At 43.2% G+C, this 144,179-nt stretch overlaps 1 long non-coding RNA gene across 1 annotated transcript; it reads right to left on the bottom strand.

Moving 5' to 3' along the window:
- Window positions 1-62,102: 62,102 nt before the first annotated feature.
- On the bottom strand, window positions 62,103-123,305 carry LOC141094597 (uncharacterized). The gene is made up of 3 exons (XR_012233112.1): window positions 123,208-123,305; window positions 65,377-65,529; window positions 62,103-63,280 (listed from the first exon to the last, which is right to left on the bottom strand). It is a non-coding gene; the product is annotated as an uncharacterized lncRNA (long non-coding RNA).
- Between the last annotated feature and the right edge of the window lie 20,874 nt (window positions 123,306-144,179).

Here is a 144,179-nt window from a genome sequence, read left to right as displayed (position 1 = left end):
GGAAGAACAAAGACAAAAGGATCTAATTAATAAAAATATTGGAGAAAGAGAAACCAATCACAAACTAAAATGTTTCTATACTAATGCACAAAGCATGGGCAACAAACAAGGAGAATTGGAACTACTAACACAGGAACAGAAATATGATGTAATTGGAATCACTGAAACTTGGTGGGACAATACACATGATTGGAATACAAGACTAGAAGGATACAACTTATTTGCAAGAAACAGACTTGATAAACGAGGAGGGGGTGTCGCATTGTATGTTCGAAACGCGTATATCTGCACAGAGATTGAAGCTTCAGAGACTGGGAGTTCTGTGGAAACTGTTTGGGTAAGAATACAAGGACAGAACAATGGAAAGGACACCATTGTAGGCATTTACTACAGGCCGCCTGTGCAAGCCGAATATATAGATGAACTCTTTATGCATCAGATGGCCAAGTTCTCCAAAAAATATGACATAGTTGTCATGGGAGATTTCAACTATCCAGACATTTGTTGGGAATCTCTCTCAGGCAAAACTAACAGGTCAAGGAAATTCTTATCCTCTCTTGCTGACAACTTTATCTTCCAAAAGGTAAGGGAGAAAACAAGGGGAACTGCTACCTTGGATCTAATCCTTATAAACAGGGAGGAAATGGTTGAGGAGGTAAAAGTGGCTGGGACCCTAGTAGGTAGCGACCATGCTATTTTAGAATTTTGGATTACTAGAGGTGGAAGACCTGTGAAGACTCAGACGTCAAGGTTAGATTTCAGAAAGGCAGATTTTAAGGGATTCAGAAAGAGAATTGGAGGGATCCAATGGCTGGATATCCTTAAAGACAAAAATGTCCAGGAAGGATGGGAAATCTTGAAAAATGAAATTCTCAAAGCACAGTTGTTAACAATTCCGAAAAGAGGGAAGAATAGGAAGCATTTAAGGAAACCAGGATGGATGAACACAGAACTTAAGCACATGCTAAAAAGGAAGAAAAAAATGTTTATAAAATGGAAAGAGGGAGGCATATCTAAAGAAGAATATAATGCTGTCTGCAGAACCTGCAGGGCACAAATCAGATTAGCTAAAGCTGAAAATGAACTGAGGCTTGCAAGAGATGTCAAAAGCAATAATAAAGGATTTTGGGGATATGTCAAAAGTAAAAGAAAAGTCAAAGATGCTATAGGATTTTTACAGGATGAAAATGATGAAATGGTAAGACAGGATGTTGAGAAGGCTGAACTTTTAAATTCCTATTTTGCATCTGTTTTCTCTCAGAAAGGAAATGCAACATCAACTGTTATTCACTGTCCTATTAAGGGAATAGAAGAATCCAGGATATCTATAAACAGAAAGATAGTGAGGAAACACTTAGCTAACCTAAATGAATTCAAGTCTCCAGGTCCAGATGAATTACACCCCAGAGTACTGAAGGAGATAGCAGAAGAAATTTTTGAACCCCTCTCCATAATCTTTGAAAATTCTTGGAGAACAGGAGAAGTGCCAGAAGACTGCAGAAGAGCAAATGTTGTTCCTATCTTCAAAAAGGGGAAGAAGGTGGACCCAGGCAACTATAGGCCAGTGAGTCTGACTTCTATACCAGGAAAGATCTTTGAACAAATTATTAAACAACATGTATGTCAATACCTGGATAAGAATGAAGTGATTAAACAGAGTCAGCATGGGTTTCTAACTAATAAGTCATGTCAGACTAACTTAATTTCCTTCTATGACGGTATCACTGATTGGGTGGATCAAGGAAATGCTGTAGATATAGTATATCTTGACTTCAGCAAAGCATTTGACAAAGTCTCTCATACAATCCTTATTGAAAAAATGACTAAGTATGGAATGGACAAGGCAACTGTTAGGTGGATTCATAACTGGCTTAGTGATCGGACCCAAAGAGTGGTCGTAAATGGCTGCACATCCAGTTGGAAGAATGTCTCAAGTGGGGTACCACAGGGCTCTGTCCTGGGCCCTGTATTGTTCAACATCTTTATCAACGATTTAGATGAAGGAATTGAGGGTAAACTGATTAAATTTGCTGATGACACAAAGCTAGGAGGGATAGCTAATACTAGAGAAGAGAGAGAGAGGATTCAAAAAGATTTAAATAAACTGGAGAAGTGGGCAGCAACTAACAGAATGGTTTTTAACAGGGAGAAATGCAAAGTACTACATCTGGGCAATAAAAATGAAAAAAGCATATATAGAATGGGAGGAATAGGGCTAAGTGACAGCACATGTGAAAAAGACTTGGGTATACTAATAGATCACAGACTGAATATGAGTCAACAGTGTGATGCAGCAGCAAAAAAGGCAAATGCAATTCTAGGATGTATTAACAGAAGCATACAGTCTAGATTACGTGAAGTCATTATTTCCCTCTACTCCTCTTTGGTCAGACCTCATCTGGAATATTGTGTCCAGTTTTGGGCACCACATTTTAAAAAAGACATCAACAAACTGGAGCAAGTTCAGAAAAGAGCGACCAGAATGGTGACCGGTCTGCAAACCCTGTCTTATGAGGAAAGGTTGCAGGATTTGGGAATGTTTAGTTTGCAAAAGAGAAGACTGAGAGGAGACTTAATAGCTGTCTACAAATATCTAAAGGGCTGTCACATTGTAGAAGGATCAACTTTATTCTCATTTGCACAAGGAAAGACTAGAAGCAATGGGATGAAACTGAATGGGAAGAGACACAGATTAGATATTAGAAAAAACTTTTTGACAGTTAGAGTGATCAATGAGTGGAACAGGCTGCCACGAGAAGTGGTGAGTTCTCCTTCAATGGAAGTCTTCAAACAGAGGCTGGAGAGACATCTGACTGGGATGATTTAGCGAATCCTGCTTTGAGCAGGGGGTTGGACCAGATGGCCCAGGAGGTCCCTTCCAACTCTACGATTCTATGATTCTATGATTCTATGATTCTATGAAAAAAAAGGCATAAGTTCACCTGTATTTTTAATAACCAGTTAGGCAAAACTGACAGCTGAGGGCCACAACCCTCAGCTGTTTGCTTTATCAAGACTGGTTGTTAAGAATAGAGGTGTCCTCATGCCGTTTTTCTTAATTATTTAAAAAAATTATTTAAAAAACCGGCATGGGGTTTCCCTCAGCCTAAAAAGAACAGCCTTTTAGATGCGCCAACTCTTGCTCTTTGCCTGACTCTTCCCACCTACTCTGTGGCGGTGGTAAGTGGGGTTCATATTTGTGGGGTTAATGTCACCTTTGTATGGTAGAGTGACATCAAGCCCATGGCTTATTACTGGATTGGTGTCTATAAAACAATGTCCCAAACAATTTGAAAGGGGCTTCATTAGAGAGAATACCATTATCCCAGTCGTATTCAGTGCACTCCCTGTACAACTTGCAGAATGTCAGTTTGTCCTGGATGTTTTTCTTGGAGAGAAGTGACTTCATTGCTCAAAAAGACTTTGCTTCCCTGTGCTGTGTGCAGATGCACAGACATCTGCCTACTGCTATTTCTTATGCAAGTTCTGCACTAGTGTTGAACCGATCCCATAGCTGAATTATCTTTAGGAGATGGTCCTAGCACTTGCTGGACTTTCTTGGATACGCTGAAGCCTTCTTCACAGCAATTCACCCTCTCTTTGAATTTCTTGATTTTCCAATCGATGCGAATATTTTTCTGCCCAATGATGACAAACGTATTCTCAGAGTGATACCTTTATTGGCTAACCAGAAAAGAATATATGTTTGCAAGCTTTCAGAGCACAGAGGCTCCTTCTTCAGGCAGAACTACAAATAAATTAATAAGAAAAAGGCACAACATTTAAGAGATACAGTGGGAAAAAAGTATTTAGTCAGCCACCAATTGTGCAAGTTCTCCCACTTAAAAAGATGAGAGAGGCCTGTAATTGACATCATTGGTAGACCACAACTATGAGAGTCAAAATGAGAAAACAAATGCAGGAGCTCACCTTGTTTGATTTGACAAGATTTACTTAGAAAATTATGGTGAAAAATAAGTACTTGGTCACAGGGGTGTAACATCCGTGGTCTCAGGAGTCGCAGCTGCGACGGGGCCCCTGAGCACTTAAGGACCCTGGCCCCAGGGCCACCAGTCAGGGCATTAATGCCCTGACTGGTGTATGGAGCCCGATGAGCAGAGGGAGCACAGATCGGGCCCCAGCGGATGGGCAGAAAGGGGTTTCAGAGAGGCACCATGTCAGCGCCAACTCCCCCCGCCGCTGCATTGAACTATACCGGCGTCTATGATGCCGGTACAGTTCAAAGTATTGATGGAAGAGAGAGCATCAACTGACACTCCCTCTCCCATCATTCCCCGCTCTGCCTCTGACACGCAGCAGGTGCATGATGACGTCATCACGCACTCACTGTGTATCAGGCAGAGCAGGAGACAGGAGCGGCCAGCAGCGCAGGCACAAGGAGAAGGTGATGAGAGTGTTTTTTTTGTTTTTTTATGCAACAGTGAGTACAGCCAGGACTGTGGGGCCATTCTCGGGGGGGCTGTATACCATATTGCTCTATACCATGGGGGTACTGTCCTGTATACCATGGAGGGCTGTATACCATGGGGGGTCCTGTATACCATGGTGCTGTATACCATGAGGGTGTGCTGTGCTGTATACCATGGAGGGCTGTATACCATGGGGGGTGCAGTATACAATGGTGCTGTATACCATGGGGGTGCTGTATACCATGGAGGGCTGTATACCATGGGGGGTGCTGTGTACCATGGTGATGTATACCATGGTGGGTGCTGTGCTGTATACAAAGGAGGGCTGTATACCATGGGGGGTGCTGTTCTGTATACCATGCAGTGCTGTATATCATGAGGGGGCTGCTGCGCTGTATACTATTGAGGGGCTGTATACCATGCAGAGCTGTATACCATGGGAGGTGCTGTGCTGTATACCATGGGGGGCTGTATACCATAGGGGGTGCTGTGCTGTATACCATGTGGGGCTGTATACCATGCAGTGCTGTATACCTGGGGGGCTGTATACCATGGTGGGCTCTATACCATGGGAGGGTGCTGTGCTGTATACCAATGGGGCTGTATACCATGCAGTGCTGTATACCATGCGGAGCCGTATACCATGGGGGGTGCTGTATATCATGGGGTGCTTTATACCATGCGGTGCTGTATACCATGGGGGTGCTGTATACCATGGGAGGGTGCTGTGCTGTATACCATGGGGGGCCGTATACCATGCAGTGCTGTATACCATGCAGTGATGTGCTGTATACCATGTGATGCTGTGCTGTATACCATGTGGTGCTGTGCTATATACTATGCGGCTGTGTTATATACCATGGGGTGTACATTCATCATACTCTATGGGGAGGCTGTGTTATATAATATGGGGGCAACATTATATTCTATAGTGTAGCAAGTCAGACACCTGCCCTCTGCTCCTTTCATTCTCTATGTTGGTGTGGAGTTATGGGAGTGGTGGGGCTGTGGACAGTTCGAGGGTTGGAGCCTAGACTGGTCTCAAGGGGGACCCGAAAATTTTGCCAATATGGGGCCCCGAAATTCCTAGTGGCAGCTCAGGGTGGGGGGGCCCCATTTGAAAGTTCGCACCGGGGCCCATAGCTTTGTAGTTACGCCACTGCTTGGTCACCTAAAAACATGCAAGATTTCCAGCTCTCACAGACCAGTAACTTCTTCTTTAAGAGGCTCCTCTGTCCTCCACTCATTACCTGTAGTAATGACATCTGTTTGACCTTATCAGTATAAAAGACACATGTCCACAACCACAAACAGTTACACTCCAAACTCCACTATGGTGAAGACCAAAGAGCTGTCGAAGGACACCAGAAACAAAATTGCAGCCATGCACCAGGCTGGAAAGACTGAATCTGCAATAGGCAAGCAGCTTGGTGTGATTAAATCAACTGTGGGAGCAATAAGAACAAAATGGAAGACATACCACTGATAATCTCCCTCGATCTGGGGTTCCACACAAGATCTCACCCTGTGAGGTCAAAATGATCACAAGAACAGTGAGCAAAAATCTCAGAACTACACAGGGGGACCTAGTGAACAACCTGCATAGAACTGGGATCACCATAACAAAGGCTACCATCAGTAACACACTTCACCGCCAGGGTCCCAGATCCTGCAGTGCCAGACGTGTCCCCCTGCTTAAGCTAGTACATGTCCGGGCCTGTCTAAAGTTTGCTAGAGAGCATTTGGATTATCCAGTAGAGTATTGGGAGAATGTCATATAGTCTGATGAAACCAAAGTAGAAGTGTTTGGTAGAAACAAAACTCATCGTGTTTGGAGGAGGCAGAATGCTGAGTTGCATCCAAAGGACACCATACCTACTGAGAAGTATGGGGGTGGCAGCATCATGCTTTGGGGCTGTTTCTCTGCAAAGGGACCAGGACGACTTATCCATGTACTTGAAAGAATGAATGGGGCCATGTATCATGAGATTTTGAGTGTAATCCTTCTTCCATCAGCAAGGGCATTGAAGATGAAACATGGATGGGTCTTTCAGCATGATAGTGATCCCAAGCACTCCGCCAGGGCAACAAAGGAGTGGCTTTGTAAGAAGCATATGAAGGTCCTGGAGTGGCCTAGCCAGTCTCTACATCTCAACCCCATAGAAAACTTTTGGATGGTTTTGAATATCCGTGTTGCCCAGCGACAGGCCCAAAACATCTCTGCTAATGAGGAGATCTGCATGGAGGAATGGGCCAACATACCACCAATAGTGTGTGGCAACCTTGTGAAGACTTACAGAAAATGTTTTGTGCTAAGCATCTCATGTTTTTTTCATTTCCAAAAGGCATTATGATATTCATACTTCTTGTATCACACACTGATTTGCTTTAGTACAATTGAATGCAACCTTTGCTTTATTTACTATACTGTACTTCAAGTCAGTGGTAACATATCTTCGTTTATTTATGAAAAAAATGGAAATTTGGCAAAAAAATTTAAAATTGTGCAATTTTTGTACACTTAAATCAGAGAGTGGCGTCACACAAACCAGTTAATAAATAACATTTCCCACATGTCTACTTTACATCAGCACAATTTTGGAAACATAATTTTTTTGTTAGGACGTTATAAGCGTTAAAATTTGACCAGCGATTTCTTACTTTTCCAACAAAATTTACAAAACCATTTTTTTTAGAAATCACCTCACAATTAAAGTGAGTTTGGGAGGTCAACATAACAGGAAATATCCAAAAGTGGCACCATTCTAAAAACTGTATCCCTCAAGGTGCGCAAAACCACATTCAAGAAGTTTATTAACCCTTCAAATGTTACATGAGAACTAAAGCAACGTGGAAGGGAAAAATTATATTTTACTTTTTTCACAAAAAAATTACTTTGGAACCAATTTTTTTATTTTCACAAGGGTATCAAGAGAAAATGGACACAAAATTTGTTGTGCAATTTCTCCTGAGTACACCGATACCCCATATGTGGGGAAAAGCCACTGTTTGGGTGCATGACAGGGCTTAGAAAGGAGGGAGCACTGTTTGACTTTTTGAACGCAAAATTGGCTGGAATCAATGGTGGCAACATGTCATGTTTGGAGACCCCCTGATGTATCTAAACAGTGGAAACCCCCAATTCTAACTCCAACCCTAATCCCAACCATAACCAAAACCCTAATCCCAACCCTAACCATAACCATAATCCCAATCCTAACCATAAACCTAAAGACAAACTTAACCCTAACAGACCCCTAACTCTAATCCCAATGCTAACCCTATTCCCAACCCTTGTCGTAATACCAACCCTAGCCCCAACCCTAGCCCTAACTTTAGCCCCCATCCTAACCCTAACTTTATCCCCAACCCTAACACTAACTTTAGCCCAACTCACTTTAGCCCAACTCTAACCCTATTGGGAAAATGGAAATAAATGCATTTCTTAATTTTATTATTTTTCCATAACTAAGCGGGTGATAAAGAGGGGTTTGATTTACAATTTTTTTTTATTTTGATCACTGTGATAGGGTCTATCACAATGATCAAAATGAACCAATAGGACATATTCCCTATTGTTGCCGGGTGCCGGCCGGCATTTTCATGGGGACTGTCACAATCCATTTTTGGATCTGTGGCAGATCTGGATTCTCACATATAAACTTTGCTCCTTTCTGGCCATCGGGGGTTAATGTCTGTTTTTCCCCCCGGTGGCCACTGGTGTAATTACATTGCTGCTGAATTTGCTGATGCAGATGGTGACCACTCCAAGCATCCTTTAAAAGGTCACCTGATGCATCAGCTAACCGTCAGTGTTAGAGGTCATTCTGCAGCAACCACTCTGGGAGAAGGAGCATGCTGGGAGTGGTGGTGCCTCAGCTGTTCATGGTGAATCTGGTGTCGTGATCCTGCTGTGCGGTGCTTTACAGCAGAAAGCTAAGTGTTGTTTGTCTTTACCTTGTTTGTCATATCATCCCTTGGTGTTGTATTAGTGCAGCGGTGGGACGAGTGTCCGCACTTGCCAATTCCCTACTTAGGGATAGTTGCAGGGTAAGCAAGGGCTAAGGTATCCTGCTCGGCCATGGTTTGAAAGAAGCCATTTAGGGACATCAGGATAGAGCAGGGCACATCCTCAGGAGAGTGCAGGAGGTGTCCATTTCCCCATTCCCTATCGCAGGGCCCACCATTGTAATTGTGTCCCTGGTGTTCCCTTGTTTGTTTGGTGACCGACCAATCATTGGGTCATGTCGCACTGGTCAGTCACTCCGTGACATTAACACCGACCATCCCAGTTTTTTTTTCTGGTGAGCCATGGCCCAAATGCAGGCTTTTGTCCAATTGCTTCAGACCCTCACCGATGAGCTTAGGGCGCTGCGTGGTGAGGTGGTACAGCAGCTGGTGGGGTTCAGGGCCTCAGCTCAGGTGCAGGCTCATCCAAAACCAAAGATATCTCTACCAGACAGGTTTTCTGGAGGGATACACTTTTGGTTTTTCAGGAGGCCTGCAAGTTGTACTTCAGGCTCCGCCTTCGTTCATCAGGGAGTGAGGAACAACAGGTGGCAATCATCATATCCCTTTTTAAGGGTAATCCCCAATCCTGGGCCTTCTCCCTGCCGGCCAAGTCACCATCTTTACGGTCGGTACATGAGCTTTTGCGGCTTTGGCACAGGTGTATGGAGATCCTGATGGTGTCTCTCTGGCAGAATCCTGACTCCGTAAGATCAAGCAGGGGGGCCAGCTGGCTGAGGAGTACTGCTCAGAGTTCAGGAGGTGGGCCACTAACACATGGTGGAATGACCCTGCTATTAGGAGTCATTTTGTGCAGGGTCTGTCTCCAAGGTTGCAGCATACTCTCGGGCAGTACGCCGCCCCCAGGTCATTGGAGGCCGATATGTCAATTGCCATCCGGGTGGATAGATTCCTCAGGGAAAGGCATACACCAAATGTGCCCCCGTTGGTCCATGTTAGGGAGGAAGACACACCGGTGCAGATGAGCGAGCCTATGCAGGTGGGAGGAGTTGGTTCACAAACGGTGTTGCCTGCGGTTCGTCGTGGTGTGGGGCATTTTTTACTGTGGGCAGACTGGTCATTTCATTGGGGTCTGCCCTGCTCACGCCAAAATATCTGTACCATCTAAGAAGCCACGTCCCCCTGATCGTGTGGAGGGAGGCAACCAGGGAGTGTATATTTCCTCCAATTTTTCTCCTCAGTGTACTTTAGCTGCTGAAGTGGTGGTTGGCGGGATAACTAAGAGTATACTGGTGCTTGTGGACAGTGGAACAGGTGTCAATCTGGTGGATGCTCACTTTGTCCGGACCCATGACCTGAGGTGTAGGACACCAGCTAAACCCCTAAGCGTCCAGGCCACTGACTACTTAGCCAGGGGAGGTTGACCCAAGTCATGGATGATATACATCTGCATATAGGGACTCATCATGAGGAGTCCCTGTCATGCTACGTCTTGGGGGAATGCTATCACCCATCACTTTTGGCCTCCCTTGGCTGAAAAGACACAACCGGTCATAGATTGGTGGTCCAGGGAAGTAGTCAGCTGGGATCAGTCATGTGAAGGATGCTGCCCGAAGGCTACTGTCTTTGCCATCTTTCTGCAACCATTCCCTTCTCTTCCAGTGGGGGCAGCAGAGGTGCTGCCAGGAAGTAGGGGCAAGTCTCAACTCTCACCACAAGCTAACCCTGAGTGTCAGAGTCCTCTTAGGAGGAGGGGTCAGAGGAGGGTGGTAGTTCCTTCTGAGCATTGTGGGGGTGTGAGTGTGACGACAAAGGGGGACGCCTTTGTTGTCGGTTCTGTGAAGAGTTCACCATCTTATGGCAAACGTGTGCGTGGCAATAAATGTTCAGGTCCGGACCTGTGTGTGAATGAGTATGTATGGGTGTCCACCAAAAACATCCAGTGGAAGTGTGCAGCTGGGGCCTGGAATTCTCAGGTGATCGGGCCATATCGGGTGTCAGCCATTCTCGACCCAGGGACTCATTCCCCAGGTCGGCGCTCTGGAAATTTGTGGCACTTCCAGAGCATACATTATTGTCACTTCCATCAGTCCGTGTTTGCCAGAAACCTGAGGGTCAGGTGATTGCCGAGGTGAACTCTGGTGGATCGAGGCGTCCTCACCGTAGGTTGCTTTCAGGTGAGGTCTGGTATTGAGAGTCCAGAGGCCCCTCATTGAGGGAGTTTTACTGTCACAATCCATTTTTGGATCTGTGGCAGATCTGGATTCACACATATAAACTTTTTTCCTTTCTGGCCATCGGGGGTTCATGTCTGTTTTTCCCCCGTGGCCACTGGTGTAATTACATTGCTGTTGAATTTGCTAATGCAGGTGGTGACCACTCCCACCATTCTTTAAAAGGTCACCTGATGCATCAGATAACCGTCGGTGTTAGGTTTTTTAAAAAACATTCCAGACTGTCTAAAGCAATATGATGTGGTATAGAAGGGTATAAATTTATGATGTCACACGAAAAACATTTCTCTCATTTCACGTCCTGTAAACTTGATACCATGATCTTGCTATCTCGTATGAAACCCGGTATGCCCTTCACCAAAGGTTGCAGAAAAAAATCATTCCTCCAAAGACCCAATACCATATATAATTGGTCTAAAAGGGGGGACACCTTTGTGAAATTTTGGCAGGGAGTGATAAATTGGAATAACTGATGAACTTACTATCAAATAATCAAATGTTTTCTGGTCATGGACTCCTTTTCTCAAACCCTCCTGTAACAATTTATCTATCTAAATTGTTTTTATAGGAAGCAGTGGGGTCTTTGGCAAGGGGGATATAGGTGTTAGTATCTTGTAAGATTTTATAATTTTCCTTAAAATATAGAGATTAATTTAACACTACGATTCCCCCTCCCTTATCTGCCTTTCTAATAACCAGGTCCTCATTAGATTTTAAAGAAAACAAAGTTTGTTGTTCTGCTTTCTTCAAATTATGCGTCTTATTTTTACAAGTTTTTTCAAGAAGAATCAAATCTCTCTCAATCAATTCTTGGAAAGTGTCCAAAATCGGTGGTCTTGATTGAACTGGATAAAAGTAAGGATTATTACTAGTGATGCATTTATCTGTAAGTAAAGATTTGTCTCTATTGGAGAGTGATGCTATCTTCCTGAGTTCCATGATATGCAATTGTTCTTTGAAAGTCATGATGTTATTGACATCAGAAGGTGCATCAGGAACAATATTACTAGGGAGGGTAGTTTCAGTCTCGGATTCACAGGAGAAATTACATTTCAAAGTAAGGTTTATGGCAAGCTTATTAGCGTCCAATAAAGTCTTCAAAATATTGAATTTATTAGTCGGACAAAAGTTGAGGCCCTTTGACCGGACTGATATTTGTGCACTAGAAAGAATAAAGCTGGAAAGATTCCATTTCCGGGCATATCAGATCCTGTTTTTCTGATGATGCAGTTCGTAGCTCTGCTCTTTTATGCTTCCTCCCTGCCCGCCTTGATCGGTTTTTGCTGGTGCAGTGTGAATAACTTCAGACATCAAATTTCCTTCCTATTCGTCAGAAGAATCCTCTGTGAATTCTCCCACTGTAAAGTGTGAGGAATCTGAAGAGACATTGGGGTCTGCAAAATTGACTCTTAGAATTTTATTTCTTTGCTGTATCTGATGATCTTTCTTTCTTTTTTCAAGATCGGGCGGCGTGGAGTTGAAATTCTGCAGGTGTACACATTGCTTTCTTGGTAATCTTCAACATCCCTCTCATATTTATATTTTTTTCTTTCAGCAACCTTATTCTCCAAATTGTCCAAATGTTTGTGCATTTTATCTTTCATCAATTTATAATTCTTTATCTCTATAAAACAATCCAACACACTTTCCGTACGTGTCAGATCCTCTTGGGTTTTAATTAATTCCTCTTTTTCATATTTGATTATCATTTCCATAAGTTGCATAGAGCAGTTAGTAAGAATTTCATCCCAATTTTTTTGAAATTCTTCTGGGTAAGATGAAAAAGTGGGATTTTTATCAAATCTTAAACCTCTAGGGATCAGGTTTTTATCAACATATGACTGTAGAGAGGTGGAATCCCACCAGAGTTTGATTTCTTTAGCTTTATATTTTTCCCTTTGCTTCATCAATTTATGAAAATCGTCCATAGTCTGCCATGTGGACGATTTGATTCTTCTTGATAAAACTTGAAGAATAAGATGCATAATTTGAACAAAGCAGAACAACAAGCTTTGTTTGATTTAAAATCTGAGGACCTGGTTATTAGAAAGGCAGATAAGGGAGGGGGAATCGTAGTGTAAATTCATCTCTATATTTTAAGGAAAATTATAAAATCTTACAAGATACTAACACCTTTATCCCCCTTGCCAAAAACTCCACTGCTTTCTATAAAAATAAATGAGATAGATTGTTACAGGAGGGCTTGAGAGAAGGAGTCTATGACCAGAAAACATTTGATCATGTGGTAGTAAGTTCACCAGTTATTCCAATTTATCACTCCCTGCCGAAAATTCACAAAGGCGTCCCCCCCCCTTGTATACCAATTATATAAGGTATTGAGTCTTTGGGGGAAAGAGTAGGGGAATGGATTTTTTTTTCTGCAACCCTTGGTAAAGGACATACAGGGTTTCATACGAGATACCAAGATCCTGGTATCAAGTTTACAGGACATGAAATAGGAGAAATGTTTTTCATGGTTAACATGTGACATCATAAATTTGTACCTGTCTATACCACATAATTTTGATTTAGACAGTCTGGAATGTTTTTTGAGAAAACATAGTACCTACCCAGATGATATTCAGTCGTTTATTGTACAAGCCACAAGTTTTCTCCTCCCTAATAATTATTTTTAATTTGATAACAGTTTATTCTTACAAAAATGCAGTGTGAGCAGAAGAGGAGGCAGCAATGTTCATTGACTACATCAATATTAACCCTTTTAACTTAAAATGTACTTATAACTTCAGTAAAGAAGAAATTAATTACTTTGATGTCACCTTAAAAGGTAATAATGATGTTATAAGTGTGTTTCCAAATCGAAAAAAAAACAGACAGTAACTCATTTTTAAGAGTTGACTCCTGCCATCCAGCACATGTGATCAGAAATATTCCGTTAGGTGAATATATTAGAACTAAAAGAAATTGTTCTCAGAATGAGATATTTCCCATTGAAGCTGAAAAAAAATAAAAAAACGGTTGCAGCATAGAGGCTACAAAGCTTGCAGTCTGAATAGGGCCCAAAACATTGTTCGCAGCATGGATAGGAGAGTCTTATTGAGAGAGAAAAACATCAATAAAAACACTTTGTTTTTATTTGTCAAACAATATCACATTCACAACAGAATTTTCTCCCTAATATAAAAATATAGTTGACATTGTAAAAATATATTTACCCATTTTGAATCATGACACAGTGTTCAGTAATATTTTGAAGGAAAATGTGGTAAGATTTGCAACTAAGTGTGCCTCCACTTTGGCCAGTGTACTTTCACCCAGTCTATTATTGAGTGATAGCGCACGTAGTAAACGTGCCTGGTTGTCTTGCATAAGGTTTTATGGCTGTGGTCCTGCTCAGTGTATTGCCTGCAATCATGCGACCAAAACCAAGACTTTTACATCTAACAACATAGGAGAAGTATTTACTTCAAAGAATTTTATTAACTGCAACACTTCCAAAGTGATATATCTGATTAAGTGTATTGCATGCAAATTGCAGTACGTGGGTTGCACTATTGCACCTTTAAAAAAAAGCATCAGAAGACACTTATCAAATACCACTAAGGTGAAAGCGGTTATTATATCAGCAGTATCACTGCTTTTTAGAGCATGGTATAATAGAGACACGTCTAATTTTAGATTTATGAGTATTGAAAAAGTTTTTACACCAATAAGAAATGGGGATATTAAAAGAAAAGTTCTGAAACGCGAGTCATATTGGATTTTTAAACTTAATACCAGGTCACCTAATGGATTGAATGTGAGACTGGATTTAATTTTGCAGTACTCATAATTAGAGTTGAGCGATACCGTCCGATACTTCAAAGTATCGTATCGGATGGTATCGGCCGATCTTTAAAAAAAGTATCGGTATCGCCGATTCCGATACCGGAAGTCCCATTCAAGTCTATGGGACTTCCGGTATCGGAATAAGAAAAACCCTTTCCTGCCCTTATACAGCCTCTCTGGGGTCTGTACGGGCCTTTCGGGGGGCTGTGCCGGCCTGCCAGGGGGTCTGTGCAGGCTCCGGTGGTCTGTGCCGGCCTGCCGGGGGGCTGTGCCGGCCTGCCGGTGGTCTGTGCAGGCTCCGGTGGGCTGTGCCGGCCTGCCGGGGGGCTGTGCCGGCCTGCCGGGGGGCTGTGCAGGCTCCGGGGGGCTGTGCCGGCCTGCCGGTGCTCTGTGCAGGCTCCGGGGGGCTGTGCCGGCCTGCCGGGGGGCTGTGCCGGCCTGCCGGTGGTCTGTGCAGGCTTCGGGGGTCTGTGCAGGCATCGTCCGATGGGACTACAAGTCCCATCGGGCGATGCCTGCTACCATGACAGTGATTGACACATTAGCCAATGATGGGACAGTAATAGTCCTATCATCCGGCTAATGTGTTGAATGTAAAAAAAAAAAAAAAAATTACATGCTACATACATGCTACATTCATACTACATACTACATACATGCTACATTCATACTACATACTACATACATGCTACATACATGCTACATTCATACTACATAAATACTACATGCAACATACATACTACATATATACTACATGCATGCTACATACATACTGCATGCTACATACATACCACATATATACTACATACATACTACATGTATACTACATGCATGCTACATGCTACATACATAACACATATATACTACATGCATGCTACATACATAGTACATGCTACATGCATGCTACATACATACTACATGCTACATACTACATATATACTACATGCATGCTACATACATACTACATGCTACATACTACATATATACTACATGCATGCTACATACATACTACATGCTACATACATACTACATATATACTACATGCATGCTACATACATACTACATGCTACATACATACTACATATATACTACATGCATGCTACATACATACTGCATGCTACATGCATGCTACATACATACTACATACATACTACATGCTACATACATACCACATATATACTACATACATACTACATACAATACATTCATACAATACATACATAGACATACAGTACATATAACAGAGTAACATACTTACCAATACTTGTCACATTGTTCCCCGAAGCCATTGTCTTTTACGGAATAAATATTAACATAACAAACCACAAAAATACCCACGATCCGAAGCAGTCCACGAGTGTGTCCCACGACGATCTTGGGTAGAGAACTGCAGCATCAGCTGTTGCTGCCGTTCTCTACGGGCTGCAGGAATCCAATGACGGAAGGTAGGTATCCTTCCGCACTGTATTCCTCCGCCACTTAAAAAAAAAAAAAGTCCCTAGTCTCACTTTATGCCACTGCTGTGTGGGAAATTCCCACGCAGCAATGGCATAAAGTGAGACTAGGGACTTTTTTTTTTTTAAGTGGCGGAGGAATACAGTGCGGAAGGATACCTACCTTCCGTCATTGGATTCCTGCAGCCCGTAGAGAACGGCAGCATCATCTGATGCTGCAGTTCTCTACCCAAGATCGTCGTGGGACACACTCGTGGACTGCTTCGGATCGTGGGTGAGTATTTTTGTGGTTTGTTATGTTAATATTTATTCCGGAAAAGACAATGGCTTCGGGGAACAATGTGACAAGTATTGGTAAGTATGTTACTCTATGTTATATGTACTGTATGTCTATGTATGTATTGTATGAATGTATTGTATGTATGTAGTATATATGTGGTATGTATGTAGCATGTAGTATGTATGTAGTATGTATGTGGTATGTATGTAGCATGTAGTATGTATGTAGCATGCATGTAGTATATATGTAGTATGTATGTAGCATGCATGTAGCATGCAGTATGTATGTAGCATGCATGTAGTATATATGTAGTATGTATGTAGCATGCATGTAGTATATATGTAGTATGTATGTAGCATGTATGTAGTATGTATGTGGTATGTATGTAGCATGTAGTATGTATGTAGCATGCATGTAGTATATATGTAGTATGTATGTAGCATGTAGTATGTATGTAGTATGTATGTAGTATGTATGTGGTATGTATGTAGCATGTAGTATGTATGTAGCATGCATGTAGTATGTATGTAGTATGTATGTAGTATGCATGTAGTATGTATGTAGTATGTATGTAGTATATATGTAGTATGTATGTAGCATGTATGTGGTATGTATGTAGCATGTAGTATGTATGTAGCATGTAGTATGTATGTAGCATGCATGTAGTATATATGTAGTATGTAGTATGTATGTAGTATGTATGTGGTATGTATGTAGCATGTAGTATGTATGTAGCATGCATGTATTATGTAAGCAGCATGCATGTAGTATGTATGTAGTATGCATGTAGTATGTATGTAGTATGTATGTAGTATGTATGTAGTATATATGTAGTATGTATGTAGCATGTATGTGGTATGTATGTAGCATGTAGTATGTATGTAGCATGCATGTAGTATATATGTAGTATGTAGTATGTATGTGGTATGTATGTAGCATGTAGTATGTATGTAGCATGCATGTAGTATGTATGTAGCATGCATGTAGTATGTATGTAGCATGCATGTAGCATGCATGTAGTATGTATGTAGCATGCAGCATGTATGTAGCATGTATGTAGTATATATGTAGTATGTATGTAGCATGTAGTATGTATGTAGCATGCATGTAGTATGTATGTAGTATTTTTTTTTTTTTAACATTTAACACATTAGCCGGATGATGGGACTACTACTGTCCCATCATTGGCTAATGTGTCAATCACTGTCATGGTAGCAGGCATCGTCAGATGGGACTTGTAGTCCCATCGGACGATGCTTGCACAGACCCCCGGACATCAGCACAGCCCCCCGGCAGGCCGGCACAGCCCCCCGGCAGGCCGGTACAGACCCCCACAGGGTGCACAGACCACCGGCAGGCCGGCACAGCCCCCCGGCAGGCCGGTACAGACCCCCACAGGGTGCACAGACCACCGGCAGGCCGGTACAGACCCCCACAGGGTGCACAGACCACCGGCAGGCCGGCACAGCCCCCCGGCAGGCCGGTACAGACCCCGGGCAGTCCACACAGCCCCCCGGCAGGCCGGCACAGCCCCCCGGCAGGCCGGCAGAGACCCCCGGAAGGCCCGAAATGACGGCGCATCATGATGCGCACACACCGCGCATCATGATGACGTCAGGCTGTCAATCAACTGAACTTCCGATTCCGATGCCGAATTCCGATATTGAAAAAATATCGGAAGTCGGTATCGGAATTCCGATACAGCAAGTATCGGCCGATACCCGATACTTGCGGTATCGGAATGCTCAACACTACTCATAATTAATTCTCTGTACAGTATTTATGCAAACTTATGATGTATTTATCGCATTATGTTTATAATTGTATATTTATATTTTTTCTCTTTGTTTCTTTACTAATTTATACAAGTTCCTTTACTTTTCAATTTAAATATACCTGCATAAGCTTGCACTACTAGTATGAAAAACAAGGGAGTGCCCTTTTACAAATTAATGACATCATTAATGAATTAGTCAGTTCCCCTAGCAGGAAAGAGGAAATATAAGGAATCTGTTTTTTATTTTAATGGCATCCCTGACTAAGGCTTCCTATAGCTGAAACACGTAGGATTGCTGTTCTTAAAGTCTGGCCCTGTGGCTACGACATACTGCACTGTATTTTAATGTTTATAAAATAAACTGGATTTTCAAAAATATTCTACTGCCCATAGTCCCTGGATTAACCTCACCACTTTCTGCATTAGTTTCCAAACTGGTGTCATTTGTGGGGGGTTTCCACTTTTTAGGCATATCATGGGCTCTCCAAATGCGACATGGCTTCTGCTAATTATTCCAGCAAATTTTACGTTCAAAAAGTCTAATGGCGCTCCTTCCTTTCTGTGCTCTGCCGTGCGCCCAAACTGTGGTTTTCCCCCACATATGGGGTATCTGCATGCTCAGAAGGAATTGCACAACATATTGTATGGTGCAATTTCTCCACTTTCCCTTACGAAAATGCAGTTTGGAGCTAAAAATAATTTTGTGGGAAAGATGTGATTTTGTTTATCTTCACGGCTCAATGTTACAAACTTCTGTGAAGAACCTGGGGTTTCAAGGTGCTCAATACACATCTAGATAAGTTCCCTGATGGTAATAGTTTTCAAAATGGTGTCACTTGTGGGGGGTTTCCACTATTTAGGCATATCAGGGGCTCTTCAAATACGACATGGCACCCGCTAATTAATTCAGTAAATTTTACATTCAAAAAATTAAATGACGCTCCTTCCCTTCCAAGACCTGCCGTCTACCCAAACTGTGTTTTTCACCTACGTATGGAGAATTGGCATGCTGAGGAGAAATTGCACAACAAACTGTATGGTGCAATTTCTCCAGTTACCCTTATGAAATTGCAAAGTTTGGAGCTAAAATTATTTTTGTGGGAAAGATGTGATTTTTTTATTTTCATGGCTCAACGTCATAAACTTATGTGAAGCATCTCTAGTTTCAAGGTGTTCACCACTTATCTAGATAAGTTCCCTGAGATATCTAGTTTCCAAAACTGTGTCACTTGTGGGGGTTTCCACTGTTTAGACATATCAGGGGCTCTCCAAATGCAACATGGCGTCCGCTAATTATTCCAGCAATTTTTACATTTAAAAAGTCAAACGGCGCTCTTTCCGAAGGGAAGCTCTGCCGTGTGCCAAGACAATGATTTTTCCTCAAATATGGGATATTGGCATGCTCAGAAGAAATTGTACAACAAACTATATGGTGCAACTTTTCCTGTTACCCTTATGAAAATAAAAAAATTGGGTCTAAAGGAAAATTTTTGTCAAAAAAGTGAAATGTTTATACAGTCATGGCCAAAAGTATTGACACCCCTGCAATTCTGTCAGATAATACTCAGTTTCTTCCTGAAAATTATTGCAAACACAAATTCTTTGCTATTATTATCTTCATTTAATTTGTCTTAAATGAAAAAACACAAAAAGAATTGTCCTAAATCCAAATTGGATATAATTCCACACCAAACATAAAAAAGAGGGTGGACAAAAGTATTGGCATTGTTTGAAAAATCATGTGATGCTTCCCTAATTTGTGTAATTAACAGCACCTGTAACTTACCTGTGGCACCTAACAGGTGTTGGCAATAACTAAATCACACTTGCAGCCAGTTGACATGGATTAAAGTTGACTCAACCTCTGTCCTGTGTCCTTGTGTGTACCACATTTAGCATGGAGAAAAGAAAGAAGACCAAAGAACTGTCTGAGGACTTGAGAAACCAAATTGTGAGGAAGCATGAGCAATCTCAAGGCTACAAGTCCATCTCCAAAGACCTGAATGTTCCTGTGTCTACCGTGCGCAGTGTCTTCAAGAAGTTTAAAGCCCATGGCACTGTGGCTAACCTCCCTAGATGTGGATGGAAAAGAAAAATTGACAAGAGATTTCAACGCAAGATTGTGCAGATGTTGGATAAAGAACCTTGACTAACATCCAAACAAGTTCAAGCTGCCCTGCAGTCCGAGGGTACAACAGTGTCAACCCGTACTATCCGTCAGCATCTGAATGAAAAGAGACTGTATGGTAGGAGACCCAGGAAGACCCCACTTCTTACCCTGAGACATAAAAAAGCCAGGCTGGAGTTTGCCAAAACTTACCTGAAAAAGCCTAAAATGTTTTGGAAGAATGTTCTCTGGTCAGATGAGACAAAAGTAGAGCTTTTTGGGCAAAGGCATCAACACAGAGTTTACAGGAGAAAAAAAGAGGCATTCAAAGAAAAAACACGGTCCCTACAGTCAAACATGGCGGAGGTTCCCAGTTCTTTTGGGGTTGCTTTGCTGCCTCTGGCACTGGACTGCTTGACCGTGTGCATGGCATTATAATAATAATAATAATCTTTATTTTTATATAGCGCTAACAAATTCCGCAGCGCTTTACAGTTTGCACACATCATCGTCACTGTCCCCGATGGGGCTCACAATCTAAATTCCCTATCAGTATGTCTTTGGAATGTGGGAGGAAACCGGAGTGCCCGGAGGAAACCCACGCAAACACGGGGAGAACATACAAACTCATTGCAGATGTTGTCCTTGGTGGGATTCGAACCCAGGACCCCAGCGCTGCAAGGCTGCAGCGCTAACCACTGAGCCACCGTGCCGCATTATGAAGTCTGAAGACTACCAACAAATTTTGCAGCATAATGTAGGGCCCAGTGTGAGAAAGCTGGGTCTCCCTCAGAGGTCATTGGTCTTCCAGCAGGACAATGACCCAAAACACACTTCAAAAAGCACTAGAAAATGGTTTGAGAGAAAGCACTGGAGACGTCTAAGGTGGCCAGCGATGAGTCCAGACCTGAATCCCATAGAACACCTGTGGAGAGATCTAAAAATGGCAGTTTGGAGAAGACACCCTTCTAATATCAGGGACCTGAAGCAGTTTGCCAAAGAAGAATGGTCTAAAATTCCAGCAGAGCATTCTAAGAAACACATTGATGGTTACCGGAAGCGGTTGGTCGCAGTTATTTTGGCTAAAGGTTGTGCAACCAAGTATTAGGCTGAGGGTGCCAATACTTTTGTCTGGCCCATTTTTGGAGTTTTGTGGGAAATGATCAATGTTTTGCTTTTTTGCTTCATTCTCTTTTGTGTTTTTTCATTTAAGACAAATTAAATGAAGATAATAATACCAAAGAATTTGTGATTGCAATCATTTTCAGGAAGAAACTGAGTATTATCTGACAAAATTGCAGGGGTGTCAATACTTTTGGCCATGACTGTATTTACCTTCAACATTCCATTAATTCCTGTGAATTACCTAAAGGGTTAATAAACGTCTTGAATGTGGCTTTGAGTGCCTTGAGGGCTGCAGGCTGCAGGTTTTAGAATGGTGACGCTTTTGTTTTTTTTCTGTCATATAGGCCTCCAGAGTCACTTCAAATGTTATGTGGTCCTAAAAAAATAAGTTTGTAAATTTTGTTGTAAAAATTAGAAATCTCTGGTTAATTTTTAACCCTTATAACTTCCTAACAAAAAAATTATGTTTAAAAAATTGTGCTGATGTAAAGAAAGCATGTTGGAAATGCTATTTATTAACTATTTTGTGTGACATGACTCTTTGTTTTAAGGGCATAAAAATTAAAAGTTTGAAAATTGTAAAATTTTCTAAATTTTTGCCAAATTTCTGATTTTTTTTCACAAATAAACGCAAGTCATATAAAATAAATTTTTCCACAATCATGAAGTATAATATATCACAAAAAACAGTGTCAGAATCAGTGGGATCCAATGAAACGTTCCAGAGTTATGACCTCATAAAATGACAGTGGTCAGAATTGAAAAATTGGCCTGGTCAGGAAGTTGAAAACAGTGAAAGTCATTATACAGGAAATAATGTTTCTTAACTTTTTTTTATGTAAACTCTAACTTCTTGTAGATTTTGACCGTTTAAGGCTAAGTGCACGCGTACTTTTTTGTCCTGCGGGTTTTTCCGCGCAGATTTTAAGAAATCCGCAGGTTAAATGACCTGCATTTTTCCTGCGGATTTCTTCCTGTTTTTTTGCGGTTTTCTTGCGGTTTTTGTGCGTTTTTCCACTGCGGTTTTCCCCCTGCGGATTTGGAGAATGGAGCAGGTGGAAAACCGCACAAAAGAAGTGACATGCTGCTTTTTTTGTACCACACAAAAAACGCGCAGAAAAAACCTCAGCGTGTGCACAGCGTTTTTTTTTTCCATTGATTTACATGCTACTGTAAATCACAGTGCGGATCTGCAGTGTTTCTGCGCGGTAAAATCCGCTGCGGATCCGCAGGAAATATGCATCGTGTGCACATGGCCTAATTGTCAATCCTTAGTATGACACCATTGTTTTCAGCAGCTATCTGGGAGTCAGAGATGCTTCCATTCAGCACTTTTTCCATCCATTTCAACATTTTCACTGCCCACCAGACCTCTCTGTAGGGTCTGCTGGAAAAATGCTTGAGTGTCCCATTGACTCATTATGCTTGTTACGCAAAATGAGTAAAATTCGAGCATTGGAATTGCTTGGTTTCAGCAACGAGCATCCGAGCACTTTAGCGCTTGTTCATCAACTTGGAGTTGTAAAATCTGTATAAAAATTATGATATGGTCAAAATACTCACTTGTCTAATAATTGTGCACACAGTACAGTTTATAGATATCTTTAGTTATGAAAATACAAGGCCAGAAGATTTTATGCTTTAGGGATGAAAATATCAACTAATTCTGAGGTGAAACAACAAGGAGGTGGAATAAGATTCTGCAGGTGAACAACTGGCTACGTCGATGGTGCCGTCAGCAACGATTTGGATTTCTGGATCACGGAGTGAACTACTTATACGATGGACTACTTGCTAGAGATGGGGTGCACCTTACGAAGACTGGAAAGCATGTATTTGGAAGTCGCCTTGCTACACTTGTAAGGAGAGCTTTAAACTAGAACAACATGGGAAGGGAAGCAAAAGACCAGAAAAAGCCATACACCTGACAAATGCTATTGAGAACTCTGCTATTAGAAGTGGAAAGGAAGAACAAAGACGAAAGAATCTAATTACTAAAAATATTGGAGAAAGAGAAACCAATCACAAACTAAAATGTTTCTATACTAATGCACAAAGCATGGGCAACAAACAAGGAGAATTGGAACTACTAACACAGGAACAGAAATATGATGTAATTGGAATCACTGAAACTTGGTGGGACAATACACATGATTGGAATACAAGACTAGAAGGATACAACTTATTTGCAAGAAACAGACTTGATAAACGAGGAGGGGGTGTCGCATTGTATGTTCGAAACGCGTATATCTGCACAGTGATTGAAGCTTCAGAGACTGGGAGTTCTGTGGAAACTGTTTGGGTAAGAATACAAGGACAGAACAATGGAAAGGACACCATTGTAGGCATTTACTACAGGCCGCCTGTGCAAGCCGAAGATATAGATGAACTCTTTATGCATCAGATGGCCAAGTTCTCCAAAAAATATGACATAGTTGTCATGGGAGATTTCAACTATCCAGACATTTGTTGGGAATCTCTCTCAGGCAAAACTAACAGGTCAAGGAAATTCTTATCCTCTCTTGCTGACAACTTTATCTTCCAAAAGGTAAGGGAGAAAACAAGGGGAACTGCTACCTTGGATCTAATCCTTATAAACAGGGAGGAAATGGTTGAGGAGGTAAAAGTGGCTGGGACCCTAGGAGGTAGCGACCATGCTATTTTAGAATTTTGGATTACTAGAGGTGGAAGACCTGTGAAGACTCAGACGTCAAGGTTAGATTTCAGAAAGGCAGATTTTAAGGGATTCAGAAAGAGAATTGGAGGGATCCAATGGCTGGATATCCTTAAAGACAAAAATGTCCAGGAAGGATGGGAAATCTTGAAAAATGAAATTCTCAAAGCACAGTTGTTAACAATTCCGAAAAGAGGGAAGAATAGGAAGCATTTAAGGAAACCAGGATGGATGAACACAGAACTTAAGCACATGCTAAAAAGGAAGAAAAAAATGTTTATAAAATGGAAAGAGGGAGGCATATCTAAAGAAGAATATAATGCTGTCTGCAGAACCTGCAGGGCACAAATCAGATTAGCTAAAGCTGAAAATGAACTGAGGCTTGCAAGAGATGTCAAAAGCAATAATAAAGGATTTTGGGGATATGTCAAAAGTAAAAGAAAAGTCAAAGATGCTATAGGATTTTTACAGGATGAAAATGATGAAATGGTAAGACAGGATGTTGAGAAGGCTGAACTTTTAAATTCCTATTTTGCATCTGTTTTCTCTCAGAAAGGAAATGCAACATCAACTGTTATTCACTGTCCTATTAAGGGAATAGAAGAATCCAGGATATCTATAAACAGAAAGATAGTGAGGAAACACTTAGCTAACCTAAATGAATTCAAGTCTCCAGGTCCAGATGAATTACACCCCAGAGTACTGAAGGAGATAGCAGAAGAAATTTTTGAACCCCTCTCCATAATCTTTGAAAATTCTTGGAGAACAGGAGAAGTGCCAGAAGACTGGAGAAGAGCAAATGTTGTTCCTATCTTCAAAAAGGGGAAGAAGGTGGACCCAGGCAACTATAGGCCGGTGAGTCTGACTTCTATACCAGGAAAGATCTTTGAACAAATTATTAAACAACATGTATGTCAATACCTGGATAAGAATGAAGTGATTAAACAGAGTCAGCATGGGTTTCTAACTAATAAGTCATGTCAGACTAACTTAATTTCCTTCTATGACGGTATCACTGATTGGGTGGATCAAGGAAATGCTGTAGATATAGTATATCTTGACTTCAGCAAAGCATTTGACAAAGTCTCTCATACAATCCTTATTGAAAAAATGACTAAGTATGGAATGGACAAGGCAACTGTTAGGTGGATTCATAACTGGCTTAGTGATCGGACCCAAAGAGTGGTTGTAAATGGCTGCACATCCAGTTGGAAGAATGTCTCAAGTGGGGTACCACAGGGCTCTGTCCTGGGCCCTGTATTGTTCAACATCTTTATCAACGATTTAGATGAAGGAATTGAGGGTAAACTGATTAAATTTGCTGATGACACAAAGCTAGGAGGGATAGCTAATACTAGAGAAGAGAGAGAGAGGATTCAAAAAGATTTAAATAAACTGGAGAAGTGGGCAGCAACTAACAGAATGTTTTTTAACAGGGAGAAATGCAAAGTACTACATCTGGGCAATAAAAATGAAAAAAGCATATATAGAATGGGAGGAATAGGGCTAAGTGACAGCACATGTGAAAAAGACTTGGGTATACTAATAGATCACAGACTGAATATGAGTCAACAGTGTGATGCAGCAGCAAAAAAGGCAAATGCAATTCTAGGATGTATTAACAGAAGCATACAGTCTAGATCACGTGAAGTCATTATTTCCCTCTACTCCTCTTTGGTCAGACCTCATCTGGAATATTGTGTCCAGTTTTGGGCACCACATTTTAAAAAAGACATCAACAAACTGGAGCAAGTTCAGAAAAGAGCGACCAGAATGGTGACCGGTCTGCAAACCCTGTCTTATGAGGAAAGGTTGCAGGATTTGGGAATGTTTAGTTTGCAAAAGAGAAGACTGAGAGGAGACTTAATAGCTGTCTACAAATATCTAAAGGGCTGTCACATTGTAGAAGGATCAACTTTATTCTCATTTGCACAAGGAAAGACTAGAAGCAATGGGATGAAACTGAATGGGAAGAGACACAGATTAGATATTAGAAAAAACTTTTTGACAGTTAGAGTGATCAATGAGTGGAACAGGCTGCCACGAGAAGTGGTGAGTTCTCCTTCAATGGAAGTCTTCAAACAGAGGCTGGACAGACATCTGACTGGGATGATTTAGCGAATCCTGCTTTGAGCAGGGGGTTGGACCAGATGGCCCAGGAGGTCCCTTCCAACTCTACGATTCTATGATTCTATGATTCTATGACTCAGAAATGCTGCATTGTCAGTAACTTTCTCATTGTATATGGGGGGAATTCTCTGGCAAGAAATCAGTATACAAACATTTATAGTGGTAAGGTATTTTATTTTGTCTGGCATTGTTGTATGGGCACTGGGGTGTAGTCTGGATGTCTGTGATTGTTGTAGGAGCAAGTTGACTTATAGGTGACCCTATAGATGTCACATTTATAATGAAAATGTGACTGCGATTGAAATCAAGAGTCTGTGGCTAGCTTTATTATTCATGCATTGTTGCCACTGATTTTTATGAGTTTCTAGAATAGGGGGAATATGAAAGAAGGGGTTTCAAAAGGACATAAACTTTCAGACATAAACTTTCTGATAGCACAAGGTAGTGTCAGTAACAATTCCATAATTTTGTCTTGCAAGTCAGAATGTGATTTGCCACAAATATAAGGGGTAGGACTAGGCACCCATATAAAAACTTTTACGATCTCCCATCAAATCATTAATATGATGGCATAGTTCCTTAAGAGATAAATTGCTCAATCACTTTAAGACCCTAAAGTATTGCTCCAGCCTCAAGGAATCATAATTTGAAGTTGTGTCTGGAAGTGTACTGGGGCACGCACTTCTAGCTTCTCAGTGTCATGCTGTATTTGCCTAGCTAGCAGCACACTCCCCTGGCTGATGGACAGGTCATTGGCCATGGACCAAATCAAATAACCTCTGAATTAGCCACAAGAGGATGCTACTAGGTAGGAAAATACAGCCGGACACTGAGGAGCTAGAAGTGCATCGTCATGCCCCAATGCACTTCAAGACACAAATTAAAACTACAATTTAATGCCGATGGAGCAGCATATTGGGGTCATAAAAAGATTGACTGGCTTATCTTTTAAATGGGTACACAGTCATTTAATTGATTGAGGGTGTTATAGTTTCTGACAGTTTCCATTCACATGGCAGATTTACAGAAAGTAGTGTAACTGAAAATCCATGTGCACAAATTTCAGTGGAATGTTTAAAAGTTTGTGAAGTTAGCACATGATACATTTAACATTACCAAATATGTGTTCCTCAAGGTATCAAAATCATTCCGAAATGCCGCAGCAGGAAAATAAGGGAGCAGGGATGATTTAGTTCATTTTCTTGCAGATGGTTGAGGATCTGATGACAGCTGGACCACAAATTAATCTTTTAATCTGGGTAGATTCTGAAAGTATTATACAGTAGAGGCATACTGTGATCTCCAGTGCATGATTACATTCTATTCTGACGAGATACGTATCTGCATCCTTTTTTCTTTAGCCTCATGTAATAATAATATACTTTATCTTCATATGTATTTCTTCATATAGGCACATAACCAAACCTTCATGATATTGGGAGGCACCAACTAGAGTACAATAATTTTTAGATTCTTTACTCTTTCAGTTTCTTTTTCATTTGCTTTATTTTAATGTTTTCAGTAGGTCTTGCTTTTAAAATCCACTGATAATTTTGAAATAGCAGCATTATCTCTTCATAGCTATAACTGAAGCTCTTTTTGGCTGTACTCTAAGACTATTACGTGCAACATTTAAAGTACGTCTTACAACATTGTCTATATTCTGCAATGTTCATATACTTTAATGCATTGTACAGACAACTCAACATTTGTCACTCATTCTCAATATCGTATTAAAAAAAGTGTTATAAATTGAGAGATCAGATTACAGCTGCTGCCTATAAAAGTCTATGTAGAATGGACAGGGGAGGAGGAAAGAGCAGATGGAGAGTGACAAGAGCAGAGGCACATAGATACCCTGCTGGAGGCTCTAGTAAATGTTTTTTTTCTACTGCTGAATTATGCTCTGTGCTCCATGCTGCTGCTGCTTCTGGGGTATGCTATAGCGAGTTTTTGGAGGAGGATTTCCTCTTTTTTACATGTACTGTGTTTGTGAGACATCATACAAGTTATTTCCTGCATCAAGCTCATATTTGTATTGAGAATATTGACCGATGCACGGTAGTCCTACATGGCTCCTTCCCCCATCCTTTGCCTTTTTTTTACGTGATGAAGACAACACGATTAGGTCATCATCACCTCTTACTTTATTTTGCAGGATTCTGGAGAGAAGCCAGGCCTAGTCTGAAACAGTAGTAAACTGCATGGGAATGGGGACAGGCAAGTATAATTTACTATTAGGTTTAGCGGCACTCTTATTTTCATGGGCCCCTGACAATGGCAAAAATATTTTCAGTGGCTACTTGTAGAGGTTTATTGGGAGCATTTTGGAAATAATTCTTATTATTGAAGACTATAACTATGGCACTATTTACAAGATCAGTATGTTGTAAGTACTAATATACTAATCAATATTGAAATTGCAAAACCAGGAAGGACAAATTGTAAGGTTATGCAAATCAAGAAAGTAGTAGGTATTGCTAAGATCTACTAATGATCAAATTATCAAGCACGTAGCTCTCACCTCTAACATGTGGGAGGGCCATAAAAGCCAGATTAAAAGCCAAAAATATTTTAGCCACATAAAACCTAAAATATCAGATCAAATTTTTGGGGATGATTGTGTGATGCCTCCTGTTGTTGACATGCCAGTTATCGACCACTGTCGCAAATTGAGAGTAAAAAAATCTTTAAATTGAGAGAATCTGGTTTATCACAATGCACATAAGTAGAGATGTTAGCACTGTTCAACGTTACGTGTCCCGGAGGTTGGGAGAACAATGACAAATTGTAATGGCACCAAGAAGTGCACAGAGGCGAATATTTGCACAGTCAAATTGTCAGATTAGAAGACTGGCGCTTAGTAATCCATTCTGTACAAAAAGTGTAAACGATCATAACATACTAAGGGCCCCGTTACACACAGCAAGATCGCTAGCGAGATCGCTGTTTTTGTGATGTCACAGCGATCTCACCAGCGACATCACTGTGTGTGACACACATCAGCGAGCGACCCCCCCGCCGGGTATCGCTGATCGTGCAGGATCGTCCTGGGCCATTTTTTGACCGTTGGTCTCCCGCTGGCCAGCACGCATCGCAAGGCAGCGGGAAACCAATGATCAGCGATGCTGCACGCTGGTATCTAAGGTAAACAGCGGGTAACTAAGAGCCGCGCGGCTCTTGGATACCTGCTTTTTTCCCCTGAAACCAGCGTGCACGCTGGTATCTAAGGTAAACAGCTAGTATCCAAGAGCCGCACGGCTCTTAGTTACCCACTGTTTACCCTAGATACCAGCTTGCTCGCTGGTCCTGATCACTGGTGAGTCTGTCCAACGATGTCCCAGCGATCCCATCCACATTGGATCATTGGTGGGATCGCTGGGACATCATTGTATGTAACGGGGCCTTAAGTCTGAGACCTGAAATGCAAACCACCAGAATGCTTTTGCATAACAATGGGCTAAGAGCTAGATGTCCAGCTTCAGGTGTTCCACTGACCTCACACCACACAAGCGCTATCATGGTCCAGAGCAAGACAGAATGGAGGCTAGAATGGAGGTCTACTCTCTTCTGTAACAAGTCTCGCTTTTATCTTGAATGCAATGATAGCAAGAAATTAATCTGGAGACCACATGGACAATGCCATAAAAAGGTTACATGGGAGCAGCTTATACGGCTCCAACATGCTGCCATGATCTATAGAATCTCCAGACTCGTCTCCTGCATCTAGGAACTCATTGGTTATCAATTACAGAGAAATCTGCCAGCAATGGATCTTGATGTTTTGTGTGACCAGTGTATAGAGCATATCAGATAATTCCACTGAGAACCATTAATAACCTGACTGATAACATGGGGAGTATGTACATTGCAAGGCATTTATACTTGATACTACATAAATTGAGATGTTTTCAAAATTTTGTTTCCTTTTTTATCATTTGCATATCATTATCATGTCTATCGATTCTAAGATTTCCATAATTCCATGTATATTCCTTTTTGGTGTTGCAATTTCAATGTGAGGAATCGATTTTGAGTGTGAAATTTTGAAGAGTTTAGATGGGCAGTGTATTCTGTAGTAACTATTAGTTATGAGCGCGTATACTCATTGCTCGAGCTTTCCCGAGCATGCTCGGGTGTCCTCCGAGTATTTTGGCGTGCTCGGAGATTTAGTTTTGTGTCGATACAGCTGCATGATTTGCAGCTGTTAGACAGCCTGAATACATGTGGGGGTTGCCTGTTTGTTAGGGAATCCCCACATGTATTCAGGCTGTCTACCTGCCGCAAATCATGCAGCTGCGTCTACACAAACTTAATCTCTGAGCACGCCAAAAATACTCGGAGGACACCCGAGCATGCTCAGGAAAGCCCGAGCAATGAGTATACGCGCTCATCACTAGTAGCAATTCATGTCTGGGATTTATCCTGGAGATTCGACCTAGAGGAAAAGATAAAAAAAAGCAGAATGACTCCAATCAAGACTCATGAATCACTGATTGTCGTCACTAGATATTCTGCCCCTGCTTACATGTGGCATAATATAACCATTTGAATAGTCTATATCCTCATTAAATAACATGACTCCTCATTGTTCAGGTAACACGTTGCTAGACCACGACTTGGATTACCAGTGATTAGTTTTAGGTTATAGAAGAGTGAAATTTTAAATTTCTCACAACACAACAGAACAAATGAAACATTCAGAAAGCAAAGACCCTTTGTTGCTGCTCTTCCCTTTGGCTAATAAATGGAGGTTATGAATGAGTGAAAGGCAAAACACAGTGTCCACTATTTTGCCTATATAGCCATTTTGAATTTGTGTACTAATTTTCATATTTACCAATTATTCTATTATGCTAATGGTGTAAACCATTCCCTTTTTCAATGCAGCAAAGAAGAGATGACAACTTGGTAAATGGTAATATCAATTAAAGTCAAGTCCTCCATGAAAGTACATTCCAATAAAAAATAATGACAATACTTTTCCATTGAAAACCTTTCACAAATTTTATTATATTAAACTTTCTTTTTAGATCATAGTAGATCATAGTTAGTAAAGCCGAAAAAAGACATTAGTCCATCCAGTTCATCCTATAAAATTCTGTCAGAATAAATCCCCAGATCTACGTCCTTCTAAAGAACCTAACAATAACTGTAAGATACAATATTGTTACGCTCCAGGAAGACATCCAGGCCTCTCTTGAACCCTTCAACTGAGTTCGCCATCACCACCTCCTCAGGCAGGGAATTCCAGATTTTCACTGCCCTAACTGTAAAGAATCCTCTTCTATGTTGGTGGGAAAACCTTTTCTCCTCCAGACGCAGAGAATGCCCCCTTGTGACCGTCACCTTCCTTGGTATATTAACAGATCCTCAGAGAGATATTTGTATTGTCCCCTTATATACTTATACATGGTTATTAGATCGCCCCTCAGTTGTCTTTTTTCTAGACCAAATAATCCTAATTTTGCTAATCTCTCTGGGTATTGTAGTTCCCCCATCCCCTTTATTAATTTTGTTGTCCTCCTTTGAACCCGCTCTAGTTCCATTATATCCTTCCTGAGCATCGGTGCCCAAAACTGTACACAGTACTCCATGTGCGGTCTAACCAGGGATTTGTACAGAGGCAGTATAATGCTCTCATCATGTGTATCCAGACCATTTTTAATGCACCCATGATCCTGTTTGCCTTGGCAGCCGCTGCCTGGCACTGGCTGCTCCAGGTAAGTTTATCATTAACTAGGATCCCCAAGTCCCCCTCCATGTCAGATTTACCCAGTAGTTTCCCGTTCAGTGTGTAATAGTGATGTTGATTCCTTCTTCCCATGTGTATAACCTTACATTTATCATTGATAAACTGCATCTGCCATCTTTCGGCCCAAGTTCCCAACTTATCCAGATCCATCTGTAGCAGAATGCTATCTTCTCTTGTATTGACTGCTTTACATAGTTTTGTATCATCTGCAAATATTGATATTTTACTGTGCAAACCTTCTACCAGATCATTAATAAATATGTTAAAGAGAATAGGTCCCAACACCGACCCCTGCGGTACCCCCCTGGTCACAACGACCCAGTTAGAGAATATACCATTTATAACCACCCTCTGCTTTCTATCACTAAGCCAGTTACTTACCCATTTACACACATTTTCCCCCAGACCCAGCATTCTCATTTTGTGTACCAACCTCTTGTGTGGCACGGTATCAAACGCTTTGGAAAAATCAAGATATACCACATCCAATGACTCACCTTGGTCCAGTCTATAGCTTACCTCTTCATAAAAACTGATTAGATTGGTTTGACAGGAGCGATTCCTCATAAACCCATGCTGATATGGCGTTAAACAGTTATTCTCATTGAGATAATCCAGAATAACATCCCTCAGAAACCCTTCAAATATTTTACCAAAAATTTTTAGAATTTATGTGGATGAAGTACATTTGAAACAATGATGGACTCTTTTAATTGTAATGGTAAAATAGAATTATATTTATCTACTTCCATCTCCCTAGTCGTTCGTAATCCTATCTGATATCAAAGCTAGTACATACTGTCAATTATATTGAGATTATATGTATTATTTGGAATGTAAGTTTTAAGAGTATTAAATTCTTGCTAAAAGTGGATTACAGGATGATGTATATTTTATAGGAATATTATAGGTCATATACTGTTCAATGAGGTTATATGAGATTTCTCAGATACAGTATGATCTTTGCAAACAGTTGTGAAGTATTATAGTGAAAAACAATCTACAGTATCATCCAAACAGATTTACTCATCTCCGGTCATTACCTGCAGTCTTTAAAGATATATTTACACCAATTCTGCTTAAAGAAAATCCCTTGATCTGGTCCACAACAAAGGCCTGGAGAATAACTTTAACGATTGTGGCCTCAACCAGTATCAGTCTATATTCTTGTCTTTTACTGGAAACCCACAAGCATTCATAAAACTTCTGAGACTGTGAGATGCTGCGTTATATCTATTTTAGTAAGTAACCTCCACCCAAACAAGAAGCAAAAATAGCTACTCTACAGTATATCAGACTGAAGTGCACCTAATGTTTAAAGACATAAATCCTTGAAAAAAGCTACACAAAAAGAAAGAGGTTAGTGCAGATCCAATATACACAATAACAATTTTTATTTATTTCCCAAAAAATGTAAACCACATAAAATACATCTAAAACATATTAAAGATATGTAAAAACAATGTTAAGCCTGTTGATGTGGTTTGTCCACACTGCAGAGCCTAACCCCTGAAGAAGGAGTTAAAAGAGTAATAGTATCATCTCTTCAGTGTAGGGCAGTAAATCTGTTAATTCATGATACCATCAATGAAATGTAGTTACCCAAGGCAAGGAGCACTCACACATAAGGACACTGTACCCAGCATATTTCAGTATAAGCACTATGGATTTAGAAAAATGCCCGTCCACCAGGGGCACAGAGTGATGGTAGCATCTTCTCTTAAAATACAGAGTTGTACATCTGTGAATTCATGATACAATCAATGAAATGTAGCTCTCTGACTCTGGCAGAACTCATGCAGTGCCTCATAACAACAATACCACCACCATGTTTCACTGCAGGCAATTTAGCATTTTCACACCATTCTCGCCCCTACAAATCAGGCAGAACTGGGGTGGAATGAGGTTTTTGCGACCCTCAGTTTTAAAATTCATGACAAGCAGCAGCGTTCACTACTCCACAAATCTTACTCCAGCAGAGACTGGTGTAAGATTTGTGGGAGAAGTACCTCTCTTAATGAATCAGGACCATTCTCAGAATCACCAGTCTTGATGAATTGGGGCCATGATGTTTGTGTTGAAAAATTAATATAAGGACTGAAGAATTTAATGTTGAGTGCTGTTACCACTTTCTTCAATTGCTTGCCTGTGTTTGCCTGATCTGATTAAACAAATTTTCTTTTACAGTTTGTGCACCCCACTGACCTGCAGAAGATATAGAGTCAGGATGCATTATGGGAAGAAAGTGAGGCAATATTCTGCTGGAAAAACTTGGAGATTCAAAATGTTGACCTCTAAATTCTTCAGATCTTAATCGGATTGAGCATTTGTGGGATGTGCTGGAAAAACAAGTTAAACTTAATGTATTTGCTGTTAATATCCTGGTGGCACATACAGGTTTTAATGTAATGGCTGATCAGTGTATTTGTGATTGTCAGGTTTTCACATGCTTTTCATAAAGTGCATGTAATTGTATATAGATCTATGCAATTTTGTAAAGGTTATGTACAAAATGCATTTTTCACCACTGTGTTTGAGTGAGACAGTAAAAAGATAGCTGCAAAACCTCTAAAAAAAAGATCAAAAGAATGGTTCTATTAATGTGTATGGGAAGATGCTTTTGAGCAACTTTTAAAAGCTTCAGGCTTTCAGAGCATTTAAAAGAAATAACGTACATTTTCTGCTAAGAAGATGCTCAATACTTTATAACAGAAGTCTATGGGAAAGCTGAAAAGATGCCTAGAAGTCACCTGGGTAATTTTTTCAGCACTTTGTCAGTGCTTTTGCTTCAAAAATTGCTTGTGGTTTCTTCTTTTTAAAACGAATAAAAAAAGAAAGTAATAATACGTCGAAAAAATGTAAATGGAAAAATGTCAAGAATGAGAAAAAGACACTAACAATAGAAAAGACACTTCAGGTTTACAAAACCCTAGAGAAAAATGACATTCCTGAAGCATCCTCTGGTTGAAAATCTGATTTTTTGACCTTTGGAAAAAGATGCAGTGTAAGACTAGTTTCACACTAGCGTTCGGCGGGGCTGCGGAGGGCTGCGTAGATCCTCCGTTAAGCCCCGCCAACTGCCGCACCTCTTCCATTCAGCTCCACCTACATCAGCATGTGTCCTGCTTACCTATCTTTAACATTGGGTATGCAGGCCATGCGAATGTATGCTAATGACTGCGCATGCGTCATTTTGACGCTGCGCCGACAGCAACAAAATGCAACATGTTGCGTTCAATGCAGCTCGGCTCAGCGTCAAAATGACGAATGCACAGTCATCCGCATACATGCCAGCGTAGGTGGAGCTGAATGGAAGAGGTGCGGCAGTGGGCTGGGCTTAACAGAGGAACTATACAGCCATCTGCAGCTCTACCGAACGCTAGTGTGAGACTAGCATAAACACACCCTAAGGCCTTTTTATGTCCGTATGCGGTCTGTTTTTTAAGGACCATAAATATGGACAAACACAAACCCTTTTAATTCAGTGGTGGTGTGCACATGTCAAAACCCGCAGTGATGTCCTTTTTTTCATGCACCATGGGTGAAATGCGTGCTGCACACGTGTGCACTGATGACACATGGATGACATCCGCGTGTCATCAGTGTGACAAGTACGGGCGACTGGAAAAAGCAGTAGCGCTGTTCCCAGGCATCGGGTGCTGAGTTAAACTTATCATAGTCTCCTAATAAGGCTAGGTTCACATTTGCATTCAGGAGGGCTGCGGATGGCTGCCTATGGCTGCCTATTTCCTTTCCCCCTCCCTGAAGCTCTGCCTACTTCTGTATGCATCCTGCGGCTCCCTGTGTACCTATCTTTAACCCTCCGTCAGGCGCAATAGATCTGACAGGCACACAGTAATTAGTTTCACTTCTCTCTCCTTGCCCACTTATCAGAAAACCCCACCCCTCCTAGTTATCTCCTGACTCTACAGGCTCTGTGAAACCTGATATCACAGTGACTCAGCAGACCTTCTAGTGAGCAGATATCAACACTTTGGCTTCTCAGGCACATTGCGCCTGATTTCAACACAAATTGAAAGGTTAGTATTTTCTTTTTTTATTCATCACGATTGTGTATTTAGCTTGTTTTATGAAGGATTAATGCTAAGTTAGTGTACATAAGTACTGTTTTCTTAGACAAAAGGAGGGTGACTTCTAAGGCACATTGCGCCCTAACACATACTCTTTCTCTCTTGCTTCAGATTTTCTGCTGCAATGGCCAGAAAACAGTATGATTCATCTAAACCCCTTCATTTAGAAGAAATGAAGATTTTTTTGTTAGAAGATGATGAGGAAGAACCAGCAGGAATCTAGTGACATTTCATCTGAAGATGAGGTAGCAGAATGTAACACTGATTCTGGAACAGAGCAGGATGGTGATGACACTGATACAGAGGAAACAGACACAGATCTAGCTTATTATTTGGGCAAAGATAAAAATACAAAGTGGAACAAAAAGGCACCCAAGAACAAACAGCGCAGAGAATCCCACAATATTATTACACACCTTCCTGGAGTTATTGGAAGTGCTAGAAAAGCTAAAACTGCAGTGGAATGTTGGAGTAATCTAATTACAGATAGCATGTTGGAAACTATTGTTCGGTTCACTAACCAGTATATTGACACAATCAAAGAGCAATTCTCCAGAGAGAGGGACATCAAAAACACTGATGTGATTGAACTCAAGGCATTTATTGGCTTGTTATACCTAGCTGGTGCTTTCAGAGCAAATAGGCAAAGTTTGGAGGAGCTGTGGGGGACAGACGGTGATGGCATCGAAAAATTCAGCCTTGTGATGAATCTGAAACGATTCAAAGTCCTGATCCGTTGCCTCCGTTTCGATGATCTTCTGCTGCAATTGAAACCACTGAAGATGAGTTGAAAATAATTAAGTAACATCTAAGTGCAATATCCTTTAAGTTTTTTTCCATAATTTTATATTTAAGCAATAGTTAAGTAAAGATAACTGGAGCCTATTTGGCGGTACTACCGAAAAGTGGTACTTTTAGGTTTAATAAGTTTATGGTTAATAAATGTTTTTTTTTGCATCTGATTTGGTGTAATCTCTTTTAATACATTCCTATGAAGGTCACTGACTACTTCTATAGTCCTGAAATTGAAATATGTAGCTACTATAGGTGGTTTTCTGACCTGTGCTTGTCAGGCACATTGCGCATGAACTGAGGAGAATCTATATTGCGCCTGACGGAGGGTTAACATTGGGTACGCAGAGACATGCATTGCATGTGGATGCCTCCGCATGCGGTGATTTGATGTGTGTGATGACAGCACAAAAATGCAAAATCTTGGTTTCTGTGCGGTTGCCGCACACGTCAAATCACCGCATGCGGACGCATCCACATACAACGCATGTCCCTGTGTATCCAATGTTAAAGATAGGTACGCAGGGAAACACAGGATGCATACAGAAGTAGGTGAAGCATAGGCACAGCTTCAGGGAGGAACAAAAGAGGAAGTAGGCAGCCATCCGAAGCCCTCCTGAACGCAAATGTGAAACCAGCCTAAGCGAGACCAGGCAATGCTTATGGAAGATGAAGTCAGCACCTGCTGTGTGCGTATGTCATGTATTAAATAAATAATTTAAAAAAAATTGAGCTGAACATGAGAACCGCTGCTAGTGACCGGCAGTAACTTTAATGTCATCACCGCCAGTCACATCCAGCCTTGTTCTAACGCTTAGCTCTGTGTGTTCTGACTGGCATGTTGAGCAGTTGCATCACTGATGTCACCGCTCAGCAAACTATCTGGATCGTCGTGGGACATGGACATTAATGGATTATCAGTGGAAAGGTGAGCATAAGTTTGTTTTTTTATTCATATTTTTTGGTGAATAAATGGATAAAAGAGGGTCGGGGTGTGTTTATTTCAATTAAAGGACTTTACTCTTTAAAAAAATTTGACTATGAGGTTAGTAATGGGGTTCTCTGCAGACATGGGCTTGATGTCAGCAGACATAGAACAGCTGACATAAACTCCACAACTATTACCCCAAAAATTCAAAACTTTTACGGAATTACGTTTTTTTGTTGCCACGACATTGCATTAAAATGCAATAACGGGTGATCACAAGAATGTATCTGCACAAAAGTGGTATTATTAAAAACGTCAGCTCAGAACGGAAAAAATAAGCTGTCACCAGACCGCAGATCATGAAAAATGGAGACGCTACGGGTCTCGGAAAATTGCGCAAATTTTTTTTTTTTTTAGCAAACTTTGGAATTTTTTTCACCACTTAGATAAAAGAGGACATATACATGTTTGGTGTCTATGAACTCGTAATGACCTGGAGAATCATAATGGCAGGTAAGATTTAGCATCTAGTGAATCTAGCAAAAAAGCCAAGCAAAAAACAAGTGTGGGATTGAACTTTTTTTGCAATTTCACCGCACTTGGAATTTTTTTCCCGTTTTCGAGTACATGACATAGAAAAACCAATGGTGTCATTTAAAAGTACAACTTGTCCTGCAAAAAATAAGCCATCATATGGCCATATAGACAGAAAAATAAAAAAGTTATGTCTCTGGAAAGAAGAGGAGCGAAAAACGAAAAATCGAAAAAAGCTCCGGTAGTGAAGGGGTTAAACAATAAATACAAACACAGAAAAATAAGCATGCAAAGCACGGATTAGAAATCACACTGACATATTTCTATCTATTTCTATCTGTTGACACACGGACCTCAAATGGATGTTATACACGTACACACGGATGGCACATAGACACGGACCACGGATCTCACAAGTACTGCTTTTTCCAGTACCGGAATCACCATTAGGGCAGTTTCACAAGTCCAGGTAAAACCGGTACCAGAGCTATCCGTGTCCGTGTGTCCGTGTGCATACGGAGGTCATCCGTGTGACATCCGTGTGCTATCTGTATGTCCGTGTGTACCATCCGTGTGCTGTCCGTATGCTGTACGTGTGTCCGTGTCCGTGTTTTTGAAAAATTATTTTTAATGTTAACCCTTTGACTTTTAAAAACGCATACGGATCGCACACAGACAGCACACAGACAGCGTCCGTGTGCGGTACGTGTTTACACGGACCCATTGACTTGTATGGGTCCGTGTGATCCGTGCTGTTGCACAAAAAGGGACATGTCAGCGTGTTTTGCACACGGGCACACGGTCCGTGAAAACACGCTGACATCTGCATAGACACATTCCTGAGAATGTGTCTACGTGTGTCAGTGTCTCCGGTACATGAGAAAACTGTCACTACACGTACCGGAGACACTGACGTGTGAAACTGCCCTTACATGTGAAGGGGACCTTAGACTGTTAGAAAATTAAATGTATTATAACACCAGTGCACCCTCATGACTAAATGGTATTTCATTTCACATGTGAATTTCCATTGATCCATTGGAAAAAGGAATTACCTAAAGAAACAGAGTTGAATGAATTATTAATTTTGCACCTTTTTGCCTAGTTTTTGGAGCATTTATTTTCTTTTTTAGTTGTGTCTTTTTTGAAGCCTATTCTATATGTATTCACCTGTTTTGTTTTGTTTGTTTTTTTTCTCAAATGTTTTAAAGTATCCATTTAGGCCTCAATCAGGCATCAGTTATTTTTTTATCTATGCAAAAATAATTCAAGCGTCAGCAGTAATTTTCATTTAATTTTCATCAGTGTTTGGTCAGTTTGTCAATTTTTTCCAGTTAGTGTTTCATCAGTGGCTTACTCATAGGCCACGTTCACACGCTCGGTATTTGGTCAGTAATATTTTACATCAGTATTTATAAGCCAAAACCAGGAGTGTAACAATCAGAGGAAAAGTGTAACAGAAGCACCTCACCACTTCTGCATTTTTCACCCGCTCCTGGTTTTGGGTTACAAATACTGATGGAAGATACTACTGATCAAATACTGAACATGTGAAAATGGCCATACACGGATCATTTTCCTAGACCCATTTACCTTCATTGGGTGAGTTTGATCTGTGATGCAGATTAAAAATGGATTTGTCTCCTTAATTTTTTTGAGATGCATCAACACACGGTCCACAAAAAAACACAGACATGTGAACATCATGATATATTAAATACTAGATGAAGAGCCCGGCGCTGCCTGGGCATAGTAACTAACTGTGGTTAGTTATAACAAATTATAATTATCCTCCATCCCATAGTCCCATGCCCATATCACACATATATACATACATGCATACACACTTTGAGCTTTATATATTAGATATTAAAATGAGTATGTGAATAAGTGAATAAGTGACAGCACATGTGAAAAAGACTTGGGTATACTAATAGATCACAGACTGAATATGAGTCAACAGTGTGATGCAGCAGCAAAAAAGGCAAATGCAATTCTAGGATGTATTAACAGAAGCATACAGTCTAGATCACGTGAAGTCATTATTTCCCTCTACTCCTCTTTGGTCAGACCTCATCTGGAATATTGTGTCCAGTTTTGTGCACCACATTTTAAAAAAGACATCAACAAACTGGAGCAAGTTCAGAAAAGAGCGACCAGAATGGTGACCGGTCTGCAAACCCTGTCTTATGAGGAAAGGTTGCAGGATTTGGGAATGTTTAGTTTGCAAAAGAGAAGACTGAGAGGAGACTTAATAGCTGTCTACAAATATCTAAAGGGCTGTCACATTGTAGAAGGATCAACTTTATTCTCATTTGCACAAGGAAAGACTAGAAGCAATGGGATGAAACTGAATGGGAGGAGACACAGATTAGATATTAGAAAAAACTTTTTGACAGTTAGAGTGATCAATGAGTGGAACAGGCTGCCACGAGAAGTGGTGAGTTCTCCTTCAATGGAAGTCTTCAAACAGAGGCTGGACAGACATCTGACTGGGATGATTTAGCGAATCCTGCTTTGAGCAGGGGGTTGGACCAGATGGCCCAGGAGGTCTCTTCCAACTCTACGATTCTATGATTCTATGATTCTATGATTCTATGTGTCCTATCCCAGACAAAGAGGTCACAATGAGGCTTCAGAATGATTTTATTTACACCTGAAATGTTTGCACAAATTTTGTAACGTTTTTGTGGAACATGCGACTTGTAGGGCAGAAAAGTCTCAAAAATGTTATAGGCAAAAATATGGAACATTTTTTATTTTACACAAAATTTAGGAACCACTTGCACTAATTGAAAGCTAAAGACATCAATAAATACCACTAGACAAAAAAAGAAAAGTGGATTAAAAAAATCTTGCAAATGGTAATTTAAGCTCAGAGTGCTGCATTTTTCAGCTGGCATCTATTAAACATATGATTTTTTAAACTCATACTTTTCCATTAGAACATTAATTTGTGAAAACTATTGAATTAACTTCTTTTGACTGACCAGGGGGTGACTTACAGTTTTGTAATTCAATGATACTAATTATGGTCTTTGTATAATGATCATATATTTATGTAATTGAACTCATTTGTTCTCATTTCTCTTTATTCATTTTGTTTTTTTATTCAGCTTCACAGTCTGAAACAAGACATTACATCGAAATGTTGCCAGAGTAATTATATTTGACATAATACCGTATATACTGGAGTATAAGTCGACCCGTGTATAAGTCGACCCCCCTAATTTTGCCACAAAAAACGGGGAAAACTTATTGACTCGTGTATAAGCCGAGGGTGCACAGTGAGTGGCCCCAGTTATGATGCACAGTGAGTGGCCCCAGTTATCTGCACAGTGAGTGGCCCCAGTTATCTGCACAGTATGTTGCCCCAGTTATCTGCACAGTGAGTGGCCCCAGTTATGATGCACAGTGAGTGGCCCCAGTTATGATGCACAGTGAGTGGCCCCAGTTATGATGCACAGTGAGTGGCCCCAGTTATGTGCACAGTGAGTGGCCCCAGTTATGATGCACAGTGTGTGGCCCCAGTTATGATGCACAGTGTGTGGCCCCAGTTATCTGCACAGTATGTGGCCCCAGTTATGTGCACAGTGAGTGGCCCCAGTTATGATGCACAGTGTGTGGCCCCAGTTATGTGCACAGTGAGTGGCCCCAGTTATGCTGCACAGTGAGTGGCCCCAGTTATGATGCACAGTGTGTGGCCCCAGTTATGTGCACAGTGAGTGGCCCCAGTTATGCTGCACAGTGAGTGGCCCCAGTTATGATGCACAGTGTGTGGCCCCAGTTATGATGCACAGTTAGTGGCCCCATCATGTTGCTGCTGCCGCTGCCTCTCTTGCAGAAAAACCCAAAAAACTGTATACTCCCTCAGTCGCTGTCCCCTGCTCATCGGCGTTGCGCTCTGCAGTGACTGTGCAGGCAGAGAGAGATAGCGCCCTCTGACCTGAATGTCACTGCAGAGGACGCAAGACAGCAGAGCGCAGGGACAGGTGAATATGCCTCCCAACCCCCCCTTCATACTCACCGGGTCCTGGGGCTTGTCTCTGCAGCTCCTCTGCGTGTGCCATGTTGTCGACGCTGCTCTCTTCCTGGTTCAGCGGTCACGTGGTACCCGCTCATTAAATATGCGCATATTTAATGAGCGGGTTCCGTTTGACAGCTGAAGCAGGAAGAGAGCAGCGCCGACAACATAGAACAAGCAGAGGAGCTGCAGAGAAGGGTGAGTATGATCTGACACCCCAGCTCCCCCTCCCCCGCTGATCCCCCTGGTATATGACTCGTGTATAAGTCGAGAGGGGGACTTTCAGCCCAAAAAAATGGGCTGAAAATCTCGACTTATACATGAGTATATACGGTATAACACATTTGCAGGTTTATAAAGACAGTAATTATGCCACATAGTTGTCTGTTCATTGGAGATTAATAACAATTGTCCTTTTAATACAGTTTTGAAAGTCTGGTACACTTTAGTTTAATACTACTGTAAATATGACTTCCCTACATCTAATATACACAACCAGCTTAAAACCACATTGGCATTTGACATTAAATAGATACCAAGTTGCATTCTTAAAAGAAAGAACAAACATAGCAGATACACACAGAAAAATAATAAAAAAAAGATCAGTAAGAAATAATAAAGATGTTCACTGCGAGACTTCCGAAAGAGTCCTGCAGATTGTGGTACATTTGTCCACTGTGTAAATCAAGCATTCATTTCTATGTTTAGTGTTTCTTTACTCTATATTTGTAATTCCCTACAAGTAACCAGGCGCTGCCATATTCATTCTGCAGGTGGTACTAGTAATGTGGCAGACGTCAAGACCAGAATCTGTAAACAGGGCAATATGCATCCAGCCACATTGACTACAGTGGCTGGGACCTGCAGTGCCATCCAGTCTGGCAGCATTGGTTTTTGCCCTGTCCAACTGGAGTTATAAACACTCTCTCTGCCTTGGCCAATCTGACAGCACCAAACCCCACTAATACTTCCAGCTTAGTTTTGGAAGCTGCTGGATGTAGTTTCACTTGCCTGGTTTACATCTCTAAATTTTAGGTACTGTTTTAGTTATTTTCATCAATATAGACCTTGGTCCATTTCTCCCTTGACTGCCTTATTGGTTACCACCCAGTTATCTGACCAATTCTGCCAGCCTGCACCACAAGCCTGCAGGTGACTCCAGCTGCCCCTGTGTAAGTCAAGATCCTTGTGCAGGTATTAAAAAAGGGCCAGGGCCGAACCTGAAATATAGTAAATCAAGTGGCTTGCGATAAGCCCGAGTGAGGTGGCTTTTAGAGCTGCCAACTGACAGACCTATGATATAATTACCATCTATTTCTAGAGTTTTTTAGCATCTTGTCTAAAGTAACCTATAGAGATGAATGAGCACTAAAATGCTATGATGCAATTCCTAATGCTCAAATGATTATTTTGAGTACAGAGCATAATGGAAATTGGAAATCCAAGCATTTTTCTGGCAGACCCTCCAAAGAGGTTTGGGGGAAGTGAAAATGATGAAATGGAGGGGAAAGTGCTGTATGGAAGTAGAACAGCATGAGGAAGACCCCTTGCAGCATCTCTGGCCTCCAGATCGCTGAGAAAAATGCTGTCACACTATTACTCCATTTTAACATTCAAAATCAACAAAAAATTGGAGTTTACATGTAAAAACAAGTTAAGAAACATTCCTTCCTGTGTAATGACTTTTTAAAAGGCAACATTTAAAAATGATTTTTTAAAGAAATAATTTAAGTAAACCTAAATTTATTTTTTTTTATAAAAAATTGGAAATTTCAGTGTAATTTGTGATTGAAGCAAGTATGGCCAAAAATGTGATGTAAGAGGAACTCCTAGACTCAAAAAAGCTATGTAAAAAGTGCAAAGTCTCCCAAAAACTACAATCAAGGTCATTCATATAACCTTGAAGGCATCAACTGTAGTACATCATTCAAATATTGTTAGCAAAGTATAGTTGTGGTACTCCTCCACTCATAAAGGTTCTGTTCAGAGCAAAGCCTGCAAAAAATTACATGCAGGGTCATCCATACACCCCTGAATTCAACAACTGTGGTACGTCATTCAAATATTGTGGGCCAAGTATAGTTAGAATCATAGAATCATAGAATGTTTGAGTTGGAAGGGAACTCAGGGGGTCATAATCCATCTCAGAGAGCTGTTCAGCCTCTGATTAAAGACTTCAATTGAAAGAGAACACACCACCTCTCGTGGCAGCCTGTTCCACTCATTGATCACCCTCACTGTCAAAAAGTTTTTCTAATATCTAATCTGTATCTTCTTTCTTTCAGTTTCATTCCATTGCTTCTTGTGTTACCATGTACAAATGAGAAAAAGGATGATCACTCTACACTTTGACATTCCTTCGGATATTTGTAGACAGCTATTAAGTCTCCTCTTAGTTTGCTTTTTTGTAAGCTAAAATTCCCAGATCCTTCAACTGCTTATTGTAGGACATCACCGGTACCTCCCGGTGTCCCTGGGTCCTAATGCTTACCCCCGGCAGCCAGCATCTTCTTCCAGTAAGAAAATGGCAGTCGCATGTGCAGAATGCCTGCTGAGGTCTGCCGGCTGGCACCCAGCAAAGATAGGAAGATTTTTTCTATTGGTTCATTTTGGTCACTGTGATAGACCCTATCACAGTGATCAAAATAAAAAAAACTGTAATTAAATCCCCCATTTATCACCCTCTTAGTAAAGGAAAAATAATGAAATAAAGAACATATATTTATTTCCATTTTCCCATTAAGGTTAGAGTTAGGCTAAAGTGAGTTGGGTAAAGTTAGGGTTAGGGTTGGGGTGAGGGTTATAGTTGGGATAAGGGTTAGGGGTGTGTTGGGATTAGGTATGTAGTTAGGGTTATGATTATGGTTGAGGTTAGGGTTAGAGTTGTGGTTAGGGTTGGGATTAGGGTTAGGGGTGTGTTGGGGTTAGGGTTGGAGTTAGAATTGGAAGGTTTCCACTGTTTAGGTACATCGTGGGGTCTCCAAACGCGACATTGTGCCACCATTGATTCCAGCCAATTTGCGTTCAAAAAGTCAAATGGTGCTCCCTCCCTTCTGAGCTATACCATGTGCCCAAATAGTGGTTTACCCCCACATATGGGGTATCAGAGTACTCAGGACAAATTGGACAACAAATTTTGGGGTCTAATTTCTCATGTTACCCATGTGTAAATAAAATATTGTGGGCTAAAAAATCATTTTTGTGGAAAAAAAAAGGTTTTATATTTTCACAACTCTGCGTTATAAACTTTAATGAAATACTTGGGGGTTCAAAGTTCTCACAACACATCTAGATAAGTTCCTTGGGGGTCTAGTATCTAAAATGGAGTCACTTGTGGGGGTTTCTACTGTTTAGGCACATCAGGGGCTCTGCAATCACAAAATGACGCACGCGGACCACTCCATCAAAGTCTGCATTCCAAAACGGCGCTCCTTCCCTTCCGAGCTCTGCCATGCACAAAACAGTGGTTCCCCCAACATATGGGGTATCAACATACTCAGGACAAATTGCACCACAACTTTTGTGGTCCAATTTCTCCTGTTACCCTTGTGAAAGTAAAAATTTGGGGATGAAAATATCATTTTTGTGGAAAAAATTTGATTTTTATTTTCACGGCTCTACGTTATAAACTTCTGTGAAGCACTTGGGGGTTCAAAGTGCTTACCACACCAATTTCAGTTCCAGTCAATTCTGCATTGTAAAAGTCAAACGGCGTTCCTTCCCTTCCAACTCTGCCGAGCACCCAAACAGTGGTTTATCCCCACATATGGTGTATCGGCATATTCAGGAGAAATTGCACAAAAAATTTTGTGGTTCGTTTTCTCTTTTTACACCTGTGAAAATAAAATAAAATTGGTTCTGAACTAAAATGTTTATAAAAAAAGTTAAATGTTATTTTTTTCCTTCCACATTGCTGTAGTTCATGTGAAGCACGTAAAGGGTTAATAAACTTCTTGAATGTGGTTTTGAGCACCGTGAGGGGTGCAGTTTTTAGAATGGTGTCACTTTTGCGTATTTTCTATCATGTACACCCCTCAAAGTGACTTTAAATGTGATGTGGCCCTAAAAAAATGGTTTTGTGAATTTTGTTATAAAAATGAGAAATTGCTGGTCAAATTTTAACCCTTATAAGTTCCTAACAAAAAAAAATTGTTCCCAAAATTGTGCTGATGTAAAGTAGACATGTGGTAAATGTTGTTTATTAAGTATTTTCAGTGACTTATCTCTCTGTTTTAAGGGCATAAAAATTAAAAGTTTGAAAATTGCTATATTTCCATTTTTTCATAAATAAACGCAAGTCATATTGAAGAAATTTTACCACTAGCATGAATTACAATGCGTCATGAAAAAACAAACTCAGAATCAGTGGGATCTGTTAAAGTGTTCGAGAATTATAACCTCATAAAATGACAGTGGTCAGAATTGTAAAAATTGGCCAGGTCATTAAACTGCAAATTCGCTCTGTCAATAAGGGGTTAAAAGATTGGTCTTCTCAACATCATTTTTGACCACTTCACTCTTTTCATCCTGTAAAAATCCTATAGCATTTTTGACTTTTCTTTTGCTTTTGACATACCCCCAACATTCTTTTTTTACTGCTTTTTGTCTCCCTTGCAAGTCTCACTTCATTTCTGGATTTAGCTCTTCTAATGCTTGCCCTGTACTCCCTGCAGACAGCATTATATTCTTCTTTAGATATGCCCTCCTCTTTCCATTTAATATGCATTTCTTTTTCATTTTTAACAACAATGAAAAAATGAACAACAGATGAAGAATTGGTTTATTTTTATGCAATTCCTCATGAGGTATAAGTCATTAGATGACTTTATTCTTCTGGTCAGTGCGATTACAACAATACCAGATTTATATCAAGTTTTTACATTTGGCTGCTGTCACACACTAAAAGATGCCTTTTATTGCAAAAACTAGTTTTTGCATCACCATATTTAGACAGCTATACTTTTTTCAGATTTTGGTTGACAGCTTCTTGTTTGCAGGACAGTTGACGTTTTTATTGGTACCATTTTCGGACACATGCCATTTTTTGATCACTTTCTATTTCAATTTTTGGGCGGTAGAATGAACAAAACCAGTAATTCAGGAATTGTCATTTTTGTGGTAAAATTAATAAGTCAGCTTTATTCTTCAGGTCAGTGCAATTACAGCGATACCACATTTATATTTTTTTTTATGTTTTGGTGCTTTTACTCAATAAAAACTATTTTATAGAAAAAATAATTATTTCTGCATCTCTTTATTCTGAAAGCTATAACTTTTTTATTTTTCCACTGACAGAGCTTTATAGCAGCTTGTTTTTGTGGGATGAAATGATGTTTTCAGCTGCAACATTTTTATCTACATTTGTCTTTTTCATAGTTTTTTATTGCACTTTTTGTTCGGCAGTATGATGGTAAAGCAAAGTTTTTTGCCTTATTTTTTATTTATTTTTTTCTGGTGTTCACTGAAGCGGTTAACTAGTAGGACAGTTTTATAGGTCAGGTCATTCCATACTTGGCAATATCAAATGTGTACTTTTTTGTTTATTTTTTTACATAAATAAATGTATTTATTGGATTAATAATGCTTTCTTTTTTTGTTCTTTATTTGGGGATTTTAAAAAATATTTTTGCACCTTTTAATAACTTTTTTTAACCTTTTTATATTGTCTCAGGATGTGACATCACTGTATGGTAACATATGGCTGATCTGATACTCTGCAATGCTTCTGCACTGCAGGGCTTCAGAGAAGCATCTGGCAGGCAGGGGAGGAGGTGTGTCAGCTCCTAGCAGGCGCTCAAGGACCCTTTGGCCATTATGCTGCCGGAGTCACCATGTAGACCATTGACACAATGCAATCGCATAACGTTGTGCTGATGAAAGCAGAGAGGGTGCTGTCTCCCTCTGCAATGCCTCTTGATGTCACTGTCACTATTGACAGCAGCATCAGAGGGGTTAAATGGCCACAATTGGTGCTAGCACCAATCGTGAGCATTGCTGCAGAGTGTCAGCTATCACATACAGCTTACACCCGCTCCTGATCGTGGCGGCTTTCAGAGTGAGCTGCGTGAAGCAGCACCATGCCTATACTGCTGCTTGTGGGAACACAGCTCCCATGGCACTGTACACATGTCAGGAAGGGGTTAATATACCAGTGAAACTTAAAAATAACCTCGCCACAGTGTATGGATGAATCATTGAATCCATAAAAAAGTTTTGGAAGTTTTTTTTGTAGAGTTTAATATACCAGCTAAATGTAGCAAGAGCTGCGTTACATTACAGTGTGTGGATGAATCATTGAATCCATAGACTTTTTTTAAGATTTTTTAATTTTTATGTAACCTCAAAAGGTAACAGAAAGCACATTATAGTGTATGTATCATTAATTGAATCAATAAAAAAAATTTCTATGTTTTTTGAGAGTTTTACATAACATTGAAATGTGACAGAAAGCACGTAAAACTATATGGATGAGTAATTGAATCTAGACAAATTTCTCACTGCTTTTTTGTAGTGCTACATACCAATGAAAATGTACCAAAGAGCACAGAACACAGTATGGATCAGTAATTGAATCCAGACAAATTTTTTGATGCTTTTTTGTAGTGTTTTATACCACGAAAATGTACCACAGAGTACGCGTAATACAGAGTAATTCAATCAAGAATAATCAAGAATAATTTTACAACACTTTTTATGAGTGTTATATACTGTACCAACAAAATGTACCCCAGAAAGCCTAAGGCTAAGTTCACACATAGCGGAATTCCCGCAGAAGTTACCGTGAGAATTTCGGAATTCCATTCCACGGGAAAATCGCATGCTAGCGTTTTACAAGCGATCTGTAGCATCGCTTGGAGAACTGATTGACAGGTTGATCACACTCGTCAAACATAGTGTTTGACTAGTTTGACCAACATTTTACTATTGAGGCTGCCTATGCAGTGTCAGTAGTAAAAAGATCTAATGTTAAAAATACTAAAAAATATAAAAAATCGGGTTATATTCACCATTCGACGTCCCGCGCATCGTCCCAAGGCCTCCGCGATGCTCCGACAGGTCCCGTTCCCAGTGATGCATTGCGGCAATGACATTTGATGACGTCGCAGTCTCACGAGACCACTACAGCATCGCGAAATGCAACATCAGCAAAGGTCATCGCAATGCATTACTGAGAACAGGAGCTGCCACGTGTATCGCTGAAGCCTGTGGACGCTGCGTGAGACACCAGAAGGTGAATATAACCCGATTTTTTTATTTTAATTATATTTTTTACAGGGATATGGTACCCACAGCCCGGAGGACAGTCTCCTCTCCTCCGGACCTTGGGTACCATACGCAAATGTTCTGCTTACTTTTTGCATGGTGGGCACAGCCACATGCGGAAAGTAAGCAGAACAATGCATTCCTATGTGGGTGGAATTGTCGCGATTCCGCAAATTAATGAGCATGCTGCGGATTTTTACGCGATGCGATTCCGCCGCGGGAAAATCTGCAGCATTAGCACAGCATTGCGGAATCCCATAGGCTTGCATGGGATGCTGTTTTTTCACGTTTTTGTGGCAAAATCACACAGTAAAAACCACTGCAAAAACGCAAAAAAACCTGAACGTGTGAACGCAGCCTAATACTCTATGGATGAGCTTAGCCTTTACTGGTTATTTTATGGGGGACCCCATAAAAAATGATGTTGGTCCCCCAAAAATTCAAACCAGCAAGGGTTAAACAGACAGCTGTGAACTATTACTAAGAGCCAGGGAATGGGCCAAGGAAAGTGTTCCCCCTCCCAGGCTGAGAACATCAGCCCTCAGCTGACTCAGAAATGGTGCATCAATAAGATGCGCAAATCTGGCACTTAGCCTTCCTCTTCCCATTTGACCTGTTGCGGTGGCAAGTGGGGTAGTAGTTGTGGAATTGATGTCAGTTTTGTATTAACAGCTGACATCAAGACCAAGAGTTAATAATGGAGAGGTATCAATAAGACACGCCCATTACTAACCCCATAGTCAGATTATTAAAAAAAGCCAGAATAAAGTTCTTTAATTGAAATAAAGACACTGACACTGTTATTTGTAATGCAAATAAAAAAGCAAAGTTATACTCGCCTAATCCACTGAAGCCCATGCCCACTGTAGAAGGTAGAAAATAATAAGCCATGTTATTCCTCACCTGTCCGATGAGAAGATAATACTCTGAAACCCGTGTCCCCTGTGCAAGATCAAAAATAATAAACAACCATATTCCTCATCCGGTTGTCCATGACCTATATAGCTCTGCTACATCTAGATGCCATGAGATGCCATGATGGACGTTTGCATGATGCAAGGGTTCAGCCAGGCAACCAGCAGTGTCTTATGGTGACGTGACTAAGGTGAGTGGAGTTCATAGCTGATGAACTCCATTCACTTCACTGACATCACTGCTATGGGCATTATTTTTTGTCTTTTACAAGTGACATGGGCTTCCGTGGATTAGGTATAAAGGTGAATATAACTTTGCTTTTAATTTTTATTTCCAATAAAGGTGTCACTGTCTTTATGTCTAATAAATGACTTTATTCTGGCTAGCTTTTTTTATCTAACTATGGAGTTAGTAATTGGGGGCTTATACACACATTTTCAAAATTGTGGGTACCCCTCTTTTAATGACAGAAAAACCCACAATGGTCACAGAAATAACTTGAATCTGACAAAAGTAATAATAAATAAAAAAAATCTATGAAAATGAACAAAATGAACAAATGAAAATCAGACATTGCCTTTCAACCAAGCTTCCACAGAATTTAAAAAAAATAAAACTCATGAAATAGGCCTGGACAAAAATGATGGTACCCTTAACTTATTATTTTGTTGCACAACCTTTTGAGGCAATCACTGCAATCAAATGATTCCTGTAACTGTCAATGAGACTTCTGCACCTCTCGACAGGTATTCTGGCCCACTAATTAAGAGCAAACTGCTCCAGTTGTCTCGTGTTTGAAGGTTGCCTTTTCCAGATGGCATGTTTCAGATCTTTCCAAAGATGCTCAATCGGATTTAGGTCAGTGCTCATAGAAAGCCACTTCAGAATAGTCCAATGTTTCCTCTTAGCCATTCTTGGGTGTTTTTAGCTGTGTTTTTTTTTGGATTATTATCCTGTTGCAAGACCCATGACCTGCGACTGAGACCAAGCTTCCTGACACTGGGCAGCACATTTCTCTCTAGAATCCCTTGATAGTCTTGAAATTTCATTGTACCCTGCAAAGATAAAAGAAACCACAAAAGCATGCCCATAGGGCCTTATCAGTGCAGATATAATGAATATAAATTAAATAGTGCAGGGTACTCACCCTCATTAGTTTGGTAAAGCCACAAGTACTGTATGCGCATAGTCACATGCAATGAAGCTGCAGCAGGATGGTGTAGACAGACAGCGTCTGCTTCCATTACTCAAGGAGGAGATCCCAAAAGGGAAAAAAACACCAGATTCCCGCGCTGCTATATTTCAACCATCAAATAGAGGAAATCCAGTAGATTGTAGAAATTGGTTCCAATATCAGTACTTTATTTATGGTACATACAGAGACAACGCGTTTCGAGGTCCATTCAGTGACCTCTTCTTCAGGTCGAATGTACAGGAATGAATGAGGATGAATACTATAAATCCGAATGGCCTCAATGAGGTGTGTGATATTTTCAAGTAAAACTTCCCCTCATATGTATTCATCCGGCATTTTTTTTTTTCACCTGGGATCCTCTGATACTTTTTAATGATCCCAATAGCTCAGATATCTGGTGTTGAAGGGTTCGGCTGACATCTCTCCGCTTCCTTGGAAATGTCTCCCTGGCCTCTGACGTCAGTACTGACCGTGGGAACTGGAAAACCCTTTGGGTTACTCAGTCATGGTCTCTGGTGCTCCCCGTGTATAATGTTTACTTTTCATTTTAACATATGTCTCTCTTATTAGTCAAATATAGCAGAATACATATAGCACTACTAGTTAAAGTGGATGACCTTGGTTCATATGCATACACTCAGTCCCACAACCTCATTGGTTTGATCCTGGTGTGGGGAGTTTTTTATGTTTCATTTTTAAATATTCTTATTTTTTATTTCTTTTTTAATTAGTCTAACTTGTGATCTATGGGATGTAAGTTATTGTGTCTTTTAACACTTGGTTGTCTTTTTGTGAAAGTTCTATGTACTTGCATTTGGTTACTGCCCCTCCCCCTCCATTTTTTTTTGTGAACAGCGGGGGGCCTAACCTCGATATGATATAAACCGCCAACTTATGATTTATCTTCATTCCTGTACATTTGACCTGAAGAAGAGGTCCCTGAATGGACCTCGAAATGCATTGTCTCTGTATGTACCATAAATAAAGTACTGATATTGGAACCAATTTCTACAATCTACTGGATTTCCTCTATTTGATGGTTGAAATATAGCAGCGCAGGAATCTGGTGATTGTATCCTGCAAAGATTCTGGACACCCTGCGCCAGATGCAGCAAAGCAGCCTCAGAACATAACAGAACCTCCTTCATGTTTCACAGTAGGGACAGTGATCTTTTCTTGATATGCTTCATTTTTCCATCTGTGAACATAAAGCTGATTTGCCTTGCCAAAAAGTTCCATTTTATCTCATCTGTCCATATGACATTCTCCCAGAAGCTTTGTGGCTTGTCAACATGTAGTTTGGAAAATTCCAGTCTGGCTTTTTAAATGATTTTTTTTTCAACAATGGTGTCCTCCTTGGTTGTCTCCTATGAAGTCCGCTTTGGCTCATACAATGTCGGATGGTGCGATCTGACACTGATGTTCCTTGAGCTTGAAGTTCACTGTTAATCTGTTTAGAAGCTTTTCTGGACTCTTTTGTTACCATTCGTCTTATCCATCTCTTTGATTTATCATCAATTTTCTTCCTGTGGCCACTTCGAGGGAGGTTGGCTACAGTCCCATGGATCTTAAATTTCTGAATAATATATGCAACTGTAGTCACAGGCACATCAAGATGCATGTACCTTTAACATGTTTGTCTATAATTTTCATTGTAATCTCCTGAGACAACTTTTTCCTTTGCTTCCTCTGGTCCATGTTGAGTGTGATACACACCATGTCACCAAACAGCACAGTGAATATTTGTAGCCCTATATACAGACCCACTCACTGATTCGAAGATTGTAGACACCTGTGATGCTAATTAATGGGCACACCTTGACTTAACATATCCCTTTTATTTTCAAGGGTACCACATTTCTGTCCAGGACTATTTTATGAGTTTTATTTTTTTTTTAAATTCTATGGAAGCATGGTTGAAAAGCAATGTCTAACTTTCATTTGTTCATTTTCATAGATTTTTTATTTATTATTACTTTTGCCAGATTCAAGTTATTTCTGTGACCATTGTGGGTTTTTCTGTCATTAAACGAGGGGTACCAACAATTTTGACCACGTGTCTAGACACGTCACCATTACTAAACCCTGCGCTTGACGTCAGTGACCATAAAACAGCTGACATCAACCCCAAACCTATTACCCCACTTGCCACCACACCAGAGCAAGGCTGGGGCAGACCAATATCAATGGCCTCTTCCAGTCCTAAAATACCAGCCTTCAGCTGTCTCCTCTAGTTTGGCTGGTTGTCAAAAATGGGGGGACGCCACACTATTTTATTAGATTATTTATTTAAATAATTTAAAAAAAATACGTGGGACCCCTCTATTCTTGATAATTAGCCATGATAAAGATGTCAGCGCATTAAAGTCTGGCTTTCACCACCAATTTTTGGCTTGTGCATGCTCAGTACACACTTTGAATGCTGGCCAACGCGTACCCAGCAGTCCTTCGGATCACTTCCTCTCCGGGAATACAAAATATGGATGCACACGGCCCAGCACCAAGGCACCTTAGGACTCTTTTTCCTGCACCGTGGGACCCCACTCCCTTCAGGTAAATGGTATAAGTTACTGTATAGTACTGGACACACAGATTTTATTATTTTATTCGGTTTACTCCCTCCTTGAAAATCCTCAATTTTGATACATACACAGTATGTGAAACAGTTAATTAGTATGTCGTCTCTTTCCTCTGTTCAAACTTGTCACCATATGTAGGTACCTATCTATATGTATATATATATATATATATATATATATATATATATATACACTCACTGGCCACTTTATTAGGTACACCATGCTAGTAAGGGGTTGGACCCCCTTTTGCCTTCAGAACTGCCTCAATTCTTCGTGGCAGAGATTCAACAAGGTGCTGGAAGCATTCCTCAGAGATTTTGGACCATATTGACATGATGGCATCACACAGTTGGCGCAGATTTGTCGGCTGCACATCCCTGATGCGAATCTCCCGTTCCACCACATCCCAAAGATGCTCTATTGGATTGAGATCTGGTGACTGAGGAAGCCATTTGAGTACAGTAAACTCATTGTCATGTTCAAGAAACCAATCTGAGATGATTCGAGCTTTATGACATGGCGCATTATCCTGCTGAAAGTAGCCATCAGATGTTGGGTACATTGTGGTCATAAAGGGATGGACATGGTCAGCAACAATACTCAGGTAGGCTGTGGCGTTGCAACGATGCTCAATTGGTACCAAGGGGCCCAAAGAGTGCCCAGAAAAAATTCCCCACACCATGACACCACCACCACCAGCCTGAACCGTTGATACAAGGCAGGATGGATCCATGCTTTCATGTTGTTTACGCCAAATTCTGACCCTACCATCCGAATGTCGCAGCAGAAATCGAGACTCATCAGACCAGGCAACGTTTTTCCAATCTTCTACTGTCCAATTTCGATGAGCTTGTGCAAATTGTAGCCTCAGTTTCCTGTTCTTAGCTGAGAGGAGTGGTACCCAGTGTGGTCTTCTGCTGCTGTAGCCCATCTGCCTCAAAGTTCGACGCACTGTGCGTTCAGAGATGCTCTTCTGCATACCTTGGTTGTAACGGGTGGCAATTTGAGTCACTGTTGCCTTTCTATCAGCTCGAACCAGTCTGCCCATTCTCCTCTGACCTCTGGCATCAACATGGCATTTCCGGCCACAGAACTGCCGCTCACTGGATTTTTTTTCTTTTTCGGACCATTCTCTGTAAACCCTAGAGATGGTTGTGCGTGAAAATCCCAGTAGATCAGCAGTTTCTGAAATTCTCAGACCAGCCCTTCTGGCACCAACAATCATGCCACGTTCAAAGGCACTCAAATCACCTTTCTTCCCCATACTGATGCTCGGTTTGAACTGCAGGAGATTGTCTTGACCATGTCTACATGCCTAAATGCACTGAGTTGCCGCCATGTGATTGGCTGATTAGAAATTAAGTCTTAACACACAGTTGGACAGGTGTACCTAATAAAGTGGCCAGTGAGTGTATATAAAACTCAAAATCTGTACTAACCCGCTCTATACAAATCCACAGTTCTCACCCGATTTGGGTGAAATTTGGCACGCCCCCTCTCCACCCACAGGAGCAGAATATTGTGCACGTTACATCTCGCTAGCATCTCCCCATCATAATGGAGAAATGTGAAGGTGAAAGAAATCGTGCTGAAGGGAAAACAACAGTTGTGACTGACAGGGACAGATTATATCGACAGCGCCAAAGAGTTGCTGCTAAAGGGGACGCACCACCACACACAACACACAAACATTTCACAAACACCATACAAACATCAAACAGAAAGCAAACATACACCAACCCAAAAGCACAACACCACACAAATGCCATAAAACAACACAAACACCAGACCACGCTAGACACACACAACACAAACACCACCCAACAAATACCACTACACCACCCCATAAATACCACATGCACACTACACACACGCACGCAAGGACCACACATGCATGCAAACACACTTAGATGGATTCACCCTACGCACACAGATGAACATTACTGAGCAGCAATATTTGTCAGGTGAAAAATGCCTCATAGTAAGATTGTCATTATTGCTTACTATATAGGGAGCTTTCATCACTGAAGCTGCTGAGGTAAAGTGAAAGCTGAGCTCTGATTGGTTGCTATGGGCAACTAGACAAGTCTACCTGTGAAGCGGTTTTCATTACTGAGATGTGACCTCCTTCAGGTCTTAGTAATATTGTGTGAGGGCTTCTCTGTATTTATTATTCATTCTATTACATCTCCTATCAGTGTCAGGTGAATACTAAAGGGTCATAATACTAAGAATTGTTTTTAAATGTGAGTCCCTACAATAAACTAATAGCAAAGCCAGAAAAAAAGAGTAAAGCCTCCAAAAATTTAAATTACGCAGCAGAAAAAAGGCAGCACTGCTCACCTGCACAGATCTTAGAACAAATGCACTACAGGGTGCAGCCAGCACATATAGCAAAATGTTAGCAACACAGGTGCAAAATACTAAATTAACAGCCACTCTCCACCTACCCATTCCAGGAAGGGGCCACTGCTTAGTATAAATTTGCACAATGAAGGCCCGCATAGGGCACTGTTCACATAAGGGTACTGCACAGTGCCTGGTTCACAGCCTATTAGTCACGCCCCTACTATTCGATTAGGCAGGCTGGCCAGCACACCCTCAGTGCATCCCAGTGTGAACACCCCTCATACGAGACCAGACGTGTTTGGGCTTGGCTACACCCCGAAAAACACAGTGCACAAAATACACAAAAATAGTGAGGTATTGGTTGATATTTTGGCCAAAATACGCAAGCTCGCAATCTGGGTCAAGGAGCCCCACAGTTGCGAGTCCCTACACTAAACTAATAGCAAAGCCACAAAAAAGACTAAAGCCTCCAAAAATTTAAATTACACAGCAGAAAAAAAGGCAGCACTGCTTACCTGTCCAGATCTTCGCCCAAAAAACGACCATCTATTGGATAGGTTCATCCAAAAGCTAAGAAAGCAAAATTGTATCAAAGAGCTGAGACAAGTGAACAACGTGACTCGTGGCTTGAAAATAAATGGATGAGGCAGGCTAAATGTAAGGCAGCTGAGACATCAGAGCAACAGAATGTCATCTTCACAAGAATCAGATAAGGCAAGGAATATGGAAACATCTGAACAAAAGGATGAACGTTGTGAAAATGACCGCATATGACATATGCAACATGTGCAAAGATGTAGGCAGGCTGATTTGAGTTTGGAAGCATTTCACTACAATCCAATTCAAGACTATAGGTCACATCAGAAAGTCATAATTGGCAAAATGGACATAATATGCAAACATTGTCAGGTAAAGAAGATTAACTTGGAATCGCCTGGTATGTGCTGCTCAAATGGAAAAGTAAGTTTGCCACCTTCAGATCTACCTCCTGAACCACTTCTTTCATACTTGTCAGGAACAACTCCCAAGTCCAAGCATTTTCAGCAAAGTATTAGGAGAAACACTTCATCTTTCTAGATGACATCCTTTGGTACAACAGCTGTACTCCAGGAAACAGGATTTATGCCAACTTTTAAAGTCCAGGGCCAAATATATCACAAAATCGGTTCAATGCTTCCTGTAGCAAATGAAGATCCCAAATTTTTGGATTTTTAAGTTAGGTACATTGGCTCCTGAAAGGTTAAATCTCATTATTGAAAAGGTCATTTAAAATGTATTTTCATACTTTTACATTTTTTAATGCATTCTGTTTTTTAGTGTTTTAACATGTTCTTATTCTTTTATTTATCCTTTTATTCATTTTTATTGGTTATATGGCTATATTTGTATTTTATTAATCATGTGTTCTGATTAATTTCTTCTCCTCCTCCTGTGTCCTCTCTGACCTTTCCCGGCGCCTGCGCAATGCAGTACTCTGTTCTGCTCTCAACAGAGCAGAGCAGTACTCCAGCACCAGAGCCGCGATGGGAAGCAAAGAAGAGGATGTCATCGCTAGAAGATGGGAGGCGCTGGACCCGGACCGTGACTCCCATCGGACCCGGACTGGACCGCCCCCCCGGTAAGTATTATAATATAACTCATTTTTCTTATCTTTCAGGTTACATCGGGGGCTTATCTACAGCATTACAGAATGCTTAAAAAACAAATCTGAACTGAGAAAAGTAAGTTAATGTGTATGCACAATGTAAGTGCATATTAACACATGACCATATATGGGTGTGACCGCCCTCTTTCTGAGCTGGGAAAGCCATCCTGTCTGGCCTAAGCTGTTACTAGTGGTTCAGCCGCTTGATCCTTATTCACATTCACGTCACTTGGCAAGTGAAAAGGTTTTAAATACTAGAGTAGGGACTGTCCCACAAGGGTTGCCGTGACGTGGCGGGATGGCTTGTACATTATTTTGATCAAAATTATGTTTACTAAATACCCTTATTATTATTATTACCTTTATGCATTATTTGCAGTATATTTTTTACTTTTTAATTCAGGACGTTTCTGTTTTTTGCTTTTTGTTTTCTCTGGTTAATGGTCATGTGTTAATATGCACTTACATTGTGCATACACATTAACTTACTTTTCTCAGTTCAAATTTGTTTATTATTCGTTTCATTGTGCATTCAGTGCATATATGGGTGTGACCGCCCTCTTTCTGAGCTGGGAAAGCCATCCTGTCTGGCCTAAGCTGTTACTAGTGGTTCAGCCGCTTGATCCTTATTCACATTCACGTCACTTGGCAAGTGAAAAGGTTTTAAATACTAGAGTAGGGAGTGTCCCACAAGGGTTGCCGTGACGTGGCGGGATGGCTTGTACATTATTTTGATCAAAATTATGTTTACTAAATACCCTTATTATTATTATTACCTTTATGCATTATTTGCAGTATATTTTTTACTTTTTAGTTCAGGACATTTGTGTTTTTTGCTTTTTGTTTTCTCTGGTTAATGGTCATGTGTTAATATGCACTTACATTGTGCATACACATTAACTTACTTTTCTCAGTTCAGATTTGTTTTTAATTCATTTCATTGTGCATTCAGTGCATATATGGGTGTGACCGCCCTCTTTCTGAGCTGGGAAAGCCATCCTGTCTGGCCTAAGCTGTTACCAGTGGTTCAGCCGCTCGATCCTTATTCACATTCACGTCACTTGGCAAGTGAAAAGGTTTTAAATACTAGAGTAGGGACTGTCCCACAAGGGTTGCCGTGACGTGGCGGGATGGCTTGTACATTATTTTGATCAAAATTATGTTTACTAACTACCCTTATTATTATTACCTTTATGCATTATTTGCAGTATATTTTTTACTTTTTAGTTCAGGACATTTGTGTTTTTTGCTTTTTGTTTTCTCTGGTTAATGGTCATGTGTTAATATGCACTTACATTGTGCATACACATTAACTTACTTTTCTCAGTTCAGATTTGTTTTTTATTCATTTCATTGTGCATTCAGTGTATATATGGGTGTGACCGCCCTCTTTCTGAGCTGGGAAAGCCATCCTGTCTGGCCTAAGCTGTTACTAGTGGTTCAGCCGCTCGATCCTTATTCACATTCATGTCACTTGCAAGTGATAAGGTTTAAATACTAGAGTAGGGACTGTCCCACAAGGGTTGCCGTGACGTGGCGGGATGGCTTGTACATTATTTTGATCAAAATTATGTTTACTAAATACCCTTATTATTATTATTACCTTTATGCATTATTTGCAGTATATTTTTTACTTTTTAGTTCAGGACATTTGTGTTTTTTGCTTTTTGTTTTCTCTGGTTAATGGTCATGTGTTAATATGCACTTACATTGTGCATACACATTAACTTACTTTTCTCAGTTCAGATTTGTTTTTTATTCATTTCATTGTGCATTCAGTGCATATATGGGTGTGACCGCCCTCTTTCTGAGCTGGGAAAGCCATCCTGTCTGGCCTAAGCTGTTACTAGTGGTTCAGCCGCTCGATCCTTATTCACATTCACGTCACTTGGCAAGTGAAAAGGTTTTAAATACTAGAGTAGGGACTGTCCCACAAGGGTTGCCGTGACGTGGCGGGATGGCTTGTACTTTATTTTGATCAAAATTATGTTTACTAAATACCCTTATTATTATTACCTTTATGCATTATTTGCAGTATATTTTTTACTTTTTAGTTCAGGACATTTGTGTTTTTTGCTTTTTGTTTTCTCTGGTTAATGGTCATGTGTTAATATGCACTTACATTGTGCATACACATTAACTTACTTTTCTCAGTTCAGATTTGTTTTTTATTCATTTCATTGTGCATTCAGTGCATATATGGGTGTGACCGCCCTTTTTCTGAGCTGGGAAAGCCATCCTGTCTGGCCTAAGCTGTTACTAGTGGTTCAGCCGCTCGATCCTTATTCACATTCACGTCACTTGGCAAGTGAAAAGGTTTTAAATACTAGAGTAGGGACTGTCCCACAAGGGTTGCCGTGACGTGGCGGGATGGCTTGTACATTATTTTGATCAAAATTATGTTTACTAAATACCCTTATTATTATTATTACCTTTATGCATTATTTGCAGTATATTTTTTACTTTTTAGTTCAGGACATTTGTGTTTTTTGCTTTTTGTTTTCTCTGGTTAATGGTCATGTGTTAATATGCACTTACATTGTGCATACACATTAACTTACTTTTCTCAGTTCAGATTTGTTTTTTATTCATTTCATTGTGCATTCAGTGCATATATGGGTGTGACCGCCCTCTTTCTGAGCTGGGAAAGCCATCCTGTCTGGCCTAAGCTGTTACTAGTGGTTCAGCCGCTCGATCCTTATTCACATTCACGTCACTTGGCAAGTGAAAAGGTTTTAAATACTAGGGTAGGGACTGTCCCACAAGGGTAGCCGTGACGTGGCGGGATGGCTTGTACATTATTTTGGTCAAAATTATGTTTACTAAATACCCTTATTATTATTATTACCTTTATGCATTATTTGCAGTATATATTTTACTTTTTAGTTCAGGACATTTGTGTTTTTTGCTTTTTGTTTTCTCTTTTTAATGGTCATGTGTTAATATGCACTTACATTGTGCATACACATTAACTTACTTTTCTCAGTTCAGATTTGTTTTTTATTCATTTCATTGTGCATTCAGTGCATATATGGGTGTGACCGCCCTCTTTCTGAGCTGGGAAAGTCATCCTGTCTGGCCTAAGCTGTTACTAGTGGTTCAGCCGCTCGATCCTTATTCACATTCACATCACTTGGCAAGTGAAAAGGTTTTAAATACTAGAGTAGGGACTGTCCCACAAGGGTTGCCGTGACGTGGCGGGATGGCTTGTACATTATTTTGGTCAAAATTATGTTTACTAAATACCCTTATTATTATTATTACCTTTATGCATTATTTGCAGTATATTTTTTACTTTTTAGTTCAGGACATTTGTGTTTTTTGCTTTTTGTTTTCTCTAGTTAATGGTCATGTGTTAATATGCACTTACATTGTGCATACACATTAACTTACTTTTCTCAGTTCAGATTTGTTTTTTATTCATTTCATTGTGCATTCAGTGCATATATGGGTGTGACCGCCCTCTTTCTGAGCTGGGAAAGCCATCCTGTCTGGCCTAAGCTGTTACTAGTGGTTCAGCCGCTCGATCCTTATTCACATTCACGTCACTTGGCAAGTGAAATGGTTTTAAATACTAGAGCAGGGAGTGTCCCACAAGGGTTGCCGTGACGTGGCGGGATGGCTTGTACATTATTTTGATCAAAATTATGTTTACTAAATACCCTTATTATTATTATTACCTTTATGCATTATTTGCAGTATATTTTTTACTTTTTAGTTCAGGACATTTGTGTTTTTTGCTTTTTTTTTTCTCTAGCATTACAGAATGCTGTAGATAAGCCCCTGATGGTGGTGGCCACATCTTATATGCCAAAAATAGGTGACAGATTCCCTTTAAGTGAACAACACCAGTGGATGAGCTGAATGCCTGTCTAAAATCTTATCTGTGGATACATGTTCAGAATATAACATACAAGCAATGGTATATAACAGCATCCTGTATATAGCAGTGAATACAGTAGATGCTGATGATCCTGGACAATTGAAGGATCAGTCGCTATAACACATAAAGCTGGGGTGTGGAAAGCACAGAAATACGACCAATAGATCCAAAAATGGCAACAAATAATTCTTTTATTAGGGAATATAGACAGAGATGGGAAAAATGGGGAACATGTGCAAAAAGACAAGCAAGGTGCAGCAGTGCTAGAGGACACGTAACCTAACCCTGGCCAAAGATATTTTGCAATGTATTGATATTCAAGATCAAAATAACATCATTTACTAGAAATATACACATCCTGATAAACTCTCCGATGCAGTATAGGGGGCTTAAATAGCAACATGCTATTGATACATGTAGATGCCGGTTTACAATTAAATGCAAATGTGGCCAATTAGCAGACCTCAACATGGCTTCAAAGATAAAGCTTGGTAATGAGGCATCACATGTGAAAGGGCAAAATGCCCGCCCCAAGAAATAGCATATAAGAACACCCACTCACTTAGAAGTGAACAGTACCGGATAAAAAACATTACCTCAGGAGACGAAAATTCGGATGGTCGGGCGGTCAGCGCGTCACCCCGATGCACGTTTCGGAGATGTACTCCTTTGTCAGGGGGCGTGAATTGTATTTAAACCGTGGGTTTAAATATCGCCGAACCAGAAGTGCCCGTGACACGGACCAGAAGTGACGCGTGTGCAGTCATGACAACACAGGATGCAGGATGGGCACAGCGTCATGTGGTGGGAGGGACCCGTGGAAAACCAGGCACTCCCCCACACACACACAGAGACGCCGAGACCATCACACACACCGGGACATGACGCACATGCATGCAGGGCCGCCGCCACGTCAGTTCCATAACCCGTGTATCATTGAAGGAAGTATCATACATTAATCATGCAACATTATTTATGGTCATGTCTGCCAAAATACATGTAGAAAACAGAAGGGGATATACAAGAAGGAATAATAACAATAATACCACTGCACCTCACTCAATCCACAATATAGAGGCAATATATAGACAATAAATGTTGAACCTTTGTATCAAATAGTACATATGAGTAACAGTAGACACACTAGTATATATTCTTGAAATCCAAGGAATCCATATATCCAGGTAAGACAATGGGCATATACAGTGCATACAACATATTGAAACATAAAAACAAGACATACATATATCACAAAACACATCAATTGAAGACAGAGAATTCTTCCTCCATGACAACCACGGGAGGTGAACCAGGATCTTCCGGGCCACATCAAGTCCAGAAAAGTGCAAAACATCAATCTAAAACAGAATAAAACAAGTTAAAATCAAGTATAAAATAAAACTGCTACCCCAGTGCATATCAATGCACTGCTTCAAAACGCACAGGCGATCACAGAAACTGAACATATGACAAGTTCTCATTTAATCCATGGGGAAGCACCGTGTCCAATGGCCATATCCATCTTGTCTCTTTTTGGGCCAGACATTGGGACACTCTCCCACCCCGAATCCCCACATCAATCATATCTATACCTTTTACCTTTAGGCCACTGCTCTCACAATTATGATAGGTCTTAAAATGCCTTGGTAGTGTTTTGAGTGAATTTAGATCATCTTCATTTGCTGCGGCTTGTATGCCTAGAACATGTTCCCTGATCCTAACTTTTAATTGTCGGGTAGTCAGCCCTACATAAATTAAGGAACAGGGACATGTGGCATAGTAGATGACATTATGGGATGTACAAGTAATAGATTTCTTGATCTTATACTGTTTACGCCGGGAAGAATCTGTGAATGTGTTATCTTTGACCATATTAGCACAAGCCACAAAGCGGCCGCAGGCATTATTGCCTCCACTTTTATTGCGTGTAAAATCATCCAAAAAAGTCTTCGGGGGATCACCGACGTAGTGACTACGTACGATATGATCCCATAGGTTTTTAGCCCTCCTAAAGGTAATCTGGGGTTTATCAGGGATGATCTTAGCAATAATTGGATCCGTCTTCAGTATGGCCTAAGATTTATTAAAAATGCCACGCATCTGCTCCGACCGGGAATTAAAGTTAGTGATAAATCTCACTATATAAGGTTTGCATTGTTCATCACCAGATTTATACAGGAGGGAATTCCTATTACTGTGCTTGGCTCGAAGATAAGCATGTTTAATAGAACGGTTGCTGTATCCCCTCTCTGAAAAATGGTTCCTCAAATCCATAGCCTGAAACTCAAATTCTTCACCGGTTGAGCAGATGCGTCGGAGACGCAGGAACTGGCCAATTGGTACAGACCGTACCATGTGTGTCAGGTGTGAGGAGGATGCATGCAGAAGCATGTTAGTGGTCATTGGTTTACGAAATATAGTTGTTTGGACCATTCCCTCGTTACCCCTACTGAGTGAGACATCCAAAAACTCAACCCTGTCTTTGTCAAATGTGGCGGTAAGGCAAATATTCCGGTCATTATCATTCAAGTCCACAATGAAATAGTCTAACAACTTAGTGTCACCCTGCCAGATCAAAAGAATGTCATCTACAGTATGTAGCGCGTCCACAAAAGGACGCGCTCCATAGATGACAAACGATCCGACATCAGGAGGTCCCTTTCCCACAACCCCAGGAACAGGTTGGCATAGGAGGGCACGAAAGCCGCTCCCATGGCTGTTCCCTGGAGCTGCAGAAAGAAGGACCCCCTGAAAACAAAAAAAATATGCATCAGGGTAAACTCCAAGACTTCCAGGATGAGAGCCCTCAAACCTGGGGATATATTGGTCATTGATAGAAAAAATTCCGTGGCACACAGGCCATCACCATGGCGAATACTAGTATATAACGATTCAATGTCCATGGTGACTAAAACAGTATCCCCATCCAAAGTGAGGCCGTCTGTCTTACGCAACAGCTGATTTGTGTCCTTAAGGTAAGAGGGCATTACCTCCACAAGCGGTTGGAGCAAGGAGTCCAGCCACTTGTTTACACACTCCAAGTAGCTCCCCCACCCTGAGACTATAGGTCTGCCTGGTTGAGTTTGTATGTTCTTATGTGTCTTGGGGAGGAGATAGAATGTAGGAATAGTTGGTTCAACTACAATCAATGCAGTCAGGAGCTCTTTTGAAATGATATCAGCTTCCATTGCTCTTGTCAGAATCTCCCTGAGTTGCGCACAAAAGGCAGACAAGGGGTTGTATGTCAATCTCTTATAACACGTGGTGTTGGAGAGTTGACGCATGTCTTCTTTTTCATAAAGCTGTTTGGGCCATAGAACAAAATTCTCCCCTTGTTTGCCTGTTTAATCACAACATCAGGGAGATTCTTTAAATGAGTCAAACGCCTCCTCTCCTCCCCAGTCAAGTTGTCTCTCTGGATGTACTGAGGTACCTTCAGAAACTCATTACTCACCACTTTAACAAAAAGATCAATGGCACTACAGCTCGAAAGGGGGGGGGGACTTCTTGGAGCGTATCCTTATAGACGGAGGTATCTTATCTCCCTCAGGTGTCAGGTGCTCGTCAGACAGATCCTCTAATATCCTCAGGGCTGATCGTTCTTTCTCTGTGGGGAATAATTTATTCAAATTATCATCAAAGAAGAAACGCTTGAATAGAAGAGATCTGGCAAAAATGTGCAGGTCTTTAATGGCTGTGAACCTATCGAAACCCGCCCCTGGTGAAAAAGACAGGCCTTTATACAAAAGTGCACAGTCAGCTTGTGTAAGAATATTGTTACTAAGGTTAATTACCTTGTTGTCTCTATTATAGCCTCCATGTGAACGGTTTTTCTTTCTTTTATAGGGGTGGAAATTATGATTCCTCATCCTCCCATAGTTAACACCTGACCGAGTAACTATCGAAGAGGCAGAGACATCAGACTGTGCACCGAGTGATGACACAGAGGTGTTGGACACACTGCGATGCATAGACGGAGGATTTGTAGAATAATTTTTCCATTGATATACGGATTTAGTTTGATAGTCTTTTAAGTCCCTATTAAATTTAGAGACCTGTGTCTCATTAATTTTCTTCACAACTGCATCAACAGGTTTCTCAAGAGTCTCCTCATATGCCTTCAATTGTTCAGCCGAACAGTTAGCACGAAGGTCTACCAAAGCCTGATCAATATCTTTGTCCAAACTATTAATGGATTTAGTTTTAAGGCCCACAAGTAATCCCATAAGGGTAACAGAGTATGTCCCGCATGCATCCTCCCAACCAGCCACAAATTCTGCATCATCAATGGGAAAGGTGGGTAACACCCGGACCCGAAGGCCCCTAGGTATCATATTCTTAGCGATGTATTTTTCCAGATAAATTCTGTTCCACCAAATTTTTGTTCGTTTAATCAACATTTTCTTCATGGAGTCAAATAAAATGTCGTTCTTAGGGGTGATCTTATTACAATGTATAAATATATGCAGGGACAATACAAAGACCTTTCTAGTGATCTTTTTACTCTTAGACCTGTGACGGGGACAAGGGGGCTATAAACTGCATTTCTTGTATATGCATATCTCTTACCAGGTAAGAGTTAAATTCCTTGCTGTATTGCATGTTATCATAAAAATGCAAATCGTTGTAGCTTTTTATGTCAATCACTTCTTAGCAGAACAAGCTATGTTGATAAGTTAAATCACAAAGCAACCTTTATTTAATCAGGCCAAGAGCTGCTGAAATGCATATTCAAAACTTCATCACCATAAAGGCAGTTGTAGGGCAGTATATGCATATAAATAATGCATGTTGAATATATATTATATGCCATAATGATTTACTGTCCTCCAGCAAACTAGCAGATCTGCCATCTGTTAATTACTATGAAATTTACTTTTCTTCTGCTGACATTGTAATGTAGATTCACTAAGCAATAAAAATGAATGACTCAATGGAAAATCAAGTATTATAAGTTACTAAATTTATTACAGATTAAAATTATAGGTATGAAAATGTACACTTCTTAAATTGCTATACAGCAAAACAGTGAAGCTTAGGACATGCATACTGCCACTCCATTCAGATGGGGGGAAAGTGTCCTGTTTCGTTGATTGCGGGAGTATCATTGATTTGAATCTCTACCGATCTAGAACTTATCAAATACTCTATGGGTAAGTACGGTAATATTTTTTTTTTTGCTACTGGAAGCCCTTTACAGTTCCTGGGACGCAATGTAAATTTGTAGCAGTAGCACCTCTACCATATTTATAAAACTGGCATCTTCTTATGTGGCATAAGTCCCTTAAGACCCACTCAGACAAGAGAGCCCTGGTGTGAGCACTACCTTGGCACCCCCTAAAGTTGCACTCTTGATTACAAAGTAATAAATAGATTAGGTTTTAATATTTATTTGGAAACACATTGACACACTACTTGAATAGACACATCCATACAGTGAAATAATTTTTTGGCCTGCGAATGGCAAAGAGACTGCTGCAGAGTAGAATTATTTTTTGCCTCACTACTCGTATAGACATAGCGGTATACCGTAGTAAAATTATTTGTTTGGCCTACAAGTGGCACAGAGACGGCTGCAGGGTACAATAACTTTTGGTACCGAAAAATGTCAAATATACGACTGTGTAGTCGATTTATTTTTTTGACACACTACTCGTATAGACACAGCAGGTAGAGTAAAATTATTTGTGTGGTCTACAAATAGCAAAGAAACAGCTACAAAGTACAATAACTTTTTTGAAACAAAAAATGGCAAAGACAAAATTGCAGAATAGAATTATTTTTTTGCCACTCTTCTCATATAGACACAGTGTGTCATGCCCGCCATGTCCGTTATGCCTGTCATGCCCGCCATGTCTGTTATGCCGCATGACCCCTGGAGCAGTGTGCACGTGCACCGAACTATCATGCCCGGCATGTCTGGTATGCCTCATGACTCTTGGAGCGGTGTGCACGTGTACTGAATTCTCATGCCCGTTATGTGTCATGCTGCAAGATGCCTGGAGCGGTGTGCACGCGCACCTTACCTCATGGCTGCACGCCGTTGCTAGGTAACCATCGGTCTCTGCTCTGATTCTGCAATCCACTAGGTATTCCTGGAACCCCTGATCATGTGACCTTCTCTATGGTTCAGCCCAGTCTGATCTAGCAATGTTCTCTATGATCCTGGAGGATCTGAACCGGAAGTCTTTCCCTGATCCTCACCCGGAAGTGCAGGTGCTATGGTGCTATATCAGACCGCCCCTTCCTATGTTCGGGGCCTGAGTATTGTGTTGCTTCCCTGCATGGCTGCTTGGTCTGCTTGGTCGCTCCCTGTATTCTGTGCCCCTGCATTCTGCCCTGTCGAGCATCTGCACACGCTCTGTGCTTGTACTCTGCCTCTTGTCTCGTGCCATGTCTTGTGTTGTCTCTCGTGCCATGTTTGTCCTTGCCTTGCTTTGCAGTACTTCCGCTGTTCTCTGCCTTGCCTGTTTCACCATGTCTGGTCTTTGCTATTCTGAGCCTTGTAGTGTTTCTCATGTTTCTTGTCTCTGCCTGGTTTTCCGTACTCTGCCCTATGGTGCTCTCTTGCACATTTCCATGTCTAGTCTCAAGGTTCTTCCTTGACCCGGCTCTGAACTTCAGCCTGCGCTCCGCTGCTAGACTCTGTCCTATCGTGCTCTCTTGCACATTTCCATGCTAGTCTCAAGGTTCTCCCTTGACCCAGCTCTGGGCTTCGGCCTACGCTCCGCTGCTAGCTCTGTTCTCGCTCTGACCTGGCTCTGTGTTTCTGCCTATGTTCCGCTCCATGTTCCGTACCCTGTCTTGCCTTGTTTCTCGCCTAGCTTTGCCTTGTTTCTTGCTTTGCCTTGCCCTGTTTCATCATTTGCCCTTTGCATGCGCCTGGCCCTCCTAGCCTCCTGCCTGTGCCTCAGCCGTGCCCGCCCTAGCCATGCCCACCTGCTTGTGCCTCAAACGTGCTCGTCGGTCAGTGACAGCTGTGTTGCCTGCTATGCCCCAGCCGGGTTCGCTGGAGTCTTGCCCGCCTGTTTGTGCTGCAGCCCGATCAGCTAGCCAGTGCCCCAGCCGTGCTCTCTGTGCTTCCTTGCATCCACGCTGTCTCTGCACTGTGCTCTCCATGCTTCTCTTAGCACACGCAGGCCCTCGCCTGCCCCGTGGCATACCTCCCTGAACTTCTGTAAAAGTACGCGCAGGTCTTGCCATGTACCCTGTCGTGCCCTCTTGCACGCACAGGTCCTAGCCTGTACTCTGTCCCTGGCGTGCCCTCTGCACGCGCAGGACTCTGCTTTTAACCCTGACCCTCTGCATGCGCAGGACTCTGCCCTCTGGCCCTCTGCATGCGCAGGACTCTGCCTTGAACCCTGACCCTGGCGTTTCTCTCTGCATGCGCAGGACTCTGCCTTGAACCCTGACGTGCCCCTCTGCACACGCAGGACTCTGCCTTAAACCCTTACCCTGGTGTGCCCCTCTGCACGCGCATGTCACGTCGCTGTCAGACTCAGGGTCTGCTGTTCCGGCTTCGGCCACTAGGAGGCGCTGGACTGACACTTCGCCGCCAGACTTGGGGCCTGCTGTTCCGGTCTCGGTTACTAGGAGGCGCCGGGCCGTCAAGTCGCTGTCAGACTCGGGGATGGCTGTTCCTGCCTCGACCACTGGGAGGCATCGTGGTTTGCCTCAGGTTGAGGGTGGTGACAGAGAAGAGGCCCCTGCACAGGCATCTGGTGGCTGCAGGCTCCGCCCCTCTGTCAATCATGTAGGGCTTACTGCATGTCCATCTGACCTGGTCCTGGGGGCGGTCCTGGTTACATCATCAGTCCTGGAACCTGTGAGGGATTACCTGATCCCTCAAATACCTTGGGACTGGTCTTGCAAGCCACTGGATATATTCTTGGTTCCCCTGCAAGCTACTGTGCAATTGCTATAGTTAAACTCTGACCTCAGCCTGGATTTCTGACCATTCTATTGCCTGCCGTTTTTGTACCTCTGCCTCTATTCTGATATTTTGACGCTGACCTTTGCTTGGATTCCCGACTCTCCTTCTGCCTGCTGATTTTGTACCTTGCTGCTCTCCTGGTTTTACTGACCCAGGCCTTGCATTTTGACTCTCCTTCTGTCTGCTGATTTCGTACCTCTGCTGCCCTTCGGCCTCCGACTCCTGCCTCCTGACTTTGATTACGGGTTTTAGTTTTGACCCCTTGGTGGCCGTCCTGCTCTGGTCCACTGCTCCTCTGAACAGCTACCCCCTGGGCCTTCCTACAATTCCAGATCCCTGTATAGGGGTTAAGGGTCTCGGGGTAACTCGGGGTGCTGTTCCTACTGCAGCCCAGATTCACAGACGGCCGTCACAGCGCAGAACTCTGCCTTGAACTATGACCCTGCCGTGCCCTCTGCACGTGCAGGACTCTGCCTTGTCCCTTGTGCCTTGGCATGTCTCTATACACGCATCCAGTCTTGTATGTTGAACTTTGAACCCTGGCGTGTCCCCTACACACGCACCTTGCCCTGGACCCTGGTGTGCCCTAGCACGCACTCTGCCTGGAATCTTGCCTTGGACCTCGGCGTGTTCCCTAACACGCACCATGCCTGGTGATCTGTCGTGCCTCCTTGCCTGTACCCTGGTTTGCCTGCTGGATCCCCAGAACCTTCCATCACTGCCATAGATCGTAAGCATGAAGATTACAGCCTTATGCCTTGATCCTTGCCAGCTGTCCAGAGTCCGATGCCATCGTGTCCTTGCCAGTAACCGGGCTTGCCTTCTAGCACCTACCATGCCATGGACCTTGGCGTGCCACGCACGCACTTTGCTGTGTTTTGCCTGTTATCACGTTTTGCACCTAGTGTTATCCTGAATTTGTCTTAATGAAGATACCTTGAACTTACGTCTTGTCTTGTTTCCTAGCACGTCCTTTGTCGTCAGACACTCGTACCTAGTGTCTACCTGAGCCGGCCGTCTGGTGCCAGCAGTCATGGTGGCTCACCCCCTTGGTCTTGCCCCTGACACTCCCTGTATAAGGGGTGGTTCCTCATAAGGTCAGCTCGCCCTAGGTGGGTGGTGGCCACGACCCAGAGGGTCCACTCTAAAGAAAATGTCGACTCAGCGTAAGCTGACCTTGTCACACAGTGGTACAGTAAAATTATTTGTTTGGCCTACAAATGGAAAAGAGATGGCTGCAGAGTGAAATAACCTTTTTAGACCAAAAATGGCAATGAAACGACTGAAGAGTAGAATTATTTTTGGCCACACTACTATTATTTTTCTGGCCTACAAATGGCAAAGAAACAACTGAAGAGTAATTATATTTTAGGCACACTACAGACATGGCTGCAGACTACACAGAGGCTTTTTGGAACAGTACTCCCACAGGGTTGCAGACTGCACCCAGAAGTGCCCACAGCCTAAAAGTTTGTTGATTGGGCTCACTCATCCCCTTATAGGTGATGGAAAAATCAAACTAGAAATGTATACTGTAAAAGCAATAAATGATGCACCAATTACAAAAACAAAGAAGGAAGTGAGGTAATTTCTCGGGCTAAATGGGTTTCTAATTTGGCAGCTTCATTAAGTGATCTTAAAACACAAAGGGAAAGAGAATGAAGTTGACAATAGATTATGAAATTGCATTTAAAGGGAACCTGTCATCAGGATTGTGCACAGTAACTTACAGACAGTGTCAGGTTGGCGCCGTTATACTGATTAAAATTATACCTGGGTGGATGAAATCCGTCTTGTGATTGTGTAATCTTTATTTTCAGTTTATGAGTCAATGGTTAATGAGATTCTCCTGCTCCAGGGTGACCTGTGGGATGTTCTTCATGTGGTGCTCTGATTAGCTATTCATAATGAAGACTGCAGACAGATCACTGATCCCCCAGTGACCTGCCACCTAGTTTACATAATGAATATTATATATATACTAGATGGTGGCCTGATTCTAATGCATCGGGTATTCTAGAATCTCTCTCTCTCTATTTTTCCGCAAATCTCTCGACGGAGGCGCGCGTCGTTCGAATGCTCTGATTGGTTGCGGCCGGTCGCTACCAATCAACGCCACGGGATTTCCGTTACAGACAGACAGACAGAATTAGACGATTATATAGTAGATTTTGTAGGGTTCCGTACTCACTCGGCTGCGGTTGAGGTAGGCACAGGAAGCGGTATTGCTGAAATGTCCAAGCAAGTTTATTTTAAATGGCATAAACTGCTCTGGAAGGGAAAGCAAATCAACAGCCTTTTCCGGCACAAAGTAACAAACAGAAAAATAAACAGTTCATATAGTACTGCGGGTCCGCCAGCACAGGTCAGTGTCTTTAGCACAAACACAATGGAGGTCTCCACACCTCCAGCCACAGACACTGAATGAGGCCATTGCCCTCCATTTTTTTAGCCAAACTGTGCCCCTGGGGTTGGAATATGTGAGCGGTCATTCTCACCCATCTCTTATGACCACTTGTAAAATCCGGCCCTGGAATGGCCAAATAACACTCTCAGCACAATAGGTGCTGGAGCATACTTCCGAGCTCACATCACCGCAGCTACCAGGGAGGAGACACAGATTAGATATTAGAAAAAACTTTTTGACAGTTAGAGTAATCAATGAGTGGAACAGGCTGCCACGAGAAGTGGTGAGTTCTCCTTCAATGGTAGTCTTCAAACAGAGGCTGGACAGACATCTGATTGGGATGATTTAGCGAATCCTGCTTTTAGCAGGGGGTTGGACCAGATGGCCCAGGAGGTCCCTTCCAACTCTACGATTCTATGATTCTATGATTCTATGATGACACATACAGTGGGGCAAAAAAGTATTTAGTCAGTCAGCAATAGTGCAAGTTCCACCACTTAAAAAGATGAGAGGCGTCTGTAATTTACATCATAGGTAGACCTCAACTATGGGAGACAAACTAAGAAAAAAAAATCCAGAAAATCACATTGTCTGTTTTTTTTTCATTTTATTTGCATATTATGGTGGAAAATAAGTATTTGGTCAGAAACAAAATTTCATCTCAATACTTTGTGATATATCCTTTGTTGGCAATGACAGAGGTCAAACGTTTTCTGTAAGTCTTCACAAGGTTGCCACACACTGTTGTTGGTATGTTGGCCCATTCCTCCATGCAGATCTCCTCTAGAGCAGTGATGTTTTTGGCTTTTTGCTTGGCAACACGGACTTTCCACTCCCTCCAAAGGTTTTCTATAGGGTTGAGATCTGGAGACTGGCTAGGCCACTCCAGGACCTTGAAATGCTTCTTACGAAGCCACTCCTTCGTTGCCCTGGCGGTGTGCTTTGGATCATTGTCATGTTGAAAGACCCAGCCACGTTTCATATTCAATGCCCTTGCTGATGGAAGGAGGTTTGCACTCAAAATCTCACGATACATGGCCCCATTCATTCTTTCATGTACCCGGATCAGTCGTCCTGGCCCCTTTGCAGAGAAACAGCCCCAAAGCATGATGTTTCCACCACCATGCTTTACAGTAGGTATGGTGTTTGATGGATGCAACTCAGTATTCTTTTTCCTCCAAACACGACAAGTTGTGTTTCTACTAAACAGTTCCAGTTTGGTTTCATCAGACCATAGGACATTCTCCCAAAACTCCTCTGGATCATCCAAATGCTCTCTAGCAAAGTTCAGACGGCCCCGGACATGTACAGGCTTAAGCAGTGGGACACGTCTGGCACTGCAGGATCTGAGTCCATGGTGGCGTAGTGTGTTACTTATGGTAGGCCTTGTTACATTGGTCCCAGCTCTCTGCAGTTCATTCACTAGGTCCCCCCGCGTGGTTCTGGGATTTTTGCTCACCGTTCTTGGGATCATTCTGACCCCACGGGGTGGGATTTTGCGTGGAGCACCAGATCGAGGGAGATTATCAGTGGTCTTGTATGTCTTCCATTTTCTAATTATTGCTCTCACAGTTGATTTCTTCACTCCAAGCTGGTTGGCTATTGCAGATTCAGTCTTCCCAGCCTGGTGCAGGGCTACAATTTTGTTTCTGGTGTCCTTTGACAGCTCTTTGGTCTTCACCATAGTGGAGTTTGGAGTCAGACTGTTTGAGGGTGTGCACAGGTGTCTTTTTATACTGATAACAGGTTTAAACAGGTGCCATTACTACAGGTAATGAGTGGAGGAAAGAGGAGACTCTTAAAGAAGAAGTTACAGGTCTGTGAGAGCCAGAAATCTTGATTGCTTGTTTCTGACCAAATACTTATTTTCCACCATAATATGCAAATAAAATGAAAAAAAAACAGACAATGTGATTTTCTGGATTTTTTTTTTCTCAGTTTGTCTCCCATAGTTGAGGTCTACCTATGATGTAAATTACAGACGCCTCTCATCTTTTTAAGTGGTGGAACTTGCACTATTGCTGACTGACTAAATACTTTTTTGCCCCACTGTATCTCCCCTACAGGACTCGTCCAGCGGACATCTTAAAATATATACATATATATATTGGAAAAAAAAACCTTCTGCAGGTGCCAGCTGTGGCATCTGAGCAGGAGCAGAATCTCATGTGTACTGTGCATATAATTGGTATGGTTGAAATCAGTGTTTATAGAGGTGATCCGATAGCTGCTACTACTCAGGCGCTGGCGGCACCATCTTGCTACAGAAAAAAACATTTCCTCCTCCAAGATGGCGCCCCCAGTGCCTGCGCAATAGCAGCTATCTGCAATTGCCGATAGCTGCCACTCCGCAGGTGCAGGCAGTGCCATCTTGGAGGAGGAATTTTTTTTTCACTAGCCAGACGGCGCCGATGGCACCAGCGTAATTGCATCTATTGAAGGTCGCCGATATCCGCTACAGCGCAGGCGAGGCTGGCGCCATTTTTAAATTGCTTTTTTAATATCAGGAGTAGAGATGGGCGAATATTTCAATGTTCGGTTTGGCTCACGATCGCCGAATTTGCAATATCCGTCAATTTAATCGTCGATAAATCACCAAATATAGTCAAACATATACAGTACAAAAGCCGGTGTTTCCCAAGCTGTGAGACAGCGTGAGAAACACTGTCATAGTGCTTCAGAACGGCGGTGAAATCATCCCCCCAGTCAGAGAGCCGTGGTTCCCACGCTGTCAGAAAACAGCGTGAGCACTCAGCTGTGATAGGAGGTAAAAAGTTTACTTCTGGTCACTGGTGTCAGTTGATGGGACTACAGCTGACTCTTGCTGCCGCTAATAACAGTGAGAGCAGGAGCGGATGATCGGGGTATTTGTGACGCCCCTGAGGCTCAGTCGCCACAAAGGTACTGCACCTTCTCCTAAGGTGTAGTGCCCCACCACCTAGGTAAGTTGGGAGCTCCTTTCCACACTCCAACACTCGCATTCCACACAACAGGGTAGTTCAGCACTACCACATTGAGGGCAATCTCTCCTCCTAGACATTAGGAGTGCATTGGTGGTTCCCTGCTTGGAACACTGGATGTGCTGGGAGGTGGGTGGAGTTGAGATCCATATAAAAGGTTGGGAAGGTTTAGAATTACAGATGAGTTGAGGTCAGTCTGACGGGAGGTCAGGCGAGAGAAGGACAGTCAGTCAGGAGAGTCTGAGGACGGGTCTGAGGAGAAGGAGTGCTGCAGCTGCCTCAGTGATCTGAGCCAGCTGGCACAGGAAAGGAACAGAAGGAGAACGACGTAGAACTGCAAACTAAACTTCCATAAGAGAGAGAAAGAACATTGCGGAACGGAGTAGGAGAACAGAGAGGAGACGTGGGTTGGAAGAAGAACCCTGGCTATAGGTTCTCAGCGCAAAGCCGGGGCCTGGTCCCCGAGGTTGTATGGACACTTATGGTTCTGCAGCAGACACCGGTGGAGTAGTTGGCTGTAAATGCACTACTCCCAACTAAGACTCGGGGCACAACAGCAACTGATTAGAGAGCCAGGACTCCGGAGAAGGGAGTCCCCGAGAGAGGCTACAGCTGTCTGCCATACGAATAGAGTTGTTAGGAACATCTGACAGGAGGAACTCCAGAGTACCACAGTACTGGAGCTCTTCACACCTTAAGGTGCAATAGAGGAGTCATTCAGGAAAGGTACATGTTGGCGGAGTGTTGGAGAGAAGAATCCTGACTTGCCCAGGAGGTTGATTGAGTCTCTGCCCCGGAGGACACGGCACGGAGGCAGGCACCAGTGTGTACCACGAACTGTGAGTAAAGCTTTGGAACTGCAAGCCATGGTGTCTTCCATTTATTTGTGCGCTAACACGGTCAGCACCGCTACATCTGAGTACCAGCATTCCTCACACCGCCTGCGCCTATCCTCATCTATTGCAATTACACTGCCCTGGGGTTACAGCTTCACCTGTGGGGAGCTACACCATTTATGCTGCAACACACCATCAGCCCCAGAGGATCTGCACACAGCGTTGGCTTAACATCTTGCTTGCCAAACACCACAGGTGGTGTCACGAACTATTCCATTAACTACATATACATTCCGCCATTGACTTGGGCGCCCAGGGCCACGGTTCCCCTGACACCAGCCCGGTACCGAGTACCCCACAGCCCTGGGAGGGCGACCCATAATCTTCAGCCGCCACCTGCAATATAACGCAATATAATGAAATAAATGAATGAAAAACCCGGCAAGCGTTCCCCCCTATTTTCTTCATCCAACCAGGCAATACTCACAGCTGAGGGCTGCAACCCACAGCTGTAAGCTTCAGCAAGGCTGGTTATCAAGAAGAGATGGGTCTGCACTGCCAGAATAAAGTCCTTTAATTGAAATAATGACACAGACTCCCTTAATAATCTCAATTAAACCATACTTATGACCTTGCCTAGTTCCACTGAAGCCCTCGTTCTCCTGTAATAAATCATAAATAAAGAAACATCAATATACAGTACCATACCTGTCTGTGATTCTGTCCCACACCATAATCCATGCCTGGAGGATAATTAGTTTTCAACCTGGATGGTGCCAAGATGCACTAGCGGTGACGTCACTGAGGCTCCATTCCCAGCCGAGTTGAATTGCGGTGACCTCGTTGAGATCCCCGCTAGTATTGTGAGAAAGTTGTATAGTGCAGAGGTGAGTTCATCAGGAGAATCTTACCGGGAGAATTTCACTGCGGTGAACTCGCCTCTACACCATGCAACTTTCTCACAGGGCTAGAGGGGTGAATTTCATCAAGGTCACCGCAGTTCATCCCGGCTAGAAATGGAGCTTCAGTGTCGTCACCTGTTGTGAATTCTCTTTCTGGGCTCCCTCTGGTGGTTACTGAAGGTAGTGGAGCTGGTCAGATTGACAGAGGTGTTGCGAGTTCTCCTTCTGGGCTCCCTCTGGTGGTTACTGGAGGTAGTGGAGCTGGTCAGATTGACAGAAGCTTGCCACCTGATAATGATGATGATGATTGGAGATCTGGGGTTTCTGACTGGAGTATATAAGACAGCTGACTTCCTTCAATCCCTGCTGGTGATTTTCTTTCTGTGCCTTCTGAGGTCTGATGTCTCCTGCTCTGTTCCTGCATGGTTCAGCTAGGTGGTTCATTTGCTAATCTTTTTGCATTCGATCTTGTTTTGTCTATCTCTGCTTTGCGCGGATCAGCTTGCTCATGCTGGGGCTGTGCTGGATCACCGCCCATATGTTACTGCTTGTGTCAGTGGTTCTGTCCCCTGTTATATTGGTCTCTTTTTGCTTTGCTTTCAGTATATACCAGTGTGCTGATATAGTGGGGGCGAAGTCGTGTGACTTCAGTTTTTTTGTGCATCAGATGTGTTGGATTTTTCAGGGTTTTTTGCGTGATTGCAGACAGTGTCTTTCCTTTCCTGTCCTGTCTAGTCAGTTTGGGCCCCATCATTTGCTCATTCTATTTTCCGGCCTGCGTTTGTGTTTTCATCTTGTCTCACCGACAATATATGTTTGGGGGCTATCTATTCCTTTGGGGTCTGCTCCGGGGCAGTTTAGATTTCACCTTTCTTGTTTTAGGCAGAGTTAGCTCTCCGGCTGTGCCAAGGCGTCTAGGGCATCGTGGGTACGCTCCACGGCTACTGCTAGTTGTCTGGATAGGATCAGGGGTCTGCAATCCGCTTAGTTACCAACCTCTCTGGTTTTCTGGTGGCTTAGACGAACCATTCATAACAGTCATTGCTAATCACTGAGGCTGCACTTGCAGCTATTCATTCACTAGAGTTCTTCTACTCAATGCTGAGCAAAGGGTCTGAATACTTATGACCATGTGATATTTCAGTTTTTCTTGTTTAATACATTTGCAAAAATTTCTACATTTCTGTTTTTTTCTAGTCAAGATGGGGTGCAGAGCGTACATTAATAAGAAAAAAATGAACTTTTTTGAATTTACCAAATGGCTGCAATGAAACACAGAGTGAAAAATTTAAAGGGGTCTGAATAATTTCCATACCCACTGTATATTGATGATATCCTGATAATTTTGCAGTGGACTGAAAAAGACTTGAGGGACTTCCTACAGGACAATTCCCATTTAAGTAATATGTCCCAAGGTTTTAACAATATCATAACACCAAAAAGAGTGAGCAAAACGGTAGACAAAATTTGACTGTGTTAAAGATAAAATCATATGTGTAGTAAAAAGGACTGTGGGTTTCTCAATCATATAAATAGCTGTGTATGTGAAGTTTAAGTAATATAACAGTAGAATGCTAAATAGTGGCTACTTAGACTGAGTGTATCATTTATAATACTACCTATCCATGTAACTTAATTTTTGTGGAATTCGCGAAGAAAATTGAAAGTAAATACAAAGGAACAAGTGAATGACCTTGAAAAGATAAATGAATTAGATGTATTATTTCTCAAGACCTTTCAAAGACATTTTAAAGTGGTCAACAAGTACAATGACAGATTAAAATTGAAAGATATAATTCTGATTGCTAGAAGCAGAGGTTATTGCTAGATACAGCACAACTAGAAATACTTTGGATTATGTGGATATAGTGTGTCTCTATGCCCTCAATAAGATATTTAGTTTTACTCCTGCCATTTGACAGGGGTTAAAAGAACCAGATGATGGATGAGACAACAAGCAACCAATAGTATTGAATACGGGTACATGAATATATCTGAAGAATGACAGAAAGATGTAGGACATGGTTTGTAGATTTTTATTTTATTGGTTACCTTAGGATTCAAATGTTATTGAACCTTTTTGGAAGCTGTGGACCTTTCTCTGGGTGTACATGTTGTATACAACTCAACATACCAATGCAATGTACTGTATAAATGAGTCAGTGACACTTGATGTTCTGGACACTGCATAATTTAAAACCTCATAATTACTCGTATCTTATCTTTTTTTCTTTATATCCCTTTCTTTTCTGTTCTTTACTTTTTCTTTGTTTTTCACTTTTTCTGTCTTTCACAGTGGGCTATAATTTTGGATTGACATAATGTGATGTTTTACTTTTAAGGCCCTTTTACATTTAGTGATGCACCAGCGATCCCGACCAGCGATACGATCCGGTCAGGATCGCTGGTGCATCGCTAAATGATTGCTAATGAGCTGTCACACAGGCAGACCTCACAGCGATGCAGTGGACGATACTTATCTTTCAGATGCGGCGATGAAGACGTCCTCCCGCCTGCGTCCACACGTCGCTCGTCGGCGCCGCAGGAGGCCCAGCAGGAAGCAGCCGATGAGAAATGGAGCTGCGCGATCTTGCGCGATCAGCAATGGACAGCGGGGGAGCCGGTCGGAGGTAAGTATCACACATAGCGATATCACTATAACGTCACAAAATCGGTGACGTTATAGCGATATTGCTAGCGATATTGCTATGTGTAAAACCCCCTTTACTCGATTTAAAGTACAGATATATGGTCGTTTGTTGACTAGCAACGTTTGACACCATTTTAATCTTCTTTTATCATTAATATAATTTATAATTTGTCATATATATATATAAAGGGAATCTGTTACCATGCTTTTACTATCTAATCTCAGAGCAGCATAATGTAGGGGCAGAGACCCTGATTGAAGTGATCTATCACTTACTGGGTTGCTTACTGTAATCTTTATAAAATCAGTGTATTAACTGCATATTATCAACATTATCAATATGGTTCTAATAAACCTGCCAGGTAAACTAACCTCGCTCCCAACACTGATTGACAGCTTTCTACCAATGCCCAATATACTTAAAAAGTTATCAATCATTGGTGTGGGGAGTATGCAAGGCTTAGCATTCAAAAAAACTGCTGAATCTGCAGCAGATAAAACATTGATTTTATCAAAACTGCAGCAAGCAGTCTAGTAAGTGACACATTGCTTGAATCAAGGTCTATGCCCCTAAATCATGCTGCTCTCAGATGGCAAAAACCTATTGACAGATTCCCTTTAATACATTAAGATTTTTTAGCTGACCACTTATATCCACTAATCATAACATGCAATTGTCACAAGATGTCGGTAGCAACCCATCTAATCTACACAGGCATAGAAATTAAACCATATATGTCCATAAATGAAGCTATATGTAATAATGAGAGATGACAAAGAGAAAAAGTATTGAACAAATTAAGAGAGAAAAGTGCAATAAGCAATGGAAAATCATGACACTAGCGAAAATCTATCAATAATTAGAAAACAATCCTGCCACATAGTAAAAAATTATTTCAGCTGGTTCAACTGATGGCCTATAAAAAAGTTTATCATTACTAAGGTGCCACACAAAAACATCTCATGATGGGTGAAATCAGTGAACTGTCTCAAGACCTTTGCAACCTTATTTGTTATGATTGGGTCACTGAGGAGGAAAACAAGACCAAGCTAAGCTACAGAAAACCATAGAGGTTGGTAACTAAGCGGATTGCAAATCCCTGATCCTATCCACACAACTAGCAGTAGCCATGGAGCGTGCTTACGATGATTCTAGACGCATCAACACAGCCGGAGAACTAAATAAGCCTAAAGCAAGAAAAGGGGAAATCTAAACTGCCCCAGAGCAGACCCCAAAGGAATAGACAGACCCCAAACAAATATTGTCGGTGAGACAAGATGAAAACACAAACACAGGTAGGAAAATAGGCTGAGCAAACGATGGGGCCCACACTAACTAGAAAGGAAAGGAAAGGAAAGACACTGTCTGCAATCACGCAAAAAACCCTGCAAAAATGTCCAACACTTCTGATAGCAAAAACTCTGAAGTCACTAGACTTCTCCCTCTATATCAGCACTCTGGCATATTCTGAAAGCAGAGCAAAAAGAGGCCAATCTAATACGGGACAAAAAACAAACTGACACAAGCAGTAACATATGGATGGAGATTCAGCACAGCCCCAGCCGGGGCTGGCTGACCACACAAAACTGAATAGACAAAACCAAATCAAATGTGAACAATAGCAAAGAACACTTAGCTTGAGCATGCAGGGACTGAACTGGAAACTAAGACCTCAGGAGGCAGGAAAAATCACCAGCAGGGATAGAGGGAGTCGGCTGTCTTAAATCCAGTCAGAGACTCCAGATGTCCAATCGTCGTCCTCATTATCAGGTGGCAGGCCTCTGTCAATTAATCAGCTCCATTATCTCCTGTAACCACCAGACGGAGCCCGGAAAGAGAACTCGCGACTCCTCTGTCAATACAACCAGCTCCACTACCTTCACCAGAAGCCAGAGGCAGGCCAGAAAGTGAATTCACATCACTTATTGTTGCAAAGCATTCTGATAGCATTAGTTAGCATGCAGTATTTTAATTAGAATTAGTTAGAATTTTGAAACTATTGAAGGTTCCACTGCTGTAGCCATAATCCAGAAGTGTAAATAACATACAGTGGGGAAAAAAAATTTTTAGTCAGCCACCAATTTTGCAAGTTCTCCCATTTAAAAAGATGATATATAGCAAAATATTGAGATTAACTTTTCTTAATGACCAAATGCTTATTTTCCACCATAATTTGCAAAATAAATCTTGTCAAATCAGACAAGGTGATGTTTTGGATTTGTTTTCTCATTTTGACTCTCATAGTTGTGGTCTACCTATGATGTAAATTACAGGACTCGCTCACCTTTTTAAGTGAGAGAAATTGCACAATTGGTGGCTGACTAAATATTTTTTTCCCCACTGTAATTGCACCATAAACTGGCCTCGACCAGGGGCTCCTAGCAAGATTTCAGACAAAGGAGTGAAAAGAATTATCAGTTGTTCAAGAGCCAACGATCACCTGTGGAAAGCTAAAGAAAGGCCTGGAATCAGCAGGTACAGTTGTTTAAAAGAAAATTCTAAATAATGCACTCAACCTCCGTGGCCTGTAAGCACGCTCACCATGCAATACTCCATTGCTGAACAAAAAGCATGTTCAAGCGTAATTCAAATTTTCTCAATAACATTTTGACAAGTCTGTGAAATACTAGGAGACTATAACCTGCTCAGAGGACACTAAAATTGAACTCTTCATATGCCATAATACATACAATGTTTAGAGGCCAAAAGGCCCTGCATATTACCACAAAAACACCATACCAAGAGAGAAGTTTGGAGGAGGGATCATCATGGTGTGGTGTTGTTTTTCAGCATACTGAACTGGCAAATATCATATAACACAAGGAAGGATGAATGGACAACGGTACAGAGACATTCTTGAAAACAATCTGCTGCCATCTACCAGGATGATGAAGATGAAATGAGAGTGGACATTTCAGCGAGACAATGATCCCAAACACACAGCCAAGGAAACTTTCATTTGGTTTCAGAGAAAGAAAATAAAGAAGCTAGAATGGCCTGGTCAATCACTTGACCTGAATCCAATAGAACATTTATGGAAGGAACTCATGCTCAGCATTCATAGGAGCCCACAGAAAATTGCTGATGTGTTCAATATTTATTTCAACCACTGTACATCCACACACACTCATACATCAATGGGAGTCATAATATTGATTATTTTAAACTGATTAATGCTGTTTAGAACTGTTCTTGGATGGTATAATAGTCTTTTTAATACATTATATTTTCATCATAACATAGATACTCATATGAGTAAGAAATCCCATTATGACTCATTTGAAGCGGTATGCCTATTAGCCTCTTGTGGAAGACATCATTAGAAAGTGTGCATTTCCTTTGTCACTCTGGTGCCTGATTACTGACATTTTAGGTCTTAGGGGTGTCAAGACATAAGATAACGAACTGTGGTGCTGAACGCATGTCGAGAGGACAGAGTAGCACCATTACAACCTGCCAATTCTTCAGGTAATTCTCTTTCGATGCCATTTAATATAAATATCTGCTATCTAAAATCAGAGTCAAGCCCCCTTGCGTAAACCAATGCAAAATATGCTTTGGCATAGTGCCAGACACATTAGTTTTGTTTCTGAGCAATTGTATTTTTTCCATTACTGTGCTATAATAGTTCAGAACAGATGGCGACTAGAGTTGAGCGAAACGGGACGAAAAATTTCAAAAGTCGCCGACTTTTGGCAAAGTCGGGTTTCATGAAACGAAACCCGACCCTAGGATGAGGTCGGCCACGAGGTCGGCGACTTACGCGCCAAAGTCGCGTTTCAAAAGTTTGTTTTGCGCTCTTTTTCAGCCAATCAGGATCCACGGACACTGTGGGCAACGTGATGACATAGGCAGGGGTCACCACCATCTTTCAGAAGTGCATGCAAGTGATTGGCTTGCTTTGGTGGGCGTCACAGGGGGTATAAAAGGGCATGCACGCCGACCGCCATCTTACTTCTGCCGATCTCAGTATAGGGAGAGGTTGCTGCTGATTCTGTAGGGAGAGCGTTAGGCAGGGAAGAAGACAAAAAAACTGCTTCTGCTGCTAGCGATTTGGCCTGCACAACACACCAGTCACTGTGTGTGCAGTGCAAGGGGAGGCTATATAGTGGTGTATCAGTGGTGTTGGTTGTTGGGCTGCCTTCTAAGGCTTCCTGACATTCCTGCATTGCTGTTTACCCACTGCTCTGCAAACTGCTTTTTTAAAAGCAATCCCAATTTTTTTTTTTGTCCTGCTGAGAAGAAAAAAAAACTGCTTCTGCTGCTAGCAATTTGGCCTGCACAACACACCAGTCACTGTGTGTGCAGTGCAAGGGGAGGCTATATTGTGGTGTATCAGTGGTGTTCGTTGTTGGGCTGCCTTTTAAGGCTTCCTGACAGGCTGGCATTGCTGTTTACCCACTGCTCTGCAAACTGCTTTTTTAAAAGAAATCCAATCTCCCTTATCCTCTAGTCACTTTTGTCACAGCTGTGCCATCGAGCCTGTCACATAGCGCTCAGATATTCATTGGGCCTCACACAATCCAAAAGTGTCCAGTGTCCAAAAGTGTGTGCAGAGATTCAAAATCTCCCTTATCCTCTAGTCACTTTGGTCACAGCTGTGCCATCGAGCCTGTCACATAGCGCTCAGATATTCATTGGGCCTCACACAATCCAAAAGTGTCCAGTGTCCAAAAGTGTGTGCAGAGATTCAAAATCTCCCTTATCCTCTAGTCACTTTGGTCACAGCTGTGCCATCGAGCCTGTCACATAGCGCTCAGATATTCATTGGGCCTCACACAATCCAAAAGTGTCCAGTGTCCAAAAGTGTGTGCAGAGATTCAAAATCTCCCTTATCCTCTAGTCACTTTGGTCACAGCTGTGCCATCGAGCCTGTGACATAGCGCTCAGATATCAGTGGGCCTCACACAATCCAAAAGTGTCCAGTGTCCACAAGTGTGCAGAAATTCAAAATCTCCCCTGTCCTATAGACACCTTGTACCTTGTTTTACATTACTATATAGTTTGTTGGATTTTGTCTACATTTCTACCAAAAATGAGGAAGGCTGGTGGAAGAGGCCGTGGAATTGGGCGGGGGTTGGCAGCTGGTAATGATGGTGTTGGTGGTGGATCTGATGGTAGTGGCAAGAGCAAAATAGGACCGAATGCAGGAGGTGCTGAGCCTGCGTCATCATCTGGCTACATAAGGCCTCGAACGCTTAGTTTTCTAGGAGTTGTCAAACCGCTTTTAAAGCCAGTGCATCAGGAAAAAGTTTTGTCTTACATTGCTGACTCAGCCTCCAGCTCTATCGCCTCCTCTTCTTCAGTTGTAAAAAGTAAAAGCACTGAGTCGTCATTGGAGGCTCATGTTCATGAACCACACCTTTCCTTGTGTCCTTCACCCCAACCAAGATTGAAGGATGACGCAGGCCATACTACTGATTACTCCATGGAGCTGTTTTCACATACCATGCCTGGATTATCAAGTGAAATGGTGAATTACCCATGCCAAGATGAATCTGACATGGAGTGCACTGATGCACAGCCGCTGATGGATGATTCTGCTGGTACATTCACTCAGAGCACTACATTGTCCTCGCAGTGTCCAGAGCCGGATTCTGACCCTGATGAGACTCAGGTGCCCCTTCCCGCACACTATACCACCATACACGGTGACACAGAGGAAGGTGCACATGACATAGAAGAGGAGGTGATGGATGACCCAGTTGTTGACCCAGATTGGCATCCATTGGGGGAAGAGGGTGCTGCTTCCAATAGCTCAGATGAGGAGCATCCACAGCAGACATCGACATCGCAACAGCTGTTATCTGGCAGGCCCGGAGCACTCCAAAGACAGGTTCCAAACATCAAAAGAGTTGCTGGACAGCTTGTCCAGAGGGTCAAAAGATCACAGCGTGCTAGGCCGCAAAATGTCTGCCAAAGTAGGAAGAGTGCAGTGTGGCACTTTTTTGAACAAAATCCTCATGATCAGGCCCAGGTTATCTGTAAGAAGTGCGCAAAGACCTTTAGCCGAGGAAAAAATCTGAAAAATTTGAATACCAGTTGCATGCTTAGACATTTAACCAGCATGCACTTGCAAGCGTGGACACAACACCAAACCTCAAGTGCCACATGTGCAACTGATCACAACGAAGGTAGTCAGCAATGCTACATTGTTTCCCCCACTGTAAGCCCACCGGTTAGCACAGCAGCAAATGTTGAGGTGTCGTTGCAAGGCCACAGCAGTCAGGGAATCCCACTGTTATATCAACGAAAGACTGATTCTAGGCCATCAGAAAGAACACCAACTCCATCACCATCATCAACCCTCTCTCAGTCCGCCCTAGCCACCGCTACTTCCACCATATGCAGCTCTCAGGTCCAGCTCACCCTCCCAGACACTATGAGTAGGTCAAGAAAGTACTCAGTCTCTCATCCGCGTACACTAGGTTTGAACGCCCACATTGCCAAACTAATCTCGTTTGAGATGATGCCCTTTCGGTTGGTGGAAAGCACAGCTTTCCGCGAACTCATGGCCTATGCAGTACCACGCTATGACCTACCCAGTCGCCACTTCTTCTCTCGCAAAGCCATCCCAGCCCTCCACCATCATGTGAAAGACCGCATTGTCCATGCACTCAAGCAGTCAGTGAGCGGAAAGGTGCACCTCACAACTGATGCATGGTCCAGTCGGCATGGCCAGGGCCGTTACGTGTCCATCACTGCGCACTGGGTTAATGTGGTGGATGCAGGGTCCACAGGGGACAGCGGTGGTGGGACAGTGCTGCCTAGCCCACGGTATAGGAAACAGTTGGCTGTAGGCGTTCGACCCTCCTCCTCCTCCTCCTCCAGAAGCGAAAGCTCGTCCACAGAGCGCAGTCGTACGAGCACTCCATCTGCAGCTGCCACTGTTGCACACGATGTGTCCCCCTATCGAGCAGCTAGTGGAAAGCGTCAGCAGGCTGTGTTGCAGATGATGTGTTTGGGCAACAGACACACCGCCGAGGTGCTGGCCGAGTACTTGAAGCGACAAACTGAGTCATGTCTGGGCAGTGTACATCTTGAGGCAGGCAAGGTAGTTAGTGATAACGGCCGTAATTTTGTGGCAGCCATAGCCCTTTCAAAACTCAGCCATATACCTTGCTTGGCTCACACCTTGAACCTGGTGGTGCAGTGCTTCCTCAAAAATTATCCGGAGTTAACAGCCCTGCTCCAGAAGGTGCGAAGACTGTGCGCGCACATCCGCCGGTCGCCTGTACACTCCGTTCGTATGCAGAAGCTGCAGCGATTGCTCCACCTTCCCAACCACTGCCTCATTATCGACATTGCAACAAGGTGGAACTCCACCCTGCACATGGTGGAGCGGCTGTGCGAGCAGAGGCAGGCCATAATGCATTTGTGGGAGGATACACGGCCAGGCACTTTGAGAGCAGACATGGAGTTGACAGGTGTGCAGTGGTCGAAGCTGAAAGACCTCTGTAAAGTCCTTCAGTGTTTTGAGGAATGCACACGGCTGGTAAGCGCAGACGACGCCATCCTAAGCATGAGCATCCCACTTATGCGTCTGCTCATGCAAACTTTGACGCACCTTAAGGAGCAGGCGTCTGCAGCCAATGTTGATGAGGAGGAAGAGGAGGAGGGAATCCTTGATGACATTCAGCCATTGTCTGCTCAGGGACCTCTCCTGGAAGAGGTGGAGGAAGAAGAGGAGGAGGAGGAGGATGATGGGGATGATTACTTAGGGGAGGAGGATGCATCTCGTGGGGCAAGTGAAAATGTTGGCGTGGCAAGGTCTGGTACATGGTTTGTGCGTGACTGGAGGGATGTGGATTTGCCAGAAAGTGCTCCTCCAACCAGCACTCGCAGTGCATCATTGACACCGGGAACATTGGCCCACATGTCAGATTATGCCTTGCAGATCCTAAAAAGGGATCCACGCATTGCCAAAATGATGAACGATGACGACTACTGGTTGGCCAGCATCCTGGATCCACGCTATAAAGGCAAATTACAAAACATCATGCCACAGGAGAACCTTGACCTAATATTGGCTAATAAACAAGCAACTATGGTAAATCGGTTGCTTGAGGCATTCCCAGCACACAGCAGCGGTGATGGTTCTCACACGAGCCGTACGGGCCGGGGGCAGCTTGGCAGAGGTGTTCGTGGTGCACACAGCAGAAGTGGCGTTGGAGACAGGGGTTTCATGACAATGTTGTGGACTGATTTTTCAAGTACCGCTCACACAACTGGTAATACTGCATCGATGGAAAGTGACAGGAGACAGCAGTTGTCAACTATGGTTACAAACTACTTTTCCTCCCATATCGATGTTCTCCCACACAGGTCATTCCCCTTTGACTATTGGGCCGCTAAACTGGACACCTGGCCTGAATTGGCACAATATGCCTTACAGGAGCTCACTTGCCCAGCTGCAAGTGTGCTATCGGAAAGAGTCTCCAGTGCAGCTGGATCAATCCTGACAGAAAAAAGGACCCGTCTGTCAACCCAAAATGTGGATGATCTAACCTTCATTAAAATGAACTACGCATGGATTTCCAAGGATTTTGTCCCACCTTCCTCTGATGACACATAGGGTGACAGAAAAATGGCTTGCTTTGGTCCACCTCTTCCTGGGACTTGACCTATTTCACCTTTTGCATCAGCTGAATGTCCAACATCAACATATACCACTTTCTAAAACTCCCTAACTGTGCTGCCTCCCCCCCCATGGCCGGGGTCACCACCTAGCGCACGACACCGTGCGAGTGCCGTTGCCCTGGACAGGTGGGTAGGCCGTCTCTTGGGCGCGGGCACTGGTACAGGGTCCTTCATAGTGCAATCAAGTGTCTCTGACGGTGGTGTTGCACACCCGCCGTCAGACACACCGCCGTACTATGAGGGGCCCAGTGCCAGTACCGACGCCCACGAGTGGGCCCCCCTTGCTTAGGCAGGGCCCCAGCATTTGCAATCTTTACCTCTCCCTGCTCCTCCGCTGTGTAGTCTGGGCCGTCAAATCCATACTGTGCCTGACACCGTCTGAGCCTGCCTCCTGATGTATAGACATATATTTTGAATGTGTACGCTATCCATACATGTTATCCGGGGATACGGTACCCTTTCTAACCTTTGTGTAATCACGTGCAATCCATACTGGGCCTAACACCGTCTGAGCCTGCCTCCTGAGACATATATTTTGAATGTGTATGCTATCCATACATGTTATCCGGGGATACAGTACCCTTTCTAACCTTTGTGCAATCACGTGCAATCGATACTGGGCCTAACACCGTCTGAGTCTGCCTCCTGAGACATATATTTTGAATGTGTACGCTATCCATACATGTTATCCGGGGAAACGGTACCCTTTCTAACCTTTGTGCAATCACGTGCAATCCATACTGGGCCTAACACCGTCTGAGCCTGCCTCCTGATGTATAGACATATATTTTGAATGTGTACGCTATCCATACATGTTATCCGGGGATACGGTACCCTTTCTAACCTTTGTGCAATCACGTGCAATCCATACTGGGCCTAACACCGTCTGAGCCTGCCTCCTGAGACATATATTTTGAATGTGTACGCTATCCATACATGTTATCCGGGGAAACGGTACACTTTCTAACCTTTGTGCAATCACGTGCAATCCATACTGGGCCTAACACCGTCTGAGCCTGCCTCCTGAGACATATATTTTGAATGTGTACGCTATCCATACATGTTATCCGGGGATACGGTACCCTTTCTAACCTTTGTGCAATCACGTGCAATCCATACTGGGCCTAACACCGTCTGAGCCTGCCTCCTGAGACATATATTTTGATTGTTTACGCTATCCATACATGTTATCCGGGGAAACGGTACCCTTTCTAACCTTTGTGCAATCACGTGCAATCCATACTGGGCCTAACACCGTCTGAGCCTGCCTCCTGAGACATATAATTTGAATGTGTACGCTATCCATACATGTTATCCGAGGATACGGTACCCTTTCTAACCTTTGTGCAATCACGTGCAATCCATACTGGGCCTAACACCGTCTGAGCCTGCCTCCTGAGAATATATTTTGAATGTGTACGCTATCCATACATGTTATCCGGGGAAACGGTACCCTTTCTAACCTTTGTGCAATCACGTGCAATCCATACTGGGCCTAACACCGTCTGAGCCTGCCTCCTGAGACATATATTTTGAATGTGTACGCTATCCATACATGTTATCCGGGGAAACGGTACCCTTTCTAACCTTTGTGCAATCACGTGCATTCCATACTGGGCCTAACACCGTCTGAGCCTGCCTCCTGAGACATATATTTTGAATGTGTACGCTATCCATACATGTTATCCGGGGATACGGTACCCTTTCTAACCTTTGTGCAATCACGTGCAATCCATACTGGGCCTAACACCGTCTGAGCCTGCCTCCTGAGACATATATTTTGAATGTGTACGCTATCCATACATGTTATCTGGGGATACGGTACCCTTTCTCACCTTTGTGCAATCACGTGCAATCCATACTGGGCCTAACACCGTCTGAGCCTGCCTCCTGATGTATAGACATATATTTTTAATGTGTCCGCTATTTATACATGTTATCTGGGGATACGGTACCCTTTCTCACCTTTGTGCAATCACGTGTAATCCATACTGGGCGTGAGATCGGCTGGCGAGCTGTTAAGCAAGCTACAGCACCTGTGGTTTGCACACGTAAGTTTTTCATTTTTTCAGGAATGACGGTTAGGCCTAATTCCGGAACTGCGGTTGACCTGCACTTACTGGGAAATCATTGTTCGCGGGTAATAATTGTAATCAGTGATCCCCATCACTAACGTTGTTCAGCGGGTTATCTGCACCTGTAAGCGACAAATGCTGGCCTTTTCAGTGTAGCGCACATGCAGCCACGGACATGTAAGGGCATGACACACCAGTTATTGGCCAATCTCATGTGCCAGAGCCTCACGTGTCCCTCTAGTAAGCCGGACTCGGACCGCGGGGCATGACGGAGTCTCGTTCGTTAACGGAATTAAGCTTGCAATGTGTGCATCTGTTCTGTAGCTGGCATGGTTGAGGTTTCCCAGGTGGAGTCGAATTTAACCGTAGGCTCCACTCCTGGTGGTGCCCTTCTGGACATTCCTTTAAGGTTCAGCTTTGCAACCATACTGCCCACGTAAAACAAACACTTTGCCTTCATGAACGCTGTTTGGAGGGTCATGACTCGTGGGAATAACGCCGCCCAATCAGTTAACCTGCTAGAGAGATCCTTCGTTGCTCCCAAGCATGACATCACACTCCCTAGGAAGAAGGTAATGCCACTGTGGCGACCGTACTCTTGGGGGTGACACAAGTGCACTGATGCCCAGCCACTGCTCGATGAATCTGCTGGTACATTGACCCAGACCACTACATTCCCCTCGCACGCTACACGACCTGAATCTGACCCTGATGAAACTCAGGTTACCCTTCCCATATACAGTTCCATCTTACACGGTGACAAAGAGGAAGCTGCAGATGAAAGTGCAGGTTCGGCCCACCCGCCATCAGACACACCACCGTACTATCAGGGGCCCTGTGCCAGTGCCGTCGCCAACGAGTGGGCCCCCCCTGCTTGCTCAGGATCACAGCACTTGCAAAGTTGAAATACTGTGCAGTGAGATGGAAGATGGGGACGACGAGGAATCCAGACAAGTACAGGGATTCCCTAGCGAGGAGACTTATTTGATTGTTTTCAATGTTGGAACAGCAATTTTTGGGGAGCACTATACTCTGGAGAATGATAGATGGGGCCCACCATACACTGGAACATTCCAAAGGTGGACATCAGACACTGGAGCAGCATTTACAGGGCCCATTATACACTAGAGCATTAGAAATGGGGCCCATTATGTTTGGAGCATTATTTGGGCCCATAAGACAGTGGAGCTTCATCCATGGGGACCCACATATACTGTAGCATTATGTGGAGCTCATCATATACTGTTTCAAACATTATATGGGACCAATGATTCTGTATGGAGAAATAGATGGGCCTCGTCATGAGATGTAAAAAGTGAGGTATTTTTCATTGTACTATACCGCTATTTCTCTGCCGTATCGGAGCATGATGAGTTGTGGTATGTGTTAAAGGGGCGCTCTTTCGCCCAGGGAACATGAAAACCTGCAGCCAGCCCTCCCCCCCCCACAACTTTAGCCAAATAACCCCCATTTTTCATTGCGTAACTTGTATTATGAAGTTAATTAAGGTTGACAAGCTTAAGTAAGAAGGATTGATGCTTTTGGCATTCAAATGGCACTGTAGGTGTGTTTCCTGTCCTCCTCTCACTGCCGACTTTTATTCCCCATTGACTTACATTGGGTTTCGTGTTTCGGGACGACCCCGACTTTTCCCTATAATCGGACGATCTTGCTCGACCCGACTTTTGGAAAAGTCGGGTTTCACGAAACGAAACGCGACCCTAAAAAACCAAAAGTCGCTCAACTCTAATGGCGACTGTTAGGACTGGCAGAATGCACCAAATAATAAAGATGGTAATAAGGTGCGTTCGCAGCCAGGGGTCCACCGTGCAGGGGTGGTAACCTGCTGCTCAGCAATGGCGGATGCTATAGGATCACACGCAGGTTATCGTCACCCGGTGTGTACAGGGGCGGACTCTGTTGCTTCACAGAGCCACACTACCGCTGAACATAAATGCCGGAGCCTGTTTGTGCTCACAGAGCTCGGCTAAAAGAGCGCACAGTGTACGGCCACAGAACGCTACCCCAAGAACACGGGGTTAGAGTCCCTCTAGGCCCAGTGAGCGCGTGGTGTCGCTGCCACGGGCACCGCTAAAGATGCTGGCAGTGGAGTGTGGAGCATGTGCTCTGAGGCGTGCTGGATCACTGGTGAGGACCAATGTCTGACTTAAACCCTGACCTACCTACACCTAAGCCTGGGCACTAGCAGGCTAGGCTGCACAACACATGCGTACCAAGGATAGGGGTTTCATAATGAGTCAATCACCAGATACATTCATACGTGCATACATCTCTCACACCTCATAGTCTGTAAATACAGTCTATCCTAGTGCATGGGCGAGCGGCCATGCAAACCTTTTACAGCCACGGGCGTCCGGGACCTTCCTGGCTTCTCGGATGGGCCAATCCGAACACAAGCAGGACCTGAGAACATGACCCTCGATCTCCAATGGGAGATCACTCCACGGGCATGCTCAGTGGCCCGACATGAGGACTTAGTCCCTGGAGCATTGTCATAGCTGTGCCAGAGGTGGCAGCAGCAAGCAAACCCACGGAGTTGGCCTGGGCAGAGCGCAGGGACCTACGAATCTGCTGAACAGGCTTCACTGCGGCTGAAGAAGAATGGGAGACCGCTGGGTGCAAAGCTCTGGATTCCTGCTGTGCAGTGGAAGGAACCTGATGCCTAACAGGTGACACTTTCAAAGTTCGGCACAAGGACTGGTTCCAACACTAGGTACTTATACACTTCCTCCTAAACCTCTTCTACATCAATGGGCATCATCCAACTGCACTCCCCGCCCTTAGTGTTTTTTTTTTTATTCTTGTGTACTTGAGTGATGTCAAGCTCTTTTACAACTTATAAACATAGTATTAAATGCTTTACAACATTTGAGTTGCTCCTTGAGTCATGCATGCAGACATTTTTCTTCCATCCTGAAAACTGGTACAAAACAGAACCCAAACAGTCCCCATAACAATCAATGCTGCCCCTCTGCTACTGAATGCATGATTAATAAAAATAGATACCTCTGCACATGAATTCCAATTGTTCCTCTAAAGAGAACAAACAAACTGAAAGTTCAGAAATGTGAATTCAGTAATACTTTAATCAAACTCTTAAACACTGAAATTGCAACACCGAGAAATAAAAGTTGGGGAATTAAAGAAATCGCAGGATCGATAGACATGTTTAACACATGCAAATAATGGAAAAGTGGAAGCAAATAGAAATAGATACACTTGAACACCTTGACATGCTTGCAAAGTGGTTATTGGTTGTCTGTGCAATGTTCTGGTATGTTGTATGCACTCGGTCACACAAATCATCAAAATCCGCTGCTGGCAGGTCACTTTGCAATTGCAACCAATGATACCACAGATGTACTAAAAGGGAGGCAAGTTTGGAGATGCTGCAGGCATGCTAGCATGACTATGCCATGCAAGTGCCACTGAGAAACACAAGCAATATGCAGCCTTGCATAGTTGTGTAGAAAAATGTCTCCTGGGACACTTTCGCATTCCCTCGTGAAGAACTATTCATGTCATTGCTCGCTGTCTCCAGCAATCATTGCATCTAAGAAAAAAGTGGATCCTTTTCAGCCTCAATTGCCATTTTGCTCTGTGCCTCAATGGCCTTTTAGAGTGGTTGTATGTAGTCAAAGACAAAACCTGTAGCTGGATGACGTATTCAAAGCCCAATGTCATGCAATTACCTTCTAATATATTTATTTTTATTTATTTGTTTTACTCATTTATATAGCACCATTAATTCCACATCGCTTTTACAGACATTATTGGCACTGTCCCCATTGGGTATAACAATCTAGAAACCCTATCAGCATGTCTTTGGAGTGTGAAAGTAAACCGGAGAACCCAGAGGAAACCCATGCAAACATGGGAAGAACATACAAACTCCTTGCAGATGTTGTCCTTGGTGGGATTTGAACCCAGGACCCCAGCACTGCAAAACTGCAGTCATAGACCACTCCCGGCACTTTAACCCCCCGGAACACATGTGTGTACGAGGTGTACGGAGCAGAGCCATGTGTGTACGAGGTGTACAGAGCAGAGCCCTGTGTGTACGAGGTGTAAGGAGCGGAGCCCTGTGTGTACGAGGTGTATGGAACGAAGCCGTGTGTGTACGAGGTGTACAGAGCGGAGCCCTGTGTGTACGAGGTGTATGGAGCAGAGCCGAGTGTATGAGGTGTACGGAGCCTTGTGTGTATGAGTTGTACGGAATGGAGCCCTGTTTGTTCGAGGTGTACGAGGTGTAAGGAGCGGAGCTGCGTATGTACGAGGTGTGCAGAGCCACGCGTGTACGGGGTGTATTAGATTTGAAAGGAATGAGGCCCCCCAGCTCAACTTTTTTTTATTTGCGGCCCATTTACTCTGCTGAGTTTGAGACCCCTGTTCTATAGCATACTGATTTGCATGCTATAGAAGCAATCAGCCTGCACAAAATGAGTGTCCAATAGTGGGACAAAGTGTAAAAGTTAGAATTAAATAAAAAAAATGTAAATAATTGTAAAAATATTTTAAAAATAATCTATAGATAAAAATAACTGTATGTGTGGGTATGTGTGTGTATCAAGCCACGCCCACTCCACACAGCCCTGCCCACTCTGCATTGCCCTGTCCACTTCGCATAGCCATTCCCACTCCATAGCTATGCCCATTCTGGTCAATCCCGCTTCTTTATTATGATGTCACAGTAGAATGTTAGCTTAATGCCCTACCCCCTCCAGTTAGCCCCTCCCCTTTGATAGTTATATGGGCATGGGACTATGGGATGGAGGATGTGTATGATGGGTATATGGGCACGGGACTATGGGATGGAGGAATGTATGGTGGGAATATGGGCATAGTATTATGGGATGGAGGATATGCATGATGTTTTTTGGGCAAGGGGTTATGGGATGGAGGATGTGTGATGGGTATATGGGCACGGGACTATGGGATGGAAAATCTGTGATGTATATGGGCACTGAACTATGGAATGGAGGATGTGTGATGGGTAAATGGGCACAGGACTATGGGATGGAGCATGTGTGATGAGCATATGGGCACTTGACTATGGGATGAAGGAAATGTATGATGGGTATATGGGCATGGGACTATGGGATGGAGGATATGTATGATGGGTATATGGGCAAGGGACTATGGGATGGAGGATATGTATGATGAGTATATGGGCACGGGACCATGGGATGAAGGATAATAATTTGTTATAAATAACCACAGTTAGTTACTATGCCGGGGCAACGACGGGCTCTTCAGCTAGTAAAAATAATAATAAAAAAATCAATATTTATTCTATCAATAAATAAATATTTTGAATTAAAATTCAAATCTAAACAATAAAAGTACACATATTTAGTATTGCCGCGTCCATAACGACCTGACCTATTAAACTGTCCCATTGCTTAACTCCTTTAGTAAACACCATAAAAAAAGGCAAAAAAACAATGCTTTCTCATCATACCGCCGAACAAAAAGTGGAATAACACGCGATCAAAAAGACGGATATAAATAAACGTGGTACCGCTGAAAACGTCATCTTGTCCCACCAAAAACATAAAAAAAGTTATAGCTATCAGAATAAAGCGTTGCAAAAATAATTATTTTTCTATATAAAATAATTTTTATTGTATAAAAGCACCAAACATAAAAAATGATATAAATGAGGTATTGCTGTAATCGTACTGACGCGAAGAATAAAAATGCCTTATCAATTTTACCACATGCAGAACGGTGTAAACACCCCCCAAAAGAAATTAATGAATTGCTGGTTTTTGCTCATTTTGTCTCCCAAAAATCGGAAAAAGCGATCAAAAACTGTCATGTGCAATAAAATTATACCAATAAAAACGTCAGCTCATCTCACACAAAACAAGACCTCACATGACTCTGTGGGCCAAAATATGGCAAAATTATAGCTCTCAAAATGTGGTTATGCAAAAACTAATTTTTGTATTGGATATATACACTGGTGCTCCACTCTAGGAAAAATAACTATGAGATGGGAAGTAAAAACTTATAAGCTGCTGGTGAATGTACAGGTTCTGTGCCAATTCCTGTTAGTATATAATGCCTGAAAAAATAGATGTAAACACCGCGCTAAGATATGTCTAAGGAAGAAAGGAGAGGAATAACATGCATAAACAAATGATAGGAGAAAAGAAAAGAAAGATTATGCCCATATATATGGGAGACACCTCAATTGCATACAGAAAGTTTTATTGAACACATATCAGACTGACAGACAGTGCATGAGAACAAAGCACAAAAAGACTCTTTTTTAAAAACATTTTAAAAAGTACATGTTGTACATAAAAAAGAAGACCTATCATGAACCCAACCTTAATATATAGATTTGGGCAAACCACACCAAGTCCTGAAACAGCCACAATACATAGTTGAAATGGCAGTTAATCCACAAATCCTTAAATATGCAAGAGAGAGCAATAAATTAAGAAATACTCACAGTACCTTATGGGCCCCACTAGATAATAGAAGTGAAAGGCAAGCAAAACTTAGATTAAGTTGCTGCTTGAAGCACATAAGTAGCACATGGGATGCATAAGCACATAAGGAAAAGGAGCCCTTTAGAAAAAGCAGGCACAAGTACCCCAAGACATAAATAAGCCTGGGTTGCACTGCAAAGTGCCAATATACAGGACAAGGTGTGGGATAGCGTCCCACGCGTATCGCCACAGACAAGTCGCTTCCTCAGGGAAAGATAGTGTGCTATGCTCCCAACCCCACACCTATAAATATATACAATCCATTTATCAAAAAAAGGCTTCACCTGTGAGAAAGAGGCGACAACGGTCGAGCACATGGTGGAAAATGCGGTGGCGGACATGTGGCGCCCTTGAGGCTCAGTCGCCACAGAGGTACTGCACCTTCTCCTAAGGTATAGTGCCCCACCATCCAGGTAAGGTGGGAACTCCTTTCCATGCTCCAACACTCGCACCCCACACAACAGGGTAGTTCTGCACAACCACATTGTGGCTCAGTGCTTAGAGAGTAGCAGAGCACCTCTGGTGGTTCCCTGCATGGAACACTGGATGTGCTGGGAGGTGGGTGGAGTTGAGATATATAAAAGAGGGGGAAAGTGTAGGATTACAGGTCAGTCAGTCGGGCAGTCAGTCAGGAGAATCTGAGGACGGGTCTGAGAAGAAGTGCTGCAGCTGCCTCAGTGATCTGAGCCAGCTGGCAAGTGAAAGGAACAGAAGGAGAAAGACATAGAACTGCAACCTAAGCTTCCATAAGAGAGAGAAAGACAAGTACGGAACGAAGAAGTAGGAGAACAGAGAGGAGACGTGGGTTGGAAGAGGAACCCTGCCTATAGGTTCTCAGCGCAAGGCCGGGGCCCGGTCCCCGAGGTTGTATGGACACTTATGGTTCTGCAGCAGACACCGGTGGAGTAGTTGGCTGTAAATGCATTACTCCCATCTAAGACTTGGGGCTCAACAGCAACCGATTAGAGAGCCGGGACTCAGGAGAAGGGGGTCCCCAAACAGGCTACAGCTGTCTGCCATACAAGTAGAGTTCTTGGGAACATCTGACATGAGGAACTCCAGAGTACCACGGTACTGGAGATCTTCACAATTTAAGGCGCAATAGAGGAGTCGTTCAGGAAAGGTACATGTTGGCAGAGTGTTGGAGAGGAGCTTCCCATCTGGCCTGGAGGTTGGCTGAGTCTCTGACCCGGAGGACACGGCCCGGAGGCAGGCACCCTTGTGTACCGCAGACTGTGAGTAAAGCTTTGGAACTGCAAGCTTCGGTGTCCTCCATTCATTCTTGCACCAACTCGCTCAGCACTGCTACATCTGGGTATCATCCTTTACACTGCCTGTGCCTCTCCACAATCATTACAACTACACTGCCCTGGGACACCAGCCCTGCCTGTGGAGGGCTATACCATCACTGCTGCATCCTACCATCTATCCCAGAGGATCTGTCTGCAGCGTCGGCTTAACACCTCCCTTGCCGAGCACCACAGGTGGCGTCATGAACTATTCCATTCCACATTAACTACATATACATTCCGCCATTGACTTTGGCGCCCAGGGCCACAGACCGGGTCACCGCTGCTGTGACACATCCCCCTGACACCGGCCCGGTACCGGGTACCCCGCAGCCCTGGGAGGGCGACCCAGACATCTTGTTAGCTTGCATACTTCCTGTTACTAATAAAGTTTTGTGGTTGTTCATCTCGCCAGAGACACAGCGCTTAGGTCGCATAGTAGCCCATACTGCGCATGTGCTGTCGCATTCACATTATCAAGGGATCATCCTCTGTGCACAGGCACTGTGAGGTTATAGGACCTCATAGTAAAACAAACTGCGCATGCGCTGCACAATTTCCGTTGTGGAAAATAGTTCAAGAATACCATTATCAATATACTGGCGCTGTAACGGCGATTATGCGCAGGCGCTGTCAATACATCAAGTCACCCCTGAAAAGACGCTCTAAGAGGCAATTTCCAAACAATGTGTTAGCGAGGGTGGTCAGGAGAAGGAACCTCCGGGAGTGGAGCCTCTGGACCGTGACACCGAGGGGCACCGGACGAGCTGTCAGATGGAACCAACCCCTATACAGGGACAGTTAGGAGCAGGCCCAGGGATTCGAGTACCACGGTAGCCGGTACCGAGAGGGGCGGCTCAGGATGGACTGGAGTTAGATTGAGACTGGAGTAAAGAATAACCGAACAAGACTGGAACCAGGAGGCTGGAACGAAGAGAGACAGAAGACTGGAACGAGGAGGAATGACAGGAGTAGGAACACTGGAGACTGGACTGGAGTAGGACGGCTAGGACACTGAAGGCAGGACTGGAGTAGGATGGCAGGAACACTGGAAGCTGGACTGGAGCAGGACCGCAGGAACACTGGAGGCAGGACTGGAGTAGGACGACAGGAACACTGGAGACAGGACTGGAATAGGACGGCAGGAACACTGGAGACAGGACTGGAGTAGGACGGCAGGAACACTGGAGACTGGACTGGAGCAGGACGACAGGAACACAGGAGACAGAACTGCGGACGAGAGCAAGGAACACAGGTAGCAGGACTGAGAGGTTGCTACGGGGAGCAGCCGAGAACGGAACTGCAGGAGCAGAGAGCACACGATGAAGCAAGGCCAGAGTGCTAGGAAACACAACAATCAGGCACCTCCCTCAGGGGAAAGAGGCCTGATATGGCCCCATCTGGTCAGCCATTGGTCCAAAGGTGCTTCCGGGTCAGGGCACAGCCGGAGCACAAGAAGCATGAAGGAGGCGTGGCCGCGGCCTATGGCGCATTCGCATAGCATGCAGGGAAGGCATCAGTCGCGAGCCTGTCTCAGGTGACCGCCGCGGCCGTCGGGTGGAGAGAGGCTGCAGCGTGGAAGCGGAGGCCAACTGCGGCGTGGGAGCAGAGGTTGGGTGAGTATGGCGGAGCGATGTAACAGTACACCCCCTAAGCGGCCCTGGTTAGCAAAAAACCTCTTGAGGATACGGGGAGCATTGATACTCTCCCGAGGCTCCCAGGATCTCTCCTCAGGACCAAAGCCCTTCCAATCAACAAGAAAGAAAGTCCTACCTCTAACCCTCTTCACAGCGAGAATGTCCTGCACTTCAAAAACATCATCGGCACCCACTGGCTGCGGACCAGGATCAAGCGAGGAGTGGAAGCGATTCAGCACCACAGGCTTCAGGAGAGAGACGTGAAACGTGTTCAGGATCTGGAGCGAAGCAGGCAACCTCAATTTGTAGGCGACTTTGTTAATACGTCCCAGAATTTCAAATGGACCGATGTAGCGTGGACCCAATTTGTAGGAGGGCAGTTTTAATCGGACGAATTTGGAGGAGAGCCAGACCTTGTCCCCAACACGATACGGAGGAGGATCCAACATCTTTTTGTCCGCATAGTTCTTCATCTGATCAGCGGATCTCTTGAGTGATGTGTTGGTCTCAGCCCAGATCTTAGAAAATTCAGAGGACAAGGCGTTTGCCGCGGGTACCTCGGAGGCAGGAGTTATCGGAAGAGGAACACCAGGATGTCTGCCAAAAACAATGAAAAACGGAGACTTGGCCGAAGACTCACCAGCATGGTTGTTATAAGCGAACTCTGTCCAGGGGTGTAAGTTGACCCAATCGTTCTGGTGGGCGTTGGAGAAGTGACGTAAGTACCCCGTAAGCGTCTGGTTGGTACGCTCTACCTGTCCATTGGACTGTGGATGGTAGGCCGAGGAAAAGTCGAGGGAAACGTTCATGAGCTTACAAAGTGAACGCCAGAACTTGGAGGTAAACTGAACCCCTCGGTCAGACACAATGCGTCGAGATAGTCCGTGAAGTCTGAAGATTTGATGAATGAAGATTTTGGCCAGCTCCAGCACGGAGGGAAGACCGGGCAGAGGGACAAAGTGAGCCATCTTGGAAAAATAATACAACACCACCAGGATGACTGTGCAGCCTGCAGAGCAGGGTAGGTCGGTGATCAAATCCATGGCGATGTTCTCCCAAGGAACCGTAGGGACTGGCAACGGAAGACAACAAGCCGGACGGAGGTCTCCGTGGCACTTTGTTTTTTGCACAGGATGGACAAGAAGCCACAAAGTCGAGTACATCTTGGCGAAGCGTGGGCCACCAGTAGTGACGCATGATAAGGTCAAGGGTCTTCTTAGTTCCGGCATGGCTGGCCAGTTTGGAGGACTGCCCCATAGAAGAACCTTTTGCTTGAGATTCTCTGGCACAAGCGTCTTGCCAGGTGGGGGAGTAAGCCAGTTCACTGGAGGCACGGTGATGATCCTAGTGGGATAAATGATATGCGAAGGTTCCTCCGTGGATTCATGTGGCTGGAAGACCCTGGACAGGGCGTCGGCTTTGGAATTCTTGTTGCCAGGATGGAATCGGAGCTCGAAATCAAATCGGGCAAAAAATAAGGACCATTTGGTCTGGTGAGGGTTAAGTCTCTGGGCAGACTGGAGATAGGCCAGATTCTTGTGGTCCGAGAAGATGACAAAACGATGGACAGCTCCTTCCAGGAGGTGGCGCCATTCCTCCAAGGCCAACTTGATGGCCAAAAGTTCCCGGTCGCCGATCGAGTAGTTACACTCGGATGGAGAAAAGGCCTTTGAGAAGAAGCCACAAGGGTGCAGGCGACTGGAGGCGGTTCTCTGGCACAGTACCGCCCCGGCACCCGTCGAGGAAGCGTCCACCTCGAGTACAAAAGGTCGATCGCTCTCTGGGCGATGAAGGACCGGAGACGTGGAGAAAGCCCGTTTTAGGGTCAGAAAGGCTTCCTCTGCCGCAGGAGACCAATCCTTGGAAGTAGACCCTTTACAGGTGAGCGCAGAAATGGGTCTTGTGATCGCGGAGAAGTGGGAGACAAATTGCTGGTAATAGTTGGCGAACCCGAGGAATCGTTGTATCGCCTTTAATCCGACGGGGCGAGGCCATTTGAGGATGGCAGATAACTTCTCGGGATCCATCCTTAGACCAGCGTCGGAGATAATGTATCCCAGAAACGGCAGAGAGGTCTGTTCGAAGAGACATTTCTCGATCTTCGCATACAGGTGGTTCTCCCGAAGATGCTGAAGCACCAGGCGGACACTTTGTCTGTGGGGCGAGAGGTCCAGCGAGAAGACGAGGATGTCGTCTAAGTACACAACCACACAGGAGTACAAGAGATCCCGGACGATCTCATTGACGAACTCTTGAAAGACTGCAGGAGCATTGCAAAGGCCGAAGGGCATGACCAGGTACTCGTAATGGCCATTTCGAGTGTTGAAAGCGGTCTTCCACTCGTCACCTGCACGTATACGGACCAGATTGTAGACTCCTCTGAAGTCCAGCTTGGAAAAGACCCAAGCCCCTCTGAGATGGTCAAACAGCTCCGGAAAAAGTGGAAGAGGGTACCTGTTCTTGATGGTAATCTCATTCAAGCCCCTATAGTCAATGCACGGCCGTAGAGTTCCGTCCTTCTTTTTGACAAAGAAGAACCCGGCTCCCGCGGGTGAAGAGGATTTCCATATAAAGCCTTTGGCGAGGTTCTCTCGGACGTACTCGGACGTGGCGGTGGTCTCTGCGGGAGACAGAGGGTAGATTCTGCTCCTTGGAGGAGTTGATATTATGAATGAGTCACCGAGGAGGAAAAAACAAAAAGCAAGCTAAGCCCAGAAAACCGGAGACGTTGGTAACTAGCGGATTGCAGACCCCTGATCCTATCCACAACAACTAGCAGTAGCCGTGGAGCGTGCCTATGGTGGTCCTAGACGCCTCATCACGGCCGGAGAACTAAATAAGCCTAAAGAAAGAAAGGGAAAATCTAAACTGCCCCAGCGCAGACCTCAAAGCAATAGACAGCACCCAACATGTATCGACGGTGAAACAAGATGAAAACACAGACACAGATAGAAAGATAGGCTGAGAAAACGATGGGGCCCTCACTAACTAAAAAGGACAGGAAAGAAAAGCTGCTGTCTGCAATCACGCAAAAAACCCTGACAAAAAAAATGTCCAACACGTCTGATAGAAAAAGGCCCTGAAGTTGCTAGACTTCAAAACATTATATCAGCACTCAGGTATATTCTGAAGACAGAGCAAAAGAGATCAACTGATCAGAGACAAAATGGGGATTCAGCCCAGTCCCAGCCAGGGCTGGCTGAACACAAAAACTAAGTAAACCAGACAAAACTCATATGAACAATAGCAGAGAAAACGTAGCTTTAGGAAGGCAGGAACCAAACTGGAAACCAGAAGCCACAGTCAGGAAAAATCACCAGCAAGAAACTAGGGAGTCGGCTGCCTTAAATCCAATCAGAAACTCCTGATGTCCAATCGCAGTCCTCTTCCTCAGGTGGCCGGTCTCTGCCATTTAGATCAGCTTCATTACCTCCCTTCACCAACAGAGGGAGTCCAGATAGAGAACTCACTACTCCTCTGTAAGCACAGCCAGCTCCATAACCCTCACCAGAAGCCAGATGCAAACCCGAAAATGAGCTCACAACAGTACCCCCCTTGAGGAGGGGTCACCGAACCCTCATCCACGCCACCGGGCCGATCAGGATGGGCCCGATGAAAAGCACGAACCAATCTATTGGCATGAATATCAGAGGCAGAGACCCAAGAATTGTCCTCCTGGCCATAACCCTTCCACTTGACCAAATACTGGAGTCTCCGTCTAGCCCAACGAGAATCCAGTATTTTCTCTACCTCATATTCCACATTACCTTCAACCAATACAGGGTCAGGAGGTGCAGCCATAGGAACTACTGGCTCAACATATCTCTTCAACAGCGACTTATGAAACACGTTATGGATCTTAAACGTAACAGGAAGAGCCAATCGAAAAGAAACCGGATTAAGAATCTCCAAAATCTTGTACGGTCCAATAAATCTTGGCTTGAACTTTGGAGAAGCCACCTTCATAGAGATATTCTTGATGACAACCAAACCATATCACCCACCTTAAACCGGGGACCAATGGTCCTTTGCCGGTTAGAAAACCGCTGGGCCTTTTTCTGGGAGAGAGACAACTTATCCACTACTTGGTCCCAAATCTGCTGCATTCTCTCTACCACAGTGTCAACACCGGGGCAGGCTGAAGATTCCACTTGCCCTGAAGAAAATCGAGGATGAAACCCAAAGTTACAGAAAAAGGGCGACATCAAGGTGGCAGAACTAGCTCTATTATTTAAAGCGAATTCGGCCAAGGGCAAAAATGAAACCCAATCATCCTGATCAGCAGATATAAAACATCTCAAATAGGACTCCAAAGTCTGGTTTGTTCTCTCCGTCTGCCCATTGGTCTGAGCGTGAAACGCAGAGGAGAAGGACAACTGAATTCCCAGCTTGGAACAAAAGGCTTTCCAGAATCTGGAAACAAACTGAACTCCTCTGTCCGATACAATGTTCTCAGGAATCCCATGCAACCGAACCACCTGTTGTAAAAACAAGGGTACCAACTCTGAGGAAGATGGCAACTTTGGGAGTGGTACAAGATGGACCATCTTAGAGAATCTATCACAAATCACCCAGATAACAGTCATTCAGTGAGAGACAGGAAGATCAGAAATAAAATCCATTGAAATATGGGTCCATGGCCTCTTAGGCACCGGCAAGGGCATCAACAACCCACTAGAGCGAGAACAGGGTTTAGACCGGGAACAAGTCCCACAGGACTGCACAAAATTCCTGACATCATGAGATAAGGCAGGCCACCAAAAAGACTGACTCACCAAATCTCTGGTACCAAAAATACCTGGATGACCAGCCAATGCGGAGCAATGAACTTCAGACATCACTCTCTTCCTCCACTGGTCAGGAACAAACAATTTTCCCATAGGGCAACGCTCAGGTTTGTCCTCCTGGAATTCTTCCAGAGCACGTCTCAAATTGGGCGAGATGGCAGAAAGAACTACCCCCTCACCTAAGATGGTAGTAGGCTTCGTCACAATAGGAGAATCAGCAAAGAAACTCCTAGAAAGGGCGTCTGCCTTAACATTCTTAGTGCCCGGAAGAAAGGAGACCACAAAATCAAAACGCATAAAAAACAAGGCCCACCTAGCCTGTCTAGGATTCAAGCGTTTGGCCGACTCAAGGTAAATCAAATTCTTGTGGTCAGTGAGGACCACAACTTGATGTCTAGCTCTCTCCAACCAATGTCTCCACTCCTCAAATGCCCATTTCATGGCAAACATTTCCCGATTCCCCACATCATAGTTGCGTTCAGATGGGGAGAACTTTCGAGAAAAGAAGGCACAGGGATTCATTTTAGACGTCACCGGATCTTTTTCGGACAAAACAGCTCCTGCACCAATCTCTGAAGAGCCTACCTCCACCTGAAAAGGAAGTGAGACAACAGGTTGCCGCAAAACCGGAGCAGAAGTGAACCTCTGCTTCAGCTCCTGAAAGGCCGAAATAGCCTCTGAAGACCAATTCAGCACATCAGCACCCTTCTTAGTTAAATCAGTCAGTGGTTTAGCAATACCAGAAAAATTAGCTATAAATTTACGATAAAAACTAGCAAAACCCAAAAACTTCTGGAGAGCCTTCAAAGAAGTGGGTTGAACCCAATCATAAATGGCCTGTACCTTGGCCGGGTCCATTTCAATAGTTGACGGAGACAAAATAAATCCCAAAAATGAAATCCTCTGTACACCAAAAAGGCACTTCGATCCCTTAACATACAAGGAATTCTCCCTCAAAATCCGGAACACAGTCCGAACATGTTCCACATGAGAATCCCAATACCTGGAAAAGATCAAAATATCATCCAGATAGATGATCAAAAACTTATCCACAAAGTCCCAGAAAATATCATTCATGAAGGATTGGAAGACAGAAGGGGCATTAGTGAGCCCAAAAGGCATAACCAGGTACTCAAAATGTCCCTCCGGAGTGTTAAACGCCATCTTCCATTCATCCCCATGCTTGATGCGTATAAGATTATACGCCCCCCTGAGGTCAAGCTTAGTAAACCAGCAAGCACCTTTAACTCTGGAGAATAAATCAGAAATCAGGGGTAACGGATACTGAAATTTAACCGTAATTTTGTTGAGGGAACGATAGTTAATACAAGGCCTTAATGAACCATCTTTCCTGGCCACGAAAAAAACCCCAGCACCTAAGGGCGAAGAGGATGGTCTAATATGACCCTTCTCCAACGACTCCTTAATATAAGATCGCATAGCCTCGTGTTCGGGTACAGATAAATTGAAAAGTCAACCCTTGGGAAATTTACACCCAGGTCTCAACTCAATTGCACAGTCATAACTCCTATGAAGAGGCAAAGACGCAGACTTGCTCTCACTAAATACATCATAAAAATCAGCCAAATAGTCAGGAACATCATGCGACTGGGGAGAGGTGGAGAAAACAGGAGTGTCACCAAGAGCACACCGACAACCCCAACTCACCACAGACACAGATTTCCAATCCAAAACCGGATTATGGATTTGCAACCAGGGAAAACCCAGAACAATGGTATCATGTAAATTATGCAACACCAAAAATCTGCAATTTTCTTGGTGGTTTGGAGTGACCCGCATTATCACCTGAGTCCAAAACTGAGGTTTATTCTTCGTCAAAGGAGTAGCATCAATACCCCTCAAAGGAAAAGGCGTCCGCAGAGGTGTCATAGGAAAACCACAACACTTAGCAAAATCCAAGTCCATTAGATTCAAGGCCGCTCCTGAATCCACAAAAGCCTTTGCGGAAAATATGGATAAGGAGCAGATCAGAGTAATTGCCAAAAGAAGCTTAGGTTGTATACCACCCACAGCAAATGTGTGTGCAAAACGTTTCTCTAGTTTAGGGCAGACAGAAATAACATGAGAGGCATCTCAACAGAAAAAACACAGCTTATTACGCCTTTACGAGTTTATCCTGATGTTGCGCCCTAGACAAAAATCCATCACATTGCATAGGTTCAGACATTTGTTCAAAATGTGGCAGCACCTCCCGTGTAGTCTTGCGTTCACATAACGCCGATCAACTTGAATGGCTAATGACATAGAATCGTCAAGACCAGAGGGAACAGGAAATCCCACCATAGTATCTTTTAAAATCTCAGACAAACCCTTCCGAAAGAGAGCTGCCAATGCACTATCATTCCATGTAGTAAGGACCGCCCACTTTCGGAATTTCTGACAGTACAACTCTGCAGGATCCTGACCCTGGTTCAATGCCAATAGGGCTCTCTCAGCTTGATCAATAGCATTAGGTTCATCATATAACAACCCCAAGGCTTGAAAAAATGCATCCACATTAGTCAAAACAGGATCTTCAGGTGTCAAAGAAAACGCCCAATCCTGGGGATCGCCGTGCAGCAAGGAGATGACAATTTTAACCTGCTGCGCAAAGCTCCCCGATGAGTTAGGCTTCAAGGCAAGAAATAATTTACAATTATTCTTAAAATTCAAAAATTTAGACCGATCCCCAGAAAACACATCAGGAGCAGGGATCCTTGGTTCAACAGCATGTGAATGAGTGAGATAGGCGGTAATTCCCCGCACTTCAGCAGTGAGCTGCTCCACACGATCAGACAATTGCTTGATCTCCATCAAGGAGAAAAAGAAAAAAAAAAAAAAGAATCCTCCTACGGCCCCAGAAAAAAAAAAAAGAGGAGAAAATATACATACAAGAAAAAAAATTCTGACACTTTTTTCTTTTTTTTTACAATTCTCTCCTGCTTTTGAGTACCCTAGAATCTGCGGTATGGCTGGTGAATCTGTTATAAATGAGTCACCGAGGAGGAAAAAACAAAAAACAAGCTAAGCCCAGAAAACCGGAGAGGTTGGTAACTAGCGGATTGCAGACCCCTGATCCTATCCACAACTAGCAGTAGCCGTGGAGCATGCCTACGGTGGTCCTAGACGCCTCGTCATGGCCGGAGAACTAAATAAGCCTAAAGAAAGAAAGGGAAAATCTAAACTGCCCCAGAGCAGACCCCAAAGCAATAGACAGCCCCCAACATGTATTGTCGGTGAAACAAGATGAAAACACAGACACAGATAGAAAGATAGGCTGAGCAAACGATGGGGCCCTCACTAACTAGGAAGGACAGGAAAGAAAAGCTGCTGTCTGCAATCACGCAAAAAACCCTGACAAAAAAATGTCCAACTCGTCTGATAGAAAAAGGCCCTGAAGTCGCTAGACTTCAAAACACTATATCAGCACTCAGGTATATTCTGAAGACAGAGCAATGGAGATCACCTGATCAGAGACAAAATGGGGATTCAGCCCAGTCCCAGCCAAGGCTGGCTGAACACAAAAACTAAGTAAACCAGACAAAACTCATATGAACAATAGCAGAGAAAACGTAGCTTTAGGAAGGCAGGAACCAAACTGGAAACCAGAAGCCACAGTCAGGAAAAATCACCAGCAAGAAACTAGGGAGTCGGCTGCCTTAAATCCAATCAGAAACTCCTGATGTCCAATCGCAGTCCTCTTCCTCAGGTGGCCGGTCTCTGCCATTTAGATCAGCTTCATTACCTCCCTTCACCAACAGAGGGAGTCCAGATAGAGAACTCACTACTCTTCTGCCATAGAATCATAGAATCGTAGAGTTGGAAGGGACCTCCTGGGCCATCTGGTCCAACCCCCTGCTCAAAGCAGGATTCGCTAAATCATCCCAGCCAGATGTCTGTCCAGGCTCAGTTTGAAGACTTCCATTGAAGGAGAACTCACCACTTCTCGTGGCAGCCTGTTCCACTCATTGATCACTCTGTCAAAAAGTTTTTTCTAATATCTAATCTAAGTCTCCTCCCGTTCAGTTTCATCCCATTGCTTCTAGTCTTTCCTTGTGCAAATGAGAATAAAGTTGATCCTTCTACAATGTGACAGCCCTTTAGATATTTGTAGACAGCTATTAAGTCTCCTCTCAGTCTTCTCTTTTGCAAACTAAACATTCCCAAATCCTGCAACCTTTCCTCATAAGACAGGGTTTGCAGACTGGTCACTATTCTGGTCGCTCTTTTCTGAACTTGCTCCAGTTTGTTGATGTCTTTTTTAAAATGTGGTGCCCAAAACTGGACACAATATTCCAGATGAGGTCTGACCAAAGAGGAGTAGAGGGAAATAATGACTTCACGTGATCTAGACTGTATGCTTCTGTTAATACATCCTAGAATTGCATTTGCCTTTTTTGCTGCTGCATCACACTGTTGACTCATATTCAGTCTGTGATCTTTTAGTATACCCAAGTCGTTTTCACATGTGCTGTCACTTAGCCCTATTCCTCCAATTCTGTATATGCTTTTTTCATTTTTATTGCCCAGATGTAGTACTTTGCATTTCTCCCCGTTAAAAACCATTCTGTTAGTTGCTGCCCACTTCTCCAGTTTATTTATATCTTTTTGAATCCTCTCTCTCTCTTCTCTAGTATTAGCTATCCCTCCTAGCTTTGTGTCATCAGCAAATTTAATCAGTTTACCCTCAATTCCTTCATCTAAATCGTTGATAAAGATGTTGAACTCCCTTGATAAAGCGCCTGTGGCGGGCACGAAACGTACGTCGGGTGTCGTTGCATGGGCCTTCACCTCCTCTGCTCCCTGGTAAGCAGCCTGCCTTTACTTGTTTCCACACTTCGGTCATTTGGACCGCTGGGCGGGTCGTCTCCCGGGTTCTCTCTGGCATAATTGCGAAGTTTTGATATGCTGATACATATGTTATTTACTATTTAAGAATCCTTTCACATGTCATTGATTCATTTATGTTCAGTGTCCATTGGACTTGCACATTGACCCCTCTGGATGGTTTTTTTTTTTTTTTTTTTTTTTTTTGGCGCTCTAGACATGTACAACTATGTACAATACACATTTAATTGAGTATGCCATATTTGACTATCTTTTACCATTAGACATATGTCTGTTATGTGCAATGCCCATGGGCTGACTGAACGTTGTGCCATGTAGATTTCGAGCACTGGTATCATTTTATTTACCCTGTCCTTGTCTGTCCTGATTGTTGTATCATTGGAGCTTATCCCCCCTATTTTAGTCAACTTGTATACTTGTCAGCACTTGATGTGAGTACTAATAAAATTTATACTTTTGCATATATTTTGTATCCGTTACTCCGTTTTCTCCTTTTTAAGAATACAGGGCCCAGGACAGAGCCCTGTGGTACCCCACTTGAGACATTCTTCCAACTGGATGTGCAGCCATTTATGACCACTCTTTGGGTCCGATCACTAAGCCAGTTATGAATCGACCTAACAGTTGCCTTGTCCATTCCATACATAGTCATTTTTTCAATAAGGATTGTATGAGAGACTTTGTCAAATGCTTTGCTGAAGTCAAGATATACTATATCTACAGCATTTCCTTGATCCACCCAATCAGTGATTCCGTCATAGAAGGAAATTAAGTTAGTCTGACATGACTTATTAGTTACAAACCCATGCTGACTCTGTTTAATCACTTCATTCTTATCCAGGTACTGGCATACATGTTGTTTAATAATTTGTTCAAAGATCTTTCCTGGTATAGAAGTCAGACTCACCGGCCTATAGTTGCCTGGGTCCACCTTCTTCCCCTTTTTGAAGATAGGAACAACATTTGCTCTTCTCCAGTCTTCTGGCACTTCTCCTGTTCTCCAAGAATTTTCAAAGATTATGGAGAGGGGTTCAAAAATTTCTTCTGCTATCTCCTTCAGTACTCTGGGGTGTAATTCATCTGGACCTGGAGACTTGAATTCATTTAGGTTAGCTAAGTGTTTCCTCACTATCTTTCTGTTTATAGATATCCTGGATTCTTCTATTCCCTTAATAGGACAGTGAAGAACAGTTGATGTTACATTTCCTTTCTGAGAGAAAACAGATGCAAAATAGGAATTTAAAAGTTCGGCCTTCTCAACATCCTGTCTTACCATTTCATCTTTTCATCCTGTAAAAATCTTATAGCATCTTTGACTTTTCTTTTACTTTTAACATATCCCCAAAATCCTTTATTATTGCTTTTGACATCTCTTGCAAGCCTCAATTCATTTTCAGCTTAAGCTAATCTGATTTGTGCCCTGCAGGTTCTGCAGACAGCATTATATTCTTCTTTAGATATGCCTCCCTCTTTCCTCTGTCAGCACAGCCAGCTCCATAACCCTCACCAGAAGCCAGATGCAAACCCGAAAATGAGCTCACAACAGGTTGAAGCGGGAACAAGTTCAATTGGGCAGTCAAACGGCCGGTGTGGAGGGAGGGCCTCCGCTTTCTTTTTATCAAAAACATCGGCATAGGAGCTGTAGCCTGGAGGAAGACCTGGGAGGTCTGGAGATGACCGAGGAGTGGCCACCAGGCGGACAGGAGTCAGACAGTGAGCTTGGCATGGGTGCCCCCAGCGGAGTATCTCCCCAGAAGACCAGTCGAGAACAGGCTGATGAGTCCTTAACCATGGAAGACTGAGTAGAATGGCATGAGAGAGCTTAGGCAAAACATAAGAGGCTATCTTCTCTCGATGTAAGGCTCTGACTTGCAACTCCACCTCTTCAGTGACCAAGGTGACGGTCACCTGTAGCGGTTTGCCATCCACGGTGGCAATCTGAATTGGGTTAGATAGAGTGACTATAGGAATTTGGTATTTGTCCACCTCTTCCGGCCAAATGAAGTTACCCGCTGAGCCCGAATCCACGTAGGCCACCTCGGAACCACGCCTCCCTCCTGAAACCAAAAGCACAGAAATCGTAAGGGGTTGAGAGGGATCATCATCACCTAGGAAGGCCTCTCTTACCTGACCTAGGTGGAATCGTTTCCCTGTCTCTTAGGACAGGTGCGGACATAGTGTGACGAATCACCGCAATAGAGGCACAGACCTTGTGCCCATCTCTCTCTCTGACTAACTCGGCCAACCTGAGACGGTCTATCTGCATGGGCTCACCCGAAGAGAGGGAAGAGGACCCGACCGAACGGGAGCTGGCAGACCGGGTGAAAGGAGAAACTGACCTGGAGGACCGCCTGTCTCTCGCTGACTCCCGAGCACGCTCCAGGAAGCGCAGGTCAACGCGGGTAGCCAGCAAAATAAGGTCCTCTAAGGTGGACGGGGTATCTGGACCTGCGAGTTCATCCTTTATTCTAGAAGAAAGACTGCGCCAGAATGCCCCCACCAAAGCCGTGTTATTCCAGCCGAGCTCGGAGGAGCTTGTGTGAAAGCGAATAGCGTACTGTCCGACCGTGAGAGCCCTGGTGTAAGTTAAACAGTGACTCCGTGAGAGAGGCTAACCAACCTGACTCATCGAAAACCTTACGAAACGTATCCAGGAAAACCGGGAGACTCAAGACGACTGGGTCGTCACGTTCCCACAGCGGGTTTACCCAAGACAGGGCCTCTCCCTGCAGATAGGACATGATGAAGGCCACTTTGGACAGAGATGCATATGAAGTATGTACGATGGTATTTAATTCACTATCATGTGAAACTTTTCTATATATATATAAAGATGTCGGTTATGAGACAAACATGTACAAAGATGGTACCTGCAAATATATATATAAAGAAAGAACGTACATAATAATGTAGTCATTTCATGAACAGATAAAGAATGCATGGGCCTTATCCATTGGTATAGGCTCACTCAGATCAAGTGAAAAAATGGGAGCACACACATGCCAACCACTGGAAAAAAAAAAGGGGGGAAAACCCACATGGTACTGTTGAGAAAGTGTCCATAAGAAAAGGCCAAATAGATATAGCATAACATCCCATCAAACTGGGTATGTATGAACAGATAGGAATAAGAGGCATGTTAAGTACATCCAAACTACAAAATAATATAGAAATAAAGAATAAAGTCCCAAAGATAACCACATATGGTACTGAAATAAAGATACATGTGTCTCAAAAAAAATTAACCAAAATACACACAAAAAACACACGAAAAAGGCTCTCATGTGACAATTGAGCCCGTTGGATTTACAATCTTAGGAGTATGTCACCTAATGGTCTAAATGAGGAACTCTTATACTCGGGTTTCTATGGTTAATAAACCTTTGACTAACATTATTTTTGGTCTAATATTCTCCCCATTCTTTTCTTTTCTTTTTCTTCTCTTTTCTGTCCTTAGATTTGGAATCGTGTTCTGGACATCTCAAGTTTCAAAAACTCAGAATTGTCTGGGTTCTCTTCATCTTGGAGCCAAGTTTTAACACCGATTCTGCAGTACCTTACGATATTGAAGTTTTCATTTTCTTTCAACTTTCTGAGGACTACATTCGTCTAGATGTCTTCATCATTGGAGGCCTTTTTCGGCCATTCATTGTCATATGAGAGCCTTTTTCGTGTGTTTTTTTGTGTGTATTTTGGTTAATTTTTTTTTGAGACACATGTATCTTTATTTCAGTATCATATGTGGTTATCTTTGGGACTTTATTCTTTACTTCTATATTATTTTGTAGTTTGGATGTAATTAACATGCCTCTTATTCCTATCTGTTCATACATACCCAATTTGATGGGATGTTATGCTATATCTATTTGGCCTTTTCTTATGGACACTTTCTCAACAGTACCATATGGGTTTTTCCCCCTTTTTTTTTCAGTGGTTGGCATGTGTGTGCTCCCATTTTTTCACTTGATCTGAGTGAGCCTATACCAATGGATAAGGCCCATGCATTCTTTATCTGTTCATGAGATGACTACATTATTATGTACGTTCTTTCTTTATATATATTTGCAGGTACCATCTTTATACATGTTTTTCTCATACCCGACAAGAATTTAGGGAGAATTTAGCTCCCATAGAACATCCCTGACACTGCACATAGAACTGGCGGGAGAATTTAAAATAGTTATTTTGAAGCAGAAATAAAGTAACATCTAAAATAAATTCTTTCATTACATCAGAATAATTGGAGTATATATTCAGTTGATCTGTCAATGCTTGCATAGCTAGGCCATGTGGAATACAGGAATACAGTGTTTTTACATCACAAGTTATCCACATGAAATTCTCATCCCAATTCTGATTTGACATTACTGAAAGCACATGTTTGCTGTCTTTCAAATAACTAGGTGACATAACTACCAATGGTTGCAATCTCTCATCTAACCAAGAACCAAGTCTTTCCAATAATGAATCTACACCTGTCACTATCAGTCTGAAAGAGGGAGGAAAAAGCCCTTTATGAATTTTAGGTAGGGCATGAAAAATGGGAATTTTGGGATTTATTGGTAACAGGAATTCTTTTTGTTTTAGATTGAGAATGCCTAGATCAAATCCTTCTTGTAAAATTTTTTCCAATTTTACTTTTATAGTTTGAGTTGGATCCCCATCTATTTTCTTATAAGCATGGCTATCATTTAAAATGTTATTAACCTCTCTTACATATAGGGTCTTATTCAATATTACCACTGATCCCCCCTTATCTGCATTCTTCACTACAATGTTTGGATTATTTCGTATGTTTTTTAAAGCTTTTCTTTCTCCCTTGGATAAATTATCCCCCTTGTTATTATTGGAAAAAACAGATTTTAATTCTCGTTCCACAGAGAGCTGAAACTCATCCATAATGGGGGCTCTTGATTGTAAGGGATAGAAATCCATATTTGGCACTCTAGAAACCACACTGTTATCACCGACAAAATTGTCCCTTTGTGAAGAATCAGATAAGGAATTAAGTTCTGTCAAGGCAAATTGTTCTCTAAACGTGAGTCCTGCATATGCATTAACTGGTAAGAAAGAGGTATTAATTTCAGCAGCTGATTGATCCTGGTCGAAAAAATGTTTCTTAATGGTTAATCTCCTCACAAATTTATTGACATCCAAAATTGTAGAAAAAAAATCTCCATTGTTCTTAGGCACAAAGTTAAGCCCTTTGCACAATACTTTCAGTTCATTATTAGTAAGAATACATGCAAATTGATTTAGGACTGTAAACTGATTTATTTGCGATACCACGTTCTGTAATTGTATTTTATGCATTTTAGCTCTGTGCTTACGCCCCGCTCTTCTATAGGATTTTGATTTGGATCTATGTTTGGGGTTACTCCGTTTTTTGCCCCACTAGATCCTTCCCCTGAACTACAACAATCATTTTCATCTTCTTCCATTTCTCCATCAGTCGTTTCAAGTTCAGAGGAGCTGAAAGTAACTTGTGATGTTCCTCCACCTCCTAAAATCCTATTAACACTTTGATCTTTTAGAATTGATTTTGGCTTCTTTAAAGACCTAGAATTTCTATAAGGTCCTTGCTGGGGTCGCCAGTCATACACATGTCCGGTCTCAAAATCTTTAACATCTCTTTCATATTTTTTCTGTTTGTTTTCAACAATGGTATCCTCTAATTTATCCAATCTGTCCATAATGTCAGATCTCAGTTTCTTATATGTGGCATTATTAATAGATCCTGTCAAAGAATTTTCAATTTCTTTGATTTTTAGATAAAGTTCTTTCACTTTTTTTTGTTCATAATCTATGAGAAGCTCCATAAGCTTAAGGGAACATCCCGTCAAAATGTCATTCCATTGTTTTTGGAAAAGTTCATCAAATTGAACAGTAGACTTTTTTTATTCTTAGTCCTCTGGGAATCATCAAATTTTCTACATACTTTTCAAGCATAATATGATCCCACCAGGTTCTCAGGCGTGTAGACAGGAGTTTCTCCAATTGTTTCATGTTATGTCTTAAATCAACCTGACCTTCCACATTGGGATTTCCCTTATTTTTGGAGACTATAGTTGGCCCTTTTTCCAGTTTGGATTTATCGTTTAAACTCAGGAATAAAGTATCCTTGAAAGTGACTTCCATTTTCTCAGAAAATTTGTAATCCAAATGAAAGGGGAATTAGGAGAGTGTAAGAAACTCTTATAACTCCTGTGGGCAGCTGTAACGCTGTTATTAGTGAAGGATAAAAATTCCTTCAGCGTTGATAAACCAGGGAGCATGAAAAAAGTACAGACAGTAACAATATCAGGCAATATAGAATTAATCTTCAGCTCACCTGATCCAGCCTGCCCAGTCCTCCTTTCCATGATCTTGGTGCACGGAATAAATCCATCCCCATCTGGGAGAAAATTCTTAGTGAAAAAAACTTTTGTAGTTCCAGCACACAATATAGAAAAATTAAAAAAAGCCTTTATTTAGTCCATCATTAAAAATTACAATACCATGTAATAAAAGCATGTGTAGGCTTACGCTGTCCTCAGTGTGATTCCTTAAGAGGATTGTCCATTCAGATGCTTTGACCTAATATTAATGCATATAAAGTCATCTTTCATGCATTATTGTTTAATGATGCCATAAAGAGATGTGCATGTTGTTGTAATTTTCCCTCTCTTTTTGATATACGTCCTTTTTAGGACATGCCTGATGTGTTTGAGATCCATTAGCATATATTTATAAGAATGCTTATGGTTTAGCGGTGGCTAAGTGTATAGAATCATAGAATCATAGAATCATAGAATCGTAGAGTTGGAAGGGACCTCCTGGGCCATCTGGTCCAACCCCCTGCTCAAAGCAGGATTCGCTAAATCATCCCAGTCAGATGTCTGTCCAGCCTCTGTTTGAAGACTTCCATTGAAGGAGAACTCACCACTTCTCGTGGCAGCCTGTTCCACTCATTGATCACTCTAACTGTCAAAAAGTTTTTTCTAATATCTAATCTGTGTCTCCTCCCATTCAGTTTCATCCCATTGCTTCTAGTCTTTCCTTGTGCAAATGAGAATAAAGTTGATCCTTCTACAATGTGACAGCCCTTTAGATATTTGTAGACAGCAATTAAGTCTCCTCTCAGTCTTCTCTTTTGCAAACTAAACATTCCCAAATCCTGCAACCTTTCCTCATAAGACAGGGTTTGCAGACCGGTCACCATTCTGGTAGCTTTATCAAATAGCATATTTGCCACATGTGTGGTATACAATCTTTTAGGCAACTTACTTACGTATAGATTTCTCAAAAATCTCTTTATTTATATATATATTTTTCCACTTTGTATGTGGTTACATATATATCTTTGCAGTAAGCAAATAATGACAATATGCTATGATCAGGAGCGTCTGCATGATTTGATCATTACTTCCCTTAAAAACCATCCATCATGACATCTTCATAGTACCTGGACACAATTGCTCTTATAACTTTTTTGTACGGGCAGTTAGGCTTTTTGACCCAGTTTTCCCCATTTAAAACAGTGCAGTGCATGCGCATTTTGACTTACCATTAGGTTATGATTATAAGTAGCCTCCTCTGTTTTATATATGGCGTAAGTGTCTTCTTACCGTTTGCATATGGGCGCTTCCATCACGCCTACATAAACTATCATTATGCATTGTTTAGTAATCGCCACTGAGAGCGTTTTTTCAGTGACAATTTAGTATATTGACAGTGCCGGCGCATAACTGCTGTCATAAAGCCAGTATAATGTTATGTACTGGCAGTGGTATTTTTGACCTGTTTTTCTCATTTGAGATCATGCAGCACATTCGCAATCTGTCTTACCATGAGGTCATGACTATAAACAGCCTCCTTTGTTATATATATGATTTGAGTGTCTTTTTAGCGCTTGTATATTGGCGCTTTTATCACGTCTATACAACAATCATTATGCACTGTTTAGAAATTGCCTCTTAGAGCGTCTTTTCAGGGGTGACTTGATGTATTGACAGCGCCTGCGCATAATCGCCGTTACAGCGCCAGTATATTGATAGTGGTATTCTTGAACTATTTTCCACAATGGAAATTGTGCAGCGCATGAGCAATTTGTTTTACTATGAGGTCCTATAACCTCAAAGCGCCTGTGCACAGAGGATGATCCCTTGATAATGTGAATGCAACAGCGCATGCGCAGTATGGGCTACTATGCGACCTAAGCGCTGTGTCTCTGACGCGATGAACAACCACAAAACTTTATTAGTAACAGGAAGTATGCAAACTAACAAGATGTCCGCCACCGCATTTTCCACCATGTGCTCGACCGTTGTCGCCTCTTTCTCATAGGTGAAGCCTTTTTTTGATAAAAGGATTGTATATTTTTATAGGTTTGGGGTTGAGAGCATAGCACACTATCTTTCCCTGAGGAAGCCACTTGTCTGTGGCGATACGCGTGGGACGCTATGCCATACCTTACCTTGTCCTGTATATTGGCATTTTGCAGTGCAACCCAGGCTTATTTATGTCTTGGGGTACTTGTGCCTGCTTTTTCTAAAGGGCTCCTTTTCCATATGTGCTTATGCATCCCATGTGCTACTTATGTGCTTCAAGCAGCAACTTAATCTAAGTTTTGCTTGCCTTTCACTTCTATTATCTAGTAGGGCCCATATGGTACTGTGAGTATTTCTTAATTTATTGCTCTCTCTTGCACATTTAAGGATTTGTGGATTAACTGCCATTTCAACTATGTATTGTGGCTGTTTCAGGACTTGGTGTGGTTTGCCCAAATCTCTATATTAAGGTTGGGCTCATGATAGGTCTGCTTTTTTATGTACAAGATGTACTTTTTTAAATGTTTTTAAAAAGAGTCTTTTTGTGTTTTGTTCTCATGCACTGTCTGTCAGTCTGATATATGTTCAATAAAAAATTTTTTATGCAATTGAGGTGTCTCCCATATATATGGGCATGATCTTTCTTTTCTTTTGTCCTATCATGTCTTAGCCTGCCAATGGTGAGTACTCTTGCTTATATTTTTTAGTGGTGCCCTCCATTCTCTTAAAGCTTCAAACATGCATAAACAAATGGATTTGTTTCAAGACAGTTTTTAGTGTACTCAGTTGTGCAACTGTAGATCATAGGATGTTAGATGCATCCACTGCGCATAAGATTAGGTAAGGTGATCGGTTGCGTAGGTTAGAGATGAGAAAGGAGGGGGTGGAGCTAAGCGTCACGTCACGAAGTTAGGAGGACAGGTGCCGGTGAGATCAGCTAACCAACGCATTTCAAGGGACTCATTGCCTCTTCATCAGGACCCTGCCCTGTTATGAGTTCATTTTCCCCTTCACCGTTGAGGTCTGATGAACTCCCTCTTCTGGTGAAGGAGGGTAGTGAGGCTGATTGCCAGGCACCTGGGCAGGATGATGATCACTGGGTGATGGGAGTTAATGACTGGATATAAGGCAGCCAACGCCCTTCTGCCTTGCTGGTGATCTTTCTGAGGGGATTCTAGGAGACCAGTCTGATTCCTCCTCCTCAAAAACAAAGTTTTCTGCTCTACTTTTTGCATTTGTGTTTTGGTTTTGTTTTGCATTGTTTTCCTTGATTTCTGCCATTCCCTGCTGGGGTGAGCTGAATTCCTTTTTGCTCTGTCTTCAGAAAATACCTGAGTACTGATATAGTCTTTTTGAAGCCTAGCGTCTTCAGGGCTTTTTCCCCTATCAGCTGTTGGCTCTTGTTTTGAGAGGGTTTTGGCGGATTACAGACAGCGGCTTTTCTATCCTGTCCTATCTAGTTAGCTTGGGCCCCATCATTTGCTCAGCCTATCTTTCTATCTGTGTGAGTGTTTTTTTCATCTTGCTTCACCGTCATTATATGTTGGGGGCTGCCTATTGCTTTGGGGTCTGCTCTGGGGCAGTTTAGATTTCCCTTTCTGTCTTTAGGCTATGTAGTTCTCCGGCTGTGATCGAGGGGTCTAGGGCACCGTAGGAACCCCCCATGGCTACTGCTAGTTGTTGTTGATAGGTTCAGGGGTCTGCAATCCGATAGCTGCCAACTTTTCTGGTTTTCTGGACTTAGCTAGTATTTCTGTTTTTGCCTCCTACGGTGACTCATTCATAACACTGCCCCCTCCTTTCGTGCCTGAACCTCAGAGTTGCTTCCATCTGGAACATGCGAGGCACCGACGTTTCTCTTTGTCCAGAGGAAGCCCCATTTCACCATAGCTGACGACATCTCCAACATCCTTGCAAGTGGTGTTCCAGCACTATTGATGAGCTCTTTGGGAGTGACTTCTTAGCACCATTAGCTAACTTCAGCCTTTTCAGCTTACAATCCCCCAGGATTACAGCACACTACACCACCAACACCAGCATAACAAAGTACTTTAACAAACTTATTCATGAATGTATATGTTCCCAACTCCTTTTTCTAGGTAATACAGAAAGCCATCTATTATTATTATTATTACTACTATACATTATATAGATATATATATTTTTTGTATATCACCCAGCGATTGGTATCTAAGAGAACCCATTCAAAAACACTCCTGACCACGATCTTGTAACTATTTTTTGGATCCTCAGCATTTCCACATCATCTATGTTGATATACAGTAAGTGAATTAATGTAATTAATTAATGAGAACCGACTATTGTTAGGAGCATGCAATAAACAGGTTGAATATATTTCAGACATTAAAGGATTGACTATGGTTAACATACGCCTGACAACCTAAGTCTTGATAAACCTAAGGTCCCATTTCTCCATAGTGGATCTACAGAGAAGCACGCCACCAAAATTGACATATTAAGTAAGTGCACAAAACAAACCTACCAAATGCTGATAAGTTTTTGCACTTAACTTGTTTAATATATTTCAGGTACCAATACCATGCAGGTACTGTGCTACTCACAAGCAGCATCAGTTTACGATTTTGCATCTCTTCTCTAACCTACACAACCGATCACCTTACCTCATCTAACATCCTATCACCTACAGTTGAGCAAGTGAGTACACCAAAAACTCTCTTGAAACAAATCGCTTATGCATGTTATTCCTCTCCTTTATTCCTTAAAGGGAAGGTGCCATCCCAAAAAAAATTTTTCAGCAATTGAAAAAATGTAAAGAATTAATGTTTACATTTTCTTAAAAAATATTATCATTTGTTTTTAATTTTGTAAAATATGAAAAATAATTTTAAAAAGTTTGGCATTTCCACTTGTTAACACTAGGGGGAGCAGATACTGAAATTTGGCACAAAAACCTAGTGTACAACTAGCTCACATTACTGTCCTGCAGTAATTATGGGCATACAGTGTCCATGATGTTTGATTTTGATATATGATCATGCCCTAAAATGGACACTGTATGGGCGGAATCTGCTGACATGGGTGTGGTGTCACTCCTCTCCTCCCCTACTGGGTGCTTGCTAAGGGAAAAGAGAGGATGACATTTAGGAACACAGTGAGCAGCCATTTTTATGGGGCCTGCAAAGTTACTGACTGTCTTTGCATGTAAAGTCTGGATCAGAACAGGCCATCAATCAGCAGAAATGTTTCCTGGATTTCTGTGGAGCAGACAAGAAGACGGTCCATCCATGTGTATAAAACACAGCGCTCTATGTACAATCCCTGGCACCGAACAGGGTGCCCCCCACAGACCAGCACACTGCTCTCCTGAAATACTCTGTGCTGCTGTCACCCTGCTCCTTCCTCCATACATCAGGCCCCTGTCGCCTCGCTTTCACACATCACCAGGACGGGATCTGAGGAGAGGAATGGGGTCTTCAGTCACTGAGGATGGCAGGCAGCAAGGATTCTGGGAGCAGGGTGACAGCAGCACAGAGTATTTCAGGAGAGCAGTGTGCTGGTCTATGGGGGGCACAGAGGGAGATATATGGTGGAGGGAGCAGGGTGACAGCAGCACAGAGTATTTCAGGAGAGCAGTGTGCTGGTCTATGGGGGGCACACAGAGAGATATATGGTAGAGGGAGCAGAGTGACAGCAGCACACAGTATTTCAGGAGAGCAGAGCGCTGGTCTATGGGGGCACAGAGGGAGATATATGGTGGAGGAGCAGGGAGACAGCAGCACAGAGTATTTCAGGAGAGCAGTGTGCTGGTCTATGGGGGGCACAGAGGGAGATATATGGTGGAGGAGCAGGGTGACAGCAGCACAGAGTATTTCAGGAGAGCAGTGCGCTGGTCTATAGGGGGCACAGAGGGAGATATATGGTGGAGGAGCAGGGTGACAGCAGCACAGAGTATTTCAGGAGAGCAGTGCACTGGTCTATAGGGGGCACAGAGGGAGATATATGGTGGAGGAGCAGGGTGACAGCAGCACAGAGTATTTCAGGAGAGCAGTGCACTGGTCTATGGGGGCACAGAGGGATATATATGGGGGAGGAGCAGGGAAACAGCAGCACAGAAATCCAGGAAACATTTCTGCTGATTGATGGCCTGTTCTGATCCAGACTTTGCATGCAGAGACCCCATTCCCATCCTCAGATCCTGTCCTGGCAATGTGTAAAAGCGAGGCGACAGGCGCAGTCCGGGGTGACGCTGGGAAGCAGGCTGGGGGGGAATGGAGCCATATAGTAACGATAAAAATGAGACCCCTCTCTTCAGCTGCTTCACCAGCCCTCCCCTGACTGCACCTGACTATTACCCCCCTGACCCGTGTGCAGGTGCTCAGCCAGAACCACCCTAGAATGGGTCCCCTTTTAGCAGATCACAAATAATACCGCCATATACTTCACACACAATGCCGCCATATAGATCATACACAATACCACCATGTAGATCACACATAAAACCAGCAGGGTGACAGCAGCATAGAGTATTTCAGGAGAGCAGTATCACACGGCAGAGAATTAGATACACGGCTCAGCAGACAGTATCACACAGGAGAGGATTAGATACACGGCTCAGCAGACAGTATCACACAGGATAGGAATAGATACACGGCTCAGCAGACAGTATCACACAGGAGAGGATGAGATACACGGTTCAGCAGTCAGTATCACACAGGAGAGGATTAGATACACGGCTCAGCAGTCAGTATCACACAGGAGAGGATTAGATACACGGTTCAGCAGTCAGTATTACACAGTATAGGATTAGATACACGGGTCAGCAGTCAGTATCACAAAGGAGAGGATTAGATACACGGCTCAGCAGACAGTATCATACAGGAGAGGATTAGATACACGGTTCAGCAGTCAGTATCACACAGGATAGGATTAGATACACAGCTCAGCAGACAGTATCACACAGGATAGGATTAGATACACGGCTCAGCAGACAATATCACACAGGATAGGATTAGATACACAGCTCAGCAGACAGTATCATACAGGAGAGGATTAGATACACGGTTCAGCAGTCAGTATCACACAGGGGAGGATTAGACACAAGGCTCAGCAGACAGTATCACACAGGATAGGATTAGATACATGGCTTAGCAGTCAGTATCACACAGGATAGGATTAGATACACGGTTCAGCAGTCAGTATCACACAGGAGAGGATCAGATACATGGCTCAGCAGACAGTATCACACAGGAGAGGATAAGATACACGGCTCAGAAGTCAGTATCACACAGGAGAGGATTAGATACACGGCTCAGCAGTCAGTATCACACAGGAGAGGATTAGATACACGGCTCAGCAGGCAGTATCACAGGAGACAGTATTACAGATATGCCCACACTGGTGAAACTTCCAGCCCCCCCAATAATACACTAGACTATGGGCTGTATATGTCACTGTCCTCCTCAGACAGCCATAAAATCTCTCATAAAAGCAAAGGTGTCAGATTACCGGAGAACACTGGGGCTGTGTGTGAGTGAGGAGGCAGAGACAGAGCAGGAGGACAGTGGAGCTGGAGCAGGAAGCACGGTGCAGAAAGTGGAGCTCAGCAGATAGCACTGGGCTACAGTAAAATGGCGCCCAGCCACACCTACAGCAGAGAATGGTGCAGCCCACAGGGGCGTGCCCAGTTCACTGCTAATGAGGCTGCATGTGGGTCGGGAGCCGACGCAGTCTCCTATGTCCAGGGACGGCCATATTTGCAGACTGTATGAGTCCTCCACAGATCTGCATATCAAGATGGCAGCGCCCAGTGGCTACATTAAAACATTATTACAAACAAACCATAAATCCTAGTTAGTACAACTTTTGCTTTAACAACATGTTTTGTTACTTACTCTTTTTTTGCAAATTATATAAAATTGCGGCACCTTTCCTTTAAACTCACTTTAGCACGGTGTTTAAATCTATTTTTTAAAAAACTATTTTTTGCAATAAAAAGCGTCTTTTAGCAGGTGACAGCTGCCAAACGTAAAAACCCATTATAACGCCTCTTTCACATGTCCTGATATTTCCGGTACCGGAGATGTCAGTGTCCATGTATGTATTACTTGCAGCACACGTGTGGCATGTGTGTGCCGCATCAGTACCACACGGACAGCCGCCAGGGAAGAAGCATTTCAGTAAGCGCTGTTCCCCGATGCTGGGTGGTGAACATGGCTCTCATCATTCTCCCCTGCTCTGCCGGCGATCGGCACGAGCAGGGGAGAATGATGAGAGTTACATTTAACCTCTTAATGACCGCCGATGCGCATTTAAATGGCGGCAGATAAGGGTACTTAAACCACAGCGCTGCTTTTTAATGGTCACTGAGGTTTAAGGTTAGAATTTCTCTGGGGTCTTGGTTGCCGGGGGTAGCAAAGACCGCAGAGAACATGATTCACGTCGCCGGCGACCGCAAAAAAAAGTCAGATTTTACGTGTAATTTCTCTTTCATGTGATCGCACATCATAGGAGAGAGAAATATAGTCCCCTGGTCCCCCGAGCCCCCCAGTACCTCTGTTGTCCCTGCATGCCCCCCTGAAGTCCCCCGAACTGCTGGCTTCTTCTTCTAATAATCTTTTATTTTTTTTTTTATATAGCGCTAACATATTCCGCAGCGCTTTACAGTTTGCACACATCATCATCACTGTCCCCGATGGGGCTCACAATCTAAATTCCCTATTAGTATGTCTTTAGAATGTGGGAGGAAACCGGAGTGCCCGGAGGAAACCCACGCAAACACGGGGAGAACATACAAACTCCTTGCAGATGTTGTCCTTGGGATTCGAACCCAGGACCCCAGCGCTGCAAGGCTGCAGTGCTAACCACTGAGCCACCGTGCCGCCCGCCTGGGAGAAAATGGCGGATGCAAGCGTAGTGTGCCAACCGAGATCTGCCGGCCGGCACGCAGCAGCAATAGGAGATTTTTTCCTATTGGTTCATTTTGATTACTGTGATAGACCCTATCATAGTAATAAAAATAGAAAAAATAATAAATCAAACCCCCTTTTATCACCCCCTTAGTTAAGGAAAAATAATAAAGTAAAAAAAAGTATTTATTTCTATTTTCCCATTAGGGTTAGAGTTGGGCTAAATTGAGTTGGGATAAAGTTAGGGTTGGTGCTAAAGTTATGGTTAGGGTTGGGGCTAAAGTTAGGGTTACGGTTGGGGTTAAAGGTAGGGTTAGGGTTGGGGCTAGATTCGGGGTTATAGTTGGGGTTAGGGTTGGGATTAGGGTTAGGGCTGGGATTAGGGTTAGGGTTATGTTTGGGATAGGGTTGGAGTTAGAATTGGGGGTTTCCACTATTTAGGCACATCAGGGGCTCTCCAAATGCGACATGGCATCCGATCTCAATTCCAGCCAATTTTGCGTTGAAAAAGTAACATGGCGCTCTTTCCCTTCCAAGCTCTGCCATGCGCCCAAACAGTGATTTACCCTCACTTATGGGATATCAGCATACTCAGAACAAATTGCACAACAACGTTTGGGGTCCGATTTCTCCTGTTACCCTTGGGAAAATAAAAAATTGGGGGCAGAAAGATCATTTTTGTAAAAAAAATATGATTTTTTTATTTTTACAGCTCTACGTTATAAACTTCTGTAAAGTTCAAATTGCTCACCACACATCTAGATAAGTTCCTTAGGGGGTCTAGTTTCCGAAATGGTGTCACTTGTGTCAGGTTTCCACTGTTTAGGCACATCAGGGGCTCTCCCAACACGACATGGCGTTCAATCTCAATTCCAGGCAATTTTGCATTGAAAAATCAAACCCTTCCAAGCTCTGCCATGTGCTCAAACAGTGGTTTGCCTGCACATATGGGGTATCAGCGTACTCAGGACAAATTGTACAACAACTTCTGGTGTCCAATTTCTCCTGTTACCCTTGGTAAAATAAAACAAATTGGATGTAAAGTAAATGTTTTGTGAAAAAATGTTAAATGTTCATTTTTTTTTAAACATTCCAAAAATTACTGTGAAGCACCTGAATGGTTAATAAACTTCTTGAATGTAGTTTTGAGCACCTTCAGGGGTGCAGATTTTAGAATCGTGTCACTTTTGGATATTTTCTATTATATAGACCCCTCAAAGTGACTTCAAATGTGATGTGGTCCCAAAAAAAATGGTGTTGTAAAAATGTTTAGCTTTTAGCCCTTATAGCTTCCTAACAAAAAAAATTTGGTTCCAAAATTGTGCTGATGTAAAGTAAACATGTGGGAAATGTTAATTATTAAATATTTTGTGTGACATATCTCTATGATTTAAGGGCATGAAAATTCAAAGTTGGAAAATTGCAAAATTTTCAAAATTTTCCCCAAATTTCCATTTTTTTCACAAATAAACGCAAGTTATATCAAAGAAATGTTACCACTACCATGAAGTACAATATGTCACGAGAAAACAATGTCAGAATCACCAGGATCCATGGAAGCGTTCCAGAGTTATTACCTCAAAAAGGGACAGTGGTCGGAATTGTACTGTAGATATTGACCCGGTCATTAACATGCAAACCACCCTTAGGGGTAAAGGAGTTAACATGTCTATAGAACCCGTGATTTTCATAATTTCACAACTTTTCATTTTCGGTGATTCAAATTCAATATTTTGACGTGTACATCGGTATTTTCTTAAAATATAATACATGTTCTTGGGGAATAAGGAGTTAAAATACTGGACTGGTGGAACAGACTTAGGTGGTGTTAATGGTCTATGGATTTGGGAGCATAAAATACTAGTTTTGTACTGGGAGCAGGTAGCCCATTCTCCACAACTGGTCCTTCATACTCACCACTTTTTATTATCTTGATGACTTTGGACATTTTTAGCAAAAATGTTATGACTTTTATGACTTCACATTGCTTACAATTCTTATAATTTATCCAGCGCTAAAGACAGGCATGTTTCTCTTTGAATTATTATTAATATATCTTTTTCTTATTCTTTATTTATTTCAGAATAACAATGACAAGCAGAAAACTATATGGCGTTATATATGATAACAAAAGATAATAATCCAAATAGTAACAGTTGTTACAAATATATAGGCGTGATACAAGATTCTGACATGCATCCTAATGAGATAGCAAAAGAACAATATCCTGGGAAGGGGAGGAAAATAGGGGGGAGGGGGCGGTAAATTTTTAGTACATCTTTGACAAATGACGTTAGCTTCTCCACCTTCACCATTTATTATGCTTTCCTACAGATCAGAGGATAGTTGATATTCTGCTATTGGTCTTGAGATTGTAAAAAGGTTGATACGGGAGTACCTAACCTACATAATAAATAGTTGAGATAGAGATCCTGATGCTTTTGGTTCATTACAAATTGCTTTAAAATAATTACAAAAAAAGCCAATTTAAGCTGAATGCGTTCATTACTGTCTCTTGCCACATCCAGAAAGCAATATCAAATACTTTCCATGTATAGATTGTGAGCAGGAAAGGATATGCTTAGATGTGGTTTATTTATCTATTGTTGCTTACACTTTATGGATGTTTCACAGAATAAACTTTTACAAATCATTCATGATTAGAAATGGGCAAACCAGTTTGGTAAAGTTTGGGGTCGGTGAACAGATCCCAAACACAGACTTCTTCTGCAAATCCGTGATACTATTCAGACTCAGCAGCCGAAACAAAGCTTGTGGTAAGGCTGCAGCGCAGCCAATCAACAAGCCTTACTATGTGGGCACTACAAGCTCAGTCACAGTCATGTCAAGTATTGGCATGGATGTGATTGGCCAGCACTCTGTGTTAAAAAAAAGACGTGGTGTCTTGGCTATTTTTGATAACCAGTGCAGGCAAAACTAGTTATCAAAACAGCCCTCAGCTGTCAGCTTTATCTTGGCTGCTTATCAAAAATACAGGGGTTCCTACACTTTTTTTTCATTATTTAAATAAATAATTTTAAAAAATGGTATGGGGTACCCCCCCATTTTGACAACCAGCAAATCTAAAGTGGATAGCTGGAAGTTGATATTCTCAGACTGGCAAGAGGCCATGGATATAGGCCCTCCCCAGCCTAAAAATAGCAGCCTGTAGCCAACCCCAAAAAAGGCATATCCATTAGATGCACCAATTCTGGCACTTTGCTTGGCTCTTACAACTTGCCTTGGTGTGGTGGCAAGTATGGTAATAGTTTTGGGGTTGATGTTAGCTGATTTACGTTCACTGACATGAAGCCCATGGGTTACTATTAATGAATTTAATGAATAAATAAATCATTTAAAAAATGGCGTAGGGTCCCTGTTAATTTTCATAACTAGCTGAATAAAAGTCGATGGCTGGGGGCTGATGTTAATATTCTGGGAAAGGGACAATAGCCGTGAAGATTCCCAAGCTATTAATATCAGCTCACAGCTATTTGCTTAGCCTTTTACTTTTGAGATCATTAACAAGTTCCCCCCGTGTAGTTTTAGGCTGATCTCTCACCTTCCTCATGATCAAGGATACCCCATGAGGTGAGATTTTGCAAGGTGCCCCAGATCGATATCAATTGACAGTCCTTTTCTGTTTCTTCCATTTTCTTACCATTGCACTAACAGTTGTCTCCTTCTCACCCAGTGTCTTACTTATGGTTTTGTAGCCCATTCCAGCTTTGTGCAGGTCTATGATCTTGTCCCTGATATCCTTATAAACCTCTTTGATCTCACCCATGTTGTAGAGGTTAGAGTCTGATTAATTAATTGAGTCTGTGAACAGGAGACTTTTATAAAGGTGACTATGCAAGACAGCTGTCTTTAATGCAGTTAAAGAGTTGATTAGGAGCGTCTAACTGGTCTGTAGGAGCCAGAACTCTTAATGAGTGGTAGGGGATCAAATACTTATTTCTCACTGTAAAATGCAAATAAATTTATATAATTTACACAATGTGATTTTCTGGTTTTATTTTTGGTATTCTATCTCTCAATTAAAATTAACCTACCCTTAAAATTATAGACTGTTTGTCAGTGACAAAACTTACAAAATCAGCAAGGGATGAAATAATTATTTCCTTCACTGCATGTGTAGTGGCTCCTGAAGATAGAGGCCTAAAAAGGCAGAGGCCTGCAGCATAGAAGGGCCTGTGATGCACCCAACATGTGGTAGCACATTGGGACTGGGCCATGATTTTCCCTGTAAAGTGCCAGGGTGTTACCTTCACGCTAGGCAAGGTGGAAGTCCAGAGTGGACCCTCTGGACCGCGGTACCGAGGGGCCCCGGACGAGCAACCAGGTGGGCCCGACCCCTATACAGGGACCGTTAGGAGCAGGTCCGGGGATTCGGATGCCGCGGTAGCCGGAACCAAGAGGGGAGGCTCAGAGCGTGCTGGGGAGCTAGGCCCGGGTAGGCGAACTGGAGTATGACGGCTGGAACGAACCACGGGCAGCGGGACTGAGACTGGAGTACGGACCACAGAAGTTAGGCTGGAGCACGGACTACAGGAACGGAGGCTGGAGCACGGACAACAGGAACGGAGACTGGAGCACGGACAACAGGAACGGAGGCTGGAGCACGGACAACAGGAACGGAGGCTGGAGCACGGACAACAGGAACGGAGGCTGGAGCACGGACAACAGGAACGGAGGCTGGAGGGATCACAAGGCAGAGAGGTTAACGCAAGGGGGCCCAGGGTGCTAATGGAACATTAACGATCAGGCGCCTCCACTAAGGGAGGGCGGCCTGATATAGGCAGGGGCCTGCTCCCATTGGTCCGGCGGTGCTAGCCGGTCAGGGCACCGCTGGAATAGTGAGTCAGCCAGGGAGAGCCGGCCGCGGCCTAGGACGCATGTGCAGGAGTCGCATTGACGTCACAGGCTGCGGACCGGCCAGAGGAGGACGCTGCCGCCGGCACTGGGAGGAGGAATGCTGCGGAGACGACAGGTGAGTATGGAGGCAAGCGGCAGAGTGCGCGGTGGAGACCGGAGCAGGGCGCGCGGCGGTGGTTGCCATAACAGTACCCCCCCTTAAGCCGCCCCTTACTGCGATTGGCAAAAAATCTCCTAAGAATGTGGGGAGCGTTAATGTTCTCCCGGGGTTCCCAGGATCTCTCCTCAGGACCAAACCCTCTCCAGTCAATAAGAAAAAAGGTTCTACCCCTAACCCTCTTCATGGCGAGAATGTCCCTTACCTCGAAGGTGTCGTCAGCACCCACCGGCCGGGGAACAGGACAAGGAGAGGGTTGAAACTGATTCAGCACCACAGGTTTCAGGAGAGAGACGTGGAAGGTGTTCGGGATACGGAGCGAAGCAGGCAACCTCAGCTTGTAGGCGACTTCGTTGACACGTTTCAGAATCTCAAAAGGACCAATGTACCGGGGACCCAGCTTGTAAGAAGGTAATTTCAGCCGGATATACCTGGAAGAGAGCCAGACTTTATCTCCGATGCGAAATGGTGGAGGGTCCAACCTCTTCTTGTCTGCGTGTCTCTTCATCTGTTCACTGGCTCTTCTGAGGGCAGAGTTGGTCTCGGACCAGACCTCCGAAAATTCTTGGGACAAGACGTTGGCTGCGGGAACCTCGGAAACCGGGATTACAGGGAGAGGCATGCTGGGATGTTTGCCAAATACCACGAAGAACGGAGACTTAGTAGTGGCCTCGCCGGCATGATTGTTGTAAGCGAACTCTGCCCAGGGAAGTAGGTCCACCCAGTCATCCTGGTGAACGTTGGAGAAGTGACGAAGGAATGCGATCAGCGTCTGGTTAGTTCGCTCCACTTGCCCATTGGTCTGTGGATGGTAGGCTGAAGAGAAGTCCAGGGAAATATCCAGAAGCCGGCATAGCGCTCTCCAAAATTTAGACGTAAACTGAACTCCACGATCTGACACAATACGACGGGGTAGGCTGTGAAGCTTAAAAATGTGATGGACGAAGACTTTGGCCAATTCGGGCGCAGAGGGAAGACCGGTCAGAGGAATAAAATGCGCCATCTTGGAAAAGCGGTCCACGACCACTAGGATCACCGTGCAGCTGGAGGAGCGGGGCAAGTCGGTGATGAAGTCCATGGAGATGCTCTCCCAAGGAGATGTAGGCACCGGTAAAGGGAGCAGCCGACCAAACGGAGACCGACATGGGACTTTATTTCTGGCACAGGAGGAACAGGCGGCAACAAAGTCTGCTACGTCTCGGTGGAGGGTTGGCCACCAATAGTACCGGGACACGAGAGCAAGGGTCTTCTGTATTCCGGCATGACCAGCCAATTTGGAGGAATGTCCCCACTGTAGGATTTTACCCTTGAGACTCTCCGGCACGAACGTCTTGCCTGGCGGTGGAGAAAGCAAATTCAACGGAGCCACAGTGATTATGTTCGTAGGCTCGATGATGTGAGATGGTTCCTCCCTAGCCTCGGATGGTTGGAAAACTCAGGACAGGGCATCGGCCTTGGTGTTTTTGTCTCCGGGACGGAAATGGAGCTCAAAGTCGAAACGAGCGAAAAACAGGGACCACCTGGCCTGTCGAGGGTTAAGTCGCTGGGCGGACTGCAGGTAAGCCAGGTTCTTGTGGTCCGAGTAAATAATAAACGGGTGGACGGCGCCCTCCAGAAGATGGCGCCACTCCTGCAGGGCCAACTTGATGGCTAAGAGCTCCCGGTCGCCAATCGAGTAATTGCACTCCGAAGCGGAGAAGGCCTTGGAAAAGAACCCGCAGGGACGTAGGCGACCAGAGGGGGTTTCTGGGACAGAACTGCCCCGGCGCCTGTTGAGGATGCATCCACTTCCAACACGAAGGGTTTGTTGCTCTCCGGACGGGACAACACTGGAGCCGGAGAAAGCTTGTTTAAGCGAGTGGAAGGCCTCCTCAGCCTCCGATGGCCAGAAGTTAGAACTGACCCCTTACGGGTAAGGGCAGAGATCGGCCTGGAGAGTGAGGACAAGTGCGGGATAAACTGTCTGTAATAGTTGGCGAATCCGAGGAATCGCTGGATAGCCTTTGTGCCGATGGGACGGGGCCATGTGAGAATGGCAGACAGTTTCTCGGGATCCATCTGCAACCCGGTGTCGGAGACGATATAACCCAGAAACGGTAGTGAGGTCTGTTCAAACAGGCATTTCTCCATCTTGGCATACAAACGATTCTCCCGGAGACGCTGCAGAACCAGACGGACAGTCCTCCTATGAGACGGAAGATCCGAGGAGAAGACAAGGATGTCATCCAAGTATACCACGACACTGGAGTACAAGAGGTCTCGGAAAATCTCGTTAACAAACTCCTGAAACACAGCCGGAGCGTTGCATAGACCAAAGGGCATCACCAGGTACTCGTAATGACCGTCACGGGTGTTGAAGGCGGTCTTCCATTCATCACCGGCCCGGATACGGATAAGGTTGTAAGCTCCTCTGAGGTCTAGCTTGGAGAAGATCCTTGCCCCTCTGAGGAGGTCAAACAGCTCCGGGATGAGAGGAAGAGGGTACCGATTCTTGACAGTGATGTTGTTGAGGCCCCTATAGTCGATTGCATGGACGCAGCGAACCTTCCTTCTTCTTGATGAAGAAAAAACCAGCTCCTGCCGGAGAGGAAGACTTCCGAATGAAACCTTTGGCAAGGTTCTCCTGGACGTATTCGGACATAGCTGTAGTCTCTGCAGGAGACAGCGGGTAGATCCTACCCCTGGTAGGTGTGGAACCGGAGATTAATTCGATTGGGCAATCGAAAGGGCGGTGCGGTGGAAGGACCTCTGCCTCCTTCTTGTCGAAGACGTCGGCATAGGACCAATAGGCCGCCGGAAGCCCCGAGAGTCCCGGAGGGGGGCGTGCAGAGACGACAGGACGAATAGAGTTCAGACACCGACCTAGACACCGATCACCCCAGCGCAACACCTCCCCAGACGACCAGTCGAGGACCGGCTGATGAGTCCGGAGCCATGGAAGACCAAGCAAAATGGCGTGAGACAAATCGGGTAACACGTAGAAGGCCACGCTCTCCCGATGGAGAGCACCGACTTGCAAGACAACCTCTTCTGTGACCAAGGAAATGGGTTCCCGTAGTGGTCTGCCATCCACGGAGGCAATCCAACGAGCATTCTTCAGGGCCACCAAGGGAATCCGGTATTTATCCACCACATCACGCCGGATGAAGTTGCCTGCCGAGCCCGAATCCACGTAGGCCACCTCGGACCCACGCCTCTCCCCTGAAAGCAAAAGAACAGATAACGTAAGTGGTTGAGAGGAATCGTATTCACCTAGGGAGGCCTCTCTTACCTGGCCTAGGCGGAGGAGTTTCCCGTCCTCACAGGGCAAGAACGGATAAAATGCGAGGCTCCTCCACAATAGAGACATAAACCTTGCGCCCGTCTCTCTCTCTGACGTGTCTCAGTTAACCATACCCGGTCTACCTGCATGGGCTCGGGAAGAGGGGCGTGAGCGGAACTCGCTGGTCGTGGCGTAAAGGACCGATCAGAAGGCGGAGCTGGCCTGGGGGATCTCCTATCCCTAGCAGACTCCCGTGCGCGTTCCTGAAAACGGAGGTCTATGCGGGTAGCCAGGGAGATGAGGTCCTCGAGAGTGGAGGGAGTATCCCGACCCGCCAATTCATCCTTTATCCTGCCCGACAGGCCCCGCCAGAAGGCTCCCACCAAAGCCGCATTATTCCACCCCAATTCTGACGACATTGTGCGGAACCGGATGGCATACTGAACGACCGTCAGGGTGCCCTGGTGCAGGTTGAAAAGGGACTCGGTAAGGGAAGCTACCCGGCCTGGCTCATCAAATACCCTCCGAAAGGTGTCCAAGAAGAGCTGAATATTTAACACTACGGGACCATCCCTCTCCCAAAGAGGATTGACCCAAGACAGGGCCTCTCCCTCCAGATGGGATATGACAAAGGCCACCTTGGCCCTATCGGAGGGGTACTGATGAGGCAGAAGCTCAAAGTGCAGGCTACATTGGTTCAAGAACCCTCGACACTGCTTGGAATCCCCACTGAATCGGGGGGTTTGGCTAGGTGGGGAGAAGGAAACGGCGCAAGACTAGGAGGTGCGACAGCGGCCGCAGCGGCGGACTGGAGGGCCACCAAACGATTATCCACGGAAGCCATGTACGACAAGATATGGGACTGAGCATCCCGCTGCTGACCCAACTCTTGCTGGAGACTGGCCAGCTGGGCAGCATTCCCCGGATCGGCGGCCTGGAGATCTGATAGACGTGACTCCATAGATTTCATTATGGACATGATCCGCCCTTGGTTCTCCCGTAGGAAAAGCAACTCCTTTTGAGCGGGAGCGGAGGTACCGGCGGGGTCCATGGCCTGATCGTACTGTTACCTTCACGCTAGGCAAGGTGGAAGTCCAGAGTGGACCCTCTGGACCGCGGTACCGAGGGGCCCCGGACGAGCAACCAGGTGGGCCCGACCCCTATACAGGGACCGTAAGGAGCAGGTCCGGGGATTCGGATGCCGCGGTAGCCGGAACCAAGAGGGGCGGCTCGGAGCGTGCTGGGGAGCTAGGCCCGGGTAGGCGAACTGGAGTAGGACGGCTGGAACGAACCACGGGCAGCGGGACTGAGACTGGAGTACGGACCACAGAAGGAAGGCTGGAGCACGGACTACAGGAACGGAGGCTGGAGCACGGACACCAGGAACGGAGACTGGAGCACGGACAACAGGAACGGAGGCTGGAGCACGGACAACAGGAACGGAGGCTGGAGCACGGACAACAGGAACGGAGGCTGGAGGGAGCACAAGGCAGAGAGGTTAACGCAAGGGGGCCCAGGGTGCTAATGGAACATTAACGATCAGGCGCCTCCACTAAGGGAGGGCGGCCTGATATAGGCAGGGGCCTGCTCCCATTGGTCCGGCGGTGCTAGCCGGTCAGGGCACCGCCGGAATAGTGAGTCAGCCAGGGAGAGCCGGCCGCGGCCTAGGACGCATGCGCAGGAGTCGCATTGACGTCACAGGCCGCGGACCGGCCAGAGGAGGACGCTGCCGCCGGCGCTGGGAGGAGGAATGCTGCGGAGCCGACAGGTGAGTATGGAGGCAAGCGGCAGAGTGCGCGGTGGAGACCGGAGCAGGGCGCGCGGCGGTGGTTGCCGTAACACAGGGCGTTATGGAGCAGCTGCTCGTCCACGGCTATTTACCACACATTCACTTTACACCTACTGTCTTCTCTTCAACTGGTTTCACAAAAGCAAAATGGTGGCATGAAGTCACATCTATATATATATAAAACTGAGTATTTGTGTGTGTGTGTGTGTGTGTGGGTATGTGTGTGTCGACGATGATGTCATAAAGGTTGCCATGGTGAAGATGATGTCATAATGGTTGCTATGGTGGCAATGATGTCATAAAGGTTGCTATGGCGAAGATTATGCCATAATGGTTGCCATGGTGACGATTATGTCATAATAGGTTGCCATGGCGACGATGATGTCAGAATGGTTGCCATGGCGAAGATGATGTCATAATGGGTTTATGGGCACGGAACTATGGGATGGAGGATATGTAATGGGTATATTCAGCTAGTTAGTAATATTTCTTGCCTCAAAATCAATGGCAGCTTCAGCCTTTCAAAAAGGCAATCAGTACTATCAGATAATACATCTTACAGAGTAACCATACCTTCAAGTAATTTTTTAGAATAAACTGTCCTGTGCATATACATAAAGAATAACGCTATATTATATAATATAACTTGTATCTTGCATTGTCTGCAAACCTATCAGCTATGATGTTTCCCATACTCAGCACAAATCAGAGAGATGGAATCCTGTTTTTCATTCTTGTTTTACAACACAGAGACAAGGGCAGCAGCAGCATGGAGGACATTACACAGCAATAGTGGTCAGCGTAGATATGAATCTAGCACTTGAACGATGTAGAAGACTTGTTTCAAAACTCACAATCTTTCTGTGTCTCCATCTGTCTGCTTCCTCACTCTACTTTTCGCTCCTCCTCCACTCTCTATAAAGTATAATTAGCTGTGCCACATTATACTACACTGGTTGCAGTCTATCTTGTCTGAGTATAATAGATTTGAGCTATTTTTCACAGTAGATGATAAATTCAAAATGTAAGGAATAGGATAAAGGAAGAGGTGTAATAAAAGTGGGAAAGAAAGCAGATCTCTCTGACAAGATGTATTACAAAGTTTCCTATATTTACCTGTACTATTGATTTATGTAAAGTTTATTGAAAATAGTATTGTCATTGTGGACGTCACAGAAGAGCATTTCAACATATACATTAGCATTTTGAGAAAGAGATACAGTTGTGGCCAAAAGTATTGACACCCCTGCAATTCTGTCAGATAATACTCAGTTTCTTCCTGAAAATGATTGCAAACACAAATTCTTTGGTATTATTATCTTCATTTAATTTGTCATAAATGAAAAAACACAAAAGAGAATGAAGCAAAAAGCAAAACATTGATCATTTCACCCAAAACTCCAAAAATGGGCCAGACAAAAGTGTTGGCACCCTCAGCCTAATACTTGGCTGCACAACCTTTAGCCAAAATAACTGCGACCAACCGCTTCCAGTAACCATCAATGAGATTCTTACAATGCTCTGCTGGAATTTTAGACCATTCTTCTTTGGCAAACTGCTCCAGGTCCCTGATATTTGAAGGGTGCCTTCTCCAAACTGCCATTTTTAGATCTCTCCACAGGTGTTCTATGGGATTCAGGTCTGGACTCATTGCTGACCACCTTAGAAGTCTCCAGTGCTTTCTCTCAAACCATTTTCTAGTGCTTTTTGAAGTGTGTTTTGGGTCATTGTCCTGCTGGAAGACCTATGACCTCTGATGGAGACCCAACTTTCTCACACTGGGCCCTACATTATGCTGCAAAATTTGTTGGTAGTCTTCTGACTTCATAATGCCATGCACATGGTCAAGCAGTCCAGTGCCAGAGGCAGCAAAGCAACCCCAAAACATCAGGGAACCTCCGCCATGTTTGACTGTAGGGACCGTGTTCTTTTCTTTGAATGCCCCTTTTTTTCTCCTGTAAACTCTATGTTGATGCCTTTGCCCAAAAAGCTCTACTTTTGTCTCATCTGACCAGAGAACATTCTTCCAAAACGTTTTAGGCTTTTTCAGGTAAGTTTTGGCAAACTCCAGCCTGGCTTTTTTATGTCTCGGGGTAAGAAGAGGGGTCTTCCTGGGTCTCTTACTATACAGTCCCATTTCATTCAGACGCCGACGGATAGTGCGGGTTGACACTGTTGTACCCTCGGACTGCAGGGCAGCCTGAGCTTGTTTGGATGTTAGTCGAGGTTCTTTATCCAACATCCGCATAATCTTGCTTTGAAATCTCTTGTCAATTTTTCTTTTCCGTCCACATCTACGGAGGTTAGCCACAGTGCCATGGGCTTTAAACTTCTTGACGACACTGCGCACGGTAGACACAGGAGCATTCAGGTCTTTGGAGATGGACTTGTAGCCTTGAGATTGCTCATGCTTCCTCACAATTTGGTTTCTCAAGTCCTCAGACAGTTCTTTGGTCTTCTTTCTTTTCTCCATGCTCAATGTCGTACACACAAGGACACAGGACAGAGGTTGAGTCAACTTTAATCCATGTCAACTGGCTGTAAGTGTGATTTAGTTATTGCCAACACCTGTTAGGTGCCACAGGTAAGTTACAGGTGCTGTTAATTACACAAATTAGAGAAGCATCACATGATTTTTCGAACAGTGCCAATACTTTTGTCCACCCTCTTTTTTATGTTTGGTGTGGAATTATATCCAATTTGGCTTTAGGACAATTCTTTTTGTGTTTTTTCATTTAAGACAAATTAAATGAAGATAATAATACCAAAGAATTTGTGTTTGCAATCATTTTCAGGAAGAAACTGAGTATTATCTGACAGAATTGCAGGGGTGTCAATACTTTAGGCCACAACTGTATGTAGGTTGTAAAGCTGCTTTAAGGCTAGTTTCACACTTGCTTTTTTTTGCAGCGCGTTTTTCCCGCAAAAAAACGCATTGAAAAAACGCATACAAAAGCATACAACTGCTGCGTTTTTTTCAAGCATTTTTATGAGCATGCATGAAAAAAGCGCAGCGTTTTTATGCGTTTGTATGCGTTTTTAGTGCGTTTTTACCGCGTTTGCGTTTTTTTCCAACATTAGGTGGCCCCTCACACTAACCCAAACCATGACTTTACTAACCCTAACCCTAACCCTTAACCCTAACCCTGACCCTAACCCTAACCCTAACCCTGACCCTAACCCTTAACCAAACCATACTTAACCCTAACCCAAACCCTAAACCCTAACTAACCCTAACCCTGACCTTAACCCTGACCCTAACCCTAACCCTAACCCTGACCCTAACCCTAACCCTAACCCTAACCCTGACCCTAACCCTAACCCTAACCCTGACCCTAACCCTTAACCAAACCATACTTAACCCTAACCCAAACCCTAACTAACCTTAACCCTAACCCAAACCCTAACCCTGACCCTAACCCTTAACCAAACCATACTTAACCCTAACCCAAACCCTAACTAACCTTAACCCTAACCCTAACCCTAACCCTGACCCTAACCCTAACCCTAACCCTGACCCTAACCCTAACCCTAACCCTGACCCTAACCCTTAACCAAACCATACTTAACCCTAACCCAAACCCTAAACCCTAACTAACCCTAACCCTGACCTTAACCCTGACCCTAACCCTAACCCTAACCCTAACCCTGACCCTAACCCTAACCCTAACCCTAACCCTAACCCTGACCCTAACCCTAACCCTGACCCTAACCCTTAACCAAACCATACTTAACCCTAACCCTGACCCTAACCCTTAACCAAACCATACTTAACCCTAACCCTGACCCTAACCCTAACCCTAACCCTGACCCTGACCCTAACCCTAACCCTAAACCCCCTTAACTAACCCTAACTCTAACCCAAACCCCTAAATTCCATGGTTAACAAAAAAAAACGCATGTGCAAAAAAACGCATACATGAGCATGCCAGTGCGCACGTATGCGCATCCATAGGCTATAATGGCCATTTTTAGCGCAAAACGTGCGCATACGTGCGCATGCGCTTTTTTGCAGGGCCAAAAAATGCAACATGCTGCGTCTGGAAAATACAAACGCACACCCCAAAAAAACGCAGCGCATGAAAATCGCATACGTGCGCTTACCAGCGCGCAGGTATGCGCACCCATGTTAAATATAGGGGAAAAAACGCATGCGCACGTATGCGTTTTTTTCCAGCGCAAAAAAACGCAAATGTGAAACCAGCCTAACTATGAAATATGTAGGCTGTATTCCGATTCCCAAGGAGTACTGGTACTAGGCTACAGCAAATGAATTTAAAGATTAATAGATAAATAAATATTTATTACAAAGAAAAGATAGATAGATAGATAGATAGATAGATAGATAGATAGATAGATAGATAGATAGATAGATAGATAGATAGATAGAATGTATACAGTAGATGCATCTTTAAGATTTTAAAAATACAATAATATTAGTCTGACTATGAAACCATGAAAACAATCCCTGGATTAAAAGATTAAGGCATAGAAACAGGGCATAAGTGCAGAAACGGCATTCCCACTAGTATACATCTGTTTAACCTCATTTTTGGTACTGACAGACTGGTGTATTTAGCTTGTTTTTATTCTTGTTAATGTTTAAGTGTTATTTGAAGGCATAGCACAAAGTGATGCACGTAATGTAAAAATAATCAGGTCACTTTTTTCTCTCAAGGTTTGTCTGTCTAAAGTGCTTGGTAGAACTTTAACATTAACTAGAAAGTTCCAAATATATATTAAACATATCTTATATATAAGACTAGAAGTAAATGCAGAGATGCGACACTCACTCTTGGGTTTAGACAAGGTATTCAAATGGGGTAGGTGTGTACAGGCATGCGTGAAACAAGGTCCGTCCTTTTTCCCAGCATGCCTGTACACACCTGCCTGATTTGAATACATTGTCTAAACCCAAGATAGTATAATAAAGGGCAATGGTTTTACAGCAATCCGGTGAGTGCCGCACCTCTGCATTTGCTTCTAGTCTTGAGCATTTATGTTTTTTCATGCTGAGCACCAATTACCGATTGCGAAATACCGACTGTTTTCAGCTAAATAGGATCTGGTTTGGAGATAGACATTGAATATTGCCTTGGTGCCGTTCGCCTGTTGTTTCTCCAGTTGCATATATTGTATATCAGTCGATATAAAAAACAATTTACACACACCCTTTTAAAATGCCATGTTTTTATCAAGTTAAAAGGTCACATCAAGAAGAGTCATTTCAGAAAGCACATCTAGAATTGGCAATCTTTGTCCACTCTTCCTTGCAGTAGGGCACCAAAATGTCAGATTGTGCTGGCTTCTCCTGTGCACAGTCCTCTTCAAGTGCACCCACAGATTTTCAATTGGATTCAGGTTCTTCTGGTGGAGCCATTTTCCTATTGATTTATATGTATGCTTAAGGTCATAGTCATGCTGAAAGGTGAAATTCCTCTTCATCTTCAGCTTTTTAGCAGAGATCTGAAGGTTTTGGGCAAAACTTACTTGTATTTGGAATTGTTCATAATTCTCTAGCATAACTAAAGGCCAAGTTTCAGCTTCCAAAAACAGGATCAAAGAAAAACACTGAATTAATTGTGATCTTTTGGCAATCTTCAGTGTTTGCTTTGTGCCAAACATACCTTTTGGAATTATGGACAAAAAAGTTCAACCTTGTGTCATCAAGCTATAACACATTTTCTCACATGCGTTTACAAACTTGATGTCGGTTTTAGCAAAACATAGCCAGGCTTGGATGTTTTTCTTTGTAAGAAAAGGCTTGCCACTTTACCCCACAGGACAGACATATGAAGAAATACGGGAGGTTGTTGACACATACAGTACAGTACACAACCAGTTCTTGTCATAGATTTCTGCAGCTCCTTTAATGTTGCTTTAAGTCTCTCAGCAGCCTCTCAAAACAATTTTCTTCTTGTATTTTCATCAGCTTTTGAGAGATGTCCATTTCTAGGTATTGTCACCATTACACCAACTTTAAGCCACTTTTTATGACAATTTTCACATTGTTCCATGGTATACCTATTGCCCTGGAAAAAATGTTGTACCCTTCTACTGACAATTTTCAGTAATGAGATCCCTTTGCTGTGTTGTAAGCGGTTTGCAGACTATGATTTTTTTATGTAAAATGTAACTAAGAAATGTCAGGAATATCCTACTAAAACAGATAAATATTATATGGGGCTAATAAGAATCACTTTAAGTCAGGGGCGAGCATATCATTGATGCAACCTGTGCAGCTGAACAGGGGCCCAAGAGGTAAGGGGGCCATATCCATCTCTAAAGCAGGTGGAATTGTGCATTATGTTTAGCTATTGGGCTGCAAAGGGTCCATTCACTGTTCTTGTGCAGGGGCCCTCTTCTGTGTGTGATCTCCACTGCTTTAAAAGATGGAAGGTGTGTCCTCACTACTATTTAACATGAGATTGTCTAATTGTCAACCAAGCGCATTTCCAATTACAAGCGGGTGTTCACAATTAAGCAACCACATTATTTTAGATTTGTTGATTTTTATTTTCCTCCTCAAAATTATTTCAGTTTGTTTCTCATTGCATTTACACAGACTATTCATGACACTGAAGGAGAAAAAATCCTGAAATTATTTTTGTAGGTAATATTTTCTTACATAACAAAAACCTAGCATTTTAACAGAGGTGTGTATACTTTTTATATTCATTTTTATATCCAGTGTTGGTGTGTTTTTTTAATATTTAATATTTTTAATATATTTAAAATTTTTTCTAATATTTAGATTTTGGCATATTGGCTATATTGCTGTGGAGGCCTGTGCACCCCTGATTGGATATTGTGCTGTTCCATTATTTGCATTTTATATGTGTATATATTTACATATATATAGACATATATATTTATATATAGATCTGTATTTAGATATATTATATATACCACATATACTCGAGTATAAGCCGACCCGAGTATAAGCCCAGGCCCCTAATTTTGCCACAAAAAGCTGGGAAAACTTATTTACTCGAGTATAAGCCGAGGGTGGGAAATGCAGCAGCCACTGGTAAATTTAAAAAATAAAAATAGATACCAACAAAAGTAAAATTAATTGAGACATCAGCAGGTTAAATGTTTTTGAATATCCGTATTGAATCAGAAGCCCCATATAATGCTCCATATAGTTCATGATGGGCCCATAAGATGCTCCATACAAAATATGCCCCATATAATGCTGCACATAGGATAATGGTGGCCCTATAAGATGCTCCATACAAAATATGCCCCATATAATGCTGCACAAAGGATAATGGAGGCCCTATAAGTTGTTCCATACAAAATATGCCCCTATAATGCTGCACATAGGATAATGGTGGCCCTATTATATGCTCCATACAAATATGCTCCATATAATGCTGCACATAGGATAATGGTGGTCCTATAAGATGCTCCATACAAATATGCCCCATATAATGCTGCACATAGGATAATGGTGGCCCTATAAGATGCACCATACAAAATATGCCCCATATTATGCTGCACATAGGATAATGGTGGCCCTATAAGATGCTCCATAGATAAACATGCCCCATATAATGCAGCACAAAGGATAATGGTGGCCCTATAAGATGCTCCATTAATATATATGCCCCATATATAGCTGCTGAAGCTGCTGCAGCCACTTTAAAAGACTGACATACTCACCTCTCGTCGCTTGGGGCCAGGTGCCGGTGTCCTGAGCAGGCAGGGACACCGGCGCACTATGGGGGTCAAGTGCCGGTTTCACCGCTGGCTAAGGCCCCCAGAACTGATGATATGTACTGGTGCCCGCTCCATCGCTGCATGCCACTCTGTCTTCCGGGTCCTTCTGCAGTGACGTTCAGGCAGCAGAGGGCACGGCACACACTAACTACATCATCATGCCCTCTAAAATTTCACACTAAGCTTCAAGCAGCATGGATTGTGTGCCTCTCCCCTCTTCCTTCAGACTCTGGGACCTTGATTTCCAAATGAAATGCAAAATTTACTTTCAGCTGAAAACAGCACCTTTGACCATAGACCAACAGTCCAGTTCTTTTTCTCCTTGACCCAGGTAAGATGCTTCTGGCATTGTCTATTGGTCGTGAGTGACTTGAAACAAGGAATGCGACACTTAAAGCCCATGTCCTGGGCATGTCTGTTGTGAGTTCATTTTCCCCTTCATCATTGAGGTCTGATGAACTCCCTCTTCTGGTGAAGGAAGGTAGTGAGGCTGATTACAAAGCATCTGGGCAGGATGATGATGACTGGGTGACGGGAATTGCTGACTGGATATAAGGCAGCCGACGCCCCTCTGTCTTGCTGGTGATGTCTCTGAGGGATTCTAGGAGACTAGTCTGATTCCTGCTCCTCAAAAGCTAAGTTTTCTGCTCTGTTTTTTGCATTTGTGTTTTGGTTTTGTTTTTCCTTGTTTTTCTGGATTTCTGCCATTCCCTGCTGGGGTGTGCTGAATTCCTTTTTACTCTGTCTTCAGAAAATACCTGAGTACTGATATAGTCTTTTTGAAGCCTAGCGTCTTCAGGGCTTTTTTCCCTATCAGCTGTTGGCTCTTGTTTTGATAGGGTTTTGGCGGATTACAGACAGCAGCTTTTCTATCCTGTCCTATGTAGTTAGCTTGGGCCCCATCGTTTGCTCAGTCTATCTTTCTATCTGTGTGAGTGTTTTTTCATCTTGCTTCACCGTCATTTTATGTGGGGGGCTGCCTATTGCTTTGTGGTCTGCTCTGGGGCAGTTTAGATTTCCCTTTCTGTCTTTAGGCTATGTAGTTCTCCGGCTGTGATCGAGGGGTCTAGGGCACCGTAGGAACCCCCCACGGCTACTGCTAGTTGTTGTTGATAGGTTCAGGGGTCTGTAATCCGATAGCTGCCAACTTCTCTGGTTTTCTGGACTTAGCTAGTATTTCTGTTTTTGACTCCTACGGTGACTTATTCATAACAGAATCACCAGCCATACCGCAGATCCTAGGGTACTCAATAGCAGGAAAGAATTGTGTAAAAACAAAAACTGTGTATATTTTTTCCTCTATATCTCTGAGGCCGTAGGGGGATTTTTTTTTTTCTCTCAATGGAGATAAAGCAATTGTCTGATCGTGTGGAGCAGCTCGCTGCGGAAGTGAGGGGAATTTCCGCCTACCTTGCTCATTCACATGCTGCAGAACCAAAGATTCCTACTCCTGATGTGTTTTTTGGGGGCCGGTCTAAATTTTTGAATTTCAAAAATAATTGTAAATTATTTTTTGCCTTAAAGCCTAACTCGTCAGGGAGCTCCACGCAGCAGGTTAAAATTGTCATCTCTTTGCTGCGTGGCGATCCCCAGGATTGGGCGTTTTCTTTGAAACCAGATGATCCTATTCTGACTAATGTGAACGCATTTTTTCAAGCCTTGGGGTTGTTGTATGATGAACCTAATGCTATTGATCAGGCTGAAAAGACCCTGTTGACATTGAGCCAGGGTCGAGATTCTGCAGAATTGTACTGTCAAAAA

Source organism: Dendrobates tinctorius, unplaced genomic scaffold (genome assembly GCF_039654945.1).
Source record: "Dendrobates tinctorius isolate UK_male_01 unplaced genomic scaffold, ASM3965494v1 ptg000064l, whole genome shotgun sequence".
NCBI classification, from domain to species: domain Eukaryota; kingdom Metazoa; phylum Chordata; class Amphibia; order Anura; family Dendrobatidae; genus Dendrobates; species Dendrobates tinctorius.
The sequence above is the reverse complement of the archived record's forward strand: the minus strand, read 5'-3'. Positions and strand labels throughout refer to the sequence as shown.